Source organism: Cervus elaphus, chromosome 9 (assembly GCF_910594005.1).
Source record: "Cervus elaphus chromosome 9, mCerEla1.1, whole genome shotgun sequence".
In the NCBI taxonomy this organism is placed as follows: domain Eukaryota; kingdom Metazoa; phylum Chordata; class Mammalia; order Artiodactyla; family Cervidae; genus Cervus; species Cervus elaphus.
In genome coordinates, this window is record NC_057823.1 from 54,888,747 (window position 1) to 55,032,925 (window position 144,179).

At 44.3% G+C, this 144,179-nt stretch overlaps 1 protein-coding gene and 1 non-coding gene across 7 annotated transcripts; both read right to left on the reverse strand.

The window, feature by feature from the left end:
• Positions 1 to 10,525: 10,525 nt before the first annotated feature.
• Positions 10,526 to 111,243, reverse strand: FGF1 (fibroblast growth factor 1). 6 transcript variants are annotated; one of them, XM_043913107.1, is made up of 6 exons: positions 110,852 to 111,243; positions 100,865 to 101,015; positions 37,520 to 37,611; positions 33,844 to 34,046; positions 20,757 to 20,860; positions 10,526 to 13,811 (listed from the first exon to the last, which is right to left on the reverse strand). In XM_043913107.1, exons 4-6 carry the CDS (start codon positions 34,010 to 34,012, stop codon positions 13,617 to 13,619), a joined length of 468 nt encoding a protein of 155 aa, XP_043769042.1. In that variant the 5' UTR covers positions 34,013 to 34,046; positions 37,520 to 37,611; positions 100,865 to 101,015; positions 110,852 to 111,243; the 3' UTR covers positions 10,526 to 13,616. The 6 variants fall into 6 exon arrangements, with proteins under 6 accessions (XP_043769042.1, XP_043769043.1, XP_043769041.1 ...); XM_043913108.1 differs by lacking the exon at positions 37,520 to 37,611 and having other exon boundaries at positions 10,526 to 13,808; XM_043913106.1 differs by lacking the exon at positions 37,520 to 37,611.
• On the reverse strand, positions 44,205 to 44,323 carry LOC122701161. Its single transcript, XR_006342999.1, has one exon. It is a non-coding gene; the product is annotated as a small nucleolar RNA SNORA36 family (small nucleolar RNA).
• Positions 111,244 to 144,179: the final 32,936 nt, after the last annotated feature.

The following is a 144,179-nucleotide window of genomic DNA, read 5'->3' on the forward strand; positions in this document are numbered from 1 at the left end:
GAGGAGGAAACAGAGGGCAGAGGATTAAGTAACCTGCGCTAAGTCACCAAGTCAGTAGACGGAAAAGCCAGGATTCCAACTCTGCCAGTCTGACCCCAGAGCTACCTTCTTCTGTATGTGTATATTATATTGGTTTGAGTTGACTCAAACCAGTTAGTAACTGACTTAACAATGTCTAAAGAAAGGACCTTGAACATACATGATGGGCTTCAGAGAAGCTTAGAGGGCTTAGAAAGATGTCATTTTATAGGGGACAAAGCCAAAACACTTGACGCTTTCAGATAAGGACTTTCTTCATTGCTGTTGTAAGCTTTTTAAGGGTGAGGACCATACTTGTTCATCTTCTAACACTGTGTCTAGCACAGTATCTAAGTCATGTTTATGCTAGTTACCAGTGCATCTGCTCCATTTTCATTCTTCTCTGCTTTCTTTTCATGCTGGAGCTGGACCCTGTAATCTTTTCTCCTTCACCAGCTGATGCCACATGAGGTTTGTCAGTAGAGGGCGCTGGAGGGCCGCTGTGAGAGGAAGGGGCTTTTTTCTAGGGTTCTTTTCTTCTTGCTCCTATGGCCTTGGCCAGTGGGCAGCTTCCTGCTGAAGACCTAGTGGTGCACAAGCTCCAGTGAGTGCCATTGGCACCCCAGTAAGTTGCTTGCAGAGTTTTGCCAATACTCCTGTGGGAAGCTCCGTGAAGCACCATGGTGAGAGCCTCTGTCCCCATGTGCCCCAGCCACACCTTTGCCCATGAAGTCTGAGTGTCATCCTCCAGAGAAGGGCTTCTTGCTTATTTGTTCCTTCCTTGAATACTTTCCTCAATCTTGGGGGTTGTAACTGCTCCCTACATCTGCTGTTCAGTTATCTTCAGAGGTCGCTTTACCTCTCTTTGTAGTCAGTCCCTTTTTACTAGCTAAAAATTCTTTCCATTGATATTTTCCTATTTAAATTATTGGTGTGGTTTCTGTCTTCTTATCAGACGTTGACTAACCTAGTCCCAAACGCTCAGTAGGTAATGGGTGAACTAGTGAGGGAATTGAGGAAAGATGCTTCATTTTCAGCTTATTGCTGCTATTTATCGTGTGGACTGGGCTGGATTGACTAGCCTTCTGCCCCATCGAATTCTTCCCAGATGTTTCAGTTGCTTGGGAGTTATACATTTTCAAGTGTTATGTAAAAACCATCTCTCTTCTTCATACCAGTTAAATATGATGTGACAGGTTCTGATAGCCCCAAAGATAAACCAATTTCTCCCTCATTTTTCTTCTCTGCACTGCTACCCTGGATTGGGTTTTTATCCTGTATTATCAGAAATAATCTGGTCAGTTCTAAAACAAACACAGTTTCCCAGGTGATTTGGGGATCCTCATGTAGATATTCTTATTTTGAGAATGTCATAGATTTTACCATTCACTTCTATGTTGTTGAGTTGCTAAGTCATGTCTGACTCTTTGCAACCCATGGACTGTAGGACTTCAGGCTTCCCTGTCCTTCACTGTCTCTCAGTTTGCCCAAACTCATGTCCATTGAGTTGATGATGCCATCCAACCATCTCATCTTCTGTTGCCCTCTCCTCCTCTTGCCCTCAATCTTCCCCAGCATCAGGGTCTTTCCCAATGAGTTGGCTCTTAGCATAATGTGGCAAAAATACTGGAGCTTCAACATCAGTCTTTTTGATGAATATTCAGGTTTGATCTCCTTTAGAATTGACTTACTTGATCTTCTTGCTGTCTGAGGGACTCTCAAGAGTCTTCTCCAACACCACAGTTCAAAACCATCAATTCTCAGCACTCAGCCTTCCTTATGGTTTAACTCTCACATCTGTACATGACTACTGGAAAAAAGCATAACTTTGACTATGTGGACCTATGTTGGCAAAGTGATGTCTTTGCTTTTTAATATGCTATCTAGATGGGTGGTGGCGCTAGTGGTAAAGAACCCGCCTGCCAGTGCGGGAGACCCAAGAGGCTGGGGTTTGATCCCTGGGTCAGGAAGATCTCCTGGAGAAGGGCATGGCAACCCATTTCAGTATTTTGCCTAGAGAATCCCATGGATAGACGAGCCTGGTGGGCTGTACAGTCCACGAGGTCGCAAAGAGTCGGGTACGACTGAGCGACTAACACAACAGGTATGTGACAGCTCTCCTTCTAAGGATCAAGCATCTTTTATTTTCGTGTCTGCAGTCACTGTCAGCAGTGATTTTGGAGCCCAGGAAAATAAAATCTGTCACTGCTTCCACTGTTTCCCCTTCTGTTTGCCGTGAAGTGATGGGACCGGATGTCATGATTTTAGTTTTTTGAATGCTGAGTTTTAAACCAGCTTTTTCACTTTCCTCTTTCACCTCTTTAGTTCCTCTTCACTTTCTGCCATTAGAATGGTATCATCTGTTTATCTGAAGCTGCTGCTATTTCTACCTGCAATCTTGATTCCAGCTTGTGATTCGTCTAGCCCATATTTCGCATGGTAGCTCTGCAAATAAGTTACATAAATAGGGGACAGTATACAGCTTAATTGTACTCCTTTCCCAATTTTGAACTAGCCAGATGTTTCATGTAAGATTCTAACTGTTGATTCTTTGACCCACATACAGGTTTCATTTCTATAGGAAATGACTAAATTCTGAACACAGTTGATATTCCCAGGCTATGAACAGTCCTGTGTCTACAATTTACACAAAATGTGTGAGCATATGATAACATTCCTATTGCATATTGTGGAGAAGAAAGTTCAGTAAGGTAATCTAATGTCTTGCTCTTATGTATCTCTAGGTTAGACTAAAAATGTTTTTCCTGAGGCAGGAAAACATGAAATGTGGAAATCACAATGAAGTGTGTTTCTGTGATTTGTACAAATTGTCTGCCTACAGCTACATCCCCAAACACTGCAGCCCAGTGAACTAAATCCTGAAATTGAATACCGTTCCAAAGAGGTAATGCCCAACCCTTCATTAAGGCTGATAGAAAAGCACGTCAAGGACGCAGTGAGGTTTTGCTTGTTTATGTAATAAAATAGACACCAGTGTTTAGCTGCTGAGTGTATAAATTTAGCCTGTGTGACAGTCGGAAGCTAAGAAGGAAGGAAGCAATTTGGGAAATACTCCTCCCCACATCACAAATATTCTCAGACTTCTTGGAAGACCCCAAAACACCGAAACAAGGTCCTACAGTTATATGCATTTTTTTTTTTAGTTATATGCAGTTTATAAAGCAAATCCACTCTCTAGCTTCAGGCTGTGTGTGACCTGGTTTCTCTCTTTAATTTTATAGCTAGAGTGGAAAGCTAACAATGTAGTATGTCATGGTCAATATGTCAACCACAGAGTGAGTACCATGTTACAGAAAGATCCCAATAGTCACTTAGTATCATTCCTTTGTAACTTGAGAGGGTATTAGATGAATCATTGGGGTCCAGAATACCCGATGGTAGATCCCAACGTCTTAAGCACTCAGTTGTCTGCCTAGATTTTAGATTAATTGTATGTACAGTGGCAAAGAGAGTCTTTCTGGGGGTGAGGAAGAGGTTTAGGGAGCCAAGTCAGAAGGGGGGGGAGTGTGCCACTCTTTGTGAGCCATCATTTCAACTTTAATACTTGTCAAACGAATCCTTAGTAATTGTGAAAAGGAAAACATACAAATCCCACTGCTTGGCTGGGCTTCTTACTTTGCACGAATGCTCCTGAAAAGATTTTTTTTTTTTAATTTGCAAAAGTCCAGTTTAGGGGCACATCTTTGTTTAGGTGTCACTTTTACCATGCTTGTTAATATCCTGACAACCCAGAAGCAATTAAGGTTTGGGATTTCCCTCCTCTCTTCACCACGGGGCAGACAGGACATCACTGTCCTGCCAGAAATGTGAAAGGTGACCTCATTTATATTTTTCTCTTTGCAGTCCAGTTCACCTATAAGAAGCATCCATAAGAGGTCAATTATCAACCACCCTAAACCCCTCAAATATTTAGAGCATAGGGTTACACTTTCTGGTTGGTTCAGCAAGGATGGGAATTTTTGAATCTCTGAATAAGATGTAGTCCAGTAGTAGTGATGTTTTATCTTATGACTGAGTCATGAATGGTATATACTTTTTTTCTTTTTAAGTAGATAACAGCATCATTTCTAGAAAGTGATGGGCACTGGGGAGGATGCTTAGAGGTCCTGGGTTTCTAGCCTTTTCCTCGCTTAGTCCACTTTTCATGTCTTGTTCAGAAATGGTTATGAAATAGGAATTGTGGGGTCAAGAGTGAGGCATGAAGTGAAGACAGTGGGAGTTAGGGAGGGGATGACCTCAAACCCCAAAGTCATGAGATTTCCATAGGAGGAGGTTGTTGTTGTTTAGTCACTAAGTCGTGTCCAAATCTTTGTGACCCCATGGACTATCGCCCACCAGCCTACACAGGAGGGGAGAGGGTCAGAGTCTCTGTAGCTCTGAGAGCAGAAATCTGCTGAGACCAGCATTGGAGGCAGCACTGGGTGCCCATGGGATCTGTATCACTGCATTTGTTTTGCATGATTAGTAGCAAACCAGCTAAAAAAATTCATTATGCCCTTAAAACAGATGGTTCCTAGGTAACAGGATGTCCTTTTGTATTGTTTATTCAAGAGCAAACCATGTCTTTTTATAAATATATATATATATTTTAATTGAAGGACAATTGCTTTACAGAATTTTGTTGTTTTCTATGAAACATCAGCATGAATCAGCCATAAGTATACATATATCTCCTCCCTCTTGAGCTTTCCTCCATCTCCCTCCCCATCCCACCCCTCTCGGTTGATACAGAGCCCCTGTTTGAGTTTCCTGAGCCATATAGCAAATTCCCTTTGGCTATCTGTTTTACATATGGTAATGTAAGTTTTCATGTTACTCTCTCCATACAGCTCACCCTCTCCTCCCCTCTCCCCATGTCCATAAGTCTTTTCCCTTTGTCTGTTTCTCCATTGCTGCCCTGCAAGTAAATTCTTTAGTGCCATCTTTCTAGATTCTGTATATATGCGTTAGTATACTATATTTATCTTTCTGACTAACTTCACTGTATAACAGGCTCTAGGTTCATCCACCTCATTAGAACTGACTCAAATGTGTTCCTTTTATGGCTGCATAATATTCCATTGTGTATGTGTACCACAGCTTCTTTATCCATTCATCTAGATGAATGTTGATGGACATCTGGGTTGCTTCCATGTTCTAGCTATTGTAAATAGTGCTGCTGTGAACAATGGGATGCATGTCTTTTTCAGTTTTGGTTTCTTCAGGATGTATGCCTAGAAGTGGGATTGCTGGGTCATATGGTGGTTTTATTCCTAGTTTTTTAAGGAATCTCCATATCATCTTCCATAGTGGCTGTATCAATTTGTATTCCCACCAATAGTGCAAGAGCATTCCCTTTTCTCCACACCCTCTCCAGCATTTATTGTTTATAGACTTTTTGGTGATGGCTATTCTGACTGGTATGCAGTGATCTCTCATTGTCATTTTGATTTGCATTTCTCTAATAATGAGTGATGTTGAGCATCTTTTCATGTGTTTGTTAGTCATCTGTATGTCTTCTTTGGAGAAGTGTCTGTTTAGGTCTTTACCCCACTTTTTGATTGGGTTGTTTGTTTTTCTGATATTGAGTTGTATAAGCTACTTGTATATTTTGGAAATGAATCCTTTGTCAGTTGTTTAATCTGCTATTATTTTCTCCCATTCTGAGGGTTGTCTTTAAACCTTGCTTTTAGTTTCCTTTGCTGTGCAACAGCTTTTAAGTTTAATCAGGCCCCACATGTTTACTTTTGTTTTTATTTCCATTACTCTAGGAGGTGGGTATGGAGGATCTTGCTTTGATTTATGTCATTGAGCGAAGAGCATACCATGTCTTTGAAAACACTAAAGTCAAAATACACGAGGCTAGTAGGGTCCAGTCATCTTTGGGAAGGAGATTGGTTGCATTTAGCCAGTGTTTTTTAATCTGTGGTTGTGACCCTGAATGTTGTGACCCCATTTAATTGATGTTTGACCAGCATTTTTTAGGGGAGTGTAATAGGAAAATCTCAGTGTGCATTTCATATATGTAATGTTTTACATTTTTTTGGTTTCAATTATGTGAATGCTAAAAGCAATATATGTACTATGTTAGAAAATGGGATAGAAAATGTAGTTCTTATGGTTGCTTAAGCTCCAAAAAGTACAAAACTACTGCTTTAGGCAACTTTAGAAGGAAAAGGAGGGATTGATCATGATACATAACTCAAAGAGTGAGCAAACACCACCCAACCTTTTTTTATAAATTACATGTGAGCATGCATGCATGTGCGAGTATATGCATATGTTTGCATATGTGTGAGGGTGTGTGTGTGTGATCTGATTCTGTCACAATGTCTAGGAAGAAGTGTCCTTCCTTCTAAAAATAAGAAGTCATAAGATTTTGTTGTTCAGTCACTTAGTCATGTCTGATTCTTTACGACCCCATGAACTGCAGCAAGCCTGGCTTCCCTGTCCTTCATCATCTCCTGGAGTTTGCTCAAACTCATGTCCATTGAGTTGATGATACCATACAACGCGTCTCACCCTCTGTCACCCCCTTCTCCTCCTGCCCTCAATCTTTCCCAGCATCAGGGTCTTTTCTAATGAGTCAACTGTTTGCGTCAGGTGGCCAAAGTATTGGAGCTTCAGATTTAGCATCAGTCTTTTTAATGAAAATTCAGGGTTACTTTCCTTTAGGATTGACTGGTTTGATCTCCTTGCAGTCCAAGGGACTCTCAAGAGTCTTCTCCAACACCACAGTTCAAAAGCATCAATTCTTTGACACTAAGCCTTCTTTATGGGCCAGCTCTCACGTCCCTACATGACTACTGAAAAATCATAGTTTCGACTATACGGACTTAGGAGTTTATTTAAGGAGATGTTTTTTAATGTGTTAATTTCAGAAAATCTGATGGGCAGACCTCTTAACTCCACATCAAGGTTCTGGAAGATGCAAGAGATGCTCTTCTTTCCATTGACTGAAAATTGTAAGTATATCCTTAAAATTTTTTTCAAGTTACTATATCTTTGCCAAATGCAAACTGGTTAGCTTTCCAATAGTAGCGTAATTTTGCATGCTACGATGAAGAATTAGTGTCAGCTAAGTTAGCTATGCAGGGCCACCCCAGACAGGTCATGGTGGAGAATTCTGACAAAAAGTGGTCCACTGAAGTAGGAAATGGCAAACCACTCCAGTATTCTTGCCTTGAGAACCCCATTAAAAGTATGAAAAGGCAAAAAAATAGGACATCAGAAGATGAGCCCGCCAGGTTGGTAGGTGTCCAATATGCTACTGGGAAGGAGTGAAATAAGGACAAAAAGAATGAAAAGGCTGGGCCAAAGAGGAAATGATGTTTGGTTGTGGGTGTATCTGGTGGTAAAAGTAAAGTTCAGTGCTGTAAAGAACAATATTGCATAGGAACCTGGTATGTTAGGTACATGAATCAAGGTAATTTGGAAGTGGTCAAACAGGAGATGACAAGAGTGAACATTGACATTTTAGGAATCAATGAACTAAAATGGATGAGAATGGGTGAATTTAATTCAGATGACCATTATATCTACTACTGTGGGCAAGAATCCTTTAGATTGAATGGAGTAGCCCTCATAGTCAACAAAAGAGTCTGTAATGCAATACTTGGGTACAATCTCAAAAATGACAGAATGATCTCAGTTCATTCCCAAGGCAAATCATTTGACATCACAGTAATTCAAGTCTATGCCCCAACCAGGTTCCAATGTCAAAGAAGCTGAAGTTCACCAGTTCTGTGAAGACCTATAAGACCTTCTAGAACTAACATCAAAAAAAGAGATCCTTTCATCATAGGGTATTGGAAATCAAAAGTAGGAAATCAAGAGATACCTGGAGTAACAGGCAAGTTTGGCCTTGGAGTACAAAATGAAAGAGGGCAAAGGCTAACAGTATTGTCAGGAGAACACACTGGTCATAGCAAACACCCTCTTCCAACGACCCAAGAGATGACTCTACACATGGACATCACCAAATGGTCAATACAGAAATCAAATTAATTATATTCTTTGCAGCTGAAGATGGAGAAACTCTATACAGGCAGAAAAAGAAGACCTGGAGTGGACTGTGGCTCATATCATGAACTCATTATTGCAAAATTCAGGCTTAAATTGAAGAAAGTAGGGAAAACCACTGGGCAATTCAGGTATGACCTGAATCAAATCCCTTATGATTATACAGTAGAGGTGGTAAATAGATTCAAGGGACTAGATCTGATAGACAGAGTGCCTGAAAACTGTGGTTGGAGGTTTGTAACATTGTACAGGAGATAGCAACCAAAACCATCCCAAAGAAAGAAATGCAAGATGACAAATTGGTTGTCTGAGGAGACCTTAAAAATAACTGAGAAAAGAAGAGAAGTGAAAGGCAAAGGAGAAAAGGAAAGATATACCCAGGCTAATGCAGAGTTCCAAGAGTAGCAAGGAGTGATAAGAAAGCCTTCTTAAGTGAGCAATGCAAAGAAATAGAGGAAAACAATAGACTGGGAAAGGCTAGAGATCTCTTCAAGAAAATTGGAGATACCAAGGGACCATTTTATACTAGAATGGGCACAATAAAGGAGAGAAACAGCAAGGACCTAACAGAAGCAGAACATAGTAAGAAGAGGTGGCAAGAATACACAGAAGAACTATACAAAAAGGTCTTAATGATCCAGATAACCATGATGGTGTGGTCACTCACCTAGAGCCAGACATTTTGAAGTGTGAAGTCAAGTGGGCCTTAGGAAGCATTACTACAAGCAAAGCTAGTGGAGATGATGGAATTCCAGCTGAGCTGTTTCAAATCCTAAAAGATGATGCTATGAAAGCGTTGCACTCCATATGTCTGCAAATTTGGAAAACTCAGCAGTGGCCACAGGATTGGAAAAGGTCAGTTTTCATTCCAATCCCAAAGAAGAGCAATGCCAAAGAATGTTCAAACCATCATGTAATGTGCTTATTTCACATGCTAGCAGGGTAATGCTTAAAATCCTTCAAGCTAGGCTTCAATGGTACATGAACCGAAAACTTCCAGATATATCAAAGTAGTTTTAGAAAGGACGGAAACCAGAGATCAAATTTCCAATATCCACTGGATCATAGAAAAAGCAAGGGAGTTCCAGAAAAACATCTACTTCTGTTTCATTGGCTATGCTAAAGCCTTTTGACTGTGTGGATCGCAACGAACTGAGGAAAATTCTTAAAAAGTTGGGAATACCAGACCATCTTACCTGCCTCCTGTGGAACTTATATGCAGGTCAAGAAGCAACAGTTAGAACTGGACATAGAACAATGAACTTGTTCCAAATTGGGAAAGGAGTACATCAAGGCTGTATTTTGTAGCCCTGCTTATTTTACTTACATGCGCAGTACCTCATGTGAAGTGCCAGGCTGGATGAATCACAAACTGGAATCAAGATTGCTGGGAAAAATATCAACAATCTCAAATATGCAGATGATACCACTCTCATGGCAGGAAGTGAAGAGTAACTAAAGAACCTCTTGTTGAGGGTGAAAGAGGCAAGTGAAAAAGCTAGTTTAAAACTCAACATTAAAAAAACTAAGATCATGGCATCAGAAAACTAACTTCATGGCAAATAGATGAGAAAAAGTGGAAACAGTGACTAATTTTATTTTCTTGGGCAGTTTCATAAAGTTTCATGAAAGTTACTTTCATGACTGCAGCCATGAAATTAAAAAATGCTTGATCCTTGGAAGAAAAGCTATGACAAACCTAGATTGCATATTAAAAAGCAGAGACATCACTTTGCCGACAGAGATCCATATAATCAAAGGTATGGTTTTTCCAGTAGTCATGTGCAGATGTGTGAGTTGGACCATAAAGAAGGCTGACTGCCTAAGAATTGGTGCTTTTGAACTGTAGTGCTGGAGAAGATTCTTGAGAGTCCCTTGAACTGTAAGGAGATTGAACCAGTCAATCCTAAAGGAAATCAATCTGCAATATTCATTAAAAAGACTGATGCTAAGGCTGAAGCTCCAATACTTTGGACACCTGATAGAAAGAGCCTACTCACTGGAAAATACTCTGATGCTGGGAAAGATGGAGGGCAAGAGAAAAAGGGGTCGGCAGAGGGACGAGAGGGGGTGACAGAGGGGTGAGATGGTTGGAGATGGTTGGATGGTATCATGGATGGACATGAGTTTGAGCAAATTCTGGGAGATAGTGAAGGTCAGGAAAGCCTGAGGTGCTTCAGTTTATGGGATCACAAAGAGTCAGACACAGCTTAGCAACTCAACAACAACAGCAAGTTAGTCATGGTCCTTGGCCCTTGAGGGGGCAAATTTCCTGCATATATTTCCCTAATGGATCCCTGGAAAAGCACCGTTATTGACTTAGGTTTCCAAACAAAATGAAAAGATGTATTTCCTATCAACCTTCAAAGTCTCATATCTGGTAACAAGCTAAGTGCAGGAGACAAAGCAGCCAGAGCTCGGAATGCCAGCTAAGTCCTTGCACAGGAAGATGAGACGCGGTGACGTTCACAAACCGAGAGAATAGTTTTCGCCTTTAAGTGTAACATTTACTAATATTTTAAAGGTGCAAAAAAAGAGAGACAGTGATATGAATGACAGGCATCTTCTTCTTCTGAGGTCTGCTTTGCAGCCCAGGAACTTAATTGGTTTAAGCATTATGCTTTACAGGGCTGAGGACGTGGGCTCCATCTCCTCCAGCACAAAGCACGGACCCTTATCTTCAGTAACATGGGATGCTCTAGTCAGTTTTTTCTAAGTCCACATGGTTAGCCATAGGAGGCTTTAATTATCACCCCTTCCAAGGAAACAGATTTCCACCACCTCCACCATCACATTGAAAACAATCAGAAGCGTATACACTCCTGATGCTTTGTACAGAATGTCAGGCAACTCGTAACAGTTGGCTTGAAAATGAATCCACACAACAGGCATCTGACAAGCAGATGGCTTCGCAACTTTCTCGCGGGAGAGGGAGAGCAACAAGAATGCTCCATATTTGAGGAATGAGAACATGTTCAAAACAGTGCAGGAAACTGCCACCCACTTCCTTCATATAAGTTCAGAAGGCCTTTTTTATTGATTTGAAGGCCATCTGCCTGAACTGACATGGTTCTGCAGTTGCAGTGTTAGATTTACCTGGCCATATCCTGACACTTTGATAGAGGTTTATCTCAAGATAGGGGTTGCTAATTCTTCCAAAAATCTTGGTTTCTGGGAGTTGTTTATTCAGCAGTATCTACAGATTCTCTGGTCTTTACTTGACTGAAAGAAATGAATCCTCAGCATTTTTCATTATAAACATTATATAATGCCCTGGGAGAGAATACAGCAGCAAACCAGGCAGACAATGTTCCCAGGGGCGCCAGGACCCAGTAAAATGCCTGACACACCTTTGGCACTTACTCATTGAGTGAATACACGAATAACGACTGGGCTGAGCTTGTCAAGTTCACAGTAATGTTTCTTCTCAATGCTTTGGGTCTTTGCAACCACAGACTTCTGTCTCACCTTTTAGCCACAGTTTTAATTTTTCTTGGCCCATGTTATACTTGAATTTGATTCATAAACTAAAAATTATGGACCATTATAAATATCTTAGATTTCCTCTCTGGGTACCTTTTTCTGGCCAAATCTTCATAGTCAAGAGATGTCAAGCCACACTGCACTATCCCCAACTTGCCTGCAAAGACTTACTAAAATAAAATAGAATTGTCTTATCCAAGTTACAAAAACAGAAAAAGTTATGAAATGTTCTGCTGTACAAATGCAGAATTATATTAATAGTGTAGTGTTAACTTAATTCCTCAATTGTATCATGCTGAACTTTCACATATTGCCATTTTTCTTATTCAGAATAGTTCAATTACTAAGGAATTACCTTTCAATGCATAATTACTAAAAATCATTATAAGACATCAGTTTTTATACACAATTATATCATTGCTCAAGAGTCCCCATTTTCAAAAGAAAATTTATAACACCACAGTGAAAAACAGAGAGAAATCTCATTTTCTAAGGTAATTGTAGTAGTCCAAGTAGTAGATAATTAAGGAGTTTATATAGCATATGCTATCATTGTAATTCTCAATGGCTGAATACTAATCAGTTTAACTGCCTTTGAGCTATATATTTTTAAATATGACTAAAAGGTACAATCTCACAGTAAATTTAAATGGCTTATTAAAGGCCTTTACATGGCAACAGTGTCATGTCAGAGATGAATGGTGTTTCTAATTTGCTAGCCACTTGGGTCAAGTTTTCTTGAAGCAGGAAGCATATTTATATGAGTAATCGTCACACAAACGGCCTTTTGGGAAAAGCTGTTTGTGAGGGTTTAATATTTTTGAAGTATGCTTTTGTATATCTTCTAAATGGGCATTTTATAGGCACTTGGCCAAAGTGCTTTAGACCCACAATCCTTAACTCAAGTATAACTGCCTGAGTGCAGGAAGATCCATGGAGCATGCATTTTTAAGGGTGTGGTGGGTGGGGTCTGGGTTTGAGCCCCCTTATATTTGAATAACACTTTTAGGGACCTTGCTATTTAATGTGTGGAGGTAGAGTGGATAGGCAGCAGCATCTGCAGCATCCAGGAGCTTGTAAGAAATGGGAAAACTCCACCGCAGACCCACTGAACCATAATCTGCAGTCAAAACAAGATGCCCTATGGTTTGTAAGCAGTGCCCCAGGACCTCCAAACCTGCACTTTCTGGTGCCCACACACAGGTCATGGTGTCCCTTTCTCTTTCCTTCTCATTTCTAGAGTGTCCTCTTTGGAGAATAACATCCTCTCAGCCCATGCTTCCTCTATCTTATCACTCCCACACCCACTCCCCAGACCCAAATGAATTTCCCAACACCCGACAACCTGATTTTTATCAAGAACCCACTTCTGCTCTCCATCTGACATCATCCAAGGGCTTCCTGCTGCTGAATGACCAGGGGGAAGTCAAGGCATTGTAACAGCTACTAAGGCTGTGCCTTCATTCTGCTATCCTGTGCCTGAGCCTCCCACAATCATCCCAGTGGGATTGTGCGCTGAAATCCCACTCGGATCCAGTCAGCCTCCCCTTGCTATTGGAATCCCTTCTGTTCTTCAGAGAGGATTTCTTCATCCATGTTTCCACTCATGGAAAGCTGCCTTCCTCCAACCTAGCCATCAACTTTTCTGCTGACATTCGTGATGGATTGAAAGGATGAAAGGGAGTCATGCCAGATGTTCAGGGGACTCACAGGCAGGCTTTACTCTATAGAGGGAATTGCATGCAGTTACTCCCAACCCACTTGGCAGCCCCCTGCTCATACTTCATTTGGCCCCACCCATTCATTGAGAGGCTCAGCCAGCAGCAGATGCCCAGAGGCAATTGGACTTCCAAACCAGACCCAGACTGGCCAGCCAGCTGGCCCCTAAAAGCCATTTGGTTCCTCAGTTCCAAACTGTGCCAGGGCGAAGGGCTCTAAAAAATAGCGAACGGGGCATTTAGAAGCACGTTACAGGTTTAAGCTGTGTTGGCCAGGGGTTAGCACGGCCAATGGTAAAGGGTACAATCTGGGGTCAGCCAGGTGAGGACCCCTTCAGATTCCTCTGGAGTGGTCAGCACCCAGAACAGATTTCTTTAATCAGAGGAGACTGGCAGGGGGAGAAACAAGATGGCTTTCTGGCCGAAGTGAGTCCGAGGACCGAGTTTGGAGCTTCCGTTCTTCTTGAGACCAACGAACCAATTCTTGTCTGCATACTTCTTGGATGTGTAGGTGTTGTAATGGTTTTCCTCTATCCTTTCCAGGAACACACATTCCTCATTGGGTGTCTGCTAAAAAAACCAATAAAACCAGAGAGAGTAGAATAATTAGTGAGTGGTTTTAGATGGGGTTCCTCTGTGTTACTAGTTGTGTGACCTTGGGCAAGTTAGTGAGGCTCTCTGTGCTTCACTTTTTTGTTCAGTGAAACAAATACTGGGAAAAATAATGGAACCTGTGTCTGAGGATAGAAATGAGGACTTCAGTGAGCCTTCAGTGTACATCTGCTGTTATGTAAGCTCTTCTCGAATCTGTTGTGCTCAGGACCCTACACTCTCCAATGGAGGAAATCCTAAAAGACTTTAAGTACCTCAAGGACAAGGCTAAATCTTTTGTCTCTGTGGAGACCTGGCAGCTAGGTTTGACTGTGAAAAACATCCAAAATAGGTGAAACCAGATTGTGATGCTGTGGGACGTTCTTAAGTGTGATCCTGAAGAGTAAATGAAAACCTGCCAGTTTTACTTTATCCCCTAGTGATTTTCACTAACAACATCAGGATTTTACTTTAGTGCTGTTATGAACATGCTGCTGCTGCTGCTAAGTCGCTTCAGTCGTGGCCGACTCTGTGCAACCCCATAGATGGCAGCCCTTCAGGCTTCCCCGTCCCTGGGATTCTCCAGGCAAGAACACTGGAGTGGGTTGCCATTTCCTTCTCCAGTGCATGAAAGTGAAAAGTGAAAGTGAAGTTGCTCAGTCAATGTCTGTCTGACTCTTCACGACCCCATGGACTGTAGCCTACCAGGCTCCTCCATCCATGGGATTTTCCAGGCAAGAGTACTGGAGTGGGTTGCCATTTCCTTCTCCATTATGAACATGCGTGCACAAAATATATCCTAAGCAAAAAACATGTCCTGGAATGTAAAGGGTTTCTCTCTCTTTTTTTTTTTTTTTAATGAAAATAACTTTATTTTTTGCTACTTATCAAATGAATGATACTTATAAAAGATCACAGCTTCACTTTAAAAACAGAAAGAAATTAAAAAAAAAAAAAAACAGAAAGAAAAAAATCACCCCAAGGCATACCTATTCAGATATAGGCATCTGTTAACAGTTGATGAACTTCCTTCCATACATCTTTATGTATGAGCATACAGAGACATGGATAGGCCATATGGATGTAGACTTAGGATGTTATCAAAATGGCCTGTTATCTCTGTTGTCTGAAAAATGGGTGATAAATCTATGAAAACATATTTAATCTCACTAGCAGGAAGATGCAAATTAAAAAATGATTTAACTTATGTTGGTTATAATAATCTTAAAAAGATTTACAAGGCTTAGTATTGGGGAGAGTGTGGGAAATAGGCACTTTACACACTGTTGGTGAGATAAATTGGTGGAAACTTTTTGAGGGGACTTTTGCATATGCTGAAGCTGAAACTCTAATACTTTAAACACCTGATGTAAAGAACTGACTCATTAAAAAAGACCCCGGTGCTGGGAAAGATTGAAGGCAGGAGGAGAAGGGGATGACAGAGGATGAGATGATTGGATGGCATCACCGACTCGATGGACATGAGTTTGAGCAAGCTCTGGGAGTTGGTAATAGACAGGGAGCCCTGGCGTGCTGCAGTCCATGGGGTCGCAAAGAGTTGGACATGACTGGGTGACTGAATTGAACTTGCATACGCATCAAAATTTAAAGTATGCATTACCCTTGACTCAGTGATTTCCCTTCTAGGAATTGACACTTCTGAGATAGTTGAGCCAGTGTAAAACTATATTTTCAAAAGATGTTCTTTGAAATATTGGCTATAATGATAACATGGGAAACAATGTAAATACCCATGGAAAGGCGATTGGTTAAGTGGAGAGAGGTATATCCACATGAAAGGATCCAATGCAACTGTCACTTTATTAATTGGATAGATAGTTAAAACATTTTAAACTGTGCAATTACATTGAAAATACCTACCAATAATTACTTTTCTTTCTTTCTTTCTTTCTTTTTTTCACTAAAATGTATGTTAGAATGGGAGGAATTCCAGTTCTTGGCACTTTCTATTTGTCAAGATTTTAGAATACATTTATTATGTTTGGACATAAGACAGGAGTTTTAAAATACACGTGCTCTGTATTGACTTAGCTCCAATTCCAAGTCATGTGATGTCTATATTATCTCTTCACTCAACAGTGATTGGCAAGTCCCTTTCTGGTGGTTTCCAATCCTATTGTTTATTCTCTATTGGTGAGCATGTTTGTCTGTATGGACTGTCAGTCCTACTAGGGAAAGAGATGGAATCTTGTCAGCCTTGTGTCTCCTCCCCAACACAGAAAATTTGCACATAAGAGGTGCTCACCAAGTAGGTGATGAATGTACTTTCATGCTTGAGTTCATTTAAAGTATTCAGTTAAGTTATCTCTGATTAGTAAGGAACTACATAACAGGATTATACAGTGAAAGTGACAAATAGATTCAAGGGATTAGATCTGATAGACAGAATGCCAGAAGAACTATGGATGGAAGTTCATAACGTTGTACACGAGGCAGTGATCAAAACCCTTCCCAAGAAAAGGAAATGCAAAAAGGCAAAATGGTTGTCTGAGGAGGCCTTACAAATAGCTGAGAAAGAAGAGAAGTGAAAGTCAATGAGAAAAGGAAAGATATACCCATCTGAATGTAGAGTTCCAAAGAATAGCAGAGAGAGATAAGAAAGCCTATCTAAATGATCAGTGCAAAGAAATAGAGGAAAGCAATAGAATATGGAAAGACTAGAGATCTCTTCAAGAAAATTAGATACCAAGGGAACATTTAATGCAGAGATGGGTACAATAGAGGACAAAAATGGTATGGACCTAACAGAAACAAAAGATATTAAGAAGGGGTGGCAAGAATACGTAGAAGAACTATACAAAAAAGATTTTCATGACCCAGATAACCATGATGGTGGGATCACTCACCTAGAGCCAAACATTTTCGAGTGTGAAGTCAAGTGGGCCTTAGGAAGCATCACTACGAACAAAGCTAGTGGAGGTGATGGAATTCCAGCTGAGCTGTTTCAAATCCTAAAAGATGATGCTGTGAAAGTGCTGCACTTAATATGTCAGCAAATTTGAAAAACTCAGCAGTGGCCATAGGACTGGAAGAGGTCAGTTTTCATTCCAATCTCAAAAAAGGGTAATGCCAAAGAATGTTCAAAGTACCTCATAGTTGCACTCAATTCACATGCTAGCCAACTAATGCTCAAAATCCTCCAAGCAAGGCTTCAACAGTACGTGAACCAAAAAATTCCAGATGTACAAGCTGGATTTAGAAAAGGCAAAAGAACCAGAGATCAAATTGCCAACATCCATTGGATCGTAGAAAAAGCAAGAGAATTCCAGAAAAACATCTGCTTCATTGACTGTGCTAAAGTGTTTGACTGCTAAAGTGTTCCACAACAAACTGTGGAAAATTCTTAAAGAGATGGGACGAGCAGACCACCTTACCTGCCTCCTGAGAAATCTGTATGCAGGTCAAGAAGCAACAGTTAGAACCAGACAGAGAACAATGGACTATTCCAAATTGGGAAAGGAGTACATCAAGGCTGTATATTGTCACCCTGCTTATTTTACTTATAAGGAAGTACTTCATGTGCAATTCGGGCTGAATGAAGCACAAGCTGGAATTAAGATTGCTGGGAAAAAGATCAATAACCTCAGATATGCAGATGACACCACACTTATGGAAGAAAGTGAAGAAGAACTAAAAAGCCTCTTGATGAAAGTGAAAGAGGAGAGTGAAAAAGTTGACTTAAAGCTCAACATTCTGAAAACTAAGATCATGGCATTCGGTCCCATCACTTCATGGCAGATAGATGGGGAAGAAATGGAAACTGACTGACGTTATTTTCTTGGGCTCCAAAATCACTGCAGATGGTGACTGCAGCCATGAAATTAAAAGACTCTTGCTCCTTGGAAGAAAAGCTATAACAAACCTAGACAGCATATTAAAAAGCAAAGACATTACCTTGCCAACAAAGGTCCGTCAAGTCAGTTTTTCCAGTAGTCATATGCAGATGTGAGAGTTAGATCATAAAGCGAAGGCTGAGTGCCTAAGAATTGGTGCTTTTGAACTGTAGTGCTGGAGAAGATTCTTGAGAGTCCCTTGAACCATAAGGAAATCCAGTCAATCCTAAAGGAAATCAACCCTGAATATTCATTAGAAAGACTGATGCTAAAGCTGAAGCTCCAATACTTTGGCCATCTGATACAAAGAGCCTACTCATTGGAAAATACCTTGATGCTGGGAAAGATTGAGAGCAAGAGGAGAAGAGGGCCACAGAGGACGAGATGGTTGGATGGCATCACTGGCTTAATGGACATGAGTTTGAGCAAACTCCGGGAGATAGTGAAGGACAGGAAAGCCCAGCATGCTGCAGTCCATGGGGTTGCAAAGAGTCGGACACGACTGAGTGACTGAACAACAACAAGAGTGTAACAGGAGGTGTTCTGCTGCTTGTTCATCTGTAGTCTAGTGCAGTGACAGCTGGCTGAGAAACTTTAGACCACTTTGGAACAAGATAGGACATAGATGTAATATTTGATTAGGTGACTCTGCTGCCTCTGGAGGAACTTACCCAGACATTGCTGTCTGATGCACATCATCGGGGTGGGAGGAGGTTGGCCAGGGTTGGACCCAGGTGGGTTATCCACTCTCCTGCCGGGAGGACTTACCCTATGACCGCCCTCCGTGGGTGTCAGGCCTGGGTGCTGTGATGAAGCTGAGGACGGCCACGTCCCCCACCTGATATGTCTATTACACAAGAGCAGTTGACACACACAGAAATGCTGAGTCACAGGCTGAGTCAGAGCCCAAATTGGAGATGCTGTATCTGTGCTTCAACCAGGATTTGTCAGCACTTACTGTGCACTTCGTGCAATGCCACGGGCCTGAGGATTAACAGCTGATTCATGCCTGTTGTTCTAGTTAATTTTTTATATTTAGCATGAAAAAGAATGAAGTGAAAGTGTTAGTCACTCAGTCATGTCTGGCTCTTTGTGACCCCATGTCATGCTTTCCCCGATATGTAGGCGACAGATACCCACTGAAGAAAATTTGGAAAATACAAAAAAGCATTCACGTATTGTAAAGTCATCCATTCACCATTCCCAAAGAAAAATATATTAATGTTTTAGAGCCTTTCAAACTTCTAAAAAAAAAAAAAATATATACTTTCTACGTATAAAAATTTGTATCTGGATAAATGAATACCTACTATTGGCTAAGAGCATGGGGCAAGCTCTGAGATATTTTAGAACTTTCCTTCATCAGTGAAGGCAGATGAAAATTCATATTCTTAGGAATATGAAAATAGTGATATATTAAGATCACCCTGTGCATATTTCAGGTGAATCAGTGACATCCAAGACTGTGGTTAGAGAAGCGGGTGTTTCAACCCTAGAGGAAATGGAATTTAGGGGCATTCTCCATCAGAGTTTTATACAAGTAAGAGAAGGTTATAATAAACATCAGGATTGACTTAAAGGAAGAAAAGCCATAAAACTGTAACATATAACATGATAATGAATGTAAGGAATTTGTAAACCAGTTGCCTTATAGCTGTCATTGCTACGTGTGTGTGGGTTCTGAGTGTTGTCTCTCTGACTCTCCTGACCTATGTAAGTATGCAGTAATTACTGTTCATTACTATCCTTGCTTCAGATAAGGCTCAGAGTAGGTGAGTAACTTGCCAAACTGGCAGAGATATGAGATTAAGTTACAAGTCTGACACTGATTGATGGATTGGTCTATTGATTTCATTACAGATTGGAAGATTTGCCTTTAAAAAAAAAAAATCAACTCTCACTTCCAGTCACTGCCTAGCTCCAAACCCTTTCAAGTTGTCCAATCAATCTGTATTTCAGCAAACAGCCTACAGGAGTCAGCTGTTCCTCCAATGGTCTCATCTGCTGAGCCCTAGTGGGCAGCATGAAAAAGATGAACTGTGTTCAGATCCCAAGCCCTGGCTGAAATTCCCGCTTCAAGAAAAAGTTTCCCATTGCCACTTGGCAATTTGATTTAAGTTAAAGGGAGCCCCAGACTGAAATTCCCCTGCTGGCTGCCTTTTGATAGATATCTTCTTAAAAGGGAAGAAGGGGGGTTTGGTGAAGCCTTAATGTTCAGTTGTTAGGCTACAGAGAAGGGATTATTGAAATCCAGAAATAATTCCAAAACGTACAGCCATTGACTTTAGCTCTCTTTCAATTCAAATCGTTTACCAGGGATACGAATAGGGACAAAATCAGATTGCCTCTGTTTCCTTCCTTTCTCACAAAGATCAATATGTACTGAGTCAGACATGTATAAAGCCTTAAGTAAAAGAGAGAAGGAGCAGGAGATGGAGAAGGATTTTAGCCACTGAATAAGCTCTTGGACCGTGCTTCTCCAGGGCAGGGATGTGTCTATTCATTACCCTCCCCATCCCCACTCCCAACCCTCCTCTCGCCCCTGTACCCAACTGCACTTTGACACAGGAGGCATTGCTGCATGTTTGTTGAATTAACTTATTAAACTTTTTATCCTTTTAGGTGACCCTTCCAGAATAAAAGGACTGTTTTAAAGGTTTTATGTGTGACGTATCAACTGCGAGAGTCTGGGCTCTGCAGTTTTTATAAAAAGCATAAGAGACATACCTATATAACCCGTGGCACATGCTCAGGAAGCATTTTTGGAATGAATGAGTGAATGAAGTGGGATTGGGTATTCTGGAGCAAGTGACTGGATGAGTTACTAAAATTTCAATCAATGTTTTCTCTTTGTCTATGTGATAATATGTTGGAGTATTTTGAGAGAATACCGCAAGAAACTCTTTTATGTTTGTGCCTAAAATAAGGCTGTGTGGAGGGTGGGAATCCTGCTGGAAAAAATAACAAACAGACTAATTGACGCTTTATAGTTTGCATCACTCCATGTAACAAGATTTCTGGAAACCTCAAACCTTGGCTGAGTCTGGAAGCATGTCAGCCTCATACTTACTGAGCCGTACAAAAGCCCGTCGGTGTCCATGGCCAAGAACTGGCCAGTCTCCGTGCTCTTAATATACACTTCCCCTATGCTTTGCGCAGAGAGCTGCAGCTGAACTGAAATAAAAATAACATGAGCAAAAGTAAATAAACACTAAGCTTTTGCCGATAGAGTCTGGCAGCCAGGACAGTTAGCCATGGAAAATTCTGCTCATTCATCTCACAGAGCCCTCAAGGATGAGCCTCATATTAATCAAAACATAGAAATACAGTTCCTTTTTCTTTGCCCTCCAAAGAAAGCCGTCTGTTGGGAGTCATGTTCTCGAGGGAAGGAGAGGTGGTGGCAGGCTCGCCCACCCGTCTCTGCCTCGTTTGTTACAAAGTGACCCCACATGCACTTTACAGGGCAGGGTCAGGGGAGGAGCCTCATTCACTTCCCTGGATCCAGCATCCCAGCGAGCGATCTTGGGGTACCATAGAGTCGGCAGCTGGCCAGCCTGAGGCTGTTCAGCTTCAGTTCTCAACCTGCTTTGGCAGGAGTGCTTTTTATGGCCCGGGCCTTCCTTTCATGGGTGCTTTTCATGGACAGATTGTTATTTTTCAAAATCTAATAGTGTTATTTTCCCAGATGGAAGAGATTCCCAGGAAGTTAGATCGCTTGGCATGTATGAAACTCAAGGAGCTCAACCATGATGAAGTTCAGTCAAGACCCTGCCTCTGTGACAACCCCACTCGGGTACTGATAGAGGGGAAATCCTGACCTCTGGCAGGGAGAATGAAGAAGGTACCTGAGATGGGAGTGGTGGTTCTCACATGGGGGTGATTTTGTTCTGCGGGGGACAGGTAGCCATGTCTGCAGACTCTCTTGGTTGTCCCAGCTGAGGTGGGATAGTGCTACTCGCATCTAACAAGTAGAAGCCAGGCACACTGCTCAACATCCTACAGTGCCCAGGGAGCCCCTTCACTGCAAGGAATTATTCAGCCCCAGAAGTCAGTAGTACCAAGGTTGGGAAACACTGAGGTTAAGGGTAAAGACTGAGATGCTCTGAGTTACCCCCTCTCCAATTACACTGACTGATATTCCCATGGCACCTTGCCTACTTCGGGACAATTTCATTGGTCCCAACCATTGTTACGATTAGGAGTGAAATCTGGACTAGGGACCACTGAGCATCCAATAGTTCTTTGGGAGTCAGCTGACCTCTCTAAGGGTCAACTTTCTCAGAGGCTGAGGTGCAGGGGATGCTAGAAGGAACACAGGGCTTCAGTTTGTACCCCTAGGCCCCTCATTGCTTTTCCTTGTTTTCATTTTTTATTTAATTTCTTAGAATCAGAAATGTATTCCCATGTTTCAGACTTGGAAACATAGAAGAGGAGGTGGTGAATGTCTTCCTCCTGCCCCTTCCAACCTCTCGCTCCCAATCGATGGGGGTCAGGACAGACAAGGGTCCTGGTCCTTCCCCTGGGATACATTCTCCTGGGTAGACAGAGACAAACAAGTAAACTCTTCCTAGGTGTATTTTGAGTGTGTTTTCCTAGAGAGATTTTATGTATGAGACATTGATTTTATCCCTCCTGGCTTTTGTTTTATTCCTACACAAATGGTAAGATACCCTACAGTCCTGTGCCTGTGTTTTTCAGTTAAAACTGACTGGAAATCTTTCCACTGAAGCAGTGAAGGAGTTACCATCCATCTTTGCCAATTGAATTGTGTCCCCTTATGTGGATGTGCGGTAATCATTTTACCACTTCCTTATTAGTATGTCTGTATCTTCTCATTTCCCTCTGTTTTCCTTATCTTCTGATTCATCCGAAGGGTGATACGTAGTTACCTCACCCTTATTGAAGACTCAGTTCTCTTGTCCTTGAAAGTCTTTGCTGCAGAGACTCAGGACCTCCACTCACTTCCTCTGGTGAGCAGAGTTTATTTAACTCACAAGAAGAAAACCAGAAGCCACAATCTCCTTTGCCACCAGGCCTCCTGACTCTGCTTAGCTCTGAGAGGCAGTCATGGGAGCACGGGCCAGAGGCCTTCTCTCTCCAGCCTCGGGTCCCACCACTCGCTCACTGAGTCACTGCTCCGGCCACACCACTCCTTTCCCACACCAGTCTCCCTTCTGCCACAGAATCTTTGCACAGGCTCTGCCCTCTGTCTGGTATCTCCTCACCCCTAATAGTCACAAAGACGGTCCTTTTCCTCCTGGCCTCAGCCCCAAAACCCTTCCTCAGAGCGGCCTTCCCCCCACAAGTACCCCACAACACTCTGCACAGCAAGTCCTTTCACTCCCACCCCGGGAGCCCTGGCACCCTAGTCCCTGCATCTTTGTCTTTCTCCTTCCTGGTTTGTTTCCTTCATGGCACTTAGCGTGCACTTACTTTGTGGTTTAGGGCTTTACTCATTTATTTCTGCCTTCCCAGGGGAGTGTACACTTGGGAGAAAAGGCAGGAATTTTATCTGTCCTGCTTCCTCTCCAGTCCCCAGTGCCTCCCATAGTGCTCTGCACCCTGGGGAGAGCCATTGTGTATTTGTTGAGTGGACAATATTAGACTAATCTTTGCAGAGATGATTCTGTTGGCCCATCCTTAGTAAGCTGCACATTTTGAATTGTGTTTCCAATAATGCTTTGTGGAGTGAAGTAAGATGCGACCGGGTTGTGAGTTGTAAGGTTCAAGGCTGGGCTTTGCCACTTATGAGCAGGACCTTGGCTGGGTTGTTTAACTTTCAGGCCATAGTCTCCTTGTTAGTAAAATTGGAATGATTTAGATTCAATTTCTAGAGGTTTTTTTCCAGCACTAGTAGTCTCGGAAGCATGTGAATAAATTCAATAATGGTGCTGTATACAACAGAATATTATTTAACCATAAAAAGGAATAAAGTACTGGTGCATGCTACAAGATGACTGAACCTTGAAAGCATGTTAAGTGAAGCAGCTTACTCACAAAGGACCACATATTGTATGATTCCATTTAAAATAAATGTCCAGAATAGGCAAAATCCATAGAGACAGGAAGTAGATTAGTGGTAGCCAGGGGCTGAGGAAGGGGTTGGAGAGAGAAGGGGAAACTATGGTTAAGAGGTATAGGGTTTCTTTTAGGGTGATGAAAGCTGATTGTAGAGATGGTTGCACAAACCTCTAAGAAAACCACTGAATGGCATACTTTAAATGGGTGAATTATAAGGTATGTGAATGTATCTCAATAAAAAAAATTTTCAATGCTCAGTATTTTCACTGACCTCTGATTTGCAGAGAACTTTCACATGTGTTTGCTATTAGTTTCTCAGCATAATCCTGTATATTTAAGAGAGACCAAAGGAAGGGAATAATTGTTTACTGATCATCTACAATGTGCCAGGCATCTTGCTAGTTTCTATCTTGGTATAAATAGTGTAAAACTAAAGAGTTTGAACTCAAGAAGCAAACTGCATGAATTTAAATTCTGGCTTGGCTGTGTATTAGCTGTGTAATGATTGGGCATGGTATTTATTTCTGTTTCCTTATCTGTAATGATAGTGTCTGCTCCCTGGAGTTGTGAGGTTTAATGATCTGATACCTAGAAGTGTCCAGTAAAATTGCTGTCATTTTTATTGTGTTTAGGTGACATCATTGCTTCTCACAGCATCCCTGGAGGAAGGTGGCACTGGCTCTGTCCTACAGGTGAGGAAACTGAAGCTTGGTAAGAGCACCTTTTACCAGACATTGTACTTAGAATCATAGACAAAACCATGACCAGAATCTGGGCTTGACTATTTTAAATATCCTGCTTTTTCCTCTCTTTCATACAATACCTTGAATAGTTACCAGAGAGATTGGTCCAAATCAAGCCATATTCACTTGCCTCCTTAGTCCCCTTTACGTTCAAGATCTGACTTGCACAGATGTCAGATTACCATCCAGAAGCCATGATGATGTTAGCTACCTGGGACTTTTGGCTCAGATGGTAAAGAATCTGCCCTCACCGCAGGAGACCTGGGTTCAATCTCTGGGTGGGAAAGACCCCTTGGAGAAGGAAATGGCTACCCATTCCAGCATCCTTGCCTGGAGAGCCACATGGACAAAGGAGCCTGGCAGGCTACAGTCCGTGGGGTCTCAAGAGTCAAACACAACGGAAGTGACTTACGAGGCACACCTATATAAGTAGGTCACATTATTATAAGTCGGTCACATTATTATAAGTCAGTCACATTATAGCTGCAACAGAAACCCCAAAGGGCAAGTCCTTTTGGGTAATCAAGAAAAATGTTTTTTAATAGACTTCCTTTGGTAGAGCAGTTTTAGGTTCACAGCAGAAATACGGGGGAAGTATGAAATTTACCATGTGCCCCCTCCCCTGCATGGCACAGTCTCCCCATTGTTGTCACCCCCCACCAGCGAGGTACAGTTGTTATAAACGACGAACCTACACCAGCACATCGTGATCACCTAGGAAGACTTATTTTTTTAACTTTTTATTTTCTAGTCCATTTCTGTTCTGCGCCTTAAATAATGCCCATTTGTCTCGCTGTGGGGGTAGGTAGAGTTGACTTTGCTGTCTGAGGAGCCCCGTCCTGGCCGTGTAAACGCCCCATGGAGGTAAACATGAGACAGAGCTGCCTGGCGCACGACTCAGCCCTCGGCCCTGAGCCCCAGCACCAAGTTGTTGCACTGGTGAGAGTTTGTCTCAAGAGTTTCCTCTGTAAATATTATTTCTCCAGGATGTCCAAGTTTCATAGCTCATTTTCACTGGATTTCTTTCTGGCTAAGTTGCTTAAACATATATCCTTCTACAAGCAGAGCTGGCAGGAAGGAGTAACACCCAGCGCGTTGCTCGCGTAGCTGACTAGGTGTCCAACTGCCTAGTGTGACTTCATTCCAGTTTTCCAAACCTACATCCTCCTGCAGCTGCTGCTGAGGGGTGGGAGGGAAGGAGAGCAAGCGGGACAGGGGGGCTTACAAAGAGAGGGAGGGACTGGCCGACAGCCTTGGCGGAAGCAGCAGCCCTTCCCTCTTGGAGGGAGCAGGGGCCTCAGGGGAAGCCACCGAGTCACCACGTGTTTATGGTCCGGGCATCACGTGCTGGGTGCTCTGCTCAGGGTGGGCAAGGTCCCTGCCTTCAGGGGCTTACACCTATTTAGGGTCAGATGACCCAGAGTGATCAAGCAGTACAATAGCAAAAACTCCACTTGTTTTTGAGCTAAAAGCAAACAAAACCAAAACCCTCCTTTTGTTTCTCCCTTTCTATAGTTGTTTTCTCTCTCAAAGAAAAGCAGAAAATAATGTACAGTGGGAAAAAAGCAAACTGCAAAAGAGTATTTGTGGTAAATCCTTGATGAAAATTTTGTAAAAAAAATAAATAAAATAAACCAATGCATGAATAGATAGGGAGTAAAAGATAAAAATGTGCACTTGATTCAGTCCAAATTCATAGCAGTGGCTGCTCTAGGGAGGATGAAAATGAGACTGGGGAGGGGAGTGGAGGGAAATTGCCTTTCATCCTAACTCTTCGTTCCTTTCAAAAGACAATACTGAGGCAAGAACAGCCAGCAAGTTGGTAATGTGGTTACCTTTGGGTGGTGGGGCTGCTGATGGTTTTGCCGTGCTCCGGGTGTGGCTGGGTGGCTGATGTGTAAAGCCTGGTTTGTAGTTGGTGGGCAGGCACTGAGTTTCTTGCTGCTGCTGACCCCTGCCGTGCTCTGTGACCCAACACAGACTTTCCCTCGGGGACCATCTAGACCTGAATGTAGGTATCTGCAAAAGGTGTGTCATCTTGCGGGCAGACACACCTTTCTGACTCACTGGAAAAGACCCTGATTGAGGGCAGGAGGAGAAGGGGGCGACAGAGGGTGAGATGGTTGGATGGCACCACCAACTCAATGGACATGAGTTTGAGCAAACTCCAGGAGATGGTGAAGGACAGGGAAGCCTGATGTGCTGCAGTCCATGGGGTCACAACTTAGTGAGTGAACAACAACTTAAGGGCAGACAGGGAACCCGGAAAGCTGGTGAAGGGCCACTCAGGCCACACCTGCTCTGTTCAGTGTCTCCTTCCAGCACCTTCCACCAGGTTAGCACCCAGGACACAGGGGTGGAGGGAGTACCTCCTCTCTCCCGTATGGGGAATTTAGGACTTGCTCTCTGTGAGCAGGGTGGTCAATGGCTCTGCAGCATCCCAAGGATGAAGGGGCAAGTGCTTTTTGAAAAACAGGGCAAATCGCTCAGCCCTCAGGGGAGTCACTGTTCCCCATCTCTGAAATATGGACAGCGACTTTTGACTCAGCTGAAGAAATGAAAAGCAATTTTTAAAATAGGTACTCTAGTGATAGTTACAAGTTTCTTAGAGAAATTCAAACTTATAAAGCACTTTAAAAATGTGCTACAGAAAGACTGGAAGCATTTGCCTGATGGACTAGTAACCACAGTGTCCCCAGTGGAATCCAGAGTCCTGCTCCTTGTCTAGGAACGCATTAGGGTGTGCTGGTTTGGGAATGGCTAATTTATCAAAAGTAAATGTCAAATAACTGAAATATACAGGATGACCTTTGCAGCCCATGCTCCTGCCTCATCCTTTGGACTCTTCAGGGGTCTTTACTTAGGGGAACCTAGGCAAGGGGGAAGCCAGGGATCTGAGTGGCTATGCTGGTCCCTGTCTAGAGGTCCTCCTTCTTTTCCTGAGGAATTATAAGCCGGTGTCTCTGGTTTTCTCTTCTGCACCTCAGAGCCTTCCATTAGCTCTTCATAGTAGTTTAGTCACAGTAAGACACATGATCCCTTACATTCCAAGGATAGAAAGAAGAGACAGGAGTTAGAACTTGCCAGTGCCAAGAGACATGAGCTTTGGGGCACCATGCTGGTGTCTTCCTGTCCCTCCCTGGGAATTTTGAAAGGTAAGACTACAGCTGCTGCCTTCAGCAGGATGAATGCTGCGGAGGGAGGTCCTGCTTCTGCAGCACGTTCCTCCATGGCCTTTAAGCCTGCTTTCCACCTCTGCTCTCCAGAGAGAGGCCCAGAGAGATTACGTGCCTGGTTTATTCTGGGTTGGAGACTTCCCGTCCTTTGCTGTGTTTACCCAAAATGAGGTCAGCCCCATTCAGAACTTAGTGAGGTTGTTTTATGTCAGTGGCATTTATAATTAAAATGTAGCCACAAGCCGGGCACCGTAAAACATTAGAGAAAGACGGACAAGAAATAAAATGGAGTTTGTGGGGGGAAAAAAAGTTACAGTGGTTTGGATACATATGTGTGTGTGTGTGTGTGTGTGTGTGTGTGTGTGCCCGTGCGCGTATGAAAAAGACTTTTCTTAGAATGTGTAAAGGTGTTTGCTTCTCCTCTAGGGTCTGAAAAAGGTGCCTGGAAAATTTTGATACAGTCCATGGACTGTGTGATATTTTTTTAAAAAAATAGTCTATCTGGAAAAATCCCTCCTGTATAAGCAGATAAGGAGCTGGTAGGGAGGAGAGGGAAGGAGGCCTTCGGCAGGGCGTGCCACCAGGGAGAGCGTGCCTGTCTGAAGACCAGTTGCTCTCTCTGATGCCTGGCTCTGCCCACTGTGGTCACCTGAAGAGCACACCAGCGCAGTGGGGAGCACGGTGGGTTCGCCGTCAGGTGGTGAGCCGTAGCAGGATGGGGAATCTGGACTGCCCCCAGAACTGCGGGCGGGAGGGATTCACTGAAGGGAAGGAGCCTGCCCTTTCTAAAGGGCTGCAAAGCAGGGTTCTGGGGACCAGTGAACTCCTCTAGTGCCTTTAGGATGTGGTTTGATTTATAAATATTTGATTGGCACACACTTTGCTCAGGAACATTTCCATTTGTGTGGTACGTGGTGCCGGTAATCCTGCTCCCCATGAAGCCTCGTACGTGCTTGGGGAGGTGAGGGGTGCATGCTGCGGGAGGGGGCTGCAGGTTTGGGATGCTCGTGAACTTTTTCCTATCCTCCAGTTATTGCTCCAGAAATAGGTTATGGCCCCCTTAGACAGAGAGTGAACTCCCCCAGAAAGAGCGGAATCAGGCACGGAGCTCCTCCTTGCTTTGCCCAAGACAGCTTGCTGTGCAGAGAGGCGAGACAGGGCAGGACTTGAGGAGCTGCTGGTGCCTGGGCACAGGGTACCTACATGCCAGGTCTCAAGAGCTCCAAGCCTGGACAGTCCCAGAGATGCCGAGATGCAGGGAGCTGGTGTAGCATTGGTTTAACTCAGCATACTCCAAAGATCAGATGGTTAGAGGAGGAAGGCCCAGCAAGCCTCAGGTTGCTGCTGCTGATAGATACCATGTTCCAGGCGCTTATCATGTGCCTGGCAGGCTGTTAAAGACATTCACAAACTGTCACACTTAAAATTCCAACTTTCCTATGAGGGTGGGTACTGTTGCCATCCTTGTTTTTAAACAAGGAAACAGGCACGTGGAGGAAAAGTAACTTCCTGACAGGGAAGCTGACAGGGAGCCAGTAAACCGCAGTGATGGGTCCTGCATCTACTGGGCCCACAGATGGGCTGTGTGAATCCAATATGTTCATTTAATCAGTGTGTGGGGTGAAACCACCACTGTGGTGTTGGTGTCAGGGGTGGAAGTGTGCTATAAGAGAGCCTTCGTTTTGGAAGATGCAGCTGTGGGTCGGTGCCAAGTTTCCCAGTTACTGGCTCTTCCCAGGGCTCAGTGTTCACAGAGTTAGTTCACAGGGCAGTTCATTATGAATGATAATTAATAACCTCATCAGGACCGTGGCTAAGAGGAAATTAAATAGTCTAGTGCAACGCCTGGCATATATTAGGTGCTTGATAGATATTTATGGAATATTATATTGAATTTGAATTTATTTGCTTGCAACACAGTTCATTCACTCATCAAATTAATATTTATTGGCCATGAACCTGACTGCGCAGCCATGTGCTTGACACACAGATTGCAGTGTTGAGCTGTGAGAGACGAAGTCCCCGTCCTCAGGGAGCCCAGTGGGGCAGAAGACCATTAGATAATCGCACAAGGAAATGCGCAGTATGACCCTGAGGAGGGCTGCCCTGATACACAAGGCACTCCTCAGACACCTGGTGTCTGAGGGGGAGCTGGTCCTCTTTCCCTGCCCCTGTTCCTCCTCCAGGAGCCTACCTCTCCTGGTGACATGGCCACTTACCAGCCCCCCAAGCCACACCCTAGCAGTCAACGAAAATCTTCTGACACCCTGCCCCCAGCACCCCTTTTTGCAGTCTGCCACTCTCCTCTCTGGTCCTGCCTGGCCTCCCTAGTGTGGCAAAGTAATAGATGTCTATAGTCTGCATTGCTAACTGCCTACAGCTATGATTTGAGCCTTTGTAAAGGGTGAACCAAAAACATCTTCTCTGCAGCCAGAAATTCCCACCTGTGGAGATCTCTGACTCAGGTCTACAGGACAGTGGCCCATGCACATCCATCCACCGTGGGTTTATTCCACTCCAAGAAAGACCTTGGGTTAGGTTCTGGGAAACTTATTCTCCTGGAGATAGGAAGGGAATACATTTTGCATACTTCTCAGTCTGTCCAGGGTGGATCAACTGGTTGGGGACAAAGAGAAGCTGTAAAAGGAGTTGAGTTTTTTTTTTTTTGCCTTATAGTGCTGGAAGGCGTATAGTTCCATTTTGCATGGTTTATGTAGATTTATTTAAATATTTGATTGGCTTTTAGAAATACTCTCCCTGGAGGAAGTTTTAGAGTGTGGCTCTCCACTTATCTTCATGGTCTCTGCTGCTGCTACTAAGTCACTTCACTCGTGTTCAACTCTGTGTGATCCCCTAGAAGGCAGCCCACCAGGCTCCCCCGTCCCTGGGATTCTCCAGGCAAGAACACTGGAGTGGGTTGCCATTTCCTTCTCCAGTGCATGAAAGTGAAAAGTAAAAGTGAAGTCGTTCAGTTGTGTCCAACTCTTAGCGACCCCATGGACTGCAGCCTACCAGGCTCCCCTGTCCCTGGGATTTTCCAGGCAAGAGTACTGGAGTGGGGGGGTGCCATTGCCTTCTCCATCATGGTCTCTAGTCATGCTAAAACTAATGATCAAGGAATACAAACCATTGTGCTAACCACCCAGGGATCATCCACTCCATGCCTGCCCAGGTTGTTTCTATTTCTGAAGAACCTTGAAATTCAGAAAGATTGTGGCAGTACCACCTCTGGGCAGAAGAGGGCGACAGAGCCACATTTAGTATGTGCATCCATGGCAGGGAGTCAGTCCTTTTGGCTGCAGGATCTCATGAGTTTTCAGCTTTGTCAGGCACACAAGGCTGTGTTGCTCTTCCCATTGCACTGGTGAGGAAACTGAGCCTCAGTATTTCCCCGCTAGTTGAGATAGCTGGGAACACTGGAGACTTCCACATTTTTGTAGAGAAAAAGATGATGGGAAGGGTCTGGGGGCTGGGAGACTTAAAGCTGCTTTTGCAGAGCATTTTATGCCAAATGGAGAGAATGATAATTGTCTGGTGCTGATCCAGTTAGAAAGCGGCAGCACAGGAATATAACCTCAAGGTTTCTGACTCTAAATCTAGGCCTCCTGACTCTACAGGGGGTATGTGGATTACCTGGTTCTCCTGGCATTGACAGGTACGGGGATGGATTTCTGCTTACTCACCTTGCTTCCATTTCTGACCTCCTTGGCCCTTGTTCTTACTTCTCGACTAAGTAAATAGGCCAACACAACAACTCTGAATGTTGCCAGAGAGGCCTTGAATCCAAACCTGACTCCAAACCCTTGGCCTTCCTGGAGGGCAGTGTTGCTGAAGGGAAGAGAGTAGGTAGGGTCCTTAAGTGTTATGCTGTGTTCCATGTGCTCTGTTGAGTACATGGAAATCTCGGTGGTGGTAGTGATGGTGACAATGGTGATGACAGTAGCAATATGAACCAACATATGCTGAGCAGTTACTCTCGGTCAAGAGACTGTGCCAAGAATTTTCACTACATTGTCTCATGTAATTCACCCAAGAAACTTGGGAGGCAAGGAATATTGCTCTTATTTTACAATTGAGAAAAGTAAGGCCAGAACAGTTACATAACTAGCCTAAGTTCACTTGAGAAGTAATTAATCCACCGTCACTCTTGTTTCGACCTCCTCACATACACTCCTATGCTACTGTATGCTGCCCTCCAGGGCTTCTGACATCTTAGGTCAGACAGCTCAATTTGCAGCACCATGCAGAAGTTGTCCCACACTTCTGTACCCAGAGTGCAGACTATAATGTTAACAGTGAAGTCACATACCCTCTGTACAGAAATCCTAGTACTTGGAATTGTACTAATTGTAGCCTCCTGTGACCCCAGAATTTAAGGTTTCCCAGAAGAGCCAGCTTAACCCCATAGAACACTTCACCAAGGTTGTCTTTTCCTCTGGGATGAGGAAGACCAGAGAACATTCTCGTTGGTTCAGAAAACTGATAAGACTTATTAGAAATGTTTAAAACCTTTTAGAGATTACAGCTTGTTCCCTTTGTGTTGTATGAGGCATATCACACAAATTGTGTAGCTTGCCTAATACAACACAACAGATTGAAGTCTAAGTCCATTTATTTGCAGTGAATGTTGCTTGTGTATATGTCTGACATACTCAGTAGTCTTTTGTTTTTTTGCTATACTCTGGTACCTATTTTTCATCAAGTATAAGGCATTGGGAAGTCCATCTGAAGACAAGCCATTAAAACCAAGTTGACCCTGCAGCAGTCAGCCCCAAACCTCAGCCCCAGACTTCCTGCTTCTCATAGCAAGGGTCTGCTTGGTGGATGAAAGGGAAGGGACAGTGCCGCCTGGTTGGTGAATGCTAGCTTCCGCCCCACCATCTGTGCTTCTGTGCGTGGAGGGTGAGCACCACTGGGGTGACCATTTGTCCTTAGTGCTTGCAACCTTTGGTGTGTGTGCATGCGTGCTACGTCGCTTCAGTTGTGTCCAGCTCTCTGCGGCCCTATGGACCATAGCCAGCTAGGCTCCTCTGTCCATGGGATTTCCCAGGCAAGAATACTAGATGGCTTGCCATGCCCTCCTCCAGGGGATCTTTCCAACCCAGGGATCAAACCTGTATCTCTTGCATCTCCTGCATTGGCAGGTGAGTTCTTTACCACAAGTACCACCTTGGAAGCCCTAACCTTTGGTGTAAATTGAATCAGTAATAAAGACTACCATCACATAAAAGCCAGTGTTCTCTGTATCTCATTTTAAAGCCATCCTGCACAACCTTAAATTCTACCTGTGCTATTCTGTGTCTCCTGATTTCATCCATACTTTCCTTCCCTTGGCTTATGACACGTTTGACCCTTCAGACCCTCTGAGCAGGGACCAGATCTGACTTTTGACTCCGCTCCAACATCTAATGCTTTGGTGGTGCTCAGGGAATCCCCAGTGACATCACAGTAGAACCCAGACACCTAATATCAAACATACACCCCACTGCCAGAAATACTAAAGCAGAAGGGAGAGATTTTTGTTCTTAGATAGTCAAGTCTTTTCTCCAAAGTCATACCGCCATTTATCAACACCATCTGAGAGCAGGGCTGGCAGGAAAGCCCGGAAGAGATACTCAGTCTTTGGCTCAAATCACTCCTACTTTCCTGTTTCTATAAGGTCTGGAGAATGACTTTAGCCCTCCCAGTCACCGCAGCCACATCTGCATGATATGCAGAGCGAGAGCAGCATAATTAATGAGGTGTAAGACTACGATTGTGAACTAGGATTTCACAAATCAAGCCCAGTGGAAACATAACCTGGAGAATCGGTTAACTTGAAGTTGAGCCCTTGTCTGTTGGGAGTTTACTGCCCCTGCCTCATGTGGCCCTTCCCGTCATGGAGCGAGAAGGGCCCTGACAGGCCTTGGGGACCAGGCCTCTCACTGCTTACAGGAATCTGGAACAATTGAACATTGGCAGCCAGTCTGATCTCACAGCAGGTATGTTAGGTCAACAGAGAGTCCTCTTAAACTCTTGAAATCAGACTCCTTTAGGCAGGCTGTTGCCCTCACAAGTCCCCCTTCTCCACACCCAGACCCTCTGTACCTTGTTACCCCTGCGTCTGAGTGTGTCATATCTGAAAAGAACCTTGGAGAAGGGGGTACAGCCCTTAGCTATTCTCCCGTCTCCCGTCCCTGACTAAGGAAGATACCAGAAATGTGAGATGGGTGCTTACTGTGCTGGTCGCTCCTGTCCCTCGTCCCATCCACTGTGCCATCTGGGAGGATTCTCAGGAAGTGGCCCCCGTTGCTGCAGTAGAGGAGTTTGGGCTTCTTGTAATTGCCTAGAGGCAGGTTAAACTTCTCAGTCAGGGCCGTGAAGGTCGTGGTTTCTCCTTCAGCCATGGCTCAGCAGCTGCTGGTTGTGGCTGTTTCAAGGCTGTAAGAAATTAAACAACCCTGTAGGATGTTCTTCCAGCGAAGGTCTTTGGCTCACTATTTGGTGCCCTTTCAATAAGGCAAGGAGAGCCTCAGGGCACCGGCTCCTGGGTGGGCGGAAACCACAGACTGCCCAGGTGCTGCCCACAGTAAACGGGCCTGCGCAGTGGCCAGTGGTTAAGGAAGGATGGTCCCCGGCAGGGGAGGGATTTTCAGTCATTTCCCACTTCCCAATTGGACTCAGCTCTGGACCAGGCTGTGCGTTTTTTGGAATATCAAATTTGATCATTTTGGTGGACGGAAAAAAAAATAATGTTTTGGTCCCTCCTTCTGATCCACGCACATCCTCAAATTAAACACCGAAGTTGCACTAAAATAACATTCAGGGTCTGGCTGAAACCCACAGAAGCCAAGAGGCCGGCACCGAGGTTGTTCCCTCCACCCTCCCACTGTTTTGCCCAGGTGCTGAGGCCTGTGTACAGAGATAGCCCAGGGAGCCTGGGCACTCAAGACCCGTGGGGGAAGGGGTGGGGTGTTTCCGAGCTAGCCAACAGTTAATGTGTAAAGGAAAATTATGGGTTTGCTGGTGGGAACGGAACCAGAAGTGGAGAAGTAGGCACGTGGAGGTGTTAGGTGGGGTTTTTAAAGGGCCATCAATGTGCCAAAGGACATTTTATGGGGTGGAGTATTTTGAAGGTTCTGCTGGCTGTTACCTGCATTCACAGCTTCCTGTACATCCTCAGATCACACAGGGAAGAGAGTAGTCTATCCCTGGTACAAAGACTACCTTCACCCTAATTACTTCCTAATGAGAAGTCTTATGACACAGAAACCATTGTATGACCTTCTATGACCCTCTAATGATATGTATACCCACTGTACACAAATTATATTATCAGAAATGCATATATGTAGAAATACATCAGTGGACCCACTATACACAAATTTATATTATCAGTGTACAGATGGATTAGTGGACCCACTCTACACAAGTGTGTATTATCAGTGTACAAATGCATCAGTGGCCCTCTACGAACTAAAAAGCAAAGCCGATAAACTTTAGTATTTTAAAACATCTGCTTGCTCCACCATTTAGAAGACTGAATCAGTGCTCACTACAAGAACTGCACAAGAAAGAGGTCAAGAAGAGACCAGAAAACCACCATGGGAATTTCATCTTATAAGAGTGAGTAGATGCCAGTTGTACACATTGATTATCAAGCGGCCTTATAATACTAGTGATCATCAGCATCATCATTAACATATTATGGGCTGGAGTTAACTTATGTCATTGAGGCAGACACTGATATTATCCTCAATTTTTTTATAAAGTGAAACCAAAGCTTATAGCTGCTCATAGCCTGTCTCAACAGCTAGTAAGTGAGCCTCTAAAGGGGTCTGTTGAAAGAAAGCCCCAACTTGCCCTTCATTCACTTTAGGTCAGTTCAGTCGCTCAGTCGTGTCCGACTCTTTGCAACCCCATGAATCGCAGCACGCCAGGCCTCCCTGTCCATCACCAACGCCCGGAGTTTACTCAAACTCATGCCCATCGAGTCGGTGATGCTATCCAGCCATCTCATCCTCTATCGTCCCCTTCTCCTCCTGCCCCCAATCCCTCCCAGCATCAGGGTCTTTTCCAATGAGTCAACTCTTCACATGAGGTGGCCAAAGTACTGGAGTTTCAGCTTCAGCATCAGTCCTTCCAATGAACACCCAGGACTGATCTCCTTTAGGATGGACTGGTTGGATCTCCTTGCAGACCAAGGGACTCTCAAGAGTCTTCTCCAACACCACAGTTCAAAAGCATCAATTTTTCGGTGCTCAGCTTTCCTCACAGTCCAACTCTCATATCCATACATGACCACTGGAAAAACCATAGCCTTGCCTTTCATTACCATGACAGTATTAAGTGACTTCAGTGATAGCACAGTATTACTAGCAGAAGTGGGAGTTTTACTCAAAGCCTGGCACTTACATCTGCCCCCATGGCCTGATCATTCATTGTTACTCATCTGTAACCCAGGTATTGGCCGTCACCACCAACAGCCTCCACTTTTGCCCCCATGTATGTTGTCATTCCCTGGAGAACCCATGTCACCAGGTGTTAGGAGTCCTGTGAACTTAACAGAAGGCCAGCCAGTCTCCTACATTCCTCACTCTCCCCTTCCAGCCATCCAGCCATCCCTGGAGTGGCTTCAGGGAGCTGCTCGCATAGAAGGTAATTCCAACAGAAATCAAGACAGCACTTTGGGTGATTTGTCCTAGTGACTTTGGAATTAGAGTTCATGTTAGAAGCCTCCACATGTTCCTCTGCTTCAGGCATTGTAATGTGTCTGGTACATCTCTTCCAATCTGCAGCCGCATGGGCTATGGTTTGAAGTCCCTCCAAGGATCCTCAGAGTTTTGCATATACCATGTAAACTACCTTTAAAGTCAGACCACCTCCAAATGTCTTCTTCACATAAGGCAAAACTCTGTCCGGTCCTTTTCACATACAACAATAACAAATGGAAAATTAATTTCATATACATCAGTTCCACAGGGCAGACGGCAGAGTTCACCTTCCACAGCTCTTTACATTCCCTTCCCAAAACCTCACTCTCTTTCCCAAAACCCTCTTTATCCACACAGCTCTGAGTCTCTCTCTGTGCTCAGCCCTGTTTCCTCCCAGCCTCTCAATGTCCCTCTCCCTCCTCTTCCCCATTCCACACAATTCTGGAATCCCCTCTGATGTAAAGCAATTCAGTGCTTCCAAACATGGGCATTTTCACCCATCACCTGTCGTCAACATACAACACTGACCAGATCCTTGTGCCTTAAATTACAGCTAAGAGATAATCCATGTTTTTTGTTCTATCAGTCCTCTTTTCAAGCACCTAGTACTTAATTAGGTACAGGAGACAATAACCATATATTAGTGGTGGCCATTTCACTATACAAATAGTCATTTGTATTCTCCGTCTTAGGCAGAATTTTGCTTCTTGCTGTCCCTGGATTTTTTCAAAGGGAGGTCCCCGTGAGCCCTGGTCATGCAGCAGTTGCTGTGATGAGGACGGCCTCTGTTCGAGATCTGGCACCCATTAGGAGTCTCCATTAAGTTGGTTTCTAAGTGTTGCATGTGAATCAGGCTCTACTCATTTACATTGTTGCTTCCATTCCATTAGGAAGAAGGGAACAGATGCACCGAAAGGCTGGCCATGGTTGGAGGCATCAGTTCTGGCCAAGAATTCTACTGATGCTCTCACATTCATGTGTATGTTAAGCCATGAAGCCTGGGCTTTATCACTGCAACTCTCCCCAGATAGGACCTCTGCCAGAGGCCAGGCACCCCTTCCCTCTGGTTTGCATTGCAGCCTGGGGTTATACAAGCCCCCGCCTCTGCTCTGGGCCTGCTCCACCCAGTAAGAGGTGCGGTGACTGTGTGGCTGCATTGACTTAAGATTGCTCCCATCACCCTTTGGTTCAAATCCATACCTGAAATCTGAAGGTGATATGCTGATGCCTGAAAATAAGCCTTGAGTTCAATGTGAATTTGGTAGGCTGTGAAGTGGCATTTGATGAATCAGCTGTGAAACATACAAAAATGAAAATTTTTTTGTTGTTGAAGGAAACTCCAGAGGCACAGAATGCCCTTCCCCTTTCTGCTTTGTTTACAGTTTACTTGTATTTTCAGTAGTGGTTGGTCCAAAGTTCCTTGCCAATCCAGTAAGTGTTAAAGGACAGGCATGAAGAAAGTGTATGACATGATAAAACCATTAGGCAGCAGCCTTACCAGGCCCTTGGGGATTTTCACAAATTGCTCTAATAAATGAATCCATTAACTATGTGAAATTAGGCGTAGAGCATAATGGAAATTTATAAGCCCTGCTCCTGGTTACTATAATCTTTTTGTTGGCTGTCAGGGAAGGGGGTTATCTCTGTGTTTGTTGGGAGATGGAAAAGACCAAGCCCAGTGGATGTCATTGTCATGTGCTTGGCCCAGCCCTCTGGGATTTGGGGCCCTGGGGAGATTTTCTCGACTTACCAGTGACAACCAAAGTGAGGAGAACACCAGGCGTGTTGGAACATTTATATTAAGCCTGACATATTTTGTTAGCTGTAGCCTCTGGAAGAGAACCTGGGCTCTGACACATGAATAGGATGTTAAGTATATGCTTTTAGCTGGGAATACCACAGTCACTTTTCAGTGTGGGAGAGTAAGGAACACCGTACAGCTCTAGCTATGCACAAATTGGCTCTGGGAGCCTAGGCGAGTCATTAACTTCTTCCAAGATATTTCCTCTAATAATCCCCACCCTGCTGCCTACCTCAGATTTAACCCTTCAGCTGACTGAAGGGTTAAATGAATACAGTATTCATAACGCTACTTAGAAAGTTTACAGGTGTGACCTGACCTCTAGGAGATAGGGGTAAGTGGTTATGTTGAACTGGTTGAAGCCTAATGTGGTCTAGGTCAGCTGCAACTGAATGCTTAATTTAAAATAATTTTTTCAGCTGGTATGGAAATAGAGTTTTTCTCCCCTCTAATATTTGGCAGAAATTAGCTAAGCCCTTCCTCCCTTATCATTCAAGCCACAAACACAGTGGAAAAGATGGAGGCGGCACAGGTGAGCCATGGTTATGTGAGAAAGAATCCAGGTCACTGTTTCATACTCAGTTCTCAGCTTACTGATGGTTATTGAAGGAATGTTCGTGAGGCTTGCTGTTTCTAGGACACATATGTGTTCAGTGTGGCCCTGGGCTAGGTCAGAAGCGAAGACATGGTTCTAAGAATCAAAGGAAGACAAACACTGATGTTTATTTTTTTTAATTTTGTTTTTAATTTCTGTCACTGCTTAAGCAATGCAGAATACCCATGAAGGAGGATGTTTTGCAAAGTGTATTAAGCCATTGAAGGTAAGTGCATAGGCATCTGTTAAGGTGATAATTGGGTATGTGTTCTCAAATTCAGTATATGTAAAACAGATCTCACCTTTGGCCTCAAATATACCCCAGGTCCTTTCTCTCATCTCTTTGAATGGTGTGACTCAAAAGCCTGAGCTTTTCCTTAGAGATACTCATTTACCTTAGATATTGATAAGTCAAATATACATGTTAAAAGAAATAGAATGTATTAATTCCAACCAGCAACTGACAGGTATAAGGGAAAAAAGGTGAAATGAATAAAACTGTACTTAACCAAAAGAATCTAGAAAAAAAGAGAAAACTCATAGAAACTTTTAAAAACATAGCTCATAATTAAGTGACAGAAATAAATTCAAATATATTTAAAAACATTGCTCATAATTAAGTAGCAGAAATAAATTCAAATATATTTATAATCACAATAAATGTAAATGGGCTAAATTTGCTAGTTATTTGATTTTTTTAAAAAATCCATCTACACTGATTACAAGAGACACATTAAAAGCATGAGGACACAGAAAGATTAAAAGAAAAAGGATGAAAAATAGACACCAAAAGTTAACAAAAATTTAAGTATAGCAATATTAATATATTAATAATATAAAATAGATCTATGGCAAAAAGAATGATCAGGGATAAAAAGGATCACTGCATAATGGTAACTGGATCAACTCAACAGAGAGATGTAAAACTTCTAAGCCTGTGTATACTTAATAATGTAGCCTCAAAAATGAAAATGGACAAATATGTAAGAGAAGTTGTTGACCAGTCCACAACGATGGTGGGAGATTATAGCACATTTTTGTCATAAATAATAGAGCAAATAGACAAAAAGTACTATGTGGAAGATCAAAATACACAATTAACATGCTTAATTGAATGAACCATATAAGAGAACCCTACACCAAACAATTAGTGAACACCGTTTTTCTCATGGACACACAGAGCATTTACAAAAATTGACCATGTTCAAGGTCATAAAGTTAGACTCAACACAAATAGAATTTTGTTGAGACTATTCTTTGGTTAGAGTAGAAATCACTCCCACCCATCCCACGCATGACAAAGCCCTTTCAACTGTGCCTCTTCAATGTCTGCTAGCATCACCCTCCCTCTTGCATTTTCACTGTGCTGCTGGGAGCAAGTGTAACACCTTCTCTCACCTGGGCTGCTGAGACGGACAGCAATGGCCTCTCTTCTCCAGCACTGCTGTCTTCCAGTCCACTTTATACCCTGCTGCCAGTGACCTTTCTAACATATGAAAATGAGCATTTCTCTCCTATTGAAGATCTTTGACCTTGTCAGTGTGTTCTCTGCTGCCATCAGGATAAAACCCAAACCTATGACCTATAGCCTTTCCTCATCTGGTCCCCACCTAACCTTGTTGCCTTTCCTCTCATTGGTCTGCTCTTTTTGGAGTCCCCCCACACCCTCACACTCACCCAGCTGCATTCTCTCTGTCTCTCCCTTCTTCCACCCTTCCACCATGGCCTGGCTAAGTCATACTCATCTTTCAAAAATTCATCTCAGATATTCCCTCCTCCAGAAAGCCTGTTTGGACATATCACCAGCCCTAACCTCCCTACTCTTCCTCCATCCCACAGACACCAGTTTAGATTAGTCGATTCCCTAATGCTCCCATGGCAGCATACCGTTTACTCTGTCATAGCACTGGGTGTAATTGCTGTACATATTCCCTACTTAACCCTTCATTATTTTCCAGTTGCTCTGGGATAAAGAGTAAGGCCAGAACAAGGACAGCAGGGCTCTGTGAGGACCAGCCCTGGCCTCTACCCCTGCTCATGCCCCTTCATATTCTCTCTCTAAGCTTCCGCTTCCTCACGCTATTCCCTCTCTCTGGAGCACCTTTCTTCTCCTCCTCCCCTCTGCCTCATTCACCTGATTGACTCCTACTATTTTCCCAGTCTTAGTTCAATTCTCATTTCCTCAAGCCTTGCCTGACTTCCATTAACTGGATTAGGTTCCTCTAGTTCTCCCAGGACCATTTAGCATTTCCTCAGAGCTCCTATTTCAGTTTTTAATTACACCTTCATTCTTAGATTATTTAATTAATGTGTCTTCATGACTGAGCTGTCAGCTCCATGATAGTACAAACCAATCTGTCTTGCTCACCATGGTAGCCTAGTACCTGGCAAAATGCCTGTTACTGAATGGGCATTTGATAAATATTTGTTGAAAGAGTGAATGAATATAATTTGACTATGTTTGCTTGACTGTCTCCTTCATTAGTCTCCAAGGCCCTGGAACAGAAGCTGTGCTTTTTCTTTCTAGACCCAGAACTTAGCAAATGGCTGGACATAATCAGTGTTATGTGCATTTCTGTTGATTGAATAGCAGGCCAGTCCCTTCTTGGGAGCCTCTCATGGAAATATATTATCAGGACACCTAATTAGAAGGTGGTGTCCTAAAGGTGTTAACAGAGTATCTAAGCAAAGAGCCTACATGTATTTTGATTTGGTTCAGATTAGGTCTGGAATATCCTATCCTATGTTAAAAGCAGGCCAAAACCTGGTTCTCATTTTATAGAAGATACTTCCTTACTACTTCGAAGGAGATGTTAAGGAAATTAAAGATCTTAAAGGAAGGGATCAGACCCTTTGGTCTCAAGTCTGACCTCCTTATCTCACCTAGAGAAAGTTGGTAGGGTCTGGAAACAAGTTTCAGGTGTTATTTCTGCCAGGGAGTGTCAGGTTGGCAGGACCCACTTCACACCCTCTGGTGAGGAGAGGGACACAAGTGTGTTCTCCTATTTCCTATTCTACCTTTGGTGTGTGCTAGGTCCGCACCAGCACTGAGGAAGGAATGGGGCCATGACTGACTGGCTTGGGCTATCACTTCTGCGTGTTCCTCCTAAGCCAGATCTGTTCCACGAGCTGAAATCCCATCTTCCAAAGTTAGCAGTAAACTATGGACATGGCTGTGGGATGGACTTGACAGTGACATGCAGGAGTCATCTCCTACAAGTTTGTGAAAGCCAGTTTATTAATTATGAATTTTGCTAGCCGGTTGTTGAACCATTAGTAACTTGTAAGTTCGCCCCAGGGAGAGTGTTTACACCACAGAAATTGGCAAATACTATAAGAAAAGACTTTTCCTCTCTCTATTCTTCCTTTCCCTCTCTCCCTCCTTGCCTTCCTTCCTTCCTTTTTTCCCTCTGACTGCCAAACTCAGGTTGGAGTTCTGGCTGGACACTCACTAGTGTGTGTCTTTTTTGTTTTTTGTTTTTTTTTAATTCCTTATCTCCAGAATGGGGCCCCGTAGTAGCAGCTACTGCACGGAGTTCTGTAAGCCATAAATAATAATACATGCAAAGCACTGAGCCCAGCACTTGAAAACTTATAAGCATTCAGTATATGTTAGCTTGATTACCAGCCTCCATGTATCTTATTGTTTGGTTTCGCCAGTTATCTGTGCTATTAAAATTGAACAAAGTTGATTTTTAATGTTTACTGATATTTTAGCAATATTTGCAAATATTTTTTAAGTGATAGGGTAGAAATTTTTCATGTCACTGACATGCATTGATGCTCTCTTCTCATTTGCTTAGGTGTTGACTATGATATACTATGGGTTTGTGTGTGTTACTGTCCAGGATGATAGAAAATCTACGTTTCAGTTGTCTTCATCTCCAATACTCTTTAATTTAGTATTCTTTTAATCCTTAAGAATCCCAAAGTCATTGAGAATAAACTATCCCCTGGCTTCCAGAATCAGATATTACATGAGGGATATCAAAATATCATGTTTTGGAAGATAACTTCTACTCTGCACCTGTCAAGGGCAGGATGCTGCAAATGTTCTGAAAATTTGCAAAAGAAAAGAAGGAAAAATAAAATAAATTTTTAAAAAAGCCTGAAATCCCTAATCCATAATTCTGAAATTCAAAAGACTCTGAAAACCAGAAGTCCTTTCATTATTCAAATATGGCAAAACAAGACAGAAACTGTCCTGAGACTTTTTAAAGTTTTTTTTTTATTCCATTTGGGTTAATATTTATATAATCTGGTGGAGAGTTATTAACATGCTTGATTTTAGGCTACTATGCCAGACACCTCTGGAATTATTCCATCATATACAATATACACACCATACTACCTTTCTAAAATCTCCCAAATTCTGGATTTTGAAACATATCTAAGTCTTTTTGAAACAGGAATTCTGGAACTGTAGTAGAAATCATAATGTCTGCCTTTAAGATATTCACAATCTGGCCATACCAGAAATGAAGTCATAAAGTTATGCTTCAGATAAGAGGGATATAGATGCTTAGACCAAGTGTAGCCAGCAGGAAGTGGGGACTGTTCATCTAATTGGGCTGTGTTACCCAATGGCTCAGTCCCAACCTTAGGTCTTTTACCCCTCAATGAAGAGTAGAAAATATGAGCAGACACATACTTTCCAAAGAATCTCCTCCAATATCCTTCATTCCTTCCCTTGATTCCCAAATTTAATTCTCTGCAGTCTGGCTTAACCATTCCCAAAACACTTCCCCCTTAGAGCATCATTTGTTTAGACATCAGGAATTCTTTTAAATGCTTAGAGAAAACGGCCTCTGTTCAAGAGGAAAAACAGAGTGCTCCCTGGCGCAGCTGTGTGCTCTGTGGGCCCCAGGTCTGTCTGGGCTTAATGGTACACCCCGGGCCAGAGCATCCAGCAGGCACTTAGCCGTTCTGAAGACCTGCACACATCTTCAATGGGAACATCCTTCCTGCAGACTGACACAGGAAGCCCCAGGGCCTCGAGCCAAATGCAAAGTGATTCTGCAGGGGCTCTAGCAACCCTTTCCACCCATCCTCTAGCCTCCTCTTACTGATGTGTCTCCAAAAATCTTTTGAATCTGTTGTGCAAGTTAACAGTCTCCAGGACCAGCCCAGCAAGGACATTCCTTTCTTGAAATCGACAGACCTTCCAGCTCATAGAAAGAGAGTCTGTTTGCTGAGTTGTTTTTTTTTTTTGCTTTTCTCCTGACCTAGAAAATTTGGCTTCTACAAACTCAATCTTTTGAAGTATGTATTTGTTATCTCTTTGGAAATGCTGAGGCCTTGCCCTACCATATGTTTCCCAATAGCCTACCCTGGACATACCCATAAATAATAAAATATGCCCATAAATAATAAAATAGTGACCTTTTCTCAGACATGTACTAAGTACCAGGTACTGTCTAAAGTGCTTTGTATATATTATATTAATTAATCTTGAAGAAATTCTGTTAGGCAGGCATTGCTTTTCTTTGTTTTTATGGCTAGGAGGTAAGTGAATAGAGTAATATTTTCTAGCAGTCAGCTACCCTGGTCAGTTTGATGTCTCTGAGTTTAATAGAACAGAGACACTGCCCTGACCTGAACTCAAGGCATTGCTTGTTTGTCCCCTGTTTTGCTTCTGAAGACCCTGAGACTCAGAGAGCTTAAGTAATTTGTCTTAAGGTCACACAGCTACATAAATGTGAAAACTGAGAGCTGAAGAAAGACTTAGGTTCTGACTCCAGAGTCCATGATTTGAATTGCCAAAGAAACTTGTGAAAGAGAATAAAATGCCTGTTGGATTAAGTGATCCTTAGCTTTTCTACCCGTTTTACCCTACCAGCTTCCATAGCTTGCAAAGGCCCCTGGACTGTGTTCTGCTGGAGGTACTTTTCTTCCTTGAATGAAGTCTTTGACGGGTTCTTTGACACATGACTATCGGCTTCCCCAGCGTTATAGTGGCGCCCACCAGCACTTTCCTCATTGTCACTGTGATGCTTTCCCCAAATAACCCAACAATGGCTAAATCTTTCTTGGCTTTTGTCACTGCACAGTCATTTGCCTTTACTTTTAAAGGGCTGGGTGAGATCTGAGGTCACTGGGCAGACTGAGTGAAAGATCTTCCTTCCTACTGTGTTGGAGTGACCGTGAAAAAGGGAGGTTTTCATAGACGTGGCTTGCATGACCTGGCGAGTCATTTAATTTTTCTGATCCTTATTGATAAAAGGAAGCTGTTAAGAGGACTGATCCTATTGTGCCATGAGGATGGGAGAGAGTGAGGCCTGGGAAGGGCCTTGCATGTAGGGAGTGAGTACCTTGAAAATGGAAGGTATCATGACTGTTGTTAGTAAGAGCATTATTTTATCCCATGTGTTGATTATTTACTTTTTTACAACATTTAGGGTTTCACAGAGCATTTTACTTGAGTGAACTATCATCTTGGAGTGCCAGTTACATAGACTGTACGTTAGGTACTTAATAATCATTTCATATTTGTTCTTCCTACTGTTATGCCAAGAGACCTGCAGTGCAGAGAGGCTGAGTGACTTATCAAAGCAAACCTATGACTTAGCCGAGACTAAAACCCTCAGTCTCGAGACATCAGTTTATTATCCTGCTGCCTCCACTCTGTGGGGCAACCTCGTTTCCAAGGGCCCCATGCTCACTCGAAACATTAAAAAATAAAAAAGACAAAACTCACATTTCTGCCAGACAGTGATTTCCAAATGTCTCTGGAAGAAGAGTTAGCAGTCCTGGCAGGCGGTTTTGTGTTGCAAGGTGCTTGGATACGAAAGAGGAATGTAAACCCCATGGAACTCATTTCACATGTCAGAGTCTATTCTGGATCTTGAAAGTGGGCCACGGAGGCCCCAGCTCTGCCCCAAGAGCTACATTCCTGTGGAGGCGTCCAGCAGGAAGCGGGCGGGGAGCAAGGCCCAGGATTCACAGAGGGACCCAGTGGGTGTCACAGCCAAAGGGCAGGAAGAAAAGAATCCTCCACCCCAGCACCAGCCTTCCAGAGCCTGGTCCCTGCAGAACTTGCCTCAAGGCAGTGTGAAATTGGTCTCCTTTTGTGTTATTTCTTTTTAAGGACTTCAGCTAGTTTTATAAGTTCCTTTCACTTGCCTACTCTTTTTGATCCCACATGAAAAGTCCAAAAGGGACCAGTGTCCAGTTTTCACTGTTTGCCCTGTTTCATCATGTTTGATGGCTCTTTGGCCCTGTGACCCCATCACTGGTGTTGCCCACACAGGTCTACACATAGCTCAGCTATTGACAGGAACCAGGGGGACTTTATGGGAAGGGCATGGAACAAGAGAAAATCACCACCAATGGCCCTGGGAAATGATTGGTGTTTGATAAAGCTTGGAAGTAAGTTGAAATTTGTATCCAAGAAACTCAACTAAGAGATAACTCTGCCCCTCATAGCTAGCGTCTCCAGGAACACGCACATTGCAACCAAGACACCATTTATCAGGAAAATCACAATGATAGCCCAGGACCAATAAGCAGGGCAGTGCACGTGTATGTTAAACATGGCCTCATGAGAGTTGTCTTTAGTTCTGGCGGGTAGCTGGAAGCATGCTTTGCTCTCATCCTTCCCACTCCACATGGTTTCTGTCCTCGTTTATTTCTTTTTTTCTAACTGACTTTTCAAAGTCACTAATGTCCTCTAGTGTCCATTGCTCCCCTCTGATGTTTCAGAGATCAAAGTGCCATTACATCGGGTGGAGTGGTTTGAAAAATGGGGCACTTCTATGTTACTGACCTTTGAAAGCAGATTAAGCAACAAGAAGTAAGGGGAAATGTCAGAGAGCCTTCTTTCTTCTCTGGGCTGCCATCTTTTTGCACATAATTCCTCTTAACTTTCAAGGAGCCTGCATTCCTTGGCTCCTTAACATTGTCAGGTTCAGGGGCCTCCTCTGGAATTTGATAAATCTAGACATTTAGGTGGGACCATGGAATGGAGCGATCAGAAGGCTGAACATTTCCTAACATTTTCTTGATATTGTATTCCTAAACCCTTGATGGTATGAATAACTTTTCTGTGAATTTGTTCATAGAGAAGATAGATAAATAAATGAATGTTGCTTTTCAAAACTGGCCTGCACCAGATCAGATCATTAAGTTGTCAGGTTTCACTTTCTGTAAGGAGCTTGGGTGATTAGATTTGCAAAAATTCTCCTTAACAGCAATCTTCAACTTTATGACCATTAGGAGCCTCCCTGAGTCTACTTATGTTGGGCCCACCCTGGCTAGGGGAGATCCTATCACTTCGCTATCCTCTATCTCAGACCCAAACATTCATGATAATTTATGATTTTATTTATGTATTTGCTTACTTGTTACTGTCTATCTCACTCCAACACCACACACACACACACACACACATACACTGACTCACTCACTCACCCACTCACTCACTGACTCACTCACTCTCTCTCTAATGGAAGCCCCAGGAGGGCCCAGGTCAGGTTCCTTTGGCTTACATGATATTGTCAGTGCCTAGCTCTGTGCCTGATGAGTAGTAATTACTCAATAAACATATGGGAGTGAATGAATTCAAGAAATATGTTCCCAGAAAAGTTGTTGGGAAGAAGTGTAAAGAAAACCAATGTATCAAAAATTCTTCCTATGGAAGAAGATGATATTTAAGGTTAGTTTCCTTTTCCTTTGAATCCTTTTAAGCAAGGTAAATAGCATGTTAAAGAACAGTGTTTGCCAGAGTTAGAACCACTGGTTATCCCTATAGGACTTTGAAGGAATTAGTGGAAGGCCCATCCATTTTTCTTTCTCTTATTTTCCCTTCTATCTACTCATCCATCTTTTCTTACTGTATTTATTAAATGCTTGTCAAGTATGGATATATGCCAGACATAGTAAAATAGGTAATAGAATATCTACCTAGTGTATATTACTGTGAGGATTAAATGAGATAATTGTACTTAACTGTTTCTGGCAAAGCACCTAACATATTAAGAGCCTGATAAATGTTAGTTATTACCATTACCATCAGAAGTATTTATGAAGCAACTATTTACACCATTTGTCTCAGAGTCTCCGCAGTAAGGAAGAAAGGATACCATCGAAACCACCAGGGGCTTTCGATGATGTATGTCATTAATTCCCCTTCCGTTATGTCTACTTTAGAGCAGAGTTACATATAGCCTCTTATTTTACAGGTGGGGATGGTCAGCTCAGCAGGACAAGAGTGAGGAACAGAATGTCAAATTTTTCAGTAAAGATAGGATCGGTGACTGATTTTCCCCTTTTGCCCCAGCTTCCTTAAATGGCTTAGCTCAGTACTTGTACTCTTTAAAGAAGCTTGATATTTTGTTCATCATGGACTTTTCTGCATTAAATTTGATTTTTTAAAAGTCTTGCATTAAAATATCATTTCTCTTGATTTCTAAGTATATTTTGTGCCCAATGCAAGTGCCCCCCTCATCCTACCCTGGTACCAGCCCTTTTAGCTGGTTGACCTGTTTGAGTGCTCGTGATCAAGCCATTCGACTCTAGTTAAGGGCTATCAGATTCACGTTCTTGTCACCCACTGTCAGTACCCAGCCCAGTTCACCACCAGCTCCTATCTTAACATCTAAAGTAGCCCCTCGTTTGTTCTTGGTCTCCTCAAGTCATTACTATACACAGAGTCAGAAGATCTTTTAAAACCTATTTCAGGTGATCACTCCCTGGCTTAAAACCTGTAACTTTCCATTTCCATAAAGTAAAACTCAAACCCTTAACCATGGTCTGAGACCCTATGACCTGGCCTGACCTCCCATTCCTCTCTCCCTTTGCCCATCACTTTCCATCCACTCTGGTCTTCCCTTGGATCCTTGAGTCCACGGTGGTCTCCACATGGCTGCCTTCATCACACGGTTCCTCTCTGAGCAGTGCCTGTGCCCACCTCTTTCTACCTTGCAGATGGCAGCTGAGGTGCCACCTCCTCAGAGGTCTTCCCTGACCTCTGGTCTAAGTTCTGCCGCTCTCTGCCCCTACTGTTCTCTTCTCTTGCCTCTTGTTCTTTCCCTTTTCAACACTTCTCATCATTTGTAATTTCATTGTTTGTCCACCCATGTGTTTACTTGCTTGATATCTTTCTCCCTGACTCAACCGTAAGCTCCTGAAGGACAGAGCTGGGCTTATTCACCACCTTCTCTGCAGCCTCTAAACCATGTCTGGCACAGAGAAGTCACCCAGCCCTTTATTGAGTAAATGAGGGAAGGAAGGGAGTGACTGGAGAAATCGGTCTTCAGCTTGCAAAATCTTGATCTAAGGGCTCTCCCACACACTGCGGAACTTTTATGTCCTATTCTACTCTCTGTCGTCATGAACTTTGCTCTTCTAAAGCAAGTGTTTTTCCCTTGGATTATTTTTATAGAAAAAAGGGAAGCAAATATAGAGATAATTATTGATTCTCACTCATCAAGTCGCTGCTCCCTATCACCAACATCCTTCTGAGAGCCTGCTGCAGAATTCTTGGGAACCACAGGAAATAAGTCCACTAACCACTTGAAATGCTCTTATAAAAATAGACTGAACTTGACCTTCTTCCTGTGGAAAGGCCTCTTTATTCAGGGCAAATGTTACAGAGAAATTCTATCTGCCCTTAGGAGCTTCCCTCTTCCATCATCCTTCCAGCAGGACTTATCTGGACGAGTGTGGAATCCTGTTCTGACCCTCTGCCTGGGTCAACATCTGAGCAAATTCTTCCTTTATTATTTTCATGCTGTTGTTTTTATATTGAAATGGTGAGATAAGCAAACAGAAGTCAAAGCCTGGGGGACCTATTGGAATATTCTGCTATGCACTGGTACTCCCCGAGGAGTGGTGTTACTCTCGCCAGAGGTCATCACTACTGTGCCTGGGCTTCAGTACAGGGGTGCACCTTCATCACGCTGATCATTATCTGCTTACTTTAAAATTTTATTACCAAAGTGCAGTTTTACTTCAGTTCAATGTCCTTATGTAAAGGAGGCTTTATTTCTCTAGTATAATCGCAAAAATATCCCATCAGTAGAAGGCAGTGGTCAAGACAAATAAAATCAAAGGACATAGTCACTGGCTTCTGCTTAGGTGCTGTTCTCTGCCTGCTCAGCTCTTTAGGTTATCAAGAGAGAACAGCAATTCTTCTAGAGGAGTTGAAAACAAAATTGTACCAAGATGAAGCTTTCTCCCTGAACAGTGAAAATGGTTGAAGGAGACTCTGAAGGGGGCAGTGGTCTCCCTACAGTGGTCCTGAGAGATGTCATAGCACCACTTAGAAGTGCTCCTGTAGCAGCAGGGGCACATGCAGCATGCTTGATGAAACAGAGGTTAGTACTTAGGGTTTACTGTTACACCAGTTCAACAAAGAAGCAGAGAATGCCAGTCAGTCCCCTTAGAAATCCTGAAATATGAGGAGGTGATAGAAAAATTAGAAAATACAGATAAACAACAGTAAAAAGTTTTAAAAGATTGTTCATGATCCTGTCAGCCAGAGAGAACTCCTTTTAACATTTCCATTCATGGAAATGTAAGCATTTTACAAAGTGGAATCATATATGTGAATTGTATATACAAATATCTCAGATTTCCTGCGACACAAAACTTTCTGCTTTGTTAATTTTCTGCATTGTTTGCCTAATTTCTAATTTGTTACTATCTACTTTTATCTTTATTTTTTCCTATTACTGCTTACTTTTAGTTTACTTTCCCCTTTTATTTTTCAAAACCTTTTCCTGCAGAATCTTGGATCATCAATTTTAAACCTTTCAAAATATTTTAATGTGAGCACTTAAAGGTAAAATTTCTAATAATTGTCTTGAGTTACCTCCCAAAATTTTTGTATGCTGGGTTTTGTATATCATTTAGCTTAAGCTATTTTGTAATTTCTTCTTTGATTTTTTTTCTATATGTGTAGTTTAATTGAAAATATTTATATTTTTCCTAGACATGTTATGGTTATTGATATCTAATTTAATTTACCAGTGACCATAGGATTTATTCTCTATGGTTTCAGTTCTGTTAAATTGATTCAGACTTGGTCTAAAGAAAGTGGAATCACATGTATGATTTTTTTTTCATTAATAAATGTATATCTATGTACATCTCCATTTGTAATGGCTACATAGGATTATAGCATTTGGTTATAAGTGCAAGCAAAACGGTGTCAACTAAGCCTCTATCATTAGACATTTCGGTTGTGTACTCTCTGTCACTGTTATGAACAAAATTGCTCTAGGCAGCCTTACCCACCAGACCTTTAGGAGGATTTATGTCCTTAGGAGGATTTATGGAAATAGAATTGCTAGGGTAAAGTATATACATTTTAAGTTTTTTACTCAAAATTTTCAGAAGGTTTGTACCCATTATGTGGCTAGGTTCCATTTATACTCCTTGACTTATTATCAGTATTTCCCTTCTTATTCCTATGTCTGCTCTTCAAGGTAGAGAAATTAATTTGAAACCTTCTGACCTGCTGACTGGTTTCCAAGTCCCCTCGTAAAGTGGGGCCCTTGCTCCTTTTGCCTCCACTTGTTCTGAGGGTGCCTGGCACCACTCGTGGGATCTTGCTGCACGCGTTCCCAAGCCTGTGACCCAAAGTAAAGGATGCTTTCCCAGCAGTGTGGGCCTGTGGAGCTTGCCAGAGTCCAGTGAAGCTTGCCAGAGTCCAGTGAGCCCTGGGCTCCTGGGGAGCAGATGCCCTGGACCAGCACTGGCTCAGGCGACCTTGGAGGCCTTCTTTGTCTCTTTGACACTTCAGGCCACTTCACTCCTTTGCTACACTGACCTCATCTCTCAGTTCTGACAAACTACTCCTGACTTCTCTTCAAAGCTCACCTCTTCTATGAATCACCTAGTATTGATGACTGTTCAATCCAGCAATTCCAAGACCTCTTGTGATGTCACCTCTAAGTGATTTTATCCACTATTCATTTATAAATTTACAGTGAATTCTTGCAGAGGGGCACCACACACACCTTATTAAACATGGGGCTCTTGTGTAGCATGAAACACCATGTATTGAAGGCAGTCAGTAAACACTTGCTGAAATAAGAACTCAGCATCTCCCAGACTGAGGCGAGGCTTGGCATAACCAAATGCAAAATGGCAGACAACTGGGAATTCTTGCTTATTGAGTATCCCAAGTAGTATCTGTCCTTGTGTTTAAGAGACAGCCAAGGCACTGGGTAGAAACTCACTGGAGTTCAGACCAGCAGGTGCAATCCCATAGTTGGTGTGTGATTCCAGGCCAGTGTCTTGACCTCTCTGAGTCTGCCTCCTCTCCTGAGTGGTGCCTGCTTGTGGGGTTGTTGCAAAGATCCAGCTTGGTAAGAAGGTGTAAAATGAACAGCACGTGATCAGCTCACCATGGATGACATCATTAATATCCTTTGTATTTAGGGCACTTACTGAAGGATACAGTCTCCCTCTGAGTTTGGCCTGTGGTCTCCCACTGCCATACCCTTCTGTGTGCAGCAGAAACAGGCTGGGAAGGCCACTTGGTTTTCTCTAAAATCCTCTCACTTCATCCTTCCACAAAGGAGGGAAAACAGTTGTTTTGCTTTCCAGGTTTGCCTTTCATGACTCCTGAGATCCAGGGAACAGAGCCTCAGACAAGTGGTTAGCTAAAACAGGATAAGACTCATCCAGTGTCCCTAGGTTGATGGCTCTTTGTTTCATGAAACTATATAGTTTGTACCTATTCTTTTGATTGTCTTCTGCCTTTCCTGTTAATTGTAATTAACCAGGGGCTGACTATCTCAAGAGCACTTATGTGGTAACAGTTAAAATGGGAGATAGATTGCACAGTGAGGAAGACTTGGGTTTCAGTCTGGGTGTGCACTTACTTGCTGGGTGACTTTGGGCAAGTCATGTCATTGCCCATGCCTCGGTTTTCTCATCCATCAATGGAAACAGTAATAGTAATACCTCCACAGGTTGGTTGAGCATTAAATGAGATCATGCATGTAAAACACCTAGCACACTCTATGATGCCAATACCTGTGAGTTACCATCATTTTCATGCTTAATTCCATCCCTGTCATCACTTTGCCCTTGCACCTGGCACAGGTCCTTGCCTATGAGGTCCCTTCAGTCCGTGTCAACTTAAGTGAATGAAATGAATAGAATATGCCTTCTGCCAGAAGGCAAAATCAACAATCTTCATTGTCCTACCAAACTTAACTATAGTTTGTGGTGGTGTACTATGAACAAGGTTGTCAGTATCCAGGAGCAGATGTGAGTCTCTTAGGTGGACTCTGTGTTACTAAGCAAGCACGGGGCATGACATCGCCTTCACATCCTGAGTGTTATTCCTCGAGGTGGTGGTGCTTCACTGCAGTGAGGGTCCCCTCCCCAGGGGTCCTGATTCACTGGGCCTGGCTTAGGGCTGGCACCTGCAAGTTCAGCAGACCTCCCCTAGGGATTCCGGTGCACACCAGGATGTGAGAACCACTTTTGGCATAGCCTTCTTCTTCTTCTTTTTTTTTTTTAATGCATCAAGAGAGAGGAAAGGAATTCAGCCTAGAAGGGCCAGCTTGGTTCTTTTTCTCATTTTAGCAAAGTCACTGAAATAACTCTAAATCTACTCACGTTGTTTTCTTTAAAAGCAGTGGCTCAGAGGACACTGCCATTTTGATATGTTTATTTTTTCTCTTTCTTTCCATTACTCATATTTCCTTTGCTGAATTATTGTTTGTGCCTGCTGGGGTGGGGGTGGGGGCAGAATAAGACAGAAGGTAAGGTGATATGAGTGAGGGCTCCAGGTCCTTCTCAACCCTTTTGCTCTGAGAGGTTGGGATGGGAGGGAGGCCTTCCTTTCTCTGTTGTGGGAGCCACAGGCCACCAGCAGGCAATGTGTCTCCCTAGGTCTGGTTTGTTCTAAGGTTCTGGCTTGCTGATCATGGTAGGGCCTGGTGGAAAGGCCCAGATTTCTCTGAACTCAGTCAGAAACCAGTTCTGAAGAATTAACTGGGGCCTCATCACAATGTACAAGCCAGAGTAAGATTAAATCAGGCCTCCAGAGTGAGGGAGCTTGTGCGGCTTGGAATTGCAATGCAGTTCTGTTGTATTCTCATTTCCCTCTGCTTCTTAATTTTGGTAAAGTTGTTCTCAGTTGTTCAAAGATCTGAGTACTCATTCATTCACTTGACACATATTTAATGAGCACCTACTATGCATCAGGCATGAGGAATGTAATGGAGAAGGCAGATGCAATGAAATCCTTTTGAACCTGGCATTCTAGTGAGGAAGACCCACCATAAAAGGAATTCCCAGTGAACTGAATGTTAGAGCAGCGAAGTCCAGAGCACCTTCCAAACTACATAATAGGTAACTTACAGAGCCTGGGAGATGGGAAGACTTCCTGGAAGAAGGAGCATTTATATTCCTAGTGAACAAGGGGAAGAAAGCAGCAGGAAGAGTGTGTGCAAAGATCCTGAGCCCACAAAGGGCATGTTTCATTTAGGGAGCTGAAACTAGTCCACTATAGGTGAGGTGAGAAGACTGTGGATGGGGAAGCTGGTGGGGTCAGGTCATGCAGGGCCCTGCAGGTGGTCTCAAGACCACCAAACAATGCAGGTTGCAGGTTGACATGACGAGAGTTGCATTTTTAAAGTGTCACCCTGGCTGCTGAGTGGAAAAGTACTGGAGAGGAGTTCAGGGAAACTAGATGCACTGGTGAGAGGTGGTAGGGACTCAGCAGATAGACGTGATGTACACAGACGTGATGTACTCAGCAGATAGACGTGATGTACACAGACGTGATGTACTCAGCAGGCCAGACGTGGTGTACACAGACATGATGTACTCAGCAGATAGACGTGATGTACACAGACGTGATGTACTCAGCAGATAGACGTGATGTACACAGACGTGATGTACTCAGCAGATAGACGTGATGTACACAGACGTGATGTACTCAGCAGGCCAGACGTGGTGTACACACTTCACAGCTACCCAACCACTAGCCTTCTCTCAGAGGGACAGCAGCATCCAGCCAGCACATGGTATCATGAGATGAGCTAAAGTTGGACTGAAAAATCTCACCACCAGGTATACCAGGAAATGTCATTTCCACAGGAGATGGTGCTGCTGGGGAAATGTGGGCATATTGATCTTTAGGAGCAGATTGGGAAGGGAGGCACCTTGGTGTCTTAATAAATGACACAGAATCCAGGGCTCCAGAAGGCCTTGCTACCTGACCTGCCGACTAGGACCCTTGTCTTTGCTTTTCTCCATCCTCCCATGACTCACCAGGTGACTGGACAAGTCGTCCATCCCTTGACTGTATGTGTATGAGCTCAGAGACTTGAGTTTCTGAATCATGCTACTAACTATAAAATCTACAAGACTGTATCAGCTCAGGGCAGGTCAGACAGCCTGGAGGGAACAGTGGACCACCTGGCTCTCGAGATGACTCTTGGTCTTATGATTCTGTGGGGCTTGGTGACACCAGAGGAAATGGCTGGGGTCACCTTCAGGGCACTTCATTCATTCACTCAGGAAATGGATAAAGTCTTCTGGCCTCATCCTCAGATGGTGAAGAAAGTGGCCGAGGCTTCCCCCGGGGAGCTTATGTTTCAGTCATTTCCTGAGGTGTAACTGGTAGTCCGAGGTGCCCCTCAGCTCTCCTGGTCTTGGTATTGAATAGCAAAGCCCAAGAGTTCCCTGGCCTCGAATTCCTCAGTGACCTCTAACAGGGGTAACCATCTTTTGGTTCCAAGCTGGTGATCACCTCTGGGCCTTTGAACTTGTTTCCTTGTGGCCTGCGCCTCTCTTTGCCAACATTGTCCACTGCCCACTGCCACCCGGGGTGTTCCTGCTTCTTTCTCAGCCACACCCTCAGGTGTTCCTCAGACAAGCCTTCCCTGACCACTCACTCACCCCAGATCCAGGCCCAGCCTCCCAGCGGATGTCCTTGCCCCTCTGTAGTTCACTACAGCTGCTTACTGACTTTCCCTCCCATCAACTTTGCTCCATCAGGGCAGAGCCCTTGATTTTGCTGCTCAGCTGTTTAGCATCCTGCACAGACTAGCACATAATAGGTGAGTAATAGTGTTTGTTGGAAGAAAGAGGGGTGGGAGAGAATGATGGTCTGGACATGTGTATGGTATCAGTTTTCCTGAAAAGTCACATGCTACACTTAGAAGACCCCTTGTGAATCAAAGCCTGAAAAACTGTACTAATTTGCCAGTTGCCATACTGAACCAAGATATTAGTATTTTTAATAGATTAAATCAATCAGAAATTCATCCTATACGTTTTCTGAAACCATTGATCCCATCCCACAAAAACTAACCCAGTCAGCCAGGAAGATGAAAAGACTGTGGGAAGAGATGAGGTTGAGTCAGTCTGTTATTATTCATTACTTCATTCCAACTGTATACTGTGATTTCTCAGGCACTGAGGATACAGCACCGTCCCTGCTTTCATTGTCTGTTCTTATTCATATGGGGGAGATAGTAAGTTTGTAAAAAGTGAACAGCCAAATGAGAACATCTTTCAGTGCTAATTCCTGTATCTCCCTGTTGAAATCCCACAGCAGATGGCTGGAGGTGGCGAGGGCACCGGTAGATGGAGGGTGGTTGGGATGTCTCTGAGGAAGTGACTGAGCTGAGACCTTGGGGGTGGGCAGGAGTTCAGTGCACGGGCCCAGGCATGTGTGCACAGCCACGTGTCCTCATCTGATCCTCAGGAACTGGCTCGTTTCAGGAAAGCAGTGTCAGGATGCTAAGCCTTCTTGCAGTAGCTATCCCAGTCTAAGCATGGGACTCAAAATAATTCAGCCTTTAGGGGCCATAGGAATTCATGTCATCTTTTAAAGGATAGATGCGTCTCAGAAGGCCAGTGCTGCCTCCTTCCTGAACCTTCCCAATCTGCACCAAGCCGAAATTGATTGTTTCCTCCCTCGGCATCCTGCACCTAGCTGGCTGGAGCTGTTTGTGGCAGTTACTACGTTCTACCCTGCAATTAGAGTTATTTGCATCCTCCAGTTGGCCTCCGTAGTGAATTTTCACCTCCTCAAGGCAGGGATTGGATCTTAGGGACTCCTTTCCTTCATAGATACATACTCTTGGCTTGCATCTAATAGATGCTTGGTGATATTTGTTGGCATTTATTAAATTGAGTAACTGAAATTCCTGACTAATACTTTGGAACCATAAGTTTTTAAAAAGAGTTTGATTTGGGGGATGGGAATGATAATTTGGATCATGTAGGAGACTCACACCTGGATGGTTCTAGCGGAGACCATTCAGTGCCTCAAGGCTTTGCAGTGGGGGCGGCTGGATAAGAAAAAAAGAGCTGACGAAAACACAAAAAGGGCTGGGGCAATGAGGACTAACTGGCTATTGTAGCGTTCTGGTCTTGATGCTGATAAAAAGCTATTGAAAATCACCTTGCTATGCCACACTTGTACGTGTTTGCTCTGAGGTTATGCTGATTGGCTTGTTGGTTAATTTGGAGTCTGGGGTTTCATGTCTTCTTGTGTTCTCTTTATCATTTCCTTCTTTGAGTGGGTTTATTTTCTCTATGTACAGAATGTATTGTCCTGAATAATCTGGATATAGGCAGCTTTGTGCAGCTTTGTTATAATTGGTATTTTTGAAGTTGAACCGGTGTTCAATCTGGAATTCAGATCAGATAGAAACTTAGTATCACTATTGAGGCTTTCCAGGTGACTCAGTGGTAAAGAATAGACCTGCCAATGCAGGGGACTCAGGTTCAGTCCCTGGGTCAGTAAGATCCCCTGAGGAAGGAAATGGCAACCCCCTTCAGTATTCTTGCCTGGAAGATCCCATGGTCAGAGGAGCCTGGTGGGATACAGTCCGTCGGGTTGTAAAGAGTCGGACATGACTGAAGTGACTTAGCACAGCTCATAGCACATTTTAAGTACTGAGTTGGCCAAAAAGTCCATTTGGGTTTTTATATAAGCTGCTATAGAAAAACCCGAATGAACCTTTGGGCCAACCCAATATTTCATAGATGTCATCTCATGGTTCCATGTAGGAGCTGAAGTGGCATGAACATTGTTATTCTCATTTTCAGAGGAAAAATCAGATTTTGAGCAGTGAAGTAGCCCCTAGAGTTATGAGGTGTTTCAATATAAATTATCATTTAGTTTTTTGTTTACAAATGGAATAATGGAGCTAAAAAGTAGAAGGTGGGCCTAAAGATGATTAACTTTTAAAGTGGATTCTTAAGTACTGTTTAGCTGTTTACTTTTGTAACTAAAAATAAAATCTAATGAAGCACAAGAAAATAAAGCAAAAAAAGCAAGAACAGAAAAGACCTCTGTCCTAGGAGGAGTGAGGTAGAGTGTCTGCTGTTGTCAGGGGAGCCAGCTGACCTTTGGCCTGCTGGGCCACCACGTGGATGTCCTTGGCAGTGCCGTCCCCTCAGTCCAGGATGAGGAGTGGTGGCTCAATAAGCAAAGGGTTACATGGAGATGCGAAGAAAGCAGAGGGACCAGGTGCTTTCTTCCCTCTTGACTGTTACCAATTAACTAAAACCAAGTCCATTTTCCCTGTCCCCTTGGACTGGGAGCAAAGTGCTGGTGGAGGCCTGCGGGGATAGTTTTGTGGGGTCTTTTCAGGGTCAGAAAACTCACATGAAGGCAGCTTTGTTTACATCAGCAAATCCAGCTGCAGCGTGCAAGCCCTTGACCGGCCAGTGACTCCCAACACAAAACAGATGTCCGGGCTGCACAGAGTGAGCACACAGGGCTCCTCAACTGGTAGAACTGTGTCTTGATGAGCTGGGAAAAGGGCCGGAGATGGGTGGCAGTGGGTGTGCAGAGTTGACAACAGCAGTGACCACATAGACCTGGCTTTGTGCTGGCTTGAGCCACGTGGGCTCCAAGAGATGATGCTCAGAGGGGGCTGTAAAGGCCAAGCCGCATTCCTGCCTGAGAAGGCTGCATTATTGTGTATGCTGGACTGTGGGAGTTTGAATTGCCTGTGACTTGGGCATGGGAAGAGATGGGGTCCCCTAGGCCAGAAAAGGGGAAGTGGGGTCAGAACCAGGATTCCACTTGGTGCTCAGTCCTAAAAGCTGCTCTTCTACTTTTTGTCCATATAGCATGATCAACGTCATTTGTATGGTAGGTAGATTGTGCAGTGAATCTTTCCTAACTAATAAATCATTATCTGATTAGGTTAATCATTACATTAAACATTTTTCAGGTAATGCTTACCAACTAGAAATATTAATAAATAATGAAAACCCAAGTCCTCCTAAAAGAACTAGGCACATATGCTAGATCCATTGCACCCCAGGAGGCCCCCATGTCTTCTGTCCTTTGAACAAAAGACCTTGCATTCCAGATCATGTTCTACTCTGTTCACTGATATTCATTTAGTAGATTTATCAATTTGAATACTCTGATAAAATTTTCCCTTGAGGAAAAAGGTGAAATCAAGGCAATAACAGTTATTTAAGATATTAAGAACTATGATTTAAAAACATAATACCTATATATACATATATATATATGCAGTTTAAAGGGAGACTACAGATTATATACACACACAGACCCCAGAGTATGACCATAGCCATTATTGGGTGTCAAGGTTATAGATGATTTTTGTTTTCTTATTTATATTTTTCCATAGTTCCCTAGTTTTTTATAAGTAACATGTATTATTTGTATAAAGACATTTTTAAATTCTAAAAAACCCATCAAATTGCTATATATACCTCTTGCTGCAATCTAGAGGTTAATATCCTGAGTTACTGCTACAGGCACCTCACTAAAGTGTTCCTTTAGGAAATCAGTCTTTTTCCCCTCGGATAAAATTTGAAAATTTCTCAGTAGGGAGCAATAACTGACCTTAAGATTCAAAATGGTACCCATGAGAGAAGCAATACCTAAGGAATGAAGCTTCCAACCTCTTAGCAGAGAAAACAAAGTGTTTTCTTCTGTGGTGACATTTTTCTTCATCGATGCTCACTTTGTGTTTTCTGTCAATACACTCTTGGTTATAGTGAAGTAAATCTACATTTGCATCCCAACTCCACAATTTGCTAACCATGGGACCTCAGCCAAGCCATTTATAATCTTTGTGCCTCTCTCTGTTGGTTTCTAAATAGGCTTCTAATGGGGATTAGATGAAGCAATGCATGTAAGTGTGTGATAGCACAAGCAATAAAGGCCAGTTATTGTCATGATCCCATTGGCTTGTCCCAGTCATCTTTTCTAACTATTTCACAGAGAATATTTTTCTGATTTAGCTGGTCTCTATAATCTATGTCAAGCAAGTACTCAGAACTGTGACCTTCCAGAATGGCCCCAGGAACACCAAAAAAAATTTTTAAAAATCCAATATAGTTCCTACTTACCTGCTGGCAATAGGCTTATTTCCCCACAGAGCCTCAAAGTCTCTGAGCAGCAGACTTAACTCACTCAGGAAACCCTGAGAGCCTAGCTGTGGCCCCAGTGCCTGCTCTCCTCGGTTAAGTCAGTGCTCCCTTTCAGCTGTTCCTTTTGGCTTTTCTGACTCAGTGTCTTAGGTCACTCTGAGACAGCCTTCTCCTCCCCACCTTCCCCACTTGTACCTGTTGTCCTGGACATTTGTCATCCTTTTTGACTGCGCAGTATCTAAAGCCCCAACATAAGCACACAGGTCTTGATCTGGCTGGACACTTCTTGCAGTGTGATTTGGGGGTACCACACCTTCCCATTAGTTCTGTGCAACTGCGGGTTCTCCATATTCTCCAATTGTCAAAGTCATTGGTTGCTTACAATTAAGGAGCTTAGCCAGCTCCTGCTTGTCCTACGTTGACATAAATCCTTCAGCTGTTAGTTCTCCAAACTCTCTGAGCTTCCTATGGCATACTATGTATTACATTCTCCTGGTTGTGACATTTTATTGGAATTACCTTCTTATTCTCCCCTAGACTTAGCTCCCTGAAGACAAGAACTAAAGCCATCTAGATCACTGTAGTGATGCTCTATCATGGAGCAGAGTGCCTGGCACATAGTAGGCCCTCTGCAAATGTCAAATGAATAAACAAGCAACCACTTGGGAGGGGACCAGAACAACCACAGTAGTTCCACTTGGAGAACCTGTTAACTTGCCAACTTTCTGATAACCTGGCACCATTCCTAGCCTGATTCCAGGAGAAACCAGATTTCCTTTAGGCTTTGGCAAGGAAGAGGCTATTCCAGCAGCATCCTGAGTGGGCGGGTGAGATGTTGGCCGCATCTTACAGTGGGTGAGTAATCCCCCAGGCAGCACTTAGCTTGCAACCCTGGCTTACATCATGGCCATCTCCTGAAGCTCCCAGCTTAAAATGGAAAGTGGCATTACTCATGGCGGAGAGCAGACAATAAAAAAACATTGAGGTGGGGCCCAACACAATGGAGTGAATATTCCCTGTTGATGGATGAGAGCATCTCTGCTCTGAGGGCTCACTGCCCTGGCAGACAGCTCAGTCATAGCAAGGCTTTTGAACTACACCTCCAAATTAGTTCGTCACCCAGCACCTCACTCTTTGGGATGTTGGAAGACGTTGTGTTTCTCAGCCTGCATCAGGCCTGGGGAGAAGAAATGCCCCTGAATCAATATCAGAAGGCGATAGCAAGCAGCAATTATGAATTGAGGCTTTAACATGCAACAGAGCTAAGCCTGAATCCTAGCTCTTCTAGTTGCTAAGTCTGTGACCCAAAGTAAATTACTTAACCTCTCTGCTTTTTGTGTCCTTCAGCTGTAAAATGGGTTGAATAATAGTACCGACTGCAAGATCATGAGAAAAGTTGTCAGAGAATTTATATAAAGTCCTTACCACAATGCCTGGCTTGCAAGCAACACTCAGTAGATGATGACTGAGGTTGTGCTTTTACCATCTTCCTTCAGCAGCTCCATACTTCTCCATCCTTTATATTTTTATTCCCTTTTAATCTCTCTCAGCCTTCATATCCCTGCTCCTTCCAGCGGTCCTCTTTCACCTCTCAAACCCTTCTGAGTTGAGGCCACCACCCAGCATCCCTACATGCTCACTCCTCTCCATTTCTAGTTCATCTTTCTCTCACTTTATCGGTATCTGTCAGCTTGTATCCCCAGACCTAATGTCCGGCCCATCATGGTCTCTTCTCCACTTCAGAATCTATGACCTGGCACATGGTGAAGCAAAAGACACTGAAATAAATCAGTCTGATTTTAGTGACACCTCATGGACAGATTGGGCCTAAGGCCATAAAATGGTCAGAGCTCAGTGCCCATTTCCAGTGCCCCAGCATGCTGAACGTGTCCCCACAGAATGTACAGTGGACCAAAGTCCAGTCTTATCAAAGCTGGGCATGGCACAGCAGTGGTGATGATCACAAAGGCAGTATTAAAAGATCATATACCAGCTTTTCTATTAATAGCCTTCTTTAGTAAGTTCTAAATTGGGTTCTGTTTTTTTTTAAGCGGTACACTTTTGACCTAAACAGGTTACATGCATTACTATTGAGATATAAGCAATGATATACATGAGCTGAGACTCTTAACACTGTACTAGGTAGTTCTTTACCAATGGTCTGAGGACTCCACAAACATCAGTTCTTCCATGGTTAATAAAACCTTCCACCTTTGATCTCCAATGACTAGATTAACCACAGGCTGTCATCCCAGGATGTGTCCTGATCATTATTTATTCAACACAATGAATGAATAGCCTTTTATGTTCTAGGAACATTGTGGATACCATGGCAGTGTTATGAGGAGACACAAATCCCGTAACTGATGGAGATATTAGGGAAGATACATGTATCTTTTTCAGATTCTTTCCCACTACCGGTCATCATGGGATATTATATGTAGTTCCCTGAGTTATACAGTAGGATCTTGTTGTTTTATCTATTTTCTGTATAGTAATATGTATCCATTAATCTCAAGCTCCTAATTTATCCACCCCAGCCTTTCCCCTTTAGTACCCGTAAGATTTTCTGTGTCTGTGAGTCTTGAGAAACAGTACACTTTGAATTAAGGATGGCCCATATATAATGAGCTCGTGGGGAAGGGGTAAGTCTGGAAAGATAGTTTATAGCCAGATCTGTACTTGAATGTCTAGTATTTATCTTAAAAAAGATGACCTCAGGAATCCCCTGGCAGTCCAGTGGTTAGAACTCAGCACTTTCACTGCCATGGCCTTGGTTCAGTCCCTGGTTGGGAAACTAAGATTCCACAGACTGCTCAGTACCAGGGAAAAGATAAATAAATAAAATAAGACCAAAAAAAGAAAAACTCTTAAGATGACCTCGACAGAACAATTGGTTCCCCTCACCCAACCCCCCAGCTTTCTCAAGTATTTGAAATCTTCGTAAATGTCCCAGTTATTATTTCTCTCTTCTTCACCCTAGCCCCCTTCAGTCCATCAGCAAGCTCCGTATCCAAAATATATCCTCAGTGTGACCTCTTCTGTCTTCTCCAATACTGTCCCTATGTTGCAAGACACCGTCATTTCTTACCCACGTCCTTGTTTCATTTCTTGCCCTCATACAGCAGGTAGCTTAAGTCAGATCACATGCCCTTGCTTGCTGGAAACCTCCTAGCAGCTTCCTGTTGCTGTACCTATCCGTGGGAAGACTGTGTCCTGCAGGCTGAGGATTAGGCCCAGGCTCGTCCTCTCCTCTCCTCCCTTGCTTGTCCTGCTGCATCCACACGACAGGCTTCTCTTCTCTTCCTTGAACTCTCCAAGCATGGACTTGCTCCAGCATCTTTATGTTTCCTGGTCCCTCTGTCTGAAATGCTTCTCTTTCCTTAGACCTCTGCTTGTCCACCTCCTCATGGCTTATATCTCAGCCTGAATGTTACCTCTGCAGGTCACCCTCACTATCCTAACTGAAGTAGCCCCTTCTCAGTTTTTTTTTATCTCAGAACCCCATTTTTCCCTTACAGCACTTATCTGAAATGCTCTTCAGTATTTACTTTTCTCTTTTATCGCCATTACTTCTATTACTTGCAGGCTCCATAAGACTTTGTCTTATTTACTGCCACCTCTTTAGTCCTTAGCACAATCCAGCCCAACTAAGTACTCAGTAGTCACTCACAGAATGCAGATGCCTAGACCACATGCCCAGAAAAATTCTGATTAGTCTGGGTTAGGAGTTAAAGAGAAATTAAATTGTTTGAGGTGTTTGTTTTTTTTTTTTTTTTTTTTTTTTTTACTATATGCATATTTTTATCCATGTTATATCTAGTACAGTTCCCAGGTGGTTCTGATTTTTAGATAGTTAAGAATCCTTGACATAGAGAACAGAAATCTCTGTAGCATCTTTTACTCAAAATGGGGTCCTTGGACTGGTACCCACCAGATACTTGTTAGAAATTCAGATTGTCAGGCTCCACCCCCACCTTAGAGAACCAGAATCTGCACTGTAAGATGATGCCCCAGCTGACTTGTATGCATATTAAATTTGAGAAGCACCAACCTAGCAGAAATACAGAATTCCTGAAGAGTAAGAACCTTGAATTTGGCAGGTTGAGTTTGCTTTGTTTGCAGGACAGTGAGAAGGGCATGTCTCCCAGACAGCTGGAAATGTGGTTCTGAAGTCATGGAAAGAGAACCCAAAAGGAAATGAGCATCTTCACCAAAATGCTCATTAAGGGTCGGAGTGCAGGCTGTAGTGAGGTCATGAGTGGAGAGAAGAGGACAGAGTTGGTGGACCACAGGGGCAGTCCCGGTAAGGGCAGAAAAGAAGGGGAGCTGAGGTGAGGAAGTAGGGAAAGAGAATGATGGCTCAGGTGAGGGCAGGAGGCAGGGTCAGGAATGGAGTGATCCAAGCATCAGATTCTGCAGCAACATCAAGGAGCACAGAAACTGAGAAATGGCCATGGAGTTCTGTCCCCAGAGGTGGGTGATAAGAGAAACCAAGTGAGGGGAGCAGAGGCTTGAGTCAGTGGTGAGCAGTTGGAAGCAGCCAGTCCACACCACCCGCCCAGGAAGGATTGTGGTCTCACCAAGAGGAGAATTGTGCCTTGAAGGAGCGGGAACGGAGAGAAACTTTTCTCAAATGGGAGACCTGGGAATGCTGTCAAGAAGAAACCTTCAGGGAAGGGGACTGAGTAGATTAGAGATCAGAAGAGAATTTAATTGATGAGACTGGGTCCTGAAGCAGGTAGGAGGGAATCACATTGGACTCTACGCTTGTTAACACATAGACTGACCTAGATGGGCACGAAATAAACAGCAGGCCACCTTCAGGGAAGGAGACTGGGTGACTAGAGAGGCAGGGTGGCTTTCTTTTTTATTTAAGAAAAACAAAATAATAGTTAAAAAAAAAAAAAAAACCACTCGTGTGTGCTCTGCCCAGATTTAACAAATGTTAACATTTTCTCAAATTTACCTTAGATTTTTTATATATAAAAGAAAACATTAGAAAGTTGAAGTTCCTCCTCTTTCCCTTTTTCTTAACATTTTTGTCCTCTCTTCTCCAAGGGCAGGGGCAGATAGATGGTGGAGAAAGAGTGTGCTTGGGTAGAGGTGGAGAATAACATTGATTGACAGCTCCCCTGTGCCAGGCTTGTGTTTGACATTTGAAGTAGGAGGGAGAGGGAATCCACAGGGATTTATCAGGATGATGTGTGCAAAAGGTCAGGAAAGGTGAGTATGGCAGTTAAAACAGTCTGTGAGCCTCAGTTTCTCCATCTGTAAAATGGTTGTAGTAATACTACCTACCTCAGAGGTAAAGATCGAATGACTTGGGTGAATGACCTACTCAGAACTTGAGACTTCTTACATGGCTATTAAACGAAGACACTGGTGGCAAGAAGGATGCTTACGACTGTGATTATTCAACCCCCTTTACAATCAATATATATATTTTATCAGTTCAGTTCAGTCACTCAGTCATGTCCGACTCTTTGTGACCCCATGGACTGCAGCACGCCAGGCCTCCCTGTCTATCACCAACTCCCGGAGGTTACTCACACTCATGTCCATTGAGTCGATGATGCCATCCAACCATCTCATCCTCTGTCGTCCCCTTTCCCTCCCACCTTCAATCTTTCCCAGCATCAGGGTCTTTTCAAATGAGTCAGTTCTTCACATCAGGTGGCCAAAGTATTGGAGCTTCAGCTTCAGCATCAGTCATTCCAATCAATATTCAGAACTGATTTCCTTTAGGATTGACTGGTTTGATCTTGCAAGGGATTCTCAAGAGTCTTCTCCAATATCACAGTTCGTAAGTATCATGTAATAAGGGGTAATGTGTTCATAATGATGATAAGCATGAAGGTTTAAGTACTTAGGTCCAGGTTCTCCATACCACCTCATCTAGTCCTTCCTGAACCCTAGGATGTAGGTGTTATGAACCCCCCTTCTTCATTCAGATGAAGAAACTGAAGCCCAGGGAGGTTAAGTCATTGCTCAAGGCCACAGATCCAGGAAAGGATTGGTCTGTTACTTGAACCCAGACATTCTGACTTCAGATGTTAGTATTGGTAGTGCTGTTACCTCCCTGAAAAGTTCTTAACAGTGTTTGGCATGTAGTGAAAACATGCTCATGTTACCTCTTATTATTGTAAATATTTTTGGAATGGAGCCATTTAAATGGTCAGGCTGCAATTCTTTTCTAATGAGACATACAGAGCACTAAGATGTTTGGAAATCCCCTAGTGCCATGCTGCCAAGGGGTTACAGAACTGAAATGAAAAGCTGTGGGTACCGGAGGCTCCAGGCTGCTCTGAAGAGAGTGCTAATTGACTTGTAAGCTGAGCACTTACCGGATAGGTTATCCCATTCCATGCTAAGACAACCATTTTAGGAAACAGGTGCCCAGGAGCCTAGCCTTGCTCCCCCTACTCCCCAGAAGCTCCTTCCATGTTGCCCTTCCCACACCACTTCTTCCCATCTGAGCCCAGGGACTAATGTCGGCAGCCCAGGCACATATCAGAGCACAGAAGCAGCCTGAGAGCCTGGGGTCTGGCCTCAGGTGTGGGTGCCTTGGCAGCCAGCCCCAGCTCCTCATCATCACCCTAGCCACAGTACATGCTGGTCCCTGCAGGGTGCCTCAGCCTGGGCACACCTGCTCACTCCCTGTCCCCTCCACTTCCTTCTGCCCTGGATTTCCAGACAGAGTCCAAAATGGGTTCACATCAAATAAGATTTGTTTTCTTTCAGTGTAATTTTCCGTTTATAGACAGCCTTCTCGCAGGAGGCACTGTCCTCCTTCCTCTGTCTCAGTTTTTTTCTGGGTGTTTGGGGACAAACTCCTGGTGGTTGTTTTGGAGCCCTGTGGTCAGCAGTCCAGCCGGTCATTCATTCAGAGTGTCTCCAGAAAGCCTGCACTTACACTTAGAAGAGCTTATGCTGATTTCTGTGGCCTTTGAGCCGTCTATGGAACTGTGCCTATGTAGCCAAGTGTTAAGAAATATCTGATCTGGGCCAGCAGGATCCTTATCTGCAGGCTCATCCTGGTGAGATGATGCGGATGATAATTATAGCATTATAATAGCAGCCAATCCTCACAGACACTCCTCTAAGTGCTGAAAGGGATTCCCTTATTCCTGTGAGATAGGTGCTGCTTGGACCCCCTCTACAGAGGTGAGGAAATAATCACCCAGAAGTGACAGTCCTGGCTGACCAGGGGGTGTGTGGGATCCAGCGCTGCTGACCTCTCTGGCCCAGCCACCCTACCACCCTGCTCCGACCCTTTGATCTAACCACACCAGCTTTGGTTTCATCCCTTAGATACATGGCATGACCTCCTGCCACAGGTCCTTTGCACATGCTTTCCCTCTGCCAGGACCCCCCTTTCCTCCACTCCACAGCTAATTCACCCTGAACCATCGTTCACATCTCAACTGTGCCTTACTCAAGGATGTCCTACTCAACCTTCCCTGACCACATGTCCCATTACAGCTCTCATGGTGCTGCCTGCCTTTCCTCCATGGTTCTGGTCAAAGTTTAAACTCTACTTTTATTTGTGCAATTTACCAGTCAATGTCTGGCTCTCCTTCCAGACTGTGACTCCATGAGAGGGGAAGCTTGAAAGTGCTGCCTTGTATGTAATTCTGTCATTACACTTACCATGCTGAACTGAAATGGTTTGTTTATTCATCTGTCTCATCCCTTGGTCTGTGAGTTTCCTAAGGGCAGTATCCAGGTCTTTTTCTAACACAGAACTTGGCTCAGTAACTACTTGGTGAATTGAATTGAATGACTGGGATTTAACTGAACAGTATAACTTGGAAAAGGGCACCTGAAAGTTCAGAACTTTGGATGGAGCAAGCCCACAAATACTCCCTCAGAATCACCCCCTGTGAAAGTCTGGAGTGATGTTTGAGAGAAGGTTAGTGTTTTTAAAAAGCCAAGTTTACTTATAATTTGGATAGCAAACTAGGAGGATCTATGACTTTCCTAAAGAAGCATCATGTTACGGTTATAAATCCAAGAGAAGTGAGAACGAAAGGGTGTCTGCCTGTCCGAGGTTCATCTGAAGTTTAGTAAAAGTCAGAGCATAAATAACAAGTGGAATCTCATGGAAGTTGTGCTGGGATTTGGCTCCTCAAGCCCTCGGCCTTGCGTCATTTCCTTATCTCTCCTGGATGACCTTGCCTGGCTCGCTTCCCAGTGCGGTTATTGCTGTCTTTGACTCCATAAATGTTGTGGTCTCGTTGCAGGGAAGCATTCCCGTCTTTGGAGCTGGTCCTTTCCATGACCTGATGCCCCTTAGTCTGGCAGATGGTCCCTGGGGATTCCTTGAATGAGAATAAGAGAGGCAGAGAGGGAAAGGGGGCTTCCCTTTTGCCCAGAGGATGAGCAGGGCCATGGGCGAGCTGCCCGTTAGAGGCTGGTGCTGACCTAGCAGGGTTTATGAAGAAAGTGCCAGGTGACTGCGGGCTCTTGCATCCAGACAGGACCTGGCCTCAGCTCTGCCCACCCTGGCTCCAAAGAAAACAGGCAGTTTTTCAAAAAAGCTGTTTTCATTCATCATGCCTCCTCCTTCCTATCAAAACAGATTATGAGTGTGTTCTTTGGAGGATTGAATAGCACCCTTTAAGAAGTTAGAAGCCATTTCTGAGTTGAGAGGATTAACCTAGTTAAATTTAATAGTAGCAGCACATCATAGATTAGCAGGTAATTTGAAAGAACATGATTGAGGCTCCAGTAACCCATTATGATGTGCATAGTTTTTCAACTATTTTGCAATAACAACACCACCTGGTTATCATCTGTGAGGGATTAAAGTGACACTATCCTCTTATCCCCATGTGAATACCTCGGACACATAGCAGGTGCTCAGCAGTATTTGTTAAAGGAATAGAAGAAATATGAGGCTGATCTAAAGTTCTGAGAACTTTCTAAAATGGGACAGAAACCTATGGTCTTGAATAGACTTTGCCCAAATGCATTGGGTAATGGCACATCCAACTGCTTGCTGTTCTCCTTGGGTTTCTAGATCTAGTTCCCACGCATTCAAAATTAGGAATGTATTCCTGACAGCAAACTTACGAGGAATCCCAAGGCTTAACTCAGATCTAAGGAGGGTATTTTTTTTTAAGTCACCAAGGAATCATTCTTAAAGAGGAGACAGAGTCCTGTGTAACCTGAAAATAGCACAAATATTGAAAAAGAACATCCTGGGGCTTCAGTGGCTAAGGCAGAGGAAACTCAAAGATGTGTTGAAGTTAGAATTGGAGCTTTCCAAACTGAAAATCAGACTTGTCCTGTCTTTGGTGGGCTGGGCACAGGCTGGTGCAGAGGAGCCCAAGTCCAGAAGAGGGCGCTCGGAGCTAAGGGTGCTGACTGCAGCTGGGAACTCAGGGCCTTTGAAAGAGGCTGTTCATGCTTCATCTTTGTCCTGCCTGTTTTTGTGTTCTCTGTAGAAATGAGAGAGGGTTTTCCCTCTTCTCTGCCAAAGAATGATATTCCGAAAATATAATTAAACTGGTGATTTCACAGATTAAATACCAAATCCTAGGTGTAAAATTATGTTTAAAAAATTTTTAATGGCCTTCAACCTTTGGTCTCCCTGAAATCTGTGAACAAATTTTCCACATCATGGCTCTTCTAACTTATTTCAGTGGGCCCTTGGGAATCAGTATATTTTTCAAATATTGACTCTAGTCCTGCTGCTGCTGCTGCTAAGTCACTTCAGTCGTGTCCGACTCTGTGAGACCCCATAGACGTCAGCCCACCAGGCTCCCCCGTCTCTGGGATTCTCCAGGCAAGAACACTGGAGTGGGTTGCCATTTCCTTCTCCAATGAGTGAAAGTGAAAGTGAAGTCGCTTAGTCGTGTCCAACTCTTAGCGACCCCATGGACTGCAGCCTACCAGGCTCCTCCATCCACAGGATTTTCCAGGCAAGAGTCCTAGAAGATGGTTTTTCAAATGAAGAAGAGTAGACTGTCATTTTCTCTGTCTACAAGTTATTTATGTTTGTTCCGTCTTTATCAGGTTAATGAATAAAAGTTACCTATACATGAATACTACCCTACCTGCAGCATCTTGACTAAAAAGAAATCTGTACAGTCATCAGACTGGAATACATCAAAGCCTTGTTTTCAGTTGTATAAGCTTCCTTGGAAATATACCTCTTCCCTGCCTTTTTCATCCCCAGGCCCTAAGGAGAAAGCAAACAAATCCAACAAGTCCTTCAAGGAAGCATCACACTGTGTGCAGACTCTGACTGGTAAGTCCAATGTTAAGAATTTGTCTTATGGAGGGATTCACCCCAGGACCCAGAGATCAATGTATAAAGTCCACAGAGGCACTGTTTCCCATAACAAGACCTGGGAAACCATGCTGCATCAATAACAGAATGATAAAACAAATTATATAGTCAAGCAGATACCAGGTAGCCATAAAAAGAGAGCTAGACATATGGGGAAAAGAAAGCCCTGGAACAGTATGTGTGGAATTATCCCATAACTGGTTTTCAAAATTATATGTGTAAGTATAGATACATAGATCGAAACCTGAAAAAATGACTACCTCGGATTGTGGAATGGAGTTGGTGAAAGTATATCAGGCATATTCTTCTAATTTAAAGGAAAAACAATAACACTTGTACAGCCCTCTGGAAAGAGAGCAAGAATGCTGTGCTCTCAACCTGTCCCTTCAACCCCAGACCTGCTCGATGTCTTCCACCTAAAGATTTCTTCCCACCCTCCCTGGGGCCTTCTTGCTCCCACCTCACTCTTAGCTTTCCCCATGGCCAAGCTCCCCCCTCCCCAACCAGTGTCACTGCCTCCAGCCCCTCAGTCACCCTCAGCCCTCTGGAGTCCCCTTCCGCCAAAACTGCCTCTGGAAAAGCTCGCCCGTGATGTTCTCCAAAACCGGGACTGCAAGCTGGTGGCCCGCGAGCCAGAGGTGACCTGAGGCCGTGTGGTTTGCTGGAGCTGTGCTTTGGTTGTAGTTGCTCTCGGTCGATTCGACATGTACCAACTGGGAGGTTACACCTGGACCTGGCGCTGTCCTCTCTGTAACCGTCTGAAGATCTGACCCATTGCACCCACCGTCAGACTGAGGGGCAGCCTGACCCAGGGTCTCCACTGCTCCCTCCCGTGGGTTCTCCTGCTCCCATAGGCAGTAGAACTTTCTAGTCCCATTCTAAACCATTCTCTTCTGTCTGGTTTCAACCCTTGCTCTGGCTTTCAGGTCTTCCTCTTTAACTGTGTTTTTTTAGCATCTTTTCATGGCTTTGTCCTTTGGCCCTTCCTTGGATGTTCATCACCCCTCAGGGGTCTGCCCCACATGTCTTCTCTCAACTATGTGCCTGCTCTCCTCCTCTCCCAATATGCCCTTGTCTTCGTCAGCTTCCGCCCATGTCTCCAAAATCCCAAATTGCCTCTGCCTTGATGAATGACAGTACAGTGGTTACAAAGTAACCCAAACTATAAACCTTGGTCATATTCCCATTCCCTTGCTTCCCACAGGCATTTTCTAATGATTTGACCTAAGTATGCCTTATATCTTCATTCCTTTCCTTCCCTACCATCAGTGTCTTGGGCCAGGATGGTGAAATCTTGACCCCAATCTGAGGCGATTGCTTCTAATTTTTCTCTCTGTAGCTTATTCCTCTTACCTCACCCACAACACCTCCAGCCTTGTCCTTCCAAACCACAAATCTGATCATGCCTCATGTATGCATACATGCGTGCTAAGTCGCTTCAGTCATATCTGACTCTTTGCAACCCTATGGACGGTGACCCACCAGGCTCCTCTATCCATGGGGATTCTCTAGGCAAGACTACTGGAGTGGGTTGTCATGCCCTCTTCCAGGGGATCTTCCCCATCCAAGGATCAAACCCAGGTCTCCTGTGCCTCCTGCATAGCATCCTTGCTCAAATACTCTTCCATATTCTTCACTGCCCGCAGGCCAAAGCCCAAACTTATTAGTTTGGCATTCAAGGCTCTTTATGATCTAGTTCTAGCATTTGTTTGTTCTGGCAACAAACTGAGGACCGATGGCATGTCAGGCCTTGGAGGTACTTTGGTGAAAAAAGTAAGTCCTTTTCCCTGTCTTTATGGGACCACATTTTACCTGGAACTTCACAGAGACCACCACACACACACACACACATGACTTAAATGACAGAGAAAGAAAAATTCAGTATCAGGAAACAAAGGCAGAGAATAAAGAGTAAATCCAACTTTAGAATAGTCAGGCAAGACTCCCTGAGGAGGTGACATTTAAGCTGAGACCTGAAGGAGGAGAAGGTGCAGAGATTGGGGGGTAGCTCACTAGCAAAACCCCTCCTTCTCATGCCTGCCTATCTACACTCTCTTTTAAAAAAACCTGTTCTCTATTCCATGCACGCTAAACCACAATCTCTACCTGTATACACTGTACTGCGGGGGTGCTTCTGCCCCAACTGTGAACCTCTCAAAGGAGGAACTTTGTTGTTCATTTGGGCCCCTGGTGCTTTATACATACCAGGCTGAGAGGGAAAAGTGAGATGAAATGCTGAGGTGAGAGGAAAAAGTAGATAGATCGATGGATGGGTAGGTGAATGGATGGATGGGTAGGCGGATGGGCAGATGGATGGGAGCACACATGCTTTGAGCTGAGCTGGGTGTAGTGTCTTTTGAGTACAGTTACATAACCAACAAAGCTGAGGTCTTGGGTTTGCTGGAGGTGATTTATACTGGGCGAAGAGTCACTGTTAAAGAGTGCTTACTCGGGTTCTCTACCAATTTGTTCACTAGTCCACTTTGGTCACTTTTTGGGGCAATTTTTTTTTTTTTTACAAATATGAAACAATAACATTAAAATTTTTTCTTCAGTAAACAGCTCTTGCCTCAAATCTTAAGGGGAATTTTTAGATAGAAAAGTGAGAGACCATGTATCCAGTGGTCAGTCTTCAGCCTCTGAAGCTAGATCACTGTGCTTCAAATACTGATGCCAACACTTGTGTATGAGATCCTAGGGGACCTCACTAAGCCCCCAATTTCTTTATAAAACACAACCACCAGTAGTCCTTACTTTCACAGTGTCGCTGGGAGGATTCGATGACATGTGTGTTAGTGCAGTACCTATAATAAAGGAAGGGCTCAAAAACTCAGAGGAGCCACTGTTCGAGGGGTGATGTTTTCTCAGCCTGGCCCATCCACATGCCTCCAAAAGCTTCTAAAGGATCTGAGCCAAACATGACAAAGGCCGTGCACTTTGAGCTGGTTTTCTGGTTGTAGAGGAGAGTTGCCTAGACACTCCTGGACCCTACAGTGGACCCTCAGAAACAACTGCAGACACAGCCACACTCAGGCTGAGGTCGGATTCTGAACATGTCCCGTGCCCACTGCCCGTGCAGCCTGGGTCACTGCTGAGTGAATTAGCCCTCCAAGGCCCCAGGTGGCATGTCACCAGTTTCATCACACAATGTGACTGGAGCGTCTCTTCATTCGTCTATAATCTGGGCTTCTTCCTAAGACCTCATGGGTTAGGTGGCTGAAAAGCAGCAACATCAGTCTCATCCAGAATAGGAAGCCGAACAGCCCTCTTGGGTGATGCCCCAACCCAGAGAGCCCCCCATCTTTGGCCACTCTACCTGCCCCTCTCCGAAGCATCATCTAGTTGTAACGGGAGCGGATGTCACTCAGCCTCTTATTGGAAGTGTCAAGACCCTCACTCAGGGCCTCTGGGGCCTGAGGTCTCGGTGTGGAGCCCTCCGCCTGCTCTTGAACTGCCCAACATGGCCTTCACGGCTTGAGTTGAGGCCCTGGCTTCACTCGGTTTAGCTGGGGCCCAGGGTGACTCCCTGGCTGAGTTGCTCTTGCTGGCCGTGGCCCCTCTGGTTGTCTGCCTCCCAGCCTAGGAGGCCTGTCCCTGGCCCTGCTACAGGTCACCATACAATGGCCTCTGGCCCTCATGTCAGTGTCTACATCACCCAGGGACAGCTGGAAGTCTGGAGTCCAGTCTGCATCCACCTTCCAGGGGCTCAGACCTGTCCACCCTCTCAACCTTCCAGGCCTCCCTATGTTGCAGGCCCAGGGTTCCTCTCAACTCATTGGGGGTATTATCAGAGCCACAGCTACCTCCACCCCCTGCACACACGCACAGGCAGATCATCCTCAAGTCTGACCCCCCGTGGCAGGTGGGCAGCCCCCTCCACAGTGACAGAAACTCTATAGTCTGTCTGCCAGGCCTGGCCCTCCCTGTGTTAAAAGGGAGCTTAAGCAGTTTCGCAAATCTTGGCAGTTGGGTTGCCTGCCCTCTTTTTCAGCATACCAATTTCCCTCCCTGGCTCTGGGTGCCAGGCCTCCTGACCCAGCCTCTGGGAAGGGAGGCTCCAAGTGGAACATGGTTTAGAGGCAGCAGGATGGGATGAGAGGGATCAAAATACATCGCTTCGTTTTTGCAAAATATAATCCTTTATCTAACCACTCCTCTTCCAGGCCTGCTGTGGCTCATGGAGCCAGCGTCCTTTAAGGCAGTTTTCTTTGCTACATTCTGAGTTGTGTTCATTCAGTGATATTATTGAGCACCTGTGACAGGAATGCATTGTTCTGGGACTCAAGTCAGTTGCTGTCTTACAAACATAATTTAGATATTCTCATCTTCATATGGAGAGATACTCAGGATCATTAACCTTCAGGGATGTGCAGATCAAAACCACAATGAGATGCCATTTACATCTACTAGGATAGCTGTAAGCAAAAGATAGATAATAACAGGTGTTGACAAGGATGTGGGGAAATTGGAGCCCCTATACATTTTGGGTGGAAATGTAGAATTGGTGAACCACATTGGAAAACAGTTGGACAGTTCTTCAAATGTTTGTCCAAGGGTTACCGTATGACCCAACAAAACCACTCCTAAGGACATACTTAAGATAAGTGGAAACATGTGTTTGTACAAAAACATATAATAATGTTCAGAGCAGCATTGTTTATAATAGCCAAAAAGTGGAAATAACTCAAATGTCCAACAAATCATGAATGAATGAATAAATGAAATGTGGTATACTCATACAATGGAGTATTACTGGACTATAAAAAGGAATGAAGTACTGGAAAAATGAAGGGATGGAGCCAAAGGAAAAACAACACCCAGTTGTGGATGGGACTGGTGATAGAAGCAAAGTTCGATGCTGCAAAGAGCCATATTGCATAGGAACCTGGAATGTTAGGTCCATGAATCAAGGCACATTGGAAGTGGTCAAGCAGGAGATGGCAAGAGGGAAGCTGAAACTCCAATACTTTGGATACCTGATGCAAAGAGCTGACTCATTTTGCAAAGACCCTGATGCTGGGAAAGATTGAGGGCAGGAGGAGAAGGGGACAACAGAGGATGAGATGGTTGGATGGCATCAACCACTCAATAGACATGAGTTTGGGTGGACTTTAGGAGTTGGTGATGGACAAGGAGGCCTGGCGTGCTGTGGTTCATGGGGTCACAAAGAGTTGGACATGACTGAGCGACTGAACTGAACTGATAAAATACTACAACATGGATGAATCTTGAAAACAATATGGTAGTGAAAGAAGCTGGTCACAAACACCTATATAGCATCTGATTAATTTATATAAAATGTCCAGAATTGGCAAGTTCATAGAAACAGGAAGTAGATTTGTGGTTGCCAGGGCCTGGGAAAGGAGGGATGGGGCAGTGATAGTCTAGTGAGTGTGGAGGTGTTAGCACGATGAAAATGCCCTGAGATTAGATAGTGGCAATAGTTGCACTGCTCTGTCAATATAATAAAATCTATTGAATTGTATGCTTTGTATGGGTGAATTGTACGGTATATAAATTAAATCTCAATAAAGCGGTTAAAAAAATGTCTTCATCTCATTTTCTGACTCTCCCTTTCCCAGTTTCTTAGCCCTCCTAGAACAAGCATGAATTCAAGACCTTCTCCAGCACACTTATTAGAGTCCAGTACTTGGTGACTAGACTTCAATTTAATGATTTTCAAACCGTCCTTTTCCATTAGAAGTGAAGCTTCAGGGACTCCCCTGGTGACCCAGTGGCTGAGACTCCACGCTTCCATTCAGGGGGTCCAGGTTCAATCCATGGTTGGGGAACTGGATCCCACATACCACAACCAAGAGTCCTCATGCCACATCTACAGATCCCACATGCTACAGCTAAAGATTCCGCATGCTGCAATGAAGATAGAAGAAGATCTGGTATGCCACAGTTAAGACCCGGTGCAGCCAGATAAGTGATAAACATTTATTAAGAAAAAAAAAGTGAAGCTTCAGGATACCAGGGACCACAGCAGGGGAAGGAGAGGGTGGGACAAATTGAGAGCGTAGCATCGAAACATATACATTACTGTATATAAAACAGATTGCCAATGGGAAGTTGTAGTATAACACAGGGAGCTCAAGCCAGTACTCTGACAACCTGGAGGGGTGGGAAGGGGTAGGGGGAGGGTCAAGAGGGAGGGGACGAATATATACTTATGGTTGATTCATGTTGTTGTATGGCAGAAGCCAACACAATGTTGTAAAGCAATTGTCTTCCAATTAAATTTTTTAAAAAGATCAGAGACTGTTGTTTTATTCATACCCACCATGCTTGACACAGGGTCTGGCACATGGTAGGGTACCACAGAGGTGTGTCAAAGGAACAGATGCTTCATGGTGCTCGTGTCCTAAATGGAGGCAGAAGCCCAGCATTGGCTGCGAGTCATCCATTCCCTCGGCACATATTCACTGTGTCCTCATGACCCATGGATGGAGTAAATGTACAAAGCAGACAGGTCTTTGCTCTGGAGGGACTCCGAGCAAAGGAAATCTGTACTGAGCAGGGTTAATGCTTTGATCAAACACTGAAAATGAATAATAATGAACCTTCAGTAAAAGTGTACATAGACGGAAAGTGGAAATTATGTTAAAGGGGGCTTTGTGGGAAGTTAGACTGAGTTGAGACAGCTGTGCAGAAAAGAAGAGAGATTCTGAAGGACAGAGGCAGAGTGAGAAGAAACTTAATCAGAAAAAAAGAAAATGGGCATTTTTCAGTATAGTGATTCTGCCAGTTAGGAGGCGTGTCCACATTGTGATTTTAATTTCTCACTGAAGTGGGGAGTAGTATCCGGAAAGTGGAAAGTGCCAAGTACCCTCCTTCATCTCCTGTGTCGGGAAAGCTCTGAGAAGAAATGTGCAGGGAAACAGTGACTCAGTGGCCATGAGAGGAGGGAACCAGGGTGTTTCAAAGAGATGGCGGAGATTTCATTAAAGTGCGACTGCCTCCTTCGCTTTGGATAATTGTGGGAAGGACAGCCAGGAGGTCAGGACACCTGGCAAGCAGATATACAATGACACAGGCTGGGAAACCAAGAGGCCAGCTTATAGCTACACAGCCCTCGGTAGGTGATGGAGGTCTTGGCAATAAAAATTAAGGAACCTTGTCCAGTTGGCTTTTCCCACATACAACCATCTCGTCCCACATCTCTTTTCTTTGTGTTTTCATTTTGACATGCAGGGATTCTAGAAAGCCTTAAATGAAAAGGAGCTATGAAACAGGGCTAGGAAGTGATTAATATGTGAATAAGGCCCTTGAACAAGGCAGGGCTAGGCCAAAGAGTTAAGACACTTGGGAAGATGGGAGGAGGCAAGGAAGATGTGGGAAGAATAAAGTTCAGGGTCAAGGATGATGTTGCCAAATCTGATACAGATCACCAGCTGGAGTTTGGGGAAAAGGAGATGTGGGTCAGAGAAAGACCCAGGACTAAGGAGCTTATGAACTCAGAGATGAAAGGGCAGAGCCGAAAGGTCTTCCTGAATGGGTCACCTGAGCCTGCAACCAGAGGCTGATGCATCCCCAGGGTTCAGGGGGAGCTTGAGACTCGGAGTGTGTCCAGGCACAGATGAGCCTGTGAAGAGCAATGAAGCAAAGTTTTCTTTTCTCTTGAAAAGTGCCTCTGCTGTGTTTTTAGTTTGTTTAGCTGGCTGCCCACCAGAAGGAACAAAGGACAAAGATGGCCCATCTGCCTCAGAGGCAGTGTGGTCTGGTGGTTAGGCACAGCGGTTGGGGGCCCGGGAGATTGCTGAGGACCCTCCTGGGCTCGGGGCTCCATGGTGCTGTGTCACTGACCATGGCACAGGCTCTGCTGCTCCAAGTGGTGTGTTCCCCTCCCTCACAGCGGGGCTGATAAAGGGCTATTGTTAGCTTGAGATAAAATAGCCTGGGCGAGGCTTTTGGTGCATCGTGGCACTTAGAACCTTTTCTCAAGCCTCAGATGCAGTTTTCCTTTGGTATTTTAACATCTCTGATATTAGGATGTGCAGCATTGATTTTTTAGTGGTACGTAAAATACAGTTTATGGTGCCTGAGATTTGATCTGGAAGCAGACAGCCAGTCAGCGGCAGTGGGGGTGTTCTGTGTCGTTCCCCCTTGGCCACACTCATGGCTCTGTCCACATCTCGGGGTCCCCTCTTCTTTCTGGACTGATTGAGCCTTTTCCCTGGGGGGCAGTTGGGCTTCCCTTGTAGCTCAATCGGTAAAGAATCTGCCTGCAATGCGGGAGACATGGGTTCGATTCCTGGGTTGGGAAGATCCCCTGGAGAAGGAAATGTCAGCCCACTCCAGTATTCTTGCCTGGAGAATCCCATGGACAGGGAGCCTGGCAGGTTACAGTAGAGGGGGTTGCAAGAGTTGGACACGACTGAGCGGCTAACACGGCACACACCTGGGGGACGGGAACCTGGGCCCTGCAGTCAGGCCTGCTGAAGGCAAATCTTGTCTTGTCTACTGCTCTCTGTGTGACCCAAGCTAAGCAACTTTCCTTCTCTGAACCTGTTTCCTCTGCTCTGCAAGGGAGAAATACTACCTACATTTATAGGGTTATCAGGTGAGGATAAGAGGAGATAAAGTTTATATAAATTGCTTGCTTAGCACAGTGCTACATTGAATAAATGTTAGATGATGATACAAATAAACAATGTTACCTTAGGTAGCAAAGTTATACTTTGTTACGTGTTACTATTCCTGGGGTATCTTGGGAGCCCCACACAAACATTCATCTCACTCTCAATGGGACTGATCTCAGAACCCAAATCCATCCTGCCCTGTGATGGTGGCTGAGGTTGCAACCTCCCACTGCCTCACCTGGAACTGTGCTCCCACTTCCTGCCCTGCTCCTTTCTCAGCACTCTCCAGCACTGCCCTCAGGACTCTGGACTCATTACTTCAGGAACTGTTTTTCTTGGGAAGTGGGCTGGCTCGCTCCCTCCTTGGGAAAGACCACCCCAAACCCTGGCTGGGGTTTTGTCAAGCAGTTAATCACCCGAGACCTCCCCCAAGAAGACTCTTCTCTGTGGCTTCATCTTCCATCTCCTCTTAAGTGCCCTGACACTTCACAAAGCTGTCTGCCTCTGTCCTTGCTGGCATCCCCTACCCTAAATGTAAATACCATGTTTTTCTCAAAGCTTCTTACCTCTGCCTAATGAGTCTTATGTATCAGAATCAATCATGCTTTACATTTATAACGTTTGTAACTCATGCACCCAGAGCCTCCCCAGGTCTTCAGATCCCCACTTGGTCTGTCCCATTCACAGCTCTCCGTGGTCCTGAGGGTATCGCACAGCCTTCCTCTTCAAGTGCCACAAGCAAGCCTTTCCTTGTGGGGGAGGCTACAGAGCCTCATGGAGAGACGGGTTTGGCCAGTTTCTTTCTTGAGCCCTCCTAATCTTCCTCATCATTTTTCAGCACGGAAGACAGAACTAATGACTTTTCCCCAGGCTAGCTCTTTGGCAAGCCCTTCTCTTTTGAGGTGAGACACCCCACTCTAGCCCTGCCCCTACCTTGCCATCTGTCTTGTGCTGCCTTTTATAACTGGCCTGCCTCTTTGCACCAAACCCAGGGGCAGGAAACTCAAGACCTGTGCCTGTACCTTGGCTGGGGGATTCCAGGGTAACACAAGCTTCTCAGGTATGGAATGGCATAGATAAAAACCTCAGACTTTGTCAATGAAACAGCCACTGGCTCCCCCTCAAGATCTTTATCAGGGGGCTGGATCTGGAGGAGCATGGTGGGCCTGCCCCTCGGGGAAGCTGTGGAATCTCTAGTCTTCACTGCATTTGTAACAGAATGACTCTCGTGGTCTTAAAGAGTGTGTCCCAAATGTCTTGGCTTCTCAAAACTGGTTTCTGCTCCCTTAAAAATCTTCTGGACAGGGTGCCGTGTGCTGAAAGGGATGGGGCAGATTTCACAAAATGCAGCAGCAGCCATATGGCATCGAGTTAGGAGACAGCACAACATGTTAAGACACAAGTCCCCACGTCTACTTCTTTATCAGTCTGTTCGTCTGCCTGCCTGTCTGTACATCCTCTGATATGTTTAGAGAAGGACATGTGGCGTATAAGCCAGGATATAAATGAAGCTGAGGGTGGTGTTTAAAGGTGTCTGTAGGATCGCGAGATGAGGAGCCTCAAGAGCACCCTCCCAGGCCATGGGAGGGGCAGACAATAAGAAGGCAGGAGTGATGCCCTCCCACTGTCAAATGTCCCACACTGCAGTGTGTCCTTCTGGGGGCTCTGAGAGGTCAAAGTGTCTGATACTGTCAGGCTTCAGAGCCCAGGGCTCCAAACCTTCCTGAAGGTTCTACCTAGCTCATCCCAGAAAGGAATGGAGGAAGCTCCCAGCTGACTGGTGGCGGCTGCGTGTCCAGCCGTCCGGGAAAGCGGCCCTTTCGCCTCCCCAGCCTTCCCGCCGTGGCTCTCCCCTCTGGCCCAGCTCCCAGGATGTGGGATGCCAAGCGGTGCCCGCCTCCTCCCCCCACTCCCCACCTCCCGCCTTGTTCACAAAGGCAGGTCTGTCGAGCTGAGCAGGGCAGGCCCACGGGTAGGGCTGGTGCTCCACACCACACCCTTTCCTTACGGAAATGGACAGGTCTAGTCCAGGGGAGAGGGTGTTCCCCTTGTGGAATACCTCCTCCCAGGCTCAGCAGAGGCAGCGGGTGTGTGTAAATGGGAAGTTCTCTGCTTTGGATGTCTGGGCAAAAGAGGGCTGTGAGTGCAGCACGTCACCACCCAAGCCAAGTCAGAGTACATGCTCCTGTATTCAACAAGCTGCCTTCTAATCCTTTGCTCCTGAGTCAGTCAAAAATGTTTACTTTGCTTTGAAAATGGCCTCCATTTCCTAGCTAATACGTGTAAGAGAAGATGCTGCCACTCAGCATTGTGCTTTTGCCCAGCGATTGTGACTTGCAGCAATGACCTTGAGAAGACTGCTCTGGGCTTCGCTGTCTCCATTCACTTAACTGCACTACACCTACTAAGGGCCCACACATACTACCATTAGGAACATGGACTTGACCAGACACTGCAAGGGAATAAAGGTCAAAGCGTAAGCTCTGAAGTCTGGCTTCCTGGACTTAAGTCCAGAGAGTCAGTTCACCTCTCGGAGCATCAGGTTACTTGACCTGTGGTAGCCCCCACCCCACATTGTTCATTATGAGGGTGCAACAAGGTAACGTGAGTAACCTCGCTTAGCACAGCACCTGGCACATCTGATCTCTGTAGCTGTTATTCTGTTGCCGTTGTTCAGGATACATAAGACAAGTTCCCTGTCCTTGAGGGAGGGTGAGAAGGAACATCATAAGTAAGGCAGACTGGTAAGTGCTATGATGAAGGTGCCAGAGACTGGAGGGGGAAGAGGTCCAGGAGGATTTAGTGGAACCTGTGGCAGGTCAGACACAAGGACAAACAGCTTCAACAGAGGCCTGAGTGTGGGCAGGTGGAGGCGGTCTGGTCCCAGCATGAGTGAGTGGGGCTGCGGGGCCAGGGCATGCACACTAGTTTGGAGTCACACCAGAGAGGACCCCGCATGGTGCCACCTGAATAGTGTAGACTTCTATCTGCAAGTGATGGGCAGTCAGTGGAGATCTTTGAGAAGGGAATTAGAAAGATGTTTCTGGTAACATTTTATGGGAAAATCTTGGTGGAGGCGGGGAGGGCTGGGCACCGAGGCTGAGGGACACTTGTTCTGTGTTTCCATCTCTGAAAATTCACTAGTCTTCTAGTCCTTGCCTAATATTCATCTTCTTTACTTGACTACAAGGTCATCTAGGACAAGAGCCATATGCTTCCTTCACACAGCTCTACCCCCCAGCACAATCCCCAGTGCTTCATAGATAGCTGTTGGATTGAAATAGACAAAAGATCTGAAACTCGAGCCTTGAGAGTAGAGGGAAGGGATGGTCTGAAGTCACTTGAGGAGGAGCATGAAGAAGATTTGGCAAATGCCAGGAACTCAGCAAAGGAATAATCAGAGATAGCATAGGACATGGTGGGGAAGATGGATGAATGGATGGGAGAATGGACAGAATCAGGAGAAGCCTGGTCAGTGAGGCAGGTACCAAGTGCCTGACAGAGTGGGCTGCTTCCCAGGGGTGCGACACCATCTATTCAGAGCTGGGTGTCGGGCAGGCCTTGGACACGGGGCTCTGGGGGAGAAGCCAGAGTTGGAGACAGATGCGGGAGGGTCAGAGACGAGGGGAGAGATGGGAATCTTCAAGGGAGAAGGACCCAGAGCCTGAAAAGAGAGGTGGACAGAGGCAGCTACCCTGGGGGACATCCCACATTCTCAAGAGATCCCTAGTGCAGCCAGTGATCTCAGAGGAAAAGTCGCAGGGGACTGGAGGCCAGAAGGTACAGGATCACAACATTCAGCGGGAAAGCTGGCTCTGGGCCACACTGTTCAAAGCTGCTGAGAGGTTAAACAGATGGAAAACAGAAGCCAGAACCTCGAGATTGGTCTTGTGGCGTTGCTGTGCCAGTCACTTCTTCCAGTCATCTAAAGGAAGATACGTACTCACCAACCCTCCCATTACCAGAACCTTCCATTGCTTCCCACTTCCCAAACATTAAGGCCCTAAGTCCTTGGCAAAGGGTTTCTGTGACCCCCTAATCTTGCCTAGAAGCCTCACCTCCCTGTTGCATGTCCAGGCCTTCTTGAGTTGGTTCATGCTATTCCTTCAGCCTGGAAGGGCCTTCCCTTCCAGTCTCTTCTAGCTAAAATTCTTCTTACCCTTCAGGACCTACATCACACTGCACCTCCACTGCAAAGCCTTCGCTAGTATCTCCAGTAGAAAGGGTCCTTCCTTTGAGGACCCATGGTGCAGTGCTTTGCCTAGCGATTCTTCCGTTCCTTCTAAGATTCCATCCAGTTGTTGGCTTGTCTCTCCCCTTCACTGGATTATGACATCATGAGAGCAGAAGATGTATCTTGTCTTTGAACATTCTGTGGCTTGATCTCTTATGCACAGAAGGGACTCAGCCAATGCCGGCAAAACATATGGAGAAATGAATATCTGAGGCCAGTAGATGCTGGTTGTTCCACTTGAAAATTGTTACAGGGCCTAGGAGTTGTTTGACTTCAGGGCTTGGCCCTGCTATTAAAATCTTGGCCCAGCATTAGGTTGCCTTACAACCAGATGTGCTATCTGTGATCTCTAGAGTCATTTTGATATTGTGGATACATTATTACAGATACATTTAAGATTTTCCTGAGCATTTCCCATATTTAGACAGAGATGGAAAAACTTGGCCTGGTCATCAGAAGTGCTTTATCACTTATGTTCCCCTTGATGGCGATTAAGAGTAATCCCTACACAATTCCATGAGGATCATAAACATATTTCAAGAGCCATGAATTAGGAGGAGAAAGTTTCCCAACACTCAATTTACAGACTCAGAAAGCATCTGTTCATTTCATCATCTGTCATCTTCAGCCCCTCTGAATAGACTCTGACAGTATTTAGATAAAATGAGTATAATGATTTTGCGACAGCTTGTTATTTGTAAGGAAAACATGTATTCAATAAATATATTCAACAAGGTTCAACAAGCACCTACTATGTGCCAGTCGTGTGTCTTTCTTAGACAGTGTATGAGTTGGATGAATTCTTTCTGTAGTCTGTGTTTTAGGGGTTAGATATTCTCTGTTTTGTTATATAAAACTGAGAGCAATTTAGGACTGATATAGACAGTCCTGCTTTTTTTGGTAGGCTTTGTTTTTATTTTAGGATAGACAGTTACAAAACACAGCTGGCAAAATGGAAAGAAAGGCTACATTCTTCATGCAGCTGTGAACAACAGCATTTAAATATCTCTAATCCAGCAGACCTGGTTCTTGGCAAGGGAAGGAAAAAGAGTTAATTGTTTTTTACCACTTTAGGCTTTCACACTCACACACATGTGTGCACATGCATATCCAAAGAGTAAAAAGGCAGTGAAGCCAGAGGGTATGTTGAGTGCTTTTAAAATTCTTTTTCCATGGATCTTGCAGTGTAGGCTGGGAAGGAGTTTCCCAAAGAACTAACCTTGTAAGGAAAGCCTTCCTCTGCCTTTGTAATAATAAAAATCACCTTCTCCTGAGCATTTGTCCTGTGCTAGGCAGGTGCCTGAAGGGCATTACCTGTTTTATTTTATTCTCTGAGGTGTGTGCCATCCACACACACAAAATGAGGCTCAGAATGATGAAACAGGTCGCAAAACTAGTTAGGCATGGAATTGGAATTTAAATCTAATTGTCTAACTTTAGGGCCCACATTTAGCCACAACTGGGATTTTCCTTAACCCATCTCCACTGTGGCAGAATAGCACCAAAACATACTTGAGAGGTGAATAATGACCAGACTTGGGGAAATGGGGAACATTCCAGATGACATCTCACCATCTTTAAATGATTCCAAAGGACAGATGTAAGAAATGTGGTTGCCTTGCACAAAAGAACCCTAAAAATAGGGGTCTTTCTCTTTTTTCTATTTCAATATGTATTGCTCTTTCCTCCTTAACAGTAATAGAGCTATGCTTAACTGTTTTTGTAGAAGGATATTCAATATGGCATTATTAATAATAGTGACAATGAACTGAATATCCAATAATAAAGGACTCATTAGATTATAGAGGAGTACACTGCCACCATTAAAAAATCTGTTTCAGAACAGTCTTGAGTGGAGGACACACATGATATGTTGCTAAATGAAAAAGTAAGTTAAAAGTCTATAAAGACAGTATGATCCCATTTTGTTTCACACACACAGAGAAAAAGACAAATAGAGACACACAAACACACAAAGAGACACACCAACACAGACATATATATAACACAAGAAAAGAACTGGGAAATTATCAATATTTTAACTGTGATTATCTCTTGATGATGGGTAAACTTTTATTTTCTTAAATTGTATTTTCTGGTATTACTTCCATTTCCTATACTGAAATATGTTACTTAATTATCTAAGAAGAATTTTTTAAGTAGTGCATACTCATTAACTCAACAACTTCATTATACAAACAGTTTTTGAGAATCCACTGTGTCCTAGACTCAAAACATTAAAAAAAGAAAAGCAGAAAGAAAGCAAAGTTACTCATATCCTTGTTCACTGGCTCTTTGGATGATCTCCTTCAGCTTGTTTTCTGTGCTGCATTGAAAGCATAATGGTGACCAAAGCAGACAGCTACCAAGCCCTGGACAGTTAGGAGTCCTGCCAATAGAGATTGAACAGCCTCTGGGCCCTGACTCGGCTGCTTCTACTACCAGACATCATTTCACTTCCCTCTAAGTCTCGGCTCCATCATCAGTAAAAAGGATGGAGAGTGGTACCTACGTCATCAGCCTTTGGGAGGATTAACCGAGTTATAAGTAAGTGCTTTGAAGTAGACAACCATTAATAGCTCTTATTACTGTTACTGTGTAGAATGGCTGCATTGCTCTTCTGTTCTCCATCTCCTTTCTTCCAAAGAGTGTAACATAGTTGTATTGCTCTTGGAGAGAGGGACCACTTCCCAGGTCTTTTTTGAAAATTTTATTTATTTATTTTAATTGGAGGATAATTGGTTTACGATATTGTGATGGTTTTTGCCATACATCAACATGAATTGGCCACAGGCATACATGTGTCCCCCACAACCCGAAGCCCCCTCCCATCTCCCTCTTTTTAGGTCATTAAGACCTAGGACTTCCCTGGTGGCTCAGATGGTAAAGTGTCTGCCTACAATGCGTGAGACCCGGGTTCAGTCCCTGGGTTGGGAAGATCTCCTGGAGAAGGAAATGGAAACCCACTCCAGTATTCTTGCCTGGAAAATCCCATGGACAGAGGAGTCTGGTAGACTACAGTCCATGGGGTCACAAAGAGTTGGACACGACTGAGCGACTTCACTTTCACTTTCCTTCAAGGCTTATAAAGTCACCTTTGAGTTTTGTCTGTGGTCAGATCACTCAGTCCAAGCCATTTTCAGGCAAAGCTATAAAGGATAGAGGAGCTGCCATGGTTTAAAGAAAAACCAGAGTATTTTTATATCTTTCAGAAAATCTTGGGAGCCAATGTTGGACAAAGATCTTACTTAATTGTGTTTGGAAACCTCATGAATGTGGCTCGGTATAGGCATTATGATAGCTAAACTCTTGCTTATTCTCACCAACCCTGTGACTTTGGGCCTTGGTGTTCCGTTTTGTCTTATCAGCTCTGTTATTGTATGAGCTCTTTGGAGACAGGATGTCTAGTAGTGGGCTATTTCCTGGAGGAGCCAGCCTGTTTCTGGTTGTGGCCCTGTTTCAGCCTCCCCCATCTGCTTTCTACATGACTCCCAGACCTCTTAACTCAGACCCCTGCCTTCCCTCCACCCATCTCAGAATCAAATCTCCACTCAGGATCAAGTGAGGGTCTTAAATTGTCCATTGTTGCATGTCACCTCTAATGCTAATCCCCCAGTTATTTTCAGAGCATTTAGAATAAAGCCCTAGCTCTTTGCTTGACTCCAGGTTGTACATGATCTGGTTCTTGCACACCTCTCCAACCTCATATTGACCCATTCCTCCACTGTTTGTTCTTCTTGAGGTATCCTGGCCTCTGTTGGAGTCTAGAACGCATGAGTTCTTGTCCACCTTGAGGCTTTATCTCAGGTTCTTCCTTCCATGAAGAATAGTCTTCATCCCTCCTTTTGGCATGCCTGGAGCCCCTTAATCCTTCTGGTCTTTGCTTCTGTGTCACCTTGGAGAGACTTTCCCTATCTACCTAATTTGTAGCAGCTTCTCTTGTTCCGGGACCTTGTTCGTTCCATTTTTAGATCTTAACACGGTTTTTACTTATTTCTTTTTGTTGACTTACTTGGGGTGTGTGTGTGTGTGTACACTGTTTGCCATTCCTGTGCCTCATTAGAATGTAAGCTTCTTAAGGGTAGGGACCATGTCTGTCTCCTCCTTGTATCCTTGAGGCAGGGCCCTTCATGGAGAAGGCACCCAATATATAGGGAAGGGAGAGAGGGAGGGAGTCTCTGAAAAGTGGAATGCTTCTCCAGGCAGCCCAGTTTCCCGTGAACGTGGGCAGCGTGTGCTGCTCAGCCCTAGCATTACTGTGCAAGTTTAAAAATAAAATCCCTGGGTGGAGTGAGAAACCTTTAAAGAGGATGGGGGAAAGATAATGAGAAACAGAAGCTGGCCAACAAAGGCCCAGCAGGATGTGGGACTGGCCAGGAAGAGAAAGGGACCCTGACTCCAAGAAAATACTGCAAGAGTCTGATGAAGATACGACTCTGCATTAGGTACTAGAGGTCTTCCTCTTACTCGACAGTGGATGAAAGACTTTAACTGTTTCAGGCTGCGCTTCCATCCCAGAGTGAGACGTGTTTAGAGTCTTTTTTTTTTTTTAAAGAGCTACTCTTTACAGTTCCTAGAACAGAGGCCTCCACGCCCCACTTCTGACTGCCATGCTGTCAGAAGAAGGAATAGCAGGAGGTTACAGGGAGGTGATGAGGCCTGCTTTGGCTCACTCTCCCCGTGACCTTCCCCAGGGCCCCTCCCAGCGTGGGATCTGAACCTCCCACCACAGTCGGGCCCTGGCCAGACAACCCAAGGTATAGCCACCCTCCACAGTCTTGGCTCACTTCTGGGGATGTGCAAGGCGGGGAGGGTCAGGTCAGTGGGTTGCTAGAAACAACTCGGACGTTGCCTTGGAAACCCTTTTCCCCCACTTGCACTGTGTGCGTTTGGATCCACCCTGAACCAGCTGTGTATTAAATCCTCTGGCCGCAGTGGGAGGTAGTCATGTGGAGGAAGGTCAGAGTGTGTCAGGAAGGGGTCCACCTCTGTGATGGGAGACCATCGATCTTCGGGTCTTAGTGAGAGGTCTGACGACCCAGGAGAGCCATGGGCTGAAAATCCATACTCCGGGCCTGGTCTCTGTGGTGCAAGAATGGGCCGGGCTGAGTGTGGGGGCTGCCAGCATCCCCTCCTCCAGACTGTGGCCTGGACCCCTTCCCGTAATCCATCTCTCTGTGCTGCTTCAGAAGCCAAGTGATGTGCTCATGGTCACCTAGTGCAAGGGAGTGTTTGCAGGCCTCTACAGCATTGATCGCGAGGGGGTTTTTCCATAATCCCTGCTCTGTGATGGTCAGGAGGGCCATGAAGGAAATTAGCGAATATAGAGAGAGACAGATGGAGCTTTCAATGTCCCCTCATAACCTCTGCTCCGCCCTCTAGAGATGAACTGTTGTAAAGAAGGAAGCCAAGGCCCAGAGAGGACCAGTTCTCATCCACAGTCACTCAGGAGGCAAGATGGGGCACTGGGTAGCCTAGGTGCAAGATAACTGTGCGGTTCACAGCCTGCAGCAGGCCATTCTGTTCACTCTGCGTTTAGTCTTCAAATGTGTTAAACTCAAAGCCCAGGGTCAGGGGACATAGAGGAAAAGTTTGAAAGCACCCGAGCACCAAGGAACCGCAGGTACCCTGGAGGGGTGGGGATCCCACAGCGTTTTGGGGAATGGTGCTAAAGGAGCCTTGCTAAAGTTGAAGCTTCTTTAATTGTTTGTTGCAAACTCCTACAGCTTAAAACTGCTGAACAGAGAGGCTTGTCTGCTTCATGCTTGAACTCTTTAAAGGGGCTATTGCTTTCTTGGCTAGTTCTAGGTTCCTGACATGTGAATTTTAAGGGTTGAAAGAGCACAGGGTGATAATTGTCCCTTGGAACAAAGAAGACTGACAGGGGAACAGCAGATGACCTTAATGTTCCCAGATCTTTTTTTTAGTTCAATTACATTCTTAGGTTTCCTGAAAACTTTAGCCAGACTGCAAAGTGTTGGTAGCAATAATAATTAATATTTTATTGATCAAACACTGTGTGTTCTGCATTATGTACTGAAACATTTTTGTCTCACTGACATCTTAAATCACCTCTGTGGGGGAGTAACAGCTAATGCTGATAATAAAACACACTTTCTCAGACTTCACCTGTATAAATTCACAGAGTCCCGTAAACAACGCTCGGGTGTGCGTGCTGTTATTATGTCTCATTTCAGAAGTGGAAAGGTTACAGAATTGGATCAGGGCCTTGCAGCTCTTGTGTATCAGAACCAGAATCCAAACCCAAGCAGTCCTGCCTGCCCCAACTGGTATACTCCTATCCTTACGCCCTGCACACTGTCACTCTGAAATAAGAAAAGGATGATGAGAGAGATGGGCCAGAAGTGGAGGCATCAGGAGAACTCTTGGTCTACAACATCAGCTCCCTTTCCAATGAACTTAGGACACTGCCTCCCGAGTCTTCGGCAGAGACATCCCAGAACCAGCCTTGGAAAACGGCAGCTCATTCTGTGTGGCCAACCAAGTGGGGATTTTACCCTTGGGAGGAAATCATCCTGAGGCTGACCTGCATCTCTGTCCCAGAAACATCCCTATTAGCATTTCAAACAAGAAAAACCAATGGAGGCTTAAGGAAGAACTTTTTGTTCCTTGAACCTAAACACCACCTTAGCCCTGAAGACAAAGAAAGGAGCCAGGGCCATGCCAGCCTTGAACTCTGAACCAGGGACATGCTCTCCCGGGACTGCAGCTTGCCGTGTAGACTCCAGGGAGTGACTCTGCAGTGGTCATTCCCAGCTTCCTTCCAATTGCCATTTCGAAATACTGACATAGATTCTGAGGAAGAACAAGCACAGCCTGGTTTTCGAACAGCTCTTTGTGTCCCCGGTGGTACTGAAGCTGTACTTTGTGCTCACTGATTAATCGGTGCAGACACTGCTTCCGCCCCCATGGGCCTGGTGGCCAAGGTGGGGTGAGTGGCTTTGTCCACTCCTCCCTGGGTGCGAGGGCAGGAATGTGCTGGATCAATGTCACCCTTCTGGGTGCCTGACATCACTTGTTTGCCTTTGATGCCCATCAGCCAAAAGGAGTTATTCATCTCTGAGCATGAATAACACAAACAGGCTGGATTTTTCCAGGCTTCCAAAGTGAGTTCTCTGAAGAGACGAGATTATGCACCCTAGGCCAGAGCAGCTGACGCAGAGCATGGGGTTCTGGGGGCTGTGAGGGGCCTGCTCACCCAAGTCAGGGTCTGAGGCCCCGAAGCACACTTGGTAGCACTGCTTTCAGATGTAATGTGCTTCTTTCTAGAGCTATGAGGAGTGACAGAGGCTGGGCGGTCCCACTGCTGTCCTTGGTTGTGGCTTTTCCACTCCCAAGATTGAACCAGTCGCTCATTTATTGAGAACTTACTATGTGGCTCAGCTCTGTTCTAGACACTGGGGATACAGCAGGGAAAAAGAGAGGCAAGGCCTACCCTCCTGAGGCTTACCTTCTAGTGGGGAGGATGGATCAAAGCAAACTTTAGAAAAAGATTGACAAGATGATATAGACTGGGTCAGTGCCATGAAGGAAATAGAGATAGAATAGGGAGTAACAGGAGAGAAAGCCTCTTTAAGGAGTTGACCAGAGAGATGAGACCTGAAGGACAACAAGGTCTGCTATGTAAAGAACAGCAGGGAAGGTACTCCAGGCAGATGGAACAGCAATTGCAAATCCCAGAGGCAGGAAAGGGCATGGAATGGCCGAGGCATGGAAGAGAGGCCAGTGGGGCTACAGCTTGTGGGGAATATGAGAGGAGTGGGAGGATCTTGTCCCCACGAGGCCCCCTAGCTGCTCTCACCTTCCTGAAAGTCTCCTCTCTTCTCCACAGTGGACTCCACTTGCCCCAGGGACTCATTCTTGCTAAGCCAAGTCTATCTCCTCTGCTGGAAGGAAAAGGAAGGGAATTCTTTTGTGTCTATCAGGACACATGGCAAAGGCATGGCGTTTAGTTTGACATCAGGACTCATGGTTTATGTCAACAGTGGCTGGCATCGATGAGAAGTTTCTGAATGATGGGAATGGTGTGTGTGTGTCTGGTAGGAAAGACATTTGAGAGGGCTACAAACTCCAAGCTGGAATTCCCATTGCCACAGACCTATCTTTCTGCTTCTCATGTGAAATCCTGAATAAGGCACGTTTTGGTTTTAAGTCCTTTGTACTCCTTTATATTCTCTGCCTATTTTCATACCTGTGTCTGCCTACTTACACCCTTTGCCACAAGGGGTCTGCCTTGGGTTTCTTTGCCCGCACTTCTTGCCCCTTCACAACTTGAATCTCGACCATTCTCCACAGCCCTGCTGAATGAGCCTGCTGACTGCTGACCTGTTCCTGTAGCTTCAAGAAATGTTCAGCAGGCAAAGGAGAGGTTACATTCATGAGACCTCTGTGTATCCTTTAAGTGATGCCAAAGAAGATTGGGCTTGGCTGCCTGGTCAACTCCAGTCTGAGCCCGGCCTGGCTCCCAAGGTCTTGAATTAACCTTATCAATGGGAGACAATGATCCCTATTTAGACTTTAAAATGCTGCACTCAGTATGTCAGCAAATTTGCAAAACTCAGCAGTGGCCACAGGACTGAAAAAGGTTAGTATTCATTCCAATCCCAAAGAGGGGCAATGCCAAAGAATGTTCAAACTACTGTACAGTTGTGCTCATTTACATGCTAGTAATGTTATGCTCAAAATCCTTCAAACTAGGCTTTAGTGGTACGTGAACCAAGAACTTCCAAATGTACAGGCTGGATTTTGAAGAGGCAGAGGAACCAGAGATCAAATTGCCAATATGCATTGGATCATGGAAAAAGCAAGGAAGTTCCAGAAAAACATCTACTTCTGCTTCATTGACTATGCTAAAGCCTTTGACTGTGTGGATCACAACAAACTGGAAAATTCTTAAGAGATGGGAATACCAGACTACCTTACCTGTCTCCTGAGAAGCCTGTATGTAAGTCAAGAAGCAAAAGCAACAGTTAGAACCAGACATGGAACAACAGACTGGTTCCAAATTGGAAAAGAAGTATGACAAGGCTGTATATTGTTACCCTGCTTATTTAACTTCTGTGCAGAGTACATCCTGTGACATGCTGGGCTGCATAAATCACAAGGTGGAATCAAGATTGCTGGGAGAAATATAACAACCTCAAATATGCAGATGATACCACTTGTAATGTCAGAAAGCCAAGAGGAACTAAAGCTTCTTGATGAGGGTAAAAGAGGAGAGTGAAAAAGCTGGCTTAAAACTTAACATTCAGAAATCTAAGATCATGGCATCTGGTTCCATCACTTCATGGCAATTAGAAGGGGGGAAAGTGGAAGCAGTGACAGGCTTATTTTCTTGAGCTCCGGAATCACTGTGGATGGTGGCTGCAGCCATGAAATTAAAAGATTCTTGCTCCTTGAAAGGAAAGTTATGACAAACCTAGACAGCATATTAAAAAGCAGAGACATCACTTTGCTGACAGAGTCCATATAGTCAAAGCTATAGTTTTTCCAGTAGTCATGTACAGATGTGAGAGTTGAACCATAAAGGATGCTGAATGCCAAAGAATTGATGCTCTTGAATTGTGGTGCTGGAGAAGACTCCTGAGAGTCCCTTGGACTGCAAGCAGATCAAACTAGTCAATGCTAAAGGAAATCAACCCTGAGTATTCATTTTAAGGACTGATGCTGAAGCTCCAACACTTTGGCCACTTGATGCGAACAGCCGACTCATTGGAAAAGACCCTGATGCTGGGAAAGATTGAGGGCAAGAGGAGAAGGGGGCAGCAGAGCATAAGATGGTTAGATAGCATCACCGACTCAATGAACAAGAATTTGAATAAACTCAGGGAGATAGTGAAGGACAGAGAAACCTGCCGTGCTGCAGTCCATAGGGTCAAAAAGAGTCAGACACAAGTTAGCAACCAAACAACAAAACAGTGAGGCCATGATGAACACCTAAAACATGCTGTTGAAGGGACCATGGCTAGAACACTATTGGGAAAGGGTCTGGAACTTCATTCCCTAATGGTGATGTACCCAACACTAAGTTTATGAGCTCAGGAAGCCTGCTGTCTTCCTTGGGGGCTGACCCACTGTTAAATCACGCCATCAACTTCTCTGCCCTTTGTTGAAATCAGAGTTTACCCTGCAGAGGATTGCCTCCTTCTCTGGCTTTCTGTGGCTCTCAGGAAAGGACCTAAACCCTCAACATGGCCACCATGGTTCAGCCTCCGTCTGTGCCTCCTCTTCCCTGCCTTCTAGCCACACAGCCTCCCCTCCACTCCTTGGTGAAGCCACACTTCTCACACCATGTGATCTTCCCTCATGCTCCGCCTGTAATAGAGCGAGGACTGAGTGCAGCCCTTAGCACACAGCCAACCCCCTGTGCTATTACCCTGCTCCCTGTTACCAGGCAAGGGTTACCATGGCCCATTGGTCTTGCCCAGCCATTGGTTGGCGGGGCAGCGGGTCCTTCCCCCAATCAACCAACTGGCAACAAGCAACCCTTAGTAGTCCTGTTCAGTCATTGGTTGGTGCCGGTGGGCCCCGCCCACAAGCCATCAACTGTCGTTGAGCGGCCATTAGTGAAGCAATTCAGCCAGCGGTTGGTGGAGTGGTTGTCGTCAGGTGTAGAGTGAGGTAAGAAGGGGATCTCGGCCTCCTCCCTGAGGCCCTTCGGCTCACCCAGCCTTGGTCCAGCAGGTGAGTTGGGGGCTCGGGGAATAGGCGAGGGACTGTGTCCTCACCAGGGCCACCCATTGGCTGTGAGGCAGCCAACCATGAACCTCTCCTCCACCCCCACCTCTGTTAAGGAATGGCTATGGCAGTCTCCATGGGACAGTCTGTGGGTTCGCCCTTGCCCCCACCTCCCACCCCTTCGGTTTGGGCGGCCTGAGGAGCCTGAGGGTCGCTGGGTCCTGTGCACCAGGCTCCCGCAGTGATGATGTCTGGACAAGGTCTGGGCACCTGGCCCTGACGGAGCTGCAACTCAGTTCTGCCTCCTTTTAGCCAATATCTGGACCTTGGAGGAGGAGGAAGAGGAAAGTTGGGACCTGGCCCTTGTCAGAACAGAGAATAATATTTATTTGTTAAGAGATTTACAGGAACATGGTTACCTGACAATGACCTGACCTCCAGAACAGAGGATCTGACACCAAGAAATTTGCAACAGCTAGCCATGCCCCTCCTTCACCTTTCCTAGAAAATGGCTTTGCTGAAAGCTTTTGGGGAATTTGGGGTTTTTAAAGCATGAGTTACTCATGTCCTTGCATGGCCTTGCAATAAACCTTTCTGTGTTCCAAACTGACGTTTTGGTATTGTTTGGCCTCACTGTAGTTCGGGCACATGGACTTGCATTTTTGGTAACATTCTCTCCACCTGAAACGTTCAGCCGTTACCCATCAGACCCCTGCCCATCCTCCAGATCTTATCCCAAGCGTCACCTTGTCACTGAAGCTTTTCCAGACACCCTGACTTGGTCCAGCATGCTGCCCTGTGCTTTCAGGGGGAACACTCAACGAGAATTCATGCAGGGTGTCGCGATGGCCCCACCTAGCCTCTTGCTTTCATGCAGGTAGGAACTGTTGGTCCCAGGCTCTGTGGCCTGCTCCTGGCACACAGGAGGGCCCCACGAGTGAACCTCCTGACCTGGACTGCTCAGGAGTGGACTCCAGGCTGCCTCTCCTGGTCTGCACCCTCTCCTCTTTCTCTCTGTCCTCCTGTCTTCTTTTTTCTTTGCTTTTCCTTCCCTTCTTCCTCTCTGTCCTTTCTATCCATTCCTTCTTCCTTCCTTGGCCTCGGGCTTACCTGTGGCTCCCCAGAACACTATTTAAGTCAACAGAAAAGCACTCAGAGTTAAAGAAATAGTTGCCACAACTTGGCAGGGTGTATTGGTCAACTAGATCACCCCAGACCCAGGACCTCGAGAGGAGATCTGATTCCTACTGTGATCATTTTCTAAGGCTGCTGTAACAAGACTGTTACAGAGACTGGGTGGTTTAAACACAGAAATTTCTTGTCTCACAGTTCTGAATGCCAGAAGTCCAAATTCAAGGTATTTGCAGGGTTGGTTTCTCCTGAGCGCTGTGAGGAAAGGATGTGGTCCAGGCCTTTCTTCTTGACATGTAGAGGGTTATCTTCTCCCTGTGTTTTGTCATATCCTTTTCCCTCTGTGTGTGTCACTGTGGCTTAATTTCCCCTTTTTAAAAGGAGACCAGTCATACTGGATTAGAATCCACCCTAATGACCTCATTTAAACTTGATGACCTCTGTCAAGACACTGTCTCCAAATAAGGTCACATACTGAAATACTGGGGGTTAGGACTTCCATCTACGAATGTCTGGGGGGACACAGTTCAACCCATAACTACTACCTTCCAACTACCCATTGTCCCCACCCTTTTTGGCTTATTGAATGAGGTAAAAATAGGGAACAACAAGGATACATCATCTTCTGAAGAAATTATGTGGGAGTCTCGGGATGGGGGAGGACAAGATAGGAATATGAAGAGGAGAAAGACACTGAAGGGTGAGAAAAGAGGGTTGAACTGACAAATAGCTAAAACTACCCTCACACATTTGTGAGGGGCTCCATGGCTATGCTATGGAGATCTGTGGGGCCTGGGTTCCTATCCTAGATCTGCCACATACCAGCAGTGAGGTCTTTCCCCTCACTTGTGAAATGTGATGATAATAGTACCTAACTTATGGGATGGTTGTGAAGGGCTTAGCACTGTGCCCAGCACCTGATAACTTAGTAGCAGTAGGTGGGCTGTTACTGTTGTTCCCACAGTGTAGGTTTAGCCTAAGTACAACGGTGGTTCAGGAAGAAGGCCAAGTCAAAAAAGAGGCTAATCACCACTGATTCAGGCCACACAACTCTGTTCTCATTAAAAGCAATGAAGACGGAACCAGAGCAACGGTGAGCCCTGGGCTTCTTCAGCTGTGACCTGTCGACCGAAGGCATCAGAACCAGCTGGGCCCTACCCAGGAAATGCAGAGTCCTGGGCCCCTTGTGAACCCAGCTACGTTAGTACTTGTGGGGGTAGTTCCCAGGAACCTGATGTTTTAACATTTTAAAGTTGATTTTTGGCTGCTCTGGGTCTTTGTTGCTTTTCGTGGGCTTTCTCTATTTTCCGGGAGTGAGGGCTACTCTTCCTTGTGAGGTGTCTTCTCTTGTTGCGATCACAGGCTCTAGGTGCATGAGCTTCAGTAGTTGCGGTGCACAGACTCAGTAGTTGTGGCCCACGGGCTTAGCTGCTCCACAGCCTGTGGGATCTTCCTGGGGCAGGGATCGAACCCATGTTTCCTGTGTTGGCAGGCAAATTCTTATCTGCTGCCCCACCACAGAAGTCCAACAGGTTTTTTTTTTTTATTAATAGTTAACTTATTTTTTGAAATATAGTTGATTTATCATGTGTTAATTTCTTCTGTACAGCAGAGTGATTCAGTTATATATGTATATACATTTTTAAAATATTCTCTTCCATTATGGCTTATCACAGGGCATTGAATATAGTTCCCTGTTTTATATATATGTGTATATATATATATAGTAGGACCTTGTTGTTTATCCATTCTATATATTTATATATATAATATATAGTATATATAATATTTTATATATATATATATAGTTCCCTGTTATATATAATATATATATATAATATATATATAGTTCCCTGTTTTATATATATATATAGTAGGACCTTGTTGTTTATCCATTCTATATATAATAGTTGGCATTCGCTAATCCCAAACTCACATTCCATCCCTCCTCCCCCTTCCCTTTCAGTTCAGTTCAGTTGCTCAGTCGTGTCTGACTCTTTGTGACCCCATGGACTGCAGCACACCAGGCCTCCCTGTCCATCACCAACTCCCAGAGTTTACTCAAACTCATGCCCCTCAAGTCAGTGATGCCATCCAACCATCTCATCCTCTGTCATCCCCTTCTCCTCCTGCCTTCAGTCTTTCCCAGCATCAGGGTCTTTTCCAGTGAGTCAGCTCTTTGCATCAGGTGGCCAAAGTATTGGAGTTTCAGCTTCAACATTAGTCCTTCCAATGAATATTCAGGACTAATTTCCTTTAGGATGGACTGGTTGGATCTCCTTCCAGTCCAAGGAACTCTCAAGAGTCTTCTCCAACACCTCTGTTCAAAAGGCATCAATTCTTGGGCGCTCAGCTTCCCTTTAGCAACCAAAAATCTGTTCTCTATGAATCTGGTGTTTTAAACAAACTCCCATGTGATTCTTATGCATATTAAAGTTTGAAAATGCCTGGGCCAGACCACGGGTTCTGGAGCAGCAAGGGTGAGTCTTGTCCATCAGTAATCCCCACATCTGCACAGCTCTGGTACAAGATAGGCATACCTTCCCATCGCCAGCATTCCTTAGGTGAAGTTAGAGAGGTGGACTTGAGCAACTGTGCATAAAACAAATCTCTGTGTCATGTTTTAAACATTCAGTTTAGAGAGATTACATTAGCAAATCAAGCCTTTTGCATCACTATAAACTTCACTGTGCCCAGATGCTAAGTTCTTTATTGCTTATTCTTCCTCTCTCCATGGCTGGAGTCACCTAGTCTTGACCTTAGGCTTGGCTCAAAATGACCTCTGACCTTAGGCTGGAGGTTTGTCAAGAGCCCTGGCCCAGCACCCTTGCTGTGTCCTTGTCTCTGTTGTTAGGCACCATTTTCTCTCTTCTTGGTATCATCCTCTTGCAGGAAAGCCTGTGGCCCACCTAGTCCCCCAGGGCCTGCGTTCATGTCTTGTTCCTAAACACCCAATCCCAAAGGTCATGAGTCCTCCAGGCTGAGATTCTGTCTCCAGTCCAATCCAGGGTCTTTCCATCTCTTGACAGAGCTTCCAATTCCTGGCCTACTTTCTAGGGCCTTTAAGAATCATCTTTTCCTGAAGTCCATCTGTCACCAAACTCTACCTGCCTCTCAGAACACCTCCAATGATCCCGCAAAATGTAGATGACACAGCAGCTAGGAGCACAACCTAGGTGTAAGTTCGGCTCTGCCGCTTTTTAACTGTGTGACCATAGGCAAATGACCAAACCCACCAAGCTCAATTCCTGCAGCCATGAGAGCCCCACTTCACAGAGTTGTTACCAGAATCTGGCGAGGTTACATAACAGGGTCAAGAATGGTGCCTGGCTCATGTAAAGGCTCAAGAAATGCTGGCCACCAGCCCAGAAGCTCCTCTATTCTGAAAGCTCGGAAGTGTAAGTAAAACACCACACCAAGCAAAAGCATCTCCGTGTTGCCCAGAAGGTGGCGCTGGTGGTCACACAGAGTGTCACTTTGGACCTTGGAACAAATGGACTTGTGAACAGCCTTTTCAGAACTCACCTTTCAATATAGTAGTAACAACAGATACTTCAATTTTGCTCACTGTAAACCAGCCACTGAGCTAAGAGCATTTACTCATTTGAGCCTTTCAATTATAAGGCTAGTACTTTATTGCCCCATTTTATAGATGAGAAGACTAAGGCACAAGGTCGCAGGACTAGTAAATGTCAGACTGAATTTGAACCCTGGCTTCTTCCTACCTGCAGAGTCTATGTTCTTAACCACTGTTCTGCTGGCCTCTCTTAAGTGGTAACATTTAGGAATTAAGGTAATTACCCTCCCATCCTTCCCTCTTCTCCTGGTGTAGGCCAGATGCTTGTCCTTGTTCCTGTACCTCGGACTCCATTACCTCCCAGCTGAGTCGGACATCCTGCCAGCCAAGGTTCATTCGCTCTTACCTGCCCATCCAGTTAAGTCCCCACCTTTCTCTATGGTTGGATAGGCTGGATCCAGTCCCATGGGACACCTTGCCATAGTATTTGATGAACTTGATGAGTGATACTTTTCTTAAGGAAAAATAGTCATTGACCTATACTTTATATGTCATGTATAGTTGTTAGAGTTACCTAAAACAGGGTATGTCTGTAGCCCAAATGACTGCAGATTATTTTTCCAGTAGCTTAAATCAGGGAGTATTTCATTAGCCAAGCAGTGCCTATTTGATGATGTGGAAGGGGTGTGCCTTCCCCTCGGCATGGTCCCTGACTGCTGGAAGCTGGCATAGTGGGGCTGGCAGCTCCACGATCCTTAACCCTTTTTTCAGGATCCACAGAATGCACATCAGCAGAGTGAGCAACCACATCTCTGTCCTGGCATTAGACATCCCTTCTCTGGGTATAAATGGAGCGTATAGGTGTCTGTCCACTGTTACCATGGAAATATCATCATCAGAGTTTGTGCTCCCTGCCTGTGAAATCAAGCCACTTAACTGGATACTTCTCCTTGAATCCTTTTTGGAAGCTGGCAAGTCATATATGCATATGTGCACACCAGGTCTGGGAGGAAGTTTATAAGTAACTGTGTCTTCTCCCTTAATTTTTTGTGTGTTAACTTTGCTTTTGATATAATACTACATTTGCAAGTCCTGTTCTTTGTGCTAAAAAGGCAGCATCAATAGAAAACAGTTTCCCGGAGTCTACCCATTGCCCTTAGCAGCAGATCTGGCAAATTTGCCTTCAGATACATGATCTCAAAAGGGGAATTTCCTTGAGAGCCCTCAATGACCAACACAAAGAAAACAAAGGAAGTTTGTGACTGTGAATCACAGTCTCCACCAAAATCCACATTCATTCACCCAGACAGCTTCTTTGCTAGACACCACTTAGCCTAGCTGATTTCTCTCTAGCCCTTTGCCACCGCTGGGCTGGGTCACTCTCAGTCAGAACCCGGATGCTTGTGTCCGCCCACTGGTGTTCGTGGAGCTAAATCATGAACAATTGTGTCCCTAGAGCAAATGAAAGGGAGAGTACTAGTCACCACAGCAGGAAGGTGGGGGTGGATTTAAACAACTGGAGAGAGTCAGAGCGAGCTCTTGCACCTGATAGGTGAGATAGGTGTGTGCCCTCTTGAAAAATGTGTCCTTGATTTTTTTAGGTCTGGATTTTTCGAATGTTCTATCTAGAAGCCTTGCATACTTTCAGCATGTAATAGTGACGTGGGTGTGGATAGCATCAGTGCCAGAGAATGTACCCAGTGGCTAGCCATTCCTGTTCCCTCTCTGCCGGTGCCTATCTGGAGGGGCACTGAGATGACGGTGTGATTTTCAGAGAAGATTAGAAGGATGGTAGGATGTAATCCAGGTGACCAGTGGGGCCATTGGAATCCCAGCCTCTCAAGCATACTCAGATAATTGCATATTTCAGCATAACATATCAGAATGTTGACTAAACCTAAGGTGCCCACCCAGTAGACAGGGTTTCTAAGACGGCTGAATTTCCAGGCTACTTAATCACTTAAGTATGAGTATGACAAGCAAAATAATGCTAGCCATGCTCAGTAGGGCCACAGAGTCCTGCCAAACCACAAAGGTTTTAGTGAATGAGAGCCTTCTGCCCCCTCCGGTCCTCATGGCCGGCAGTGGGAGATGAAGATACAGGAGGAAGCATGCTGCATGATTATTCTCACGGGCTCTGCACTCCAGGTGCTATTTTTTACATGTCTGTGATGTTAGCCAGCCTTTCTTTTTTTTTTCCAAGAAGCCTTGTACTTGCACTCAGACACACACACACTCGGACACACAGACACACAGACTCTCTCTCTCTTCTCTGTCTACCTCAACACTGGATGTATAACCTGCTCTCTGCTCCCAAGAGTAGAAACCCTGATTCCTACCTGATCAGCTTGCAGGCTTTTCCTCTCCAGTCGAAGTGAAAGGGGATCCTCTCAGTCTCATCCGCCCTGCGTTGTCACTGTCACTGCGCTGCGACTGCTGCTCCAGCAGCCCCAAGCTGGCTCTCTGCACCTCCCGGTGCAGACTGCGGCTCTGTGTGGGGAGAGGGGACGGGCCGTGGCATGTACATCAGGTTGCTGGTCCGCCTCCAAACACCGTACTCCAGAGCCGGCTCCCAGTCCTGCAGGGCTGAGTGGGAAGCAGGGAGGCAGGCAGGGGGGTGAGCATGCAGCCTGTAGGTCTCTCTCCAGCCCCTTTGATCGGCAGAGGGGACCTGCCTTTAGACAGCTGCCTGCACTGACCCTGCCCACAGGGATGCACACGGAGTACCCTTAGCCTTGGGCAGCCAACAGCAGGCCCAGGGACACAGAGCTCGTGGCCAGTGGGGAAGGGAGGCAGAGACAGCAGACAGCGGCGGCAGCTCTTCTGGGTGTTATTTTAACGTGGTTTGTCTTGGGGCAAATGGCTGCACTGAATGGACTACTAGCCCGTCTGAGCAGATTCCTGTTTATTTTGAGGCCTCAGTTGGCAGGGAAACAGCAGGTCATGGCTCAGAGACACTCCTCTGCAATCAGAAGACTGCTGGATGAAAAGGAATCCTTTTCTGTTCTGACTTCTGGCATCTCTGCACAGGGTGTAGATGTCTGCCTGTCTGTCTGTCTGTTCCTGTTTTACAAAGCCACTCGAGGCAATGGCCATGCAGTTTAGAGCCGGGGAGGGGCTTCAGAGAGAATATTTCTGCCCTTTCTCACCAATGGTCAAACCTGTCCCTGCTGAACTAAGCAAATCATCAGGTGGGGTTTCTTCAGTGGCCATGGGCATCATCTTTGTGCCCCTGGCCAGGATGGGGTAAGGAAGAGGGAAAGCTGCTTGTACGAATGACTTTTGGCTACAACATGAGGAATGAACCTGGACTGAAAGGCTATGGATCAGGAGGTATCTCTGAAGAGACCAAATGGAAACATGATTAATAGTTTCCTGTAACTGACAAAGAGTCCTGTTCCTGATGCAGGCATTTGAGCCTGGGAGGTGTCGCTGAGAGAGTGTGTGTATGTGCGCACACGCATACAAGCCTGCCCACCTGGTGATTCAGATAGGAGGTACAGATTGACCTGTTGGAACTAGAAATAATTTGCTGGTTTCTCCCTCCTCTGGGAAGGTGGAGATGGAAAACTGTTCCCCCAAGTCATCAGGGAGCAGCCAGGGAGACTTCATGTGCCTCTGAAGGAAGGAGCTCAGAAAAGCTCAGCTCTTGTGACAAAGAATTAGAAGCACAGACAAACATAACTGATAATAGTTGAAGCACAGCTCTGCTAAAAGGGCCTTGAGAGGTACAGGAATAATTGATTTTTCTAAACTTTATTAACAGGGACTTCAATGAACTGTCAAGAGGTCCTTTTGACAAAATTTAAAATTTGCTTTTAAAAAAATAGTAATCTTCTTAAGCATCTGCACGATTCCAAAGGACCTTCCAGATCATAGATGAAGATATTTTAGATAGTCATCTTCTTAATATTGGAGAATTGCTTTACTGCTTCCAGGGTGCATGTGAGCTGTTTTTAGCCACATGGAATGATAGGTGGTAAGGCTAGGAAGCACCCTAAGTCTTCCCTGCAAGCTGCTGTGATTATGGTGACAATCAAATGTGCCCAAGTGTGTGACAACACCTCGAACACCAGTAATGCAAGTGTAAGTCATTATTTTAGTGTTGTTTCTTCATTACATCTAGTTGTCAAATACTATTAAGGAGAAAAAACCAAAAAACCACACAGCTCCTAGGCAAATATAGGCAAATGCAATCCCTAGCTACTGATATAAACCAATTAATTTACTACTATCAGGTGTTGTTTGGCAGTGCTCCTGTCCAAATACTGGGAAATCATGATTTCTCAGTTCCTTAAAGTACTTAACATAATTCTTCTCAATACTGAGTTTTTAATGTTTTAATTTAACATCTCTCAGGTTCCATATTTGTTTCAATTTCCATGTCAAGTATGTAGATTTATCTTTTTTAAAAAGGTATTAAAGTATAGTTTATTTACAATATTGTGTTAATTTCTGCTGTAGAGCAAAGTGATTCAGTTTTATATACATATATATATATGCACACATACACATATATATATTCTTTTTCATATTCCTTTCATTATGGTTTATCATAGGATATTGAATATAGTTACCTGTACCATACAATAGGACTTGTTATTTATCCATTGTATATATAATAGTTTGTAGTTGCTACAACTCCAACCTCCCACTCCATCCCTCTTCCACCTCCCCTTCCCCATAACAACCACAAACCTGTTCTCTATGTCTGTGAGTCTGTTTCTGTTTCATAGACAGGTTCATTTGTACCATATTTTAGTATAGGTGCTGCCGAAGCAAGCACTCATTTGTACCATATTTTAGATTCCACATATAAGTGTATATGGTATTTGTCTTTCTCCTGATTTATTCTACTTAGAATGATAATTTCTAGTTCCATCCATGTTGCTGCAAACGGCATTATTTCATTCTTTTTTATGGCTTCATAGTATTCCATTGTGTATATATACCAAACCTAGATTTACCTTTTAAATAGTATATATTCAGATGCTTGGAATCATGAGATATGAAATGTTCATGCTTCCTGGCCCTTCTGTTATTTAGCATGGTAAAGGATGGGAGGTTTCCTAGTTTAAAAGTCTGACCTCAGAATAGCCCCCTAGCTCTGAGCTCATGGAAATAATAGCTGTCAAAGCCTCTTGTTAAGCATTCACAAGCCACTAGATCCTATAGAGAGTATGTAACAGAAACCATAGCTTCCTTCAAAGCTCTTAGATCACTTTCAAAGCCGTTAAAACCATTTAAGGTTGTGAAGTAATTAAAACTTCATATGTGCACTTACTAGCACTGCAGAGAATAGGTCTGAGAAAAGAAGAAAATGACAGATTTGGAGGACCAACAAAAGTCCTAGTAGAAGTCTGGTAGGTTTGTCCACAGAGCTATGGCCTTGGCCAGAGTCAGCCATGTCTACAATGTTGTGGCTGGTGCTGGAGGTGAGATTTTTTCCTTCCCCGACCTGAGAGACTGACTGACTACCAAGCACTTCATCAGTTGCTATTACAGAAAGTAGTTCTAAACCTCTTATAAGAGCTTTAGAAGAACAGGAAAAGTAAAATGTGGCATTTCTATATATTTTTTCTTATTCTGTGTTCAGCGCCTCTGAAAATCAGACATAAAACTATCACTTTTTAACTGCACCAACATGAAAGAGGAATCAGAGCATGATAGATTCAACAGGACTCGAAACGTCTGCAGGAAATAAATTTTCTTTCTCTCCCGGCATAACACATGAGCCCTGGCTTCTTGTCTTTGAGTCTTGAGGCTGATATTCAATATTTGCTTTAAAGTTTCCCCGTCATTCATCCTGTTTACATAAACAATGCAGTTATATGAAATGCATACCAGACACTACATTTTCTTTCTAATCTCGTTTGACCTTCTTTGGACTCAACAAATCCTAATCAGCTGACAGGAGAAATCAGATGCTGCCTGCCTCTCTCTCCCCCCAGCAAAGTATTTCTTTCTGTTTATGCTCAATCATGCAATTAAATGAAGGGCATGCTGGCCTCCTGGTGAACCAGCTGCCAAGATGACGGAGGGAAGCAATTTGACAAACAGGGCACAGGGAAACACAGCAGACATTCACAGGAAATTGTATTAGTTGCCCAAGGAAACCCAACAGACACAAACATAACCAGAGCTACAGGACAGAAATGGGGTCCAGAGGTTCTCAAGTGAGAAGATGCCTTGCTCAAATCTCCCTGTAACTCAAGAGCAGGAACTTGTCCCAGTTTGTCAGCCTGACTCTCAGCGACTACAGGAGAGGATGCTTGGAGAGAGTCACACCCATGAGAAGTAGTCTTTCTTTTTCTGATACTGGTATCCATTGCCTAGTCAATGTTTTCCTCGATCTCAGCTTTTCAATTTTATTTAAAATATTTTATCTTTAAATAAAAGGAATGCTTTGTGCATATATAAAAAATGTACAGTATACAGAGAGGAACAAAATGACCCTCACTAACCCCCTTCTTCCCAAAGATAATCACTATTCACTTTTTTTCTGGATCCTTTGAGGGGCAAAAATGTCTTTATACACCTAAATGTGTTTGTTTAAAAGCAGTTTACTAGGCAGAGTGTCCTGCATTCTTTGTTTTTCACTTAATACTAGATCTTTGCATATAGGTCTAGTCTATCCAGGCACCAGTATTCCTTGCCTGGCTTGTTGCAGCACCTCCTTGCTGACTTCCCTGCTTCTGCCCTGACCCCCTACAGTTCATTCCAGAGGCATCCTGCTAAAAGGTAAATGGAATTGTGTTTCTATTTGAACAGAACTGCCCAGTGCCTTTCTCTGGCACAACAAAAGCTAAGCTTGCTGTTGTCGTTTGTGTCTTCAGGTCCATCCCTGATGCATTTCTCACTGTGCTGTAGCCTCCCCGATCCTCATACAAGCCAAGTGTGGTCCTACCTCAGGGCCTTTGCACTTCCTGTTCCCTCCACCTGAAATGCGTGGATTTCTCTTCTGCCCCTCAATTCTTTACATGGCTGGCTCTTCCTTATCATTCTGGTCTTACTTCAGACCCTCCTCCCTGACCACCTGTTCTAAATTAGCCTCTCATAGATCTTTCTTTTTCTTCATAGATCTTATTACTATCTGAGAATTATCATGTTCAGTTATTTGTTGACTTATATGTGTGTCCTCCTGACACACACACTAAAATGTAATGTCCATGAGAAGAGCCAGGGATTTTGCCTTTTCACCCTTATATTTCCAGTACCTAGAGCAAGGGTTCTCACATTGAATGTGCATCACAATCACAGATAACTGGACCTCAACTCCAGAATTTCTCATTCAGAAGGTCTGGAGTGGGCCTGGGAATTTGCTTATCTAACTAACAAGTTCCAGGTGATTCTGAGGCTGCTGGTCCATGGGCCAGACTTTGAGAACCACCAGTCTGCACAGTGCCTGGTACACGGTGGGTGTTGTTTATACATTTATTACATGAATACACAAGTCTGCACAGAAAAATCTTCTACTTTGTTTGGAATGGCAGTTTTATTTTCAGTTTATCATTTATTTATATTTATTGGACTATAAACCTCCAATTCTCTGTGACAGGAGGGCTCCAAGTTCTGTCAGCTAAAATGATGTATTAGCTCCATTTGTCAGCAGATGATTAGAAACCTAAAGTGTTACAGGCCCAGGGGAACCAGTGAGAGGCATTCATCGTTCTTTGCCTTAGTAACACCTCAAAGCCAAAGGTGGCGGGATTCTCGCTTGACATGTGAAGAGTACTTTCCCTGTGGGTAAGTACTCAGGCCTCCCCTGTATTTGTCTAACAACTATCCTGTTGACTTGGCTTAGGCCTTGGTGCATTGGAAAATATACAATACACACACACATGCACACACACACATTTCCATATTGAATTTCAGGAAGTTACAAGTTGCCTCAAGTCTGTTTTAATCTAAAATTTAAAAACTCCTTATCTAAGCATTGGCTATGTACTTGGCAAAACAAAGACAACCTGGATCCTCAATTTGTTAAATTCCTGATAAATAAAAGTTTATTAAATGTAATCAGACAAACCTTAGAGGACAACATTAGAGAAAAGCATTAGAGGAAATCAGTAGGTAATAAGGTTTTCCATCTTAGGTTGGAGAATGCTTTTTGAAGCATATTTTGAAACCCAGAAACAAAAATAGAGTAGTTAGATTGATTCCATAAAACTTAAAATGATCTTTACAAGAAAGAGGAGAATAAGATCCTTCTAGTCTAAATTCCGGGGAGAAATCTGTGCATCCTATGTTTTCCATACATATTTTTTCCACTTGAATTGTCTGGAGGACCTATAGCCAAGCTCAGTGGGAGGAAACAAGCTTATCAGAGCAGACAGGGTAAGACTACATCCTTCAACAAAGCCATTTTGTCACTTCGTTAATTATTTCATTAGCCATGTTTTGGGTTTTTTTTTTTTTTTTTGAGAGATTTTATTGAGATATTGTTCACGTATCATGCAGTTCATCCATTTAAAGTGTGCAGTTAAGTGGTTTTAGCATGTTCCCAAAGTGGTGCAACCATCTCCACTGTCTAATTTAGAACACTTTTGTCATCCCCCAAAGAAACCCTCATACCCATTAGCAGTCATTCGTCATCCCTCCCCGCCTCCCGCTGGGCCTACAACAACCACCAATCTACTTTCTGTCTCTATAGATTTCCTGTTCTGGCCGTTTCATATAAATGGGATCATATAGTATGGGTTTCTTTTCCTTAAAAAGAATAACGTCTTCAAGGCTTATCCTTATTGTAGCTTGATTCATATTTATCAGAATGTCCTTCCTTTTTATTGCTGAGTATTTCATGTGTATGGATATGTCCCATTTTATACGTTCATCAATTAAAGGATATTTGGCTTGTTTCCTCTGTTTAGATATCATGAGTAATGGTGCTATGAATGTGTGGGGTCCAGATTTTCATGTGAACATATGTTTTTATTTCTCTTGAGTCTAGCAATGGTTTTTCTCTTAAAGATTTACCCAAAACATTTTACTTAACTTACATAATTCTTTTGGTTTTAGTTTTGTTCTATCATGATCACTTGGGGAAGCAAGAAGGCTTGTATCCTAAGGATTTCAGAACTTCTCTGCCCTGAGTTTGGGCCCTCCTTGCTTCTGTGTAATTGGGGATGTGACTTCATCTCACTGAGCCTCACTTGTGAGAAAGCCAGCTCTCTGATCCTCTCAGGGATACTGTGAGGATTAATGACATATACCCAGTAGGATCTGCTCTTGAGAAGATACTATCCCACAGGAGTAGGTTCCTGTGCATCAGGGAAACAAGATACCCTCAGGCCAGGCAGGGGCTCCCAGCACCATAGGTGACGGCCTCAGCCAAGAGGCCAGTGGGTGAATGCAGAGGCACAGATGGTATAAAAAAATTGAGATTTGGGTTTCCTCTGCGATCTGAATTTGGTTGCATTCTAAATCCTTCAGACCACCCTCTGCAGGAGGCCCTGGCCTGGTCACCCTGTTCAGAGGGCAGGAGAAAGGTCAGGGCCATGCTCAGTGATGGGCATCCTGGTGAGCAAACAAATTCTAAAGCCTACCCTCCAGCTAATGTTTTCCCAAAGACCACTCTAATCAAAGACCTCATTTAATCAAAAAGCACATTGCTTTCTGTGGAGTCCCTCAGAAGTACCTCCTTGTGTAAAATTCCTGTACACTTGACCTTCTTGTTGGCTCTAGGGTTGGGGTATGAACCCTCACCCCTGGATACAGTCTAATAAAGACCCCCGCACCCCCTCCCCTCGGTAGAGGCACTGGGAGCCCAGGTGGCAAGAGAAGAGGCTAAAATATTTGAGCTTCCTCATGGTCTCTGGCCAATCGCCTATATCCTTCACTCTTTAAAATCAGGCAGCAGAAAGTGCTATTGATAAACAGGGAATTGATGAGTTTAATAGGAAAGAAGATGGCAGGTTTGCTTGGGTTCTAACTCCCAGGCCACAACTTACTAGCTGTCTGATCTAGGACAGGTGACTAAGTTCTCTGAGACTAAGGTAAATGTTGGGATAGTAGTGGTATTTACTTCGCAGGGTCACTGTGGGGAGTTGCTGAGATGATGCCCATAGGGCCTTTAGTCTATATTCAGAGCTCTGTCAATGTTTGTCATAGTTATTATATTACTTGCAAAATAAGAATTAAGGATCTCAAGTAATATAGCCATCCTCTCTAAGCTATCTAGTGGCAAAGTGACAAAGTGAAAGTCACTCAGTCTTGTCCAACTCTGCAACCCAATGGACTATACAGTCCATGGAATTCTCCAGGCCAGAATACTGGAGTGGGTAGCCTTTCTCTTCTCCAGGGGAATCTTCCCATCCCAGGGATCGAACCTAGGTCTCCCACTCTGCAGGTGGATTCTTTACCAACTGAGCCACCAGGGAAGCCCCTGCAAACTATTTAGGGAGGCTGTTTTTATTTTTATTTATTTTTACTAATTGGAAGCACCTAATATGTGTTAGACACAGCAGGTAGGGCTGGGGATGAAACTTAATTTTCCCCAGGAATATAGAATTCAAGTTGGGAGAGAAACTAAGATACATGCAGCTCTTAAAGAGCAAGTAAACAGTGACGGAATGCTGAGAGTCAGCACTGCCCTGGCTCAGAGAGGAGAGAAGAGGAGCAGAGAAGGTTGGATGGGCCAGACGAGGTGTCGGAGGGAAGGCAGTGCAGAGGCCAGCCTTTGAAAGGCAAGATGAGTTCCCATCAGCAGAGCAGAGGGAGGCAGAAGTGGACAAGGGTAGGTGGGGGGAAGGGGAGACCCATGTGAGCACAGCCAGGTTGGGGGTCCCGTCGGTCTGGGCATGGTGGGTGGTCTGGGGACTGAGCCAGAGACAAGACTTCTGATGTCTTTCCCACTCTCAGGAGTTTCTAGGGATGGTATACCGTGGGATCTTTTAGTCACCTGTTCTACTAATTATCCTTTCTATGAGACTTTCTGTCACTTATATGTTTTTGTGAACTCTTAAGAGGGAGGAAAGAGGAGGGGCTATGTTGGAGGAGTTTTGGCTCTTACTCTGAATGGTCAACATAAAAGCAGTACAAAGTGGTAACTGTTGACCCTAGCCGTCCTGCATCCAGACCCCTTCTTGTCTTTGGGGACCAGCCTTTTGTTGCTTTCAGGTAATTTGTTTTGGGTGGTGATGACCATACCCCTGTGGTATGGCTAGACACAGTTCCGACATTGGTTCAGTGAGATGAGATCCCAGCTAGAACGCTTGGGAAAGGACAGCACCCATCCTTGTAGGGCAGCTGTACCAGCAGCTGCTGGCAGCCATCCTCTACCATGACTGATGGGTCTTGCTGGAAATGGAATGATCTGAGGATGCAAAGCATGAAATGGAGAGAGACAGATTCAGGTACCGTTGTCTGAACACCTGGATCCCACCAAAGCAAAACCCTGGCTGTTTCAGTTACGTGAAGAAAACATTTCCATCCCCTCTCTTTCTCTTTTTTTGTGTAAGTCTCTTTAAATTGGATTTCAGCCCGTTGTCACTCAAAGAATCTTGATTGATTCAAGGATTTATCTTGTTCCCACCAGCATTTTGTTGGTTTACCCTTACCATAGATATTCATAGTCAAGAACTGTGTCAAGGAAGAACAGTATGTGCATGCAAGCAATGGAGATATCTCTCTGTACCTCCAAACAGGCCCAGGTACATGTCACGTGCTTGGGAGGCAGAAATATTAGGAAGAGAACACAAGACTCTGGAAAAAATGTCTTTCTTCTTCTTCCCTTGACTCTGCTTACAGAGCAGTTCTCCCCCAAACCCTTGCCTTTTTTCCGAAGAAAAGAATTTTTGGATCTGTTGAGTGTATTTTGCAGGGATCCAAGATGTCAGGAGACAGAAGGAGGTGAGGGGAAGGGAAACTCTGCAGATGCTCTTAGATCTCATTTGCGTTCTTCCCTTTTGCCCAATTACAAGGAATCAGCTGGCATCTTTTTTTTAAATTTCCTATTTGATGCAGAGCTTTTTCTAAACAAACAAACAACTAAGCATTAACATTACCGTAATGGCATTTGTTAATGATTTTCTGGGAAATATCTTCTTGAATCTCAGCAAAAATAAGTCACTTGGTAGCAGCCCTTTCCTGCTTCCCTGCTAAGAATTCAACTCACCCAGTTCTTTCTGGAATCTAGCTAGTGTCTGAATGAGAGAGGGGAGTACAAGGAATGTTTCAGTCAAGCATCCATCACATAGACTCAAGCCTGCCACCAACTGAGGTCAGGAAGAAGAGGGTGGTGGAGAGCATTCGAGCAGAGCAAAAGCCTGAAATCAAGCAGAAAGTCCACAGTAATCTGAGCCCCTTGGAGAAACAAATGTACTCACCTCTGCTTTGGCTCTGGGGCGCTTTCTTTCTGGGGTGCTAGCAGCTGCGGCAGCCTACGGCGTCCACACTGTCCTAGCAGGACTGCAGCAGGCAGGCCTCAGTGGGAGGAAGGGAGTTCCCATCCTCCATCAGAAGGGAGTGGCCTTCACCAAAGGAGGCGATGCCCTTATTCCCCTAGGGTCCAGATGATTGGATCTGCTTGTCCTCCCCTGCTCCCTCTCTGATGTGTATGGAGCTCAGGAGAGCCCCCAGAGGAGGGCTACGCGCAGACCACACACCACACTCGCCCTGCTCCAGCTTGTTTCCCCAGCCTTGGGGAGCCTGGGGAGGGAGGCAGCGGAGTGTGTCGTGAAGCCACTCTCTTGGGGCCCCTACTAGAGCAGCTAGTGGACCCACAGAAAGCCCAAGGACGAATACTTGTGTATTTATTTCTCCCCTTCTCATGTGATCTTATTTTTGGACCAAACACAAAAGCTATTTGGGGGCTGGACAGCTGCCAGGTGAAAGGACAGTTATCTCATCCAACTTGTCTCCATGCCTCTCTCTGAACAGTTCCTGTTACCTTTCCCCATGTAAGGCAGGAGGGGGAGGCGGGGCTTGCTCTGAACCTTACTTTTAATATATCTGAGCAATTAGTCTAAATTACTAACTTTATTTCAACCAGTTCATCCCCACCCTTTAAGGTTTCACAGAGGATCTATCCAATGAACAAAGTCACTGTTTCTATGTCTGAGGCTATACGTATAGCCATCATCTACACAGTACTGTAGACAGAGACCCTGTTAGCAGCACTGGGTGGGACCTCAGCCCTGGAAGGCACTTGTGAGTTATGTGGAGAAGCAAGACTGTAACTCTGAATCTCTGATTCTGCCTGTTTCCTTTGGCTGCTTCTGCTTCTAACTCCTGGAATTTTAAAACTTACAATATGTAAATAGCTTGCTTTTTTCACTTCTGATTCTTCCTCTTCAGACCTGAATGGGAAGCTCTGAAATGCTCATGCCTGACAAAATGCCAGTTCCATATCATCATCTTCATCATCACCACAGTTATTTCTTGAGCCCTTGCAAAATGCCGTTCCCACGCTGAGCTCTTTTTTCACGTTGTCTCATTTATTCTCACAACAGCTCTGTGGAGAAGGTAATCCTGTTCCCATCTGACAGCCAGAGAAGCAGAGGCCAGGAAGGTGAGCTTGCCAAGAGGAGAGATCCCAGCCCCATCAGCCGACTCCAGAGCAGGAGTTTTCAGTCACTTTGCTCCCTGCCTCCTGAATCTATAAATCATTGATATTTCACTGTTGTTTTCATCTCATAAGAATAACAAAAACCCACGTTTGATTCAGATCCATGACTTCACTCCTCAATTTCTTTTCTCAAACTCAGTTCTTGAAGAGGAGAAAGAATAAAGTTTACAGTCCCAGGCCCTGATTCGAGGTGCAGGATGGAGAGTCTCGGGCCTCCATTCTCTGTGGAGCCAGTTTCCTATGAATAATTCACTGTGCAAACACAAGACACCAGAAAGGACTGGGCTGGACTGCCCAAGCTGTGGTCCCCACTGCATCCAAGGTGAATTGCCCTTTCGTTCCCTTATGAGAGCCAGGGAGATAGAGCCAAGCAGGTTGTACAATACTGGCCTCTGCTGGCCACTGGTATGAATTACCCCCGGGATGGTGGTCTTCAAGACTTTCCAATGGGCACACCCAGGAATATTTCTAGAGAACCAGTTTCCAGGTTCTCAGATTTTATAAGGTATCTTTTCCTAAAACTGGTTAGCCTGAGGACAATGTCTGTGTTCATAATAATCCTATCCTTACTGGAAAGCATACCCCTCACTTTTCACAAATCCTAACTCAGGAGCCATAGCCCTAAATGTGAAAATTTCCAGGTCCAAGTTCCCAGACAGAAAGGTTCCTTTAATAATTTAACTCAACTTCCTTCAATAACTGATTAAGGCAATTTTAAATTTCACAGATTTTTCTTTTCCACCCCTTGAATTTGAAGGAGAGTACTGTGAAAGTTGTAGAGGATATTAGAAATAATAACAATAGGTTAATAGGTATATTTAAAGAATTATATCACAGTTTAATTTCTTAAATCCAATATTTATAATATGCTGGAAGTTATTATCTTAATTCCCTATGAACTTGGTGGTGACCATTTAACATCAATTTTTAAATGTGAGTATAGGTAACATAATTTTTCATAATTGCTTTAGAAGGCACAGGGGCAAAAATGGGTGAAGACTGTTGTAGCCTAGGGTGGCCCTTGTTGACTGATAATTTGCTCTTATCCACCTACCCATCCATCCATCCGTCCATCTTACCACCCATCCATCCAATACCCATTGAGCATCTACTATGTGTCAGGCATTGTTTTAAGCACTAGATATAAAAATGGTGAGTAAGAACTGACATGTGATATGCCAGCTTCTTACTTATGAGTCCCTCTAGGGAGTTGAGTGAAGGGAAACAGATTAATTTAGTAATTTCTCAAATAAATGTAAGGATTCACCTTTGATAAGTACTTCCAAGGAAGGGTATTCAGTGATGAGACAATGTGTAATGAGGATTATATGTATATAATGTATATACATATATAAACACTAATATATATATATTAACATATATATACATTAATGTATTAATGTATTTAACATATATATGTACATAATGTATATAATGTCAATGTATAATGACACTATATAATGAAGATTGACCTAACTCATGGTAAAGATGTCAGGAATAAGATCTGAACTCAGAAAAAGGTATTCAGCAATCTATATGAAAATCCAGGAAGAAAGGGCATTTTAATGAGGCAGGATTGGCAAGAAGTAGGATCAACCTTTGCTGAGTCAGTTGTTTTTTAGAAAGGGCATTTACTCTTATACAAAACAGTCCATATTGAAAATCAGTGGAAGCAAATTTTCCCCAGGGACTATTTGGCAATTTTTGGAGACATTTTTGCTTGCTGCAACTGGGATGTGCCCGTGGCATCTAGTGGGTAGAGGCAAGGATGCTGCTAAACATGCTACAATGTTCAGGATAGCACCCCACAACAAAGTGTCCAGGCTGGCCCTAAAGTCAGTGATGGTGATGTTGAGAGGGCAGGGAAGGCCCAATAAGTGTCTACTGTGGATGTTGTTTCATCCATTCATTGATTCAACAGGTGCTCACTGGGTACCCACTATGTTTGAGACACTCTTCTGGGCGTAATCAAGGCATACCAGGCACTCCCTAACCAAAACTGTCACCTCTAATGGCCTGTCTGATTGTGTTCCTCTTACCCAGCCTAAACTTTTCACTATTAAAATGGTGGGTAAAACTGGTCTGGTTGCCTGTAGAAAAAAAGACAAAAATCTATGGATATTATTCACAATCTGGTCACTGCAATAAGGTAGTGGTGAAAACAAACTATATGTCTGTCAACAGGGAAATAGCTTCATAATTTGGTACATTCATACAGTGGAATACTGGGCAGCCAAAAAAAAGAAAAGAGGTAAATTTCTTTGAGATGACTCAGAAAATAACCGTGAAGATATTAACTGGAAAATTTTTTCTGAACAACAGATTGAATGTAGTTGATTTGATTTTTTTAAAAATTGGTTTATATGAGTGTTTGCTTGTGCATGCAACTGCTGGGAAAATTCTCACCAAATTTTTTAAATGTCCCTTTCAAGGAAGTGGGGGAAAATGTTTAACATGTTCATTGGGAAAAGTTCCCTATCTGATTCCCTCCTTTAACACCAGCTAGATTCTCCCTACTTCATCCTCTCAGTTACTTTTAACTTCCAGCACAGTATCTATTCCATACTGTTAATCCAAGGTCCTTCAGAGCTTGCTGCCAGACAGTCTTCATGGACCCTTCTTGGGAGCTGCTCTTCCTGCCCCGGCCCTGTTCCCACCCCACCTCCCCAGAGCTTAAGTCAGGTAACCTCACCAGGACTTACAGACCACACTCGTACAAGACAGGCTCACCTCTGTGCCTGTAAAACAGTCCTTTGCTTTTTCTACTTGTATCAGTCTGGATAGACCAGGTTACATGACATTTATAAATAATTTCCAAATTTCAGTGACTTAAAGTAACAAGGGCTTCCATGATGGCTCAGCGGATAAAGAATCTGCTTGCGATACAGGAGACATAAGAGATGCTGGTTTGATCCCTGAGTCAGGAAGATTCCCTGTAGAAGGAAATGGCAACCCACTCCAGTATTCTTGCCTGGAAAACCCCATGGGCAGAGGAGTCTGGTGGGCTGCATACAGTCCATGGGGTTGCAAAGAGTTGGACACAACTGAGTGACTAAGTACACATATGAAGTAGCAAAGGTCTGATTCTCACACATCAATATCAGCATGTCCATTTGTAAGTTGGCTAGGCAGCTCTGCTCCATCTCATCCTCATGAAGGTCCAGACTGAAGGAACTCTAACCCTCCACTTATAGGAGGGAAAGGGGAGAGGTTTTTGCTATTACAACTAGCACCTGGAAGTTACTCCTACTCACATTTCATTGGCCAAAATGAGTCTTAGAGCCACACCTAACATAAAATGAGACCAAGAAGTTTAGCCCTATAATTTGCTTGGAAGGTCTTGGATCATAAATACTTGGGGAACCTGTATTCACCAAAATAAATACTTGGGGAATTCTATAATTGCTGTATAATACATAATATTGCACTAAATCAAGTTTACTAATCATGTTCAAATAATCTACTTCCTTAATACTGACCTTCTTTATCTGGTCACTTCTTGTGGTTTTTGTCAATCTTAACTACATATTTTTTGAAGCGACATCATAAACTGTATGATGTACAAGTTTTATAATCAAGATTTATAATCACTATTTTCTTTATGAATTGAACGTTTTATTATTTGATATATTCTTCTTTAGCTGTAGTAATGCTTTTGGCCTGAAAATATGTTTTGTCTTACATTAATATGTACTATCAATATTAATATAATTTTGTTTAATATTTGTATTTTGTCCACCCTTTACTTTCAACATTTAAAAAAATTTTTTTTCAACATTTTTAAAATTAATATTTTAGATGTGTTTCTTATAAACAGTATATAGATTTTTTAAATCCAGTTCAGTACTCTTTGGCTTATAATTGAAGTATTTTGTTCATTTATATTTAATGTAATTATTGATATATTTGGGTCCATATCTACATCTTGTTAAATGCTTTCATTTGTCCCACATGCTTTATATTCTTTTTATGCTCCTTTCTTTTTTGCCTTTGAAGTGGTTAAATATTCTATTTTTTCACTCTGTTACCTTGCAAGTTATATTCTTTTTTACTATTCTTTTTAAAAAGTTATCATGGCAGTCACAATATTATCTTGGATTTATCAAAGTCTATGGCAACCCACTCCAGTACTGTCGCCTGGAAAATCCCATGGACAGAGGAGCCTGGTGGGCTGCAGTCCATGGGGTTGCAAAGAGTCGGACACGACTGAGCGACTTCACTTTCACTTTTCACTTTCACGCATTGGAGAAGGAAATGGCAACCCACTCCAATGTTCTTGCCTGGAGAATCCCAGGGGCAGCGGAGCCCGGTGGGCTGCTGTCTCTGGGGTCGCACAGAGTCAGACACCACTGAAGCGACTTAGCAGCAGCAATGTTAATTAATGGGGCTTCCCAGGCTCAGTGGTAAAGAATTCTCCTGCCAATGCAGGAGACAAGGGTTCATTCCTGGGGTCGGGATGACTTCCTGAGAAGGCAATGAATGGCAACCCACTCAAGGGTACTTCCCTGGGAAATCCCATGGACAGGGGAGCTTGGCGTGCTATAATCCATGGGGTTGTAAAAGAGTTGGATGTGGCTTAGCGACTAACCATCAACAATAACAATGTTAATTAACATTTCAGTCCTCTTGCATAGTAATACAAGGACTTTGGAACATTTTAGTTCCATTCGTCCCTCCCTCCTTACTATGTGTATTATATATTTTAACTTTTTAAATCCCCAATGTACATTGCCATGTTGTTTTGTAGAGTCTACTTCATTTGGGTTTCCTCAAATTAACCTTTGCATTGTTCTTCATTTCTTCCTGCACCTATATCTATCATATTAAGTCATTTTCCTTCTGCTTAAAGATGCTTTAGTATCTGCAACTATTAAAGAATCCTGGAAATGTCTTAACCTTTCTTATTAGAGGCTACTTTCACTGGGCATGGAATTCTAGGTTGGCATTTATTTTCTTTCACCACTTGAAAGATACTTAAATTCTGTTAATTTCTAGCTTCCGTTGTTTCTGTCAAGAAGTAAGCTAACAGTCTATTCCATTTTCTCAAGTAGTGATAGCTCTTTTAATGTTTTTTTTGTCTTTGGTTTTCATATATTTTACTGTGACGTACCTAGGTGTTGTTGTTATTTAATCACTAAGTCTTTTTTTTTTTTTTTTTTTTTAATCACTAAGTCTTGAATGACTTTTTTGTGACCCCATGGACTGTAGCCCACCAGCCTCCTCTGTCCATGGGATTTTCCAAGCAAGAATACTGGAATGGGTTGCCATTTCCTTTTCCAGGGAATCTTCCTGTAACAGGGATTGAACCCCCGTCTCCTGCGTTGGCAGGCTACCTAGGTGTAGTTTTCTTTTTATTTGTCCTGCTTGGGGCTCCCAGGGATTCAGGAAACTGGCTTGCTTTTGGTCAATTTTGGCAGTTTCTCAAATATTTTCTCTTCAAATTATTGCTATTGCCCTATTCTCTCTCATCTCTTTCTAGAACTTCAGTCTTCACTTTATCTTCCTTATCTGTTATTCTCTCCACAGTATTTTCCATCATTGTGTCTATGTTTCATAGTGAATATTTTCTTCCAACTGACTTCCCAGTTCATCAGTTCTCCCTGTGACTGTGCCTAATCTACTTTAAAGCCATCCACCGATGGCTCTTCACTTTTGTTATTGTATTTTTCAACTCTAAATTTCTACTTGGTTATTTTTCAAATCAAAATTGCACCCCCCCCACCTTTAAGTTTACAGTTCTCTACCGTATTTTTACATCTCCAAAGTCTGTGTCCAGTAACTCCGAAAGTGGAATTCTCTGGGATTGTTTCTATTGTAGTTGTTTCTGTTCGATCTCATTCATGTTGTCTTATTTCCTTAGGTGTCTGGGTATTTTCAGGCTGAAATTGTATGTGAAAAATTGCTAGTAGAAGTAACATGTGACATTATGGTGTTATCTTCCTCCAGAGAGTACTTAACGTTTGCTTCTGCTAGACATCTGGGGATATTAGCAGTTTGGGATAGCCTTAATCCAACTTAAAGAATTAAACTCATTGAAAGCTGGGTTGAGGCTCTACAAAATCTGTAGTTATTTCTGATTTTCCTAGACTTAAGGTGTTGTCCTTCAGGGTCTTTGCCTAAAATGGGGAGTTACAGTGCCCTCTCTTCTTTGGTGGGCACTGGATTCCACCTTTTGTCCCATTCAACATGCAGAATTGCCTAGGTGCTGCTTAACTTTTCAGCTTCTTAGCTATCTCTTCCTGAAGCAGTAAGTGTCCCATGGGGGAAAGAGCCCCTAGTTGTTGGGCTTGTCTCCTTGAACAGCCATCTTTTCCCAAAACTTGGTTTGGCGATTCTTCATTATCTTATTGTCTTTGATGCCTTCAGGCTGATTTTATTCTTGTTTTGTCCAGACTTTCTAATTGTCCTCAGGAAGAAAGGAGAGCCCAATGATCTAGTCTGCTTTGATTAGATGGCAGGAAATATAAATTCAGGAAGTTGTCCATGTGTATGTACATGTGCATACATTATGTGAGTGGTGAGCACTGAGGTCAACCAGAGAGCATGGACCTATTTTTATTTTAGGAGAATGAAAGTCTCATGTTACCAGATTTTCCAGTTTTTTGCTTTTCAAGAGAAGTAGGAAATGCAGACTTTTTAAATGTGAAATTCCAGTTTTCAATGGTGGTTAAAAAATTAGCTCTCAATGAGCCAAACAAAACCCATCTGTGGTCCAAACCCAGCCCATAGGACACCAGTTTGAAATAGCTAGAATATAGTGTGTTGATGGGAGAAGTGGGGTGAAGGGTGGCTCTCCTACACCATTAGACACTAGCTTCCAGTGGTCCAGGCTGCCTTGTATAAACTTCTGAAAGTCGCTCAGTTGTGTCCAACTCTTTGTGACCCCATGGACTAGCCAGAATACTGAAGTGAGTAGCCTTTTCCTTCTCCAGGGGATCAATCCAGGGATTGAGCCCAGGTCTCCCACATTGCAGGTGGATTCTTTGCCAGCTGAGCCACAAGGGAAGCCCAAGAATACTGGAGTAGGTAGCCTATCCCTTCTCCAGTGGATTTTTCCGACCCAGGAATCGAACCGGGGTCTCCTGCATTGCAGGCAGATTCTTTACCAACTGAGCTATCAGGGAAGCCCATAAGTTAATCAAAGTGAAAGTCACTCAGTTGTGTCCAACTCTTTGTGACTCCATGGACTGTATAGTCCATGGAATTCTCTAGACCAGAATACTGGAGTGGGTAGCCTCGCCCTTCTCCAGGGGTTCTTCCTAACCCAGGGATTGAACCCAAGTCTCCCACATTGCAGGCGGATTCTTTACCAGCTGAACCATGAGGGAAGCCCAGATAAACTTGAGGCCCTCATATAAAAAATAGCTTTAAAACCACTGTATGTCTTTACTGAAATCTCTTAAAAATGCCAAGGGGAGAATGGATTCCAATCATAATACCAACAACATTTCTGAACAATCTCGCATCTCTCTCCCAAATTCTCCTCATAGCAACCTAGCAGCCACTCCATTTCCCCTTAATTTATCTCTTAATTCCTCCCAATTCAGGCAACCCCTGGCTCCTATCCCTCGTCCCCCTTCTCACCTTCTGATCTGTTCTGCGTTCTCCAATAGGTTCTCCTGTCTTTTCTTCAGTGAACCCGTCAACTCATCCAACCCACAGCATCACACAGTTCAGAACCCCTCCCCTATTTTCCTACAGTCTGTACAAGAAAGTCTCCAAAACTTAGCTGGCCAAGACTAAATCCTCCTTCATAGGAAAACGGGGTGGCAAGAAACGGTGCTGTAAATACTCTAAAATACGTATGTTTTCCTATCCCATCAGCTGTGCCATCTGGGCCGGGGTGAATCAAGGACAAGATTTGCAGAGGAGGCAGAGCCCATATCCTGGATGCTTTGGCAGCAAGGTGACTTTTCAAATGGCTGCCACCTCCTTGTCACTTACTCTCTATTGGAAGGACAGGGCCCCCACCCAAGCCACCACCCCTCCCCTAAATGGGGAGGGAGAAGTTAGGAGGAAGAGAACTCAAACATGGACTTTTTCTGATGTGTCTAATAATAGAAAGTTGGCAAAGCATGTCACAGAATACAAAGTATTTGATAAAAATAGCATATGTTGAGCTTGGGACTCAAGCTAGAGATGCATGGAAATGAAATTTATTCCTTCCTTGAATGTTCCCATGCTAGTATAACAATTCTGTCTCTCTCATTAATGAGGGTTCAAATGCTGTTTTCTGTGGCCAAGCAGCTTCCTTTCCCAGGGTCTGATGGTGGAGGAGGTGCTGGCTTAATTAAAGAAAGCACCAGGCTGAGAGGGTCATGGGCCATGGGTGTGGCTCCGCCACCCTCACACCCACCCTTGACTTTGACAGGCAGTGTCAGGTCTACCTTCCCCCAGCGTGAGAGTTTTCTAAACAAGCTAGGAGCCTGAAGAGTAGTAGTCTTACTCCCCTAGAGAGGCACTGCACAAACAGGCCTCGGTAAAGGCAAGTCCATAAAGGCTGCTGTTTTCCTTCCCCCTCAATCAGCTTCTGGAGAAGGAAATGGCAACCATTCCAGTGTTCTTGCCTGGAGAATCTCAGGGACAGAGGAGCCTGGTGAGCTGCCATCTATGGGGTGGCACAGAGTCGGACACAACTGAAGCGACTTAGCAGCAATCAGCTTCTGAAGGTGTCTGAGACTCAAATTCTCCTCTTGCTCCTGAGGACCCCACAAGGCTATCCCTCTCAGTCAGGTCGGAACTCAAGACTTGTCCTTTCTCAAAGCACATCCCACAGCCCAGAGAATTACTACCCCTAGGACTGTTGCCTCTCACCAGCTCTTCCAGATCCCAGCTCCTCAACATCCCACTCTTGGCTGAGCTTCCTTTACTGAGAAGCAAAGCTGAGCCAATCTAATAACAAATAAGAACAAGGGATCAAGTGGCCCCTTTTAAATTGCTTTTTAAAATTGTGGGTAAGAGATCTGAAAGAGACACGTGCACCCCAATGTTCATCGCAGCACTGTTTATAATAGCCAGGACATGGAAGCAACCTAGATGCCCATCAGCAGATGAATGGATAAGGAAGCTGTGGTACATATACACCATGGAATATTACTCAGCCATTAAAAAGAATTCATTTGAACCAGTCCTAATGAGATGGATGAAGCTGGAGCCCCTTATACAGAGTGAAGTAAGCCAGAAAGATAAAGAACATTACAGCATACTAACACATATATATGGAATTTAGAAAGGTGATAACAATAACCCTATATGCAAAGCAGAAAAAGAGACACAGAAATACAGAACAGACTTTTGAACTTTGTGGGAGAATGTGAGGGTGGGATATTTCAAAAGAACAGCATGTATACTATCTATGGTGAAACAGATCACCAGCCCAGGTGGGATGCATAAGACAAGTGCTCCGGCCTGGTGCACTGGGAAGACCCAGAGGAATCGGGTGGAGAGGGAGGTGGGAGGGGGGATCGGGATTGGGAATACATGTAAATCCATGGCTGATTCATATCAATGTATGACAAAACCCACTGGAAAAAAAAAATAATAATAAAAAAATAATAATAAAATAAAATTGTGGGTAAGATACACATGACATAAAACTACCATCTTATTTTTAAGTGTACAGTTCCGTTTACATTGTTGTGCAACCATACTGTCATCCACCTCCAGAACTCTTTTTCTCTTCCCAAACTGAAACTCTGTACCCAGCAGACAACATCGCCACATGCGCCACCCCCTCAGCCCCTGGCAACTGCCATTCTATTTTCTGTCTTTATGAATTTAACTACTCCAGATACCACATACTGGTGGAATCATACAGTATTTATCCTTTTGTGACTGGCTTATTTCACTTAGCATAGTGTCCTCAAGGTTCATCCATGTTGTAACATGCGTCAGAATGACATTCCTTTTTCAAAAGGGCTGAATAGTATTCCATTGCATGAACATACTACATTTTGTTGATCTGTTCATCCATCAATGGACACTTGGGTTGCTTCCACCTTTTGGCCATTGTGAGTAACACAGCAGTGAATGTGGGGGCTCTTTTCCTGACTATTTTGACCCATTTGTTTTTTAATAAGACTTTTTAGGAAAGTTATCCAAATGATGCATTATTTCAGGAATCTGAGGCCAACCCTTGAGAGCTGTTTTAGACAGACTTGATGTTTCTTGCAAAAAAAAAAAAACTATGTCACATGCATATAAGGCTGCCTGGGGATTTGTATTCTGGTTTCATGAGTTGTGTGCTTTCCTCACTGATAGGGTTAAGAAATTATGTCCAGTGAGGGGAACATGTTTCTGACTATAGACACATAACTTCTCAAGCCATTTGGCCATGGGACTCTTGACAGTGGTTGATTGGCAGACAGTGATGGTGGAAGGTGATAGGGTAATACAGGTGCAAGAAGGCTTTGACATCAGACCAGCAAACATGTATCCCTGACATGGGCTTCAAACACCTCCCTTGTTCTGACTCTTTAGGGTCCTTGCTGATTTACATCTACGCCCTCCCCAAGCTCTTAATTTTCCGTCAGCCTTGCAACATGCTCATGTTTAATAAAACTGCAAAGCAAATCATAACCTCCCTCACCTTGCCCCCACCCTAAGCCCTATCACATTTCTTCTCTCACCCTCTCTCCCTGTCTTCTCCAAGAGACCTGTCTTTACTCTCACTTCCACATCCCCACCTCCATTCACTCCTAAACCCATCACACTTTGGTGCCCACACTCTTCTAGCTCTGGGTTATGACATATGGCCTGCTGGGCCACCTGGTTTGAGCTCCTGATAGACCTGAGTCTCAGCCCCCTGTTCAAGGCAAGAGCACTGCATCTTGAATAGTCCTGGCATCTAGCTTCAGAGGCAGTCCTTAGAACACCAAGAATTTTATATTTTATTATGTTTTTAAATTTAAAATCTTTTATACAGTTTTTAAAGGTTACCCTCTGTTCACAGCTATTACAAAATATTGGCTGTTTGGACAGATCACGTCTATGTCCAAATCCTTTCTTTTAAAAAATTGTTTTAAATTTTTTATACAATTTTTAAAGGTTACTTCCCATTCACAGTTATTGCAAAATACTGGCTATATATCCCATGTTGTACAATACATCCCTGAGCCTATCTTACACCCTATAGTGTGTATCACCTACTACTCCACCCTTATATTGCCCCTCTGCTCCCCCTACTGGTAACCACTAGTTTGTTCTCTGTACCTGTGAGCCTGCTTCTTGTTATATTCACTAGTTTGTTGTATAGTGATATTATACAGTATTTGTCTTTCTCTGTCTGACTTATTTCACTTAGCATAATGCCCTCCAAGTTCATCCATGTTGCTGCAGATGGCAATATTTCATTCTTTTTTATAACTATATAAAGTATATATTTAATACTATATAATAGTATGCCATTGTATATATGAATCACATCTTCTTTATCCATTCATCTGTTTTTTCTTTTTTTATTAAATGAATTTGTTTATTTACTTGGCTGCACTGGATCTTACTTGAGGCATGTGGGATCTAGTTCCCTGACCAGGGATGGAACCCGGGCCCTCTGCATTGGGAGCTCAGAATCTTAGCCACTGGACCACCTGGGAAATCCCCCATTCATCTGTTGATGGATACTTACATTGCTTCCATATCTTGGCAAGTGAAATAATACTGCTATTATTTATTTATTTCTCTTCCCCATCAAGAGAAGAGGTAAGACATATGTAAAATAGACAGCTAGTGGAAAGTTTCTGTGTAACACAGGAAGCTCAACCTGGTGTTCTGTGACAAACTAGAGGGGTGAGATGGGGGTGGGGGGTGGGAGGAAGGTTTGAGAAGAAGTGGATATATGTATACTTATGGCTGATTCATGTTGTTATACAGCAGAAACCAACACAACATTCTAAAGCAATTATCCTCCAATTTAAAAAAATTTAAAAGTTGGAAAGAAAAAAGAGAAGAGGTAAGGGATATAATCTAGACCTGCACCCTTACAAATTCAGAAATGAAGTCGATACTTGCAAATCACCTTTCAGACAATGGAGCATGGTGATGAGGAGATCACCTTTGTCATCAAACAAACTTTGATACAATTCCCGACTCTGTCAGTTGCTAGCTGGGAGACCTTGGGCCAAGCTTCTCATACCCTCTGTGTCTCTTCTCCTCATTTCTGGATGGCAATTGTAATTGCACCTACCTTGTAGAACTATTAGGAAAAATAAGAAAATGTGTGTCGAGTGCTGAGTGCAGCATATGGCTTGTAGGAAAATATTTCATAAGGATAAGCTCTTATTACAACTTTTTATTGGTGTAAGTTGATGTTAGTACTTATATCTGTCTTAATTTTCATACCTGTAAAATTTGAACGCACAAATCTGGTAAGACTAAGGGATTTACTGCAGAATTATCTAGCGAATAATTTTTTCCAAAGAGATCAGATCAGAAGCATTTACTGAAGATGGCATGAGAACTACAGGGAGAAACATTGTCTAGAGCTACTGAAAAGCACGGTCACTAAGTGAGGGTGAACATTCCTAGATGTTAGGAGATAAACCAGAAGACAGGAGAGTGTGATGAAATGTGTGCCTCAGTAATTAGTGACAGATAAGATGTTCTCTGTGATGCAAATACAAACACAGACTGTGGAAAAACAGCCAGTGGAAAAGCTGTAGGAACTAAAATTAGATGATAGTAACAGGATGGCCACCAGATGAGGAATCTACTGTTTGATGAATTTCACAAAACTGTAACCCTCATTTTAAAGTAAGTAGAGATATTCCAAGAAGAGATTGCAGGGTCCATGAATAGGTATAGGGGTCTGATAAAATGGCTGAAGTATAGATTGAAATTCAAAGACATTGAGGTGAAACTGACACATATGTTCCCCATGTGGAGGCTGGAGGGTGGCTGGGCTGAGGTGCAAGTCTAGTCCAGGGTGATTCTGCACAGCCCTAGAGCACCTGACCTGTGGCTGGTGGGCACTGAGGTGCTATGAGTATAAAACATGCACAGCTCTCAAAGGTGGAATAAAAAAATGTAAAATATATCAGCAATGTAAAAAAAATATTAGTTGCATGTTAAAATGGTAACAGTTTAGGCATAAATGTTGGGCAAAATAGAAGATTGTGTTCAGTCGCCAAGTCATGTCTGACTCTTAACAGCCCTACGGATTGCAGCAGGCCAGGTTTCCCTGTCTCTCACCGTCTCCCAGAGTTTGCCCACGTTCATGTCTATTAAATCAGTGATTCCATCCAACCATTTCATCCTCTGTTGCCCTCTTCTCCTTCTTCCTTCAATCTTTCTCTGCATCAGGGTCTTTTCCAGTGAATTAGCTATTTGCATCAGGTGGCCAAAGTTTTTGAATGTTGAGTTTTAAGCCAGCTTTTTCACTCTTCTCTTTCACTTTCATCAAGAGGCTCTTCAGTTCATCTTCACTTTCTGCCATAACAGTGGTGTCATCTGCACATCTGAGGTTATTGATATTTCTCCCGGAAATCTTGATTCCAGCTTGTGCTTCATCCAGCCTGGCATTTCGCTTGATGTACTCTGCATATAAGTTAAATAAGCAGGATGACCATATACAGCCTTGACGTACTCCTTTCCCAATTTGGAACCAATCCATTGTTCCATGTCTGGTTCTAACTGTTACTTCTTGACCTGCGTACAGATTTCTCAGGAGGCAGGTAAGATTGTCTGGTATTCCCATCTCTTTAAGAATTTTCCACAGTTTGTTGTGATCCACACAGTCAAAAGCTTTGGCATAGTCAATAAAGCAGAAGTAGATATTTGAAACTCGACATTGAGAAAACTAAGATCATGGCATCCGGTCCCATCACTTCATGGCAAATAGATGGGGAAACAATGGAAACCATGACAGTCTTTATTTTCTTGGGCTCCAAAATCACTGCAGATGGTGACTGCAGCCATGAAATTAAAAGACGCTTGCTCCTTGGAAGAAAAGCTATGACCAACCTAGACACCATATTAAAAAACAGAGGTATTACTTTGCCGACAAAGGTCTGTCTAGTTAAAGCTGTGGTTTTTTCCAGTAGTCAGATATGGATATGAGAGTTGGACCATAAAGAAAGCTGAGTGCCAAAGAATTGATGCTTTTGAACTGTGGTATTGGAGAAGACTCTTGAGAGTCCCTTGGACTGCAAGGAAATCAAACTAGTCAATCCTAAAGGAAATAAGTCCTGAATATTCATTGGAAGGACTGATGCTGAAGCTGAAGCTCCAATACTTTGGCCACCTGATGCAAAGAACTGGCTCATTAGAAAAGACCCTGGTGCTGGGAAAGATTGAAGGCAGGAAGAGAAGGGGACGACAGAGGATGAGATGGTTGGATGGCATCACTGACTCAATGGACATGATTGTGAGCAAGCTCTGGGTGTTAGTGATGGACAGGGAGGCCTGGTGTGCTGCAGTCCATGGGGTTGCAAAGAGTCAGACACAACTGAGTGACTGAACGGAACTGGCCAAAGTGTTGGAGCTTCAGCTTCAGCATCAGTCCTTCCAATGAATTTTCAGAGTTAATTTCAGTTAAGATTGACTGGTTTGATCCCTTGCTGTCCAGGGACTCTCAAGAGTCCTCTAGCACCACAGTTTGAAAGCATCAGTTCTGTGGCACTCAGCCTTCTTTATGGTCTGATTCACACATAGAGGATATGAAAATTATTTTGACTTTTTTCTGTTTTAATGTGACTTCTAGAAAATGTAAAATTATATATATGGCTTGCATTTGTGACTTGCTTTATACTTCTGTGGGACTGTGCTGGTTGGTTCAGCCCCACACTCCCCTGTCCCAGCCAGATCTAACTGGTATTAACCATGACCTTGGACAAGTTATTTAATCCATGGAAGCTCCATTTTCCTCATTAGTGAGAAAGTGGTTGTAAGAGTTAAAGAGGGTAATTAAAAAGCATTAGTGTGCTTTTAAAAAGCATTAGAGTGCCTTGCCTACAGTAGGTAGTCAACGAATGTAAGCTGGTTTTTTGTTTGTTGTTAGTTAAACCCATAGAACTGAAAATTAACTGTAGGTCAGTGGCACCTTGTCTTAAAGGCAGTACTATGGGACACTGTCACAGTCTATCAAGTGGAAGAGGAAAATGTACCCGCCGTTTAGAGCAGCGGCTCTCAGGCTCTAATGCCTGACAGGGGTGCTACTGGCATCTAGAGGGTATAGGACAGGGGTGCTGCTAAACATCCTACAACATACAGAATAGCCGCCGCCCCCCAAAACACATGCACAGCAAATTATCAGGTCAGAACATCAATAGGGCCCAAGGTGAGAAACCCTAAATTAGAGACTTTTGGTTGCTTGCAACTTACACTGATTGATGGTCAGGTTCTAGCATATGTATGATGTGAAGAGAAACTACAAATGCCATCAGTTGCATGCCTCCCAGCCAGCAGCATCATCGTCATCCAGGAAGTTATTAGAAATGCAGATTCTCAGGCTCCATTTCAGTCCCACTGAATCAGAATCCCTGGAGGTGGAACCCAAAAATCTATGGTTTAACAAGCCCTCCAGCAGATGGTAATATACTATAAAGGCTGAGAAGCCTGCTCAGCTGACATTTTCCTGGTTACCATTTCCTGCACATCCCAAGCCCGAGCAGCAGGTGGCAGCAAAGCCTATAAGGATGTTGTAATTCCTGCAAGAAGCTTGTGCTTTTGCCAAATGAGTTGGTAACAGAGTTGGACACCAGAGTGTTTTCACACTAGATCACAGTTAATAATGCCAGCTTTATAATTTTAGGGAAGTCAGAGGGGAAATGGTTCATAGTCATCCTAAGGTCCCTTCTTGGTCACATAGTGCTTCCAGGACTTTGAAATTGTCCAGTTCTAACATCTGTTACAAAGGCATCTTCTCCAACAGCGAATTTAGCGAGTAGTCCGGTTTGGACTATTCTCCTAAAATACTTCTCACCCTGTAAAATCCCAAAGCCAAGAGAATAAATAATTTCTGCTGTCCTCAGGCAACTTTGTGCCAAGTATTCAACTCATCACTCATCTGAATGGACCCTTGGCCCTTCCTCATGGACCAGATCTAGTGAATGACAAGCATCTCAAGTTTCCAGGGGTAAAAGTGAGATTTCAGTTCAGGTAATTTTCCATTTGTGCCACAAGGGGACACCCTCCACACTGTCCTACGCATTCATGGTCTGGATGAAGGCAGGAAGGTTGAGTGACCTAGGCAGGGAAGAATGGAGCTGGGAGCAGTTACTCTTCTTCCATCAGGTAGCTGAATGATGTGGCTTCAGAGTTAGACTTCAGTCCTGGACTCTGGGCTTCCCTAGTGACTTAGACAGTAAAGAATCTGCCTGCAATGCTGGAGACCTGAGTTTGATCCCTGGGTTGGGAAAATGCCCTGGAGAAGGGAATGGCTACCCACTCCAGTACTCTTGGCTGGAGAATTCCATGAACAGAGGAGCCCAGCAGGCTACAGTTCATGGGGTCGCAGAGTCAGATGAGACTTAGCGACTGACACCACACAACCTTGGACTCTAGAGCTAGGTTTCTCAAAAGTGTAATCCCTGGTCCAACTACCTGGGAAGAAGTTGGAAAAGCAAATTCTTGGCTCCATCTCAGATAGCTGTATCCAATGCCCTGGAGGCGATGCAGCCATTTCTTTTAATGAACAGCTCCCACTCTCCCCCAAGATGATTGCTCTGCAGGCTCTAGCTTGAGCACCACTGTTCTCCAGTCCAAAGCATCTCCCTGGTTATTGGCTGGGAGGCAAAACCACCTTGCTATCTGATCTCATCACACTTTTGCCAGGAAGTGAAATCTAAGAGCCCACCTTCTTGATGCCCAACATCTTCTTCAGGTCACTTACCTGAGAACACCTGAGGATACTGAGGTCTGTCACTCTGCATTAACCTGCGGAATCTCTGGCTCTGGGAGATAGAAAGGAGTGCCAAGTTGGACATCTGTCCTCATGGAGCTTCCACTCTTCCTGTAGAAGATAGGATTGCCATAGAAAACCAAAGACCGAGGGAGTCCCGGAGGGTGTGGTTCTGGCTACAGGGGGAAACAGCATGGAAATTCCCCTTATGCCAAATCCCCTTCCTGACCTTGGACTTCCATTCTTTCCCAATGCTGCTGCAGCCCCTCCCTTTCTCCTTCTGGTGCAACTGACCCCCCCTGGGTTAGCCCTGATTTTCTCTTCCTTTTCCCCTAACCTCTCACAGCTCTTATCTTATTTCTCCCACCCTGTTCTGGTTTTGTTTAAAATCACAAAAGTTCAGGGCTAGGTCCAGCAGGGATGGGGACACCAGGGGAGCAGGGGGAAAGGAGGGAACAGAGTGGACAAAGGCAGATTTCCTTGTGGGGTAAAGCCCGAGAACCCCTGACTGCACTGGAATTGTGGCTGCTCCTGCCCGTCATGCCACGCAAGTCTGGGGGGTGGAGAGCACCCCAGGCTGCAGAGTGTGGAGAAGTGGCTGTACCTGAGCTTAGCTCTGGCAGGTGAGCAGGAGGGGGAGGGAGGGGCCATGCCAGCCCCATAGCAGGGAGAAGCTAAGGTGTGACGGGAGTCATGAGAAGTGAGACTGGGTGGGTCTCCAGATTGAGAAGATGACCAAGCCTGACTTCGATGATGGAGGTACTAGAGAGCTATACTAGATTTTTGAACAGAGGAGAACTGTGCATAATAATAAACTATATTGGATTGAGAAGGCATCACATATGACAGGGGTTGCAAACTCAAATACTTATAATGTGAAGCAGGCCAAGTAAGAAGCAGTGGGCATGGGAGGTTCTGGGGAAGCTAGAGAGCTGATGTCTGCCAAAATGAGCAGTTAGTATACAAATCCAGACAATTACTGCCACGGAGGGATAGAAGCCCATAGCAGCCAACTCTTCTAGCTTCTCAAGAGAAGTCAGAACTCTGGATTTTTTCCTTAATATGAAGTTTCATTATTAAATATGGCTAATTAAAAATTTAAAAATCTGGACCTCTGGTTGGTCAGTTCTCACATGCATTTTTTGTCTGACCTGGGGGTTTGTACCGTAGTCTCAAAATACTATACTGTTTATTCCTCCCTCAGTCTTTTATTATCAAATACGTACATTATGACCAAAAAATAAATACAACATTCATCTATAAGTGGGACTACCTCATTGATCCTCCCACAATCCTATAAGATGAGTTAGTTCCACTTATGGATGGGACTCAGCATCAGAGAGGTATAGTCACTGGCTCTGCATCACATAGTTACCAAGTTGGGAGCCAGAATTCAAATTCAAGTGGTCAGATTCCTGAGTCATGCATTTATCCTATGTGTTATGGCCCTTCCTGTATAGTTCTGTTAGCATATTTTTGTCCTGTTTTTCTCTCTTCTAAGCATGTGATATTCATGAGGTTATATTTACCATCTTGTATTAAAATACCATTTCTGCTTTTTCTTTTGCTCATACTCTTGGTATATAAAGCATGTGAGTCAGTTCTGGTCAGTTTGACAGACATTTATTGGAAACCAATCATGTACCATGTAGGGAGGTGGACACCAGTCCAACTTCATGAAGTCATTTTAACAGGGGATTCTGAAAAATAGAAGTGCAACCTGTCATGGGATATCATGTTGGGATAAAGGCATCTCCAGTATGCAGCGAGATCACACTGTGGAGTTGTGAATATGGGGAAGGGATGGGTCAGGAGTGTCTTCCTGAGGTAAAGGTTGTGGGGCTGAATGTCAGAGAACTCTAAACAATACCAGGGTTCAAGAGATCAACCAGTGGGAGAGCCGCAGGGTGGAGGGAAGATCAGGAGAGTGGTGACAAGGCATCAGGAGGAGTGAGGAGAATCTACCTGGGAGGGCTAGTAGATAGAAAGGAGGGCCAGTGTCAGAGTGTGTAAGGTGGATAGGCTGAGGGGACACCGCATAAGAATAAAGACTTGTAGTATGAATAGATCAGTGAATCCATGGCAAGGCACAAAGAGGACATTGCCTCAGCTCAGCTGGGCACACAGGAAGGGCTGACTGCCTGGGAGTCTGTTCTGTATCTCCTTTTTAAAAAAAAAAAAATTGTATTTACTTATATATTTATTTGACCATGCCGGGTTTCAGTTGCGGCACTCAGAATCTTCGATCTTTGTGGAATCTTTAGTTGCGACATGTGGGGTTTAGTTCCCTGACCAGGCCCAGGCCCCCTGCAGTGGGAGTTCAGAGTCTAAGCCACTGGACCACCCGGGAAGTCCCTGCTCTATCTCTTATTGTTTGTGGCATCTTAGGCAGGCAGCTTCACCTCTTTGATCCTCAATTTCCTCATCTGTAAAATGGGATCTGTCACTCATATGGTTTGATGAGAATTGTATGAGATGGACGTGCCAACCCTAGACCAGTGCCTGGCCCAGGGCAATCACTTAGACAGTGTGAGTTGTGATTATCATAGTAGGCGCTTGGTAAATGTTTGTTGAATGAATGAGAGAGAACAATGGCTTAAGCAGCCCCAGTGATACCCACTAGAGGTGGGAGATCAGGAGAGGAGCTAAGCTTAACGCTAGCCCCATGATTCCATTGTCTTTGACTGGAAAATGGGAGTTACATTAATCTGAATGAGACTTCAGCTTTATCATAAACTATAAATGAAGCCATCTGGTCCCCCTGAGAAGCTTCCCGCTTGGACAGGCAAATCTGACCACAAGTTCTGCAGTTGAATTAGCCATGATTGGGTGCTGAGGGTGCTGATTTTCCCCAGTGCACTTGTCTGCCTGTAGGCGAATCTAGCATTCCTGAAGATTACGTCACTCCCTCCAGGTGTGGCTAGCCCCTCCGACAGAGCCTGTTCTCCCGGGCAGTTGCAGCAAGCTGGCACCTGGCCTGGAAGAGCCCAACTAGTGCTCATATGCAGCTGTTCAAGATGTGTGCCAGCCTCACTGACTCTGGATGATGGGCGGATACAGCTATCGCCGCTACCTCCCTTGCTCCTGAATACAGTGGAGCGGCCAGTCTTCCGGTCAGGTGGGTGACCCTGAGTGGCCACTTTCACCCCAGGGATTCCCACGAGACCCAGGAAAAGAGAGAAAAGCTCTGTAAAATGGTTATACTCATACTTTCCATTTCTGTAGTCATTTTTGTTAAATGCCCCAATCTCAACGACTGGGGCACATCGGAGTTTTTCTTCAGAGATTCTATGCCGACAAGCATTGTACCAAGATTTTCAGGTGGTGGTGGGTGCCCCTGGAGGAAGGAATCTCAAAAGTGAAAGTCCGTCTGCTTTTTTCTGAATGAAGTACTTCCTGTGGCAGTGGATCCTCAACTTAGAGTGAGCTGGATTCCTCTGCGGAGAAGAATACACATAGCACCATAAGTTCTGAATTGGTAGGTGAGTAGCCAGACCCAGACACTGGGCTCTTTAACCAGGTCCTTAGGAGCTGTTTCTCACAGTGTGGTCCATAGGCTGCCTACATTGTCTCCTGGGTACTTGTTGAAAAATACAGGCTCCTTGTTCCCACCCCAGACTCACTAAATAGACTGGGTATGATGACTTCCTGTTTAACAGGTGACTTTGACCACAGATCTCTCAGCAATTTGAACACATTTACATTAAAAACTGCTGCGTAAAAGATGCTAATGTACCAGGACACTCAGGAAGCCACTGCTTTACAACAGTTAAGTTTGAATTTCTGTCCCATAGACCCCAATTTTTTTCCTGACTCAACTAGACTTCCCTCAGCAACTGAGGGGAAGTGTTGATCAACAGAGCACAAAGAAGCAGAGAAAGAAAAGTGATATAATCTGAGGCCACATTGAGTCTAAGGCCAAGAAATTACAATGGAGAAACCCCACAGCTTCTCACCTGGCCTGTCACAAAGCTTTGAGGGGGGTGGCGAAGGGGAGTGTGTGAGAACCTTCAGAAAACTGTCCACATCACCTGTTTTATTTTTTAAAAATAAGAAGTAGTCTTTTATTTTATTTTACTTTATTTTTATTTTTAAATTTTATCGGAATATAGTTGATTTACAGTGTTATGTTAGCTTCAGGTATATAGCAAAGTGATTCAGTATACATATATTCATTCTTTTTTAGATTTTTTTCTCATATAGGTTACCACAGAACACTCAGTAGAGTTCCTTGTGCTATACAGTAGATCCCTATTGGTTATCTGTCTTATATAAAGTAGAGTGTGTGCATTCATCCCAAGTTCCTGATTTATCCCTCACCCCCTCACTTCCCCTTTGATAACTATAAGGTTGTTTTCAATATCTGTTAAATCTGTTTCTGTTTGTAAATAAGCTCATTTGTATCATTTAAAAAAACTGGATTCCACACATGAGTGACAGGTTTGTCTTCTCTAACTTCACTTAACATGGCAAACTCTAGGTCCATCCATGTTGCTACAAATGGCATTTTTCTTTCTTTTTAATGGCTGAGTAACATTCCATTGTATACATGTACCACATCATCTTTATCCGTTCCTGTCAGTGGACATTTAGATTGCTTCCATGTCTTGGCTGTTGTAAACAGTGCTGCTATGAATATTGGGGTGCATGTATCTTTGCAGATTATAGCTTTCTCTGGTTATATGCCCAGGAGTAGGATGGCTAGATCATATGGTAGCCCTATTTTTAGTTTTTTAAGGAACTTCCATACTATTCTCCACAGTGGTTTTACCAATTTGCATTCCCACCAACAGTGTAGGAGGGTTCCCTTTTCTCCACACCCTCTCCAGCACTTATCATTTATGAACTTTTTTTTTTCATTTATGAACTTTTTGATGGCCACTAGATGATGGACATTCTAACTGGTGTGAAGACCACTCAATTCTTTGATGAAAGGGCTCATGGTAGTTTGCAACCTCCTCCGGGAGAAGAAGCTGCTGCTGCTTTCAGACCTGAGTGGCTTTTACCTCTGCCACAGGCTGGGGGCAGGACTGTGTGAACAGAGCGATTGGCAACTTGGATACCAGAGATCAGAGCACTATCCCTGGCCTTAGCCTGCAAGGTCCAACCCCCAGGGAACAGAGGGGCACAGGCCAAGTGTCTGTGCAGTAGTTGGGGAAACTTTACCCCTGTGTTCCCTGTCCCTGTGGTCAGTGTGAGCCCCAGGAGTATGACAGCCAGTGCGGGTGTTCTCTAGGAACCCAGTTGGCCAAACAGTGTTCACTCTGTCCCCATGTTTCCTGGCACCTAGATAGTTAACTCAGAAATTGCCCTTTTACCCTTTGGGTGTGGGCAGATTTAAGGGCTCTCCTTTCAACTTTAGCCTGACATCTCATAAGCTGAGAAGATGTACTTTTCTACCCCAAAGTGCAGTTTTTCTGCACTCTTTGACCATCAGGCCTTCAAAAGTCTCTTTGCTTCTGCTGAAGCTGATGGTCCCTGGGAGAATTCACTGAACTTCAGAAGAATTCCCCCAGAAATTCCTGTGACCAGGGGACCCCATGTCCAGCGATTTGGACTGGGACCACTCCCACTCCCAAGACAGCCAGAGATCAAACAGCCATCCCAGAAGGCCAGAAACTGAAGAAATATTTTAAATGTGTTCTCAAGGTCATTGCGTTATACTCAATGCCATTTATGAAACTAAGGCAGCTTGCCAATGCACACAATATATCTCAGTAAAAGAAATAAAAGCAAAGGGAAAACAGGATGGGAAACAGACAAAACCAGGTTCTTGTATAGACGCTTGAGTACACTTAGTAAAGACAGCACACAGATGGGTTCTGAGTTTTCTAACAAGAAAAGTGATCAGTCTTAAAGGTGACTCAAATATCCTTAATTCCTTCACCCTTAAAAGATCCCCTGGAGGAAGGCATGGCAACCCACTCTAGTATTCTTGCTTGGAGAATCCCTATGGACCGAGGAGCTTGGCAGGCTATAGTCCATGGGGTCGCAAAGAGTTGGACATGACTGAGCAACTAAGCACAGCACACAGCACACCCTTTACTGAACTTCTCTATGCCAGGCACTGTCACTGGCACGGAGGATAGAGCCATATGAACAAAATTAAGCCCCAGTCTTCCAGGAGCTTACTTGCCAGTTGAGAGAACTAAACAATATCCAATGAAACAATGAAACATATGATAATATATCAGGTGCTACTAAGTGCTAAAAGAAAAATGAAACTATGTACAGAGGTCTATTTAGAGAGAACAGTTAGGAAGGTCCTCTTAAGGAGTGGTGTTTGAGTGGCAACCTGAAGAGTGAGGAAGAGAGTCACACAGATGTGGGAGGAGAAGGTCTGGGGCAGAGAGGGCAGCATATGCAAAGGCCATGAGGCACAAGGACAGTGGTGTGTCTGAGGAACTTCTGAGCCATCAGTGGGGCTGGAGCACAGTGAGGGGGAGGAGTAGGACTTGCAGGATGCCCTGGGGAATGGTGTGGCCTGGCAGCCCTGGGAGGTGATGAAGGCAGAAGGAGAATGGGACATTCCAGGCCATGTGAGGACTGAGACTCTTACTCTGAGTGAAATGGGCAGCAAATGAGAGTGTTAAACAGAGAACTGATATGATTCTCAAAGATCTCTTTGGCTGCTATGCAAAAAATGGGTGGTAGAGGGATGTTTGGCTAGCTGGCTAGGACTGCCATAATAAAATATCACAGACTAGGTGGCTTAAGCCAGTGGTCCCCCAACCTTTTTGGCACCAGGGACCAGTCTCATGGAAGACAATTGTTCTATTGACCAGGATGGGGAGGGGGAGCAGGGAGGGAGGGGAATGATTGGTCTCGGAATGCTTCAAGCACATCACATTTATTGTGTACTTTATTTCTATTACTATTACATCAGCCCTCACCTGATAGATCATCAGACATTAGATCCTGGAGGTTGGGGACCCCTAACTTAAGCAACAGAAATGTATTTCTCCAGTTCTGGAGGCTGGAAGTCCAAGATCAAGATGTTGGCAGGTGTAATTTCTTCAGAGACCTCCCTCCTTGGGGTGCAGACCACCTTCTCCATGCATCCTCATGTGGTTTTCCTCTGTTCTTGTGTATCCGTGGTGTCTCTCTGTGGGTCCCCAGCAGAGCTGGCTTCTGATGATTGACATTTGGCTTATGTTACTTGAGAATGAGGAGTCTATTGGCTTAGTCATAGCAAGTCATAGGCTTGCTATGGATACTAGCAAGCCTAGCTCTGTGACTAGCCCTCTGGCCTGCAGAGGAAAGCCGCCACTAAACTTCTTACTGACACGTAAGTTAATAAGGTCCTGATGGTCTTAGTTAATAATGTGTCCCCTGGACCCTCTCATGAAACAGGGTCCTGTGATCCCCTGGCCGCACATAATGGATCCACTCCAGCATTCAGCTTCTTCATTCCTCCCTTGCCTGTCTTTGAGAGAAAATCAGGCATTTCCCCTTTGTCCTGCATGGCTCATCACTGTCTAGGCTTCTAAGAGCTATTGGATTTCTTGTCTATTACTATAGAACAAATCCCCTAAAACTTGATGGTTTCAAACAACAAACATACATTATTTCACAGCTGTTGTGGGTCAGGTCAGAAGTAGTTTAGCTGAATGGTTCTGGCTTAGATTGCAGTCAAGGCATCAGCCAGGTCCACATCATCTGAAGCCGTGGTTGGACTGGAGGGGTAGCTTCCAAGAAGGCTTACTCACCTGGCTGGCAGTTGGTCCTGGCTGGGATGCCTCGGTTCTCTTCCATGTGACCTTGTGCCCTCTAGGACTTCTCTTCTCCATGTGGCTTCTCTAGTCTGGATTTCTTTACATGATGACTGAACTATGGGAGAAAAAGAAAGTGTGCATTCAAAAAAAGAAAAAGAACCCCAGAAACAGAAAGAAAGAACCTGAAGGAGAGAGAGAGAGCCCCAAACTTAAGCCAGCCTAATCATGGAAGAGCCATCTCATCACTTCTGCTGTGTTCTTCTTCGTACCAGGAGGACCATCTTGGAGACTGCCTGCATAGCTCCCGTAGCAGCAAATTGGCCTTGGACCCTGGGATCCTGAGAAAGGTATTAACTTCCATGTATCAGGAAAATCCCTCCAAGTCGAAGTATTTTGAGTAGTGTATTCTTACCCTTTGATCAAGAACCCTCAAAGCGAATCCCTGAGGTCTTCAGCTCCTGCTGACACATATTTAGCTAATTCTTATAGCTCCCATTGTATGGCCTCTTTCCTCCCTTGTCAGGCCTAGCACATGCTGGAATTTAATCCTTACTAGTAGAAGGTGAGCAGAGAAGGCAATGGCACCCCACTCCAGTACTCTTGCCTGGAAAATCCCATGGATGGAGGAGCCTGGTAGGCTGCAGCCCATGGGGTTGCTAAGAGTCGGACGCGACTGAAGCGACTTAGCAGCAGCAGCAGCAGCAGTGGAAGGTGAGAGCAGCTCTCAAGAGGACTTGTCAGGGGAGAAATCTGTGCAGGACCATCCCGCACGGGCAAGTGCTCTTACTAGAAAGAAATGGGCTACCCTATGGAGGCCTCCCGGGGAAGCGGGGTGTTGCCATGGATATAAAGAAGCCTAGAGCATCTGTCCAGATGTCCCCATCCCACATTTCAGGGACCAGGTCTTCCAGCCAGGGTTTGACCTTAGCACGATAGCTGGTCTAGGCTGAGTTTTTGAATGCCTCTGGAACTCTGAAATTCAAACAATCAAGTCCTCTTCAGTTCCTCAGCTCTGTTAGCTTTTCTACTGTAGGAAATAAGGACCTCTTTGTAAACTACCAAATAAACCGTGTGGCTCTCACACTTAGCCTTTCATTGTTTGTTTAACTATTTGTTAATGATCTTCGGTTCCTCCTCCCTGGCTGGGCTTCAGGACAGCTTAGCAATAACCAGCTAATTCTGAGCTCTTTGTAGACATCATCCCAAACCTGTTCCTCACCCCCAGTATCATTCAAATTCCTCAATCTGACAGGCCACTGGATGCCTCCCCAGGCCACCACCAATGAAACATCAGCCATTAGGCCACCAGCTTGTGCCAAGGATTCTCTATGCCCCCATTCCACTCAAGATGATGTCCTCAATCTTCCTGGTGGTAAGCAAGGCAGGTCCCAAGCCTCACCTTTCAGCCTGCCTTCTCCAACTGTTCCTGTGCTAGTTTGGTTTCTCTGAGAAGCAGATGCCATGATGTGACGAAGTGTGGGCGATTATTTGCGGAAAAGGGAGGGAGCAGGATTGGACAAGGAGAGTCTTCAGACTGTTCTGCTGTTCTGATAGCTGTTTAAGGAAACCTTGGGAAGAATGATTGAGAAAGAGACTCAGGCCACAATGTGGTTCTAAGAAAGCTTCAGCCAGACAACGAAGAGTGCTTCAACTTGAGTTAGAGGAGTCGTGCGCTTAGACCTCATCATTCTCAGTCATTGCTGGGAGCAGCTCTGGAAAGTACCTGGGCACCAACCCCGAGGGATTCAGAGGGGCTGTCAATCAGCTACACACTCCTCCCCTTCCCCAGCTTCTGGAAGTTGCAGGAGGACTGAGCAGCCTTGTTTTGCTTGTTTTAATTTTTATTGAAATATAGCTAATTTACAGTGTTTTTTAGTTTCAGGTATATGGACATGGGTTTGGGTGGACTCCGGGAGTTGGTGACGGACAGGGAGGGCTGGCATGCTGTGGTTCACGGGGTCACAAAGAGTTGGACATGACTGATCAACTGAACTGATAACAGCAAAGTGAATCAATTATATATATATATGTATGTATGTCCACTTTTTAAGATTCTTTTCTCATATAGGCCATTACTGAGTCGTGAGCAGAGTTCCTTGTGCTGTGCTGTGCTGTGTGGTAGGATACTGAACAGACTTTTTATAGCCTCCAGTCCGCAAGTGTGCTGACTATTCAGAACTCCAGTGTACACAGCTTGTTAACTGAACCTGGTGAGAAGATGTAATAACCCTGAGCCTCTAAGTATCTGAATTTGAGGCCACTTCTGTTCTAGAAGCTCAGGGCCTCCTGGACTGCCCCCACCTCCCCTCACTGGCTCTGGGTGCATACCTGGTCTCAGGGGTGAAAAACTGGTTGTGTGTGGAATTGTGGAGAGTCAGGCAGAGACAGTGGGGCACATTTGGCATCCTTGGAGAGTCTTCTCTAGGATTTACTGGTCAGGCACAGAAAAGCTGGGATAGGAAAGCCATCTCAACAGCCAAGTGGGTTCCTCAGGCTGTAGCCAGAGACTTGCATTGTGTTGTGATGGGTCCCAGCTGTTTGCTGCCCTGCCTTTGTGGCTGAACTTCCACCATTGGAGTCATTCCTTTGTCCAAAACATGATCTTCTTCAGGCTCCTCTTTTTAAATGATGTTCTGTATCCTCATCCCCATCCTTCTCTCACTTCCCAAGAAGTAAGTGATTAAGTCTCGAATGCTCCCAAATGAACTCATTTTCCTGGGCCTTTCCTCAGTCCAGGAAAAACCCTGGCAGTAGGGCTGCACTGAAGGTGCAGTGAGGGATGTGGTTAGGGCAGCAGATGGGAAGCCCCCCCCCTTTTTTTTTTCTTTTAATGATATGCTGCGTAATAGATTGCTGATCCTTGCTAGGAAGGTCAAGTGATCATATTTTTTTCTATGTGATATTTGCCTACTTCACCTATCTCCAAGTATTCTAGTGTGTTTTTGAGGCAAGAAAACAGCCTTTAATATCATGCAGTGGGCGGGTGAGAAAAAGCTAAGATCAGGCAGTGTTTCTGTTTCTTTGGGTGCCTCCAGCAGGTGGTGAGGGAGAAGAGGACTCAGAGCTGCCTCACTCCACTTCAGAGTTTTTGTGTTGTAGCCTCTTCAGGGTGAAAATTATTCCAGCTCAAAGCTCTAGAGGAAAGCGATCCCCACCCCCTTCCCTTACCCCACAGCCAAGTGGGACTGAACACCTCGTTCTAGCCTGGAGAGCAGATGCGGGGATTGTTCTCATCCACAGAAGGGCAGGCAGCCCTTGGTTGTTTCTGTAAGTAAGACAAAGAGCTGATGCAAAAAGGCCTAGCCCAGGCATTGTTGGCTTTTTGTCAGGACTTCTTCACAAACCTGACAGGTGAAGGTGGTAAGGGAGTACATGTCTCAAGGGGACTGACCTCAAAGTGGAGCCGCCTCTGCAAAGTGAGAAGTAGGGAGCCCTATTCTCTGCCACGTACTGAAGAGGGACCTGAAGCTGGCTGCCAAACATCTCTTGGCTTCTAAATCTGTTGAATAGATAGATAGATAGATAGGTAACTGACTGATAGATACATGATAGATTAAATAGATAATAGAAAATTATAGATAATACTGATGATAATGATAACTAGATAATGATGGTAGACAAATAGATAAATAATGGATAACAATAGCACCTCTCTCATAGCCTCGTTTTGAGGTTTAAGTGGAGTAATGGGCAAAAAGTGCCCAGGCCAGGCCTGGCATTCTAAAATCTTAATAAATGAAGGTTGCTGTAAATGTGGGTGTTTCATTAGTCAATACTGGAGCAGCACATGGAGTGTTTTCCAGAACTCAGATGAATCTGAAATGTCCCAACACTTTCTTATTTTTTAAAAAATCAAATGAAATCCAACTCTAAGCCATCAGGTTTTCAGGAAACTTGGTCTCAGTTATTATTCTGGGTTTCACAGCATGCCCAGACATGGGGGAGATGCCTATAGGGGGCTAAGGGGACTGATGTACCTGAAGTCTGCTGACCCTGCACTTGTAGGCCTCCAGGGCATAGAATTTCCAAACCAGGCTTCATGCCTGTCTTCCTGAGCCCACCATGAAGCTCTCCCCCCTACACTATCCTGTAACTCTCAGGTCTCCATGTGACCCCAGGGAATGTCTCCAAGGCTTCATCACTCACCAACCTGCAGTCCTGCTCCTCCTCTCCCCATCAAAGCCAAGCCCCTCACCCCTCCCCTACTATTTGCTCTTCAATTTGGTAAGATCTTCATAAAGAGGAGGACAGAATGACTTCAGGCAGTTTCTGCTTATAACTCCACATCACATATTCCCCCACGGCAGGGAGGTGAGGACAGGGGAGGGTTTAAAAGGGTGAAATGCACATTTATTTACTTATTTATTCAAGAAATCCTGTCTGTGTCAGGTACCACTCTAGTCCCTGAGACTGATTTATGAACAAGTTCCCTCTCTCCAGAGGCTCACATTCTAGTGTGCGGAGGAGGAGTCGGATGATAAGTAAACATAAACAAACATAGACTGTGATTTTGCCTCATGGTGGTAATCTGCTAGAAAGCAATAGAATAGAGAATTGAGCAGGAGAATGAACATTTGGTTGGGTCATTGAGGAAGGCCTCTCTGGGAAGGTGATTTCTGAACTGAGCCTCACTTGCAAAGATGTGGTAGGGGCGATCCAGGCAGAGGGAACAGCCCTGCAGTGGGAATGTGCTTGGCCTGCTCAGGAATCATGAGCAAGATGACGGTGCAGAAGCAGTGGGAGGCCAGATGGTGACCTTTCAGGCCATGGCAGGAGAGTGGATTTGATTTGAAGTCCATTGGGAAGCCCTTAGAGCAGATTTGAAGCAGAGCAGTAACATAATCTGATTTATGATTTTTAAAGATAACTTTGGCTGCTGGGCAGAGAATAGTTTATATGGGAGCATAAGTGGGAACAGAAATCATAAAGAGATTGCCTCTGTGGTGCTGGGGAGTTGAAGACTCCTACAATAAAGCAGTGGAAGCAGTGCTCTCTGGCCACTGGGGCTGCCTCAGTGTTTTGATATTACAGCTGAAGCAGCCTGGCCTTCTTTCCCCCTTCCAGTAGACATTTTAATTCTACTTCTTCTTATTTCCCTTTTTATTTAGGAACAAACACAAACAGTTTCCTACCAAGTTTTTTGTTTTGTTTTAATTTTTGGCCAAACTGTATAGCATGCAAGATCCTATTTCCTCAACTGGGGATCAAACCCATGTCCCTTGCATTGGAAGGCAGTCTTAACCATTGGACAGCCGAAAAAGTTATCCCTCCTGCCAAGTTATTTTAATTTTTAAATTTTAATTTATTTATTTTTGGCTGCTCTAAATCTTTGTTGCTGCATGTGGGCTTTCTCTAGTTGTGGTGAGTGGGTACTACTCTCTAGTTGCAGCTTATGGTCTTAGCATGTGGGATCTTGCTGGACCAGGGATCAAACCCGTGTCCCCTTTATTGGCAGGCAGATTCTTAACCAGTGGGCCCCCAGGGAAGTCTAAGTTATTTTAAATGTTACTGTCTGTCACAAACAGATACACTTGTACTGATTGGTAGACATGTATTCTTACATGGGCTCTTTCTCTCCTCCATCTTCCATTCCTACTTGGTATTTCAGAGACTTACTCATTCACTCCCCTCTTCTCTCTTATTTTCTTACAAGGTGTGGATTTGGTCAAATCTTGCCCCATTTCTGTGTCAATCCTCTTTGTACTGTTAAAATATAAATGGAGTTATATTAAAATTTTTAAGTTTATTTGAGCAAAAAATCGATTCAGAGCAGTCAGGGTCCATCCAGAAGTGGTTAGGAGTGCTCCTTTGACAGGGAGTGGGGAAAGACTTACATAGAGAAAATGTGGAAGCAAGGAAAAGAAGTTCTTTGATTGGCTGTAGCTTAAAGTGTAGTTGACTGTTTGTGATTGATTGTCCTTAGGTTTTGATTTTGTAAGCTTGAGGCACTCCAGGCTTAGATTTTGGTTTGCATTCATATGCTGCCACATCATGACATTAGAACCATCTCATTTTAATGACCTCCTTGTTTAATTAATTTAACAGTATGCTTTGATGTTCTGTAGGGGGGCAGGACTTCAAAGGTAGTAATAAAGATTATTACAATAAGAATCCGTCCTACTTAGTTGTAATCATACATTACTTAAGCACTTACTGTATGTCAGGCTGCGTGCGTGCTAAGTCAGTTCAGTCATATCCTACTCTTTGCGACCCTATGAACTGTAGCCTGTCAGGCTCCTCTGTCCATGGGATTCTCCAGGCAGGAATACTGGAGTGGGTTGCCATGCCCTTCTCCAAGGCATCTTCCTGACCCAGGGATCAAACCTGAGTCTCCTGCACTGCAGGCAGATTCTTTACCACCAGATTCTGAGCCACCAAAGAAGTCCCGGCAGGCTGCAGTCCATAGGGTAGCACACATGTGTGTCAGGCACCAAGCTAAAAATTTATTTCATTTAATTTCTCATGGCAACTTGTGAAGTGGTTGTATTATCCCCATTTTACAGGAAAAGAAAAGCTCTGGAAAACTAAGTATGATTTCCCCAGGTCTCATGCCAGAGTAAGTGGCAGGGCCAGCATTCAGACTCAGGCTGTCTGATGCCAAAGTGCCCTCTTGATTAACCCCCTCACTCCTTCCTGCCCCGAGGTTGGTTGTTTTATGCTTGGCTAACGCACCTAGTTTGAAATTAGAAGAATGTGGAGCTATGTGAACATACACTACAGTTCCTTTCTCTGCACCTAAGTGAAATAAACAACATGCAAATTCAAATTCTAATGCAAATTAGCATCTATTTGTTTTTCGAGTCAACTATTCAAGCATTTTCTGTAGCAAGTCAGTGGCTCTCTGGGTCAGACTAGGACTTGATTGAATGTGATGTTGCTGTCAGTCCAGATTTGTGCTTCCACATGTGTGCAGGTCCCTAGAGGCTGCACAGCACTTAGATGCAGCCCAGCAACGGCTCCTGCCCACTCTGCCTTCCCCCCAAGAGCACGGAGCTGGTGCAGCTGCTGAGCCCGTCCTAGCCTAATGACTGTTCATTTTCGTGCCTGGCCATTGTTAATGACATTTGGCCATGAGACACACACGAACACACACTAAATAGAATTAGGATGTACTGGAAAATGTGACTTCTGTATAGGAAGTTAAAAAAATCCAGAAATTGCCATCTGGATTTAGATTTTAAGTCTTCTTACACAATAAGGCTGCCTCTCAAGATGGCACATTTTGGGGTCTGCTTGGCAGCATCATTGCAGCTTACTTCCTCTCCATCCTTCCTGCTCCCAGCTGCTGAGTCCAGCTCTATAGCTTGTAGGGTAGGAGATACGTCAGTGTACACAGAATCCAAGGCTGTGCCCTCCTTGTTTTTGACTGTGACCACAGATGGGCCAGGATTCTTCTCTGTCTCTTTGCTCAGGCTACCATGGAAGCTTCTTTTCTCTTCTTTGAAATCTTAATGAAACCATCCTCCAGCTAAATCTGGCCCTCATTCTCTGCATAGACAGCCCTTTAATTGTTTCACGTATTTTATGAAGGCTGG

Excerpts from the sequence above, each read along its gene's own strand:
- FGF1 (XM_043913105.1), bottom strand. The coding sequence starts at position 34,012 with ATGGCTGAAGGAGAAACCACGACCTTCACGGCCCTGACTGAGAAGTTT. Across the intron at positions 20,861-33,843 it reads GGACAGGAGCGACCAGCACA|TTCAGCTGCAGCTCTCTGCG; the intron begins GTAAGCACCCAT and ends TTTTTATTTCAG. Across the intron at positions 13,812-20,756 it reads ACGGGCTTTTGTACGGCTCA|CAGACACCCAATGAGGAATG; the intron begins GTAAGTATGAGG and ends TGGTTTTTTTAG.